The sequence below is a fragment of the Anolis carolinensis genome, chromosome 3 (assembly GCF_035594765.1).
Source record: "Anolis carolinensis isolate JA03-04 chromosome 3, rAnoCar3.1.pri, whole genome shotgun sequence".
Classification (NCBI taxonomy): domain Eukaryota; kingdom Metazoa; phylum Chordata; class Lepidosauria; order Squamata; family Dactyloidae; genus Anolis; species Anolis carolinensis.
The window spans coordinates 209,353,437-209,497,615 of NC_085843.1; positions in this window are offsets into that span (position 1 = coordinate 209,353,437).

Below are 144,179 nucleotides of genomic sequence, written 5' to 3' on the forward strand. Positions count from 1 at the left end.
ACCAAATATCAGAGGTAAAATGGATGTGTCCTCCCATGGCGGTACGCAACATCTGGATAATGCGTTCCTTACAGCCCTCGTACAAGCCGGGGATTACTTTTCTGGAAAAGGTGTGACGGGAGGGGATTTTGTAGCGGGGGCACAGTCGTTTCATAAGGCGTACAAAGTCTTCTTGTTCTACCAGGCGGAAGGGATGGTGATCTAGGGCAATCATCTCTCCCACAGTTTGGGTTATCTGCTGGGGTGTGAGCAATGTTTCCCCCGTTTTCTTTCTGTGTAATGGAATGGCCCAATCCTCCAAGGTGGACTGTGTCCGCCTTCCACTATCTTCACCTGGTGAACTTTGCGTGCTAAGGCTGCCACTGGAAGGGCTTGCAGTTCCCCCTCCCAGCGAAATGGAGGGATGGTGTCGCTTCATGTGAGAGCTCAACCCCGAGGTCGCAAGATGTCTCGTGTCTCTGCCTCTGCTGATATTTGCCCCACAGTGTCTACAAACTGCCAAAGTAGAACTCTGAGAGTGGACATGGAAATGGTCCCAAATAAATGACCTTGGCCTCCCCACAGCCACTGTGGCGACGCCCTCAGAGATGGGAGTCGTGGGCACCCTTTCAGCAGCATGAGAAAGTCTACGTTTTGATGGTAGTACCTCCTCTACCTCCTCCTCACTGTCAGTAGCTGGGGGAGGGGTGGGGTTATCTATATCCTCACTATCCACCACCTGTAGTTCCAGGACGGCAACACCTGTATGTTCCAATGATCGTCCAGTTGTCTCAGCTCCATGCGACAGCCGGCTCCGGGTGGATGCCTGTGAACTGTCTGCATTAGAACAGCCTGGTTCTTCATCAAGTCCACCCACTCCCATAGTTCGGCGTTCCAGACGTATGGGACCCACCTTAACTTTTTTGGCCCCCCACAGTGTCCTGGCCGTGGCTTGACCACTACCAGGACTTGCTCCCCCAGACCCGCGTACAGCTGAGCGCTTCATGACAAGGGGAGTGTTTTCAGGTAACAGAAGGGATGATGGTAAGGTGTTGTGTTACTGGTGGGAAATATTTGTTGAATCTTGATTGGCAACGTGTTATATTCTGGCCAATTTACTGTTGCAAAAGCGTAGTCTATAACATTTAGTTAGTTTTATTTATTTACAAGGGGATACCTGTACTTTCCAGTTCTACAGGAAAGTATGGGATATGCAACTCTTTCCCAAAGTTGGCTTGGGAAAATCAGGAAGCGTCCCTGGCAGACACACACCCACGCAGCCCTGGAGGTGTTTGAGACTGGGAAAGGCAAGGCACAAAGGCAAGCTTTTATTTTCCCCAAAGGAGTTGTATTTTGAACAGGATGGGATATGCAACTCTTTCCCAAAGCGTTCCTGGCAGACACACACACCAGGCAAGGCACAAAGGCAAGCTTTTATTTTCCCGAAAGGAGTTGTATTTTGAACAGGATGGGATATGCAACTCTTTCCCAAAGCGTTCCTGGCAGACACACACACAAGGCAAGGCACAAAGGGAACCTTTTCTTTCCCCAAAAGGAGTTGTATTTTGAACAGGATGGGATATGCAACTCTTTCCCAAAGCGTTCCTGGCAGACACACACACCAGGCAAGGCACAAAGGCAAGCTTTTATTTTCCCCAAAGGAGTTGTATTTTGAACAGGATGGGATATGCAACTCTTTCCCAAAGCGTTCCTGGCAGACACACACACCAGGCAAGGCACAAAGGCAAGCTTTTATTTTCCCGAAAGGAGTTGTATTTTGAACAGGATGGGATATGCAACTCTTTCCCAAAGCGTTCCTTGCAGACACACACACAAGGCAAGGCACAAAGGGAACCTTTTCTTTCCCCAAAAGGAGTTGTATTTTGAACAGGATGGGATATGCAACTCTTTCCCAAAGCGTTCCTGGCAGACACACACACCAGGCAAGGCACAAAGGCAAGCTTTTCTTTCCCCGAAAGGAGTTGTATTTTGAACAGGATGGGATATGCAACTCTTTCCCAAAGCGTTCCTGGCAGACACACACACAAGGCAAGGCACAAAGGGAACCTTTTCTTTCCCCAAAAGGAGTTGTATTTTGAACAGGATGGGATATGCAACTCTTTCCCAAAGCGTTCCTTGCAGACACACACACAAGGCAAGGCACAAAGGGAACCTTTTCTTTCCCCAAAAGGAGTTGTATTTTGAACAGGATGGGATATGCAACTCTTTCCCAAAGCGTTCCTGGCAGACACACACACCAGGCAAGGCACAAAGGCAAGCTTTTATTTTCCCCGAAGGAGTTGTATTTTGAACAGGATGGGATATGCAACTCTTTCCCAAAGCGTTCCTGGCAGACACACACACAAGGCAAGGCACAAAGGGAACCTTTTCTTTCCCCGAAAGGAGTTGTATTTTGAACAGGATGGGATATGCAACTCTTTCCCAAAGCGTTCCTGGCAGACACAGACACCAGGCAAGGCACAAAGGCAAGCTTTTATTTTCCCCGAAAGGAGTTGTATTTTGAACAGGATGGGATATGCAACTCTTTCCCAAAGCGTTCCTGGCAGACACACACACACCCGTAGCCCAGGGGAAGGCAAGGCACAAAGGCAAGCTTTTATTTTCCCCAAAGGAGTTGTATTTTGAACAGGATGGGATATGCAACTCTTTCCCAAAGCGTTCCTGGCAGACACACACACCAGGCAAGGCACAAAGGCAAGCTTTTATTTTCCCCGAAGGAGTTGTATTTTGAACAGGATGGGATATGCAACTCTTTCCCAAAGCGTTCCTGGCAGACACACACACAAGGCAAGGCACAAAGGGAACCTTTTCTTTCCCCAAAAGGAGTTGTATTTTGAACAGGATGGGATATGCAACTCTTTCCCAAAGCGTTCCTGGCAGACACACACACACCCGTAGCCCAGGGGAAGGCAAGGCACAAAGGCAAGCTTTTATTTTCCCCAAAGGAGTTGTATTTTGAACAGGATGGGATATGCAACTCTTTCCCAAAGCGTTCCTGGCAGACACACACACCAGGCAAGGCACAAAGGCAAGCTTTTATTTTCCCCGAAGGAGTTGTATTTTGAACAGGATGGGATATGCAACTCTTTCCCAAAGCGTTCCTGGCAGACACACACACAAGGCAAGGCACAAAGGGAACCTTTTCTTTCCCCAAAAGGAGTTGTATTTTGAACAGGATGGGATATGCAACTCTTTCCCAAAGCGTTCCTGGCAGACACACACACCAGGCAAGGCACAAAGGCAAGCTTTTATTTTCCCCGAAAGGAGTTGTATTTTGAACAGGATGGGATATGCAACTCTTTCCCAAAGCGTTCCTGGCAGACACACACACAAGGCAAGGCACAAAGGGAACCTTTTCTTTCCCCAAAAGGAGTTGTATTTTGAACAGGATGGGATATGCAACTCTTTCCCAAAGCGTTCCTGGCAGACACACACACAAGGCAAGGCACAAAGGGAACCTTTTCTTTCCCCAAAAGGAGTTGTATTTTGAACAGGATGGGATATGCAACTCTTTCCCAAAGCGTTCCTGGCAGACACACACACCAGGCAAGGCACAAAGGCAAGCTTTTATTTTCCCCGAAGGAGTTGTATTTTGAACAGGATGGGATATGCAACTCTTTCCCAAAGCGTTCCTGGCAGACACACACACAAGGCAAGGCACAAAGGGAACCTTTTCTTTCCCCGAAAGGAGTTGTATTTTGAACAGGATGGGATATGCAACTCTTTCCCAAAGCGTTCCTGGCAGACACACACACCAGGCAAGGCACAAAGGCAAGCTTTTATTTTCCCCGAAAGGAGTTGTATTTTGAACAGGATGGGATATGCAACTCTTTCCCAAAGCGTTCCTGGCAGACACACACACAAGGCAAGGCACAAAGGGAACCTTTTCTTTCCCCAAAAGGAGTTGTATTTTGAACAGGATGGGATATGCAACTCTTTCCCAAAGCGTTCCTGGCAGACACACACACCAGGCAAGGCACAAAGGCAAGCTTTTCTTTCCCCGAAAGGAGTTGTATTTTGAACAGGATGGGATATGCAACTCTTTCCCAAAGCGTTCCTGGCAGACACACACACAAGGCAAGGCACAAAGGGAACCTTTTCTTTCCCCAAAAGGAGTTGTATTTTGAACAGGATGGGATATGCAACTCTTTCCCAAAGCGTTCCTGGCAGACACACACACACCCGTAGCCCAGGGGAAGGCAAGGCACAAAGGCAAGCTTTTATTTTCCCCGAAGGAGTTGTATTTTGAACAGGAAAAACACCCACAGGACAGCCCTTTGCAAGTTTGCAACAACAAAAGAAATAGAAAGACCTAAGACCCACACCACCAAACTCAGCCACAGACCACCCCACCTTTTCTCCTCTCCTGGTCTTCACACAGCCATGCTGTGACGCAGCAATGTTTCCTGCCTGCCTGCACCAATCTACCCTTCCACCCTCTCCAAAAGTCCCAGTGCGACTGAGCCACGAGGCGTGTGCACGCTGTTTTCATTAAGCACGTCCTACCAGCCCCTCCCCCTGGTTAAACGTGCTCTCTGATTGGCTACAAGGTGCAAACAACACACTAGATTGCCCCAGTGGACTTAAAAAAGTTTGGATGATTTGCCAAAGCATTTTTTAAAAACGAAAAAAAAGGCGCCATTACGGAAAACGGCCAATCGCGGTTCGAAACCGCGATATCCAGGCGTGTGGACAGCCAAGATTCAATATTGCTTCAAAAAATCCGAAAATAACGAATCAATAACGGTAAACGGGGAAAACGAATTATTTGAGCAAGCCTAGTACGTACACAAGGAACCTATATAGCTCTGTCAGAATACAAAACGACTGCCACCTTTTTGCTGCTTTCATTAGCCATAGAGATTTGTTATTGTCACACATGACTTTTAAATGTTAGCCATTATGTAGGATGGCAGGTGGAGGCAGCAATTTGGCACCTCAGCAAAAGCACTCCTCACTTGTCATCCTGACAGAGGGCTATTGGTCTGTCCAGAGCACTAACAATGAGTCAAAAGCACACAAGTCACCATAGAGATGCTGCCAAAAAGCATCCTTTTCAGGGAAAACAATCCAATTCCATTGTGATTATCATACGACCCTCCACCCTATCCTTCTCCTCGCTGTCAAATTACTTACTATTAGTTTTATTTATGTAACGTTCAATACAAACCCTCTATCCATGGGAGATATTTCTGAACTTATAGTGGAAACAGAAAACTGAATAATTGTGAACCCTGTTGAAATGAATGATTTCCAGGGGAAGCAAAACATAGAATCTTCTGGAGGACCTATACAAAGAGGTTATCTATTTTGTTGTAGATGAAAATGTAGATACCAGTCTGTGATACAAGGTTTGTACTGTATATGGCTACTAGTGTCCACCAGAACAGTACCTGTATTTTTCTTGCTCGGGGCCACGGTGACGCAACGGGTTAAATCCTTGTGCTGCTGAACTACTGACCTGAAGGTTGGCAGTTTGAATCTGTGGGACAGGGTGAGCTCATGCTGCTAGCCCTAGTTTCTGCCAACCTAGCAGTTTGAAAATATGCAAATGTGGGTAGATAAATAGGTACTGCTTTGGCGGGAAAAGGCAAAAAAGATGCTTCAAGTAGTCTTGCTGGCCACACAACCTGGAAGTGTCTATGGACAACACTGGCCCCTTGGCTTGGAAATGGAAAAGAGCACCTCCCCCAGAGCCAGAGATGAGCACTGCCTCCAAAGCCGGAAATGAAAGAAGTGTTTGCCTTTGTCTGTGTATGTATGTCTCATTGTATGTCATTGTAACAAGGCATTGAATGTTTTCCTGTGTCTGTTTATATGTTGTAATCCGCTCTGAGTCCCCTTGGGGAGAAGGGCAGATGATGATGATGATGATGATGATTATTATTATTATTATTATTAATAGCAGCTATCTATGGGCTTATGTCCAGTGGCTGAGTTTCATTTCTTCAATAATATTAGGAGTTTGTAGAGGACAGAAAATAAAATGGCAGTAGATAAGTGAATTGAATTCCTTTCGGAGCTGGAGGAAAGCTGCAAGTCGAAGCTGAGCTGAAAAAAACTTGGAATTAAAACAGAAATTGAAGCAGAGTGGAGATGGCAAAGCAGAAAGGCAAGCAGGTTGGCAGAAAGAGGCCAAAGAAAGGAGCCAGAAGCAGAAAAATTGCAGGAGAATGAGGCTTGAAAACAGTTTTTACAAATAAGCCTCTGCAAAGAACAGCTTGCCTGAAATCTAAGAGAAAGACATCGGGAAAGGTGTAAGACCTACATTCCTTAGGGGACTGTGATTAAATAAGCTTAGAAGAATTTCGAAGTTTGAAGCCCACCAAGAAATAAAAATATCTTCCTGATTGCAGCAGAGGAGTTTGCAGGGAGGAGAGCAAGTGCATTATTATGAAAGAGTGCAAACACTATTTTTGAGCACTGTCCTTCCTCCTCATAAGACAGGGAGGGTCCTGTTCATGACAAGTGGATACTCCCTCCACAATGGCCAAAAAATTATAGATGTTGGTGTAACAGAAAGCTATCCAGCATATGGCACTAAATAAATTCCTATCATTGTTTTCCCTGGGTGGTTAATGAATACAATTAAATATATTCACATAAATCCAAATCAACAACAGAATAAGAAGTCAGATTTGGCCATGGTAGTCCATGCTCTTGTTACATCTCAAATAGACTACTGCTCTGCGTAGAACTGCCCTGGAAGACTGTCTGGAAATTTCAAGTGGTATAAAACATAAAAATCACATTATTGTTATAACATATTTTTTTACAGAGCACTAGTCATGAGACACATTCTCTGGTTTCCAGCTTGTTTCCAAACACATTTTAGTTGTTATTTCTAGAGTTTCAAATGTCTTGGAGCTAAGCCAAAAGTCCACTTTTCCATTATGAGCCCGCTCTAAATTTTGAATTTTTTGGTTGTTGAACTGCTGAAACCCTTGGTATTTAAACTCTTCCATTATGAAATCAGTTTGGGAATCGTGGTGGTGGAAGATGATGAAATGCCTCTTCCTCCTGATCAGCCACTCAGTGTGGCTCATACCCGAACATATACATGCTGTGGCTACCTATGAAAGAAAATAACAGTAACCCATGAACACCAGAAATAAAAATCTAAATAATATCCTATTTATTTCAGCCTTAAGTTGTCTCTAATGGGACTCCGTTTTGATTTTATATTCACAGAGTTTGTTTTGGCAAGTGTTCAGACACTCAGACACACAGTTTCTAAGTTGAAGAGCTAGCATTGTCCACAGAGGTCTCCAAGGTCATGTGGCCGGCATGACTGCATGGAGCACCGTTACCTTCCAGCCAGAACAGTACTTATTGATCTACTCACATTTGCATGTTTTCAAACTGCTAGGTTGGCAGATGCTGGGGCTAATAGCAGGAGCTCACCCCGCTCTCCGGATTTGAACCGCCGACCTTTTGGTCAGCAAGTTCAGCAGCTCAGCGGTTTAATCCGTTGCGCCACCGGGGGCTCCCTATAATTGCCCATATCACCCACCAAATATTCTACATCAGTGGGATCTCCATATGTTTTGGCTTTCAACTTCCAGAAATCCTAAGAGCTGGTGAACTGGCTGGGATTTCTGGGAGTTATAGGCCAAAGCACCTGGGGACCCACAGGTTAAGAACCACTACTCTGCATGGTCTTTCACAACGAGAATACAGATTTCTAGATACTGTAGGAAGGGTTGCTTGACACCTCTTCTTCTCGACACGTTTCTCCCTTTCACCCTCTATCCGTACCTCTTTAAAATCTACAACATTGTTGATCACAACTAACCTCCAGTTACAATGCTCAAGTGCCAGGGCTTGTCACTTCTTGGTGTTTATACCCACAAGCAGTGGGTATGGATTTTGTTGTTCTAACTCAAGGTCTGAGGCAGAACACTTGGCATGTGGAATGATATATGTTTATTTCTTTTGATCAATATATTCCATGGAGCCAATACAGTGCTATCTGGAATTGCTACTGCCTGCCTCAAAGAAGCAGCAAGACAGACTGACTGAACATCACACATCACACAGCTGAAAGGATCAAAGCTAAAATGAGGGAGGCATCATAGCTAAGATGCAGTGTATTGCTGCCAAAAAAATTGGGTTTAAATGACATCTGATGGAGACCATAGAGTTGCCCTGGAGGACCTAAAAATGCTCAGAGAGAACATATCTAGGTCCTCAAGTTTGGCTTTATGGTCAACATCCTCCAGGCATTTACCATAGAGTTGTGCTGGAGAACCTAGAATATGCCTATTATTCAGATGCAGGGAAGTGTTATCACGGGTCCGGGTTCTGTGGATATATGGATCATACTAGGCTCCAGATATTTTCTCCTTCTATTGACTGTTCAAATAAAGGAATGTAGTTTGCAATGTTTTGTGCTAACAATAATTGCTGTTGTTCATTGCTGCTGTGCATATCCCTTCTTTAGTTTTCTGCCTCCAATCAGTGTTATTATAAGAATGGAATGAGAGCAAGAAAAGAGCAATGATTGACAGGCGAACAATGGAATGATTAATCCTGTATTTAGTTTTTGAGGGGGCTGTAAAATAATGAAATAAAAAAGAAAGTACCTTAACTGCTCTGACATTAAAAACTTTTCAATTCAAAAGATATCATTTTACTTGCAACGCATGGGAAGCCCATTTAAAGCTCTAAAGTATTTGTTGGCTAGTTTATAAAAATATTTGTATACTGCTTGTTTGCATCAAAAGCAAGACCATCGGAAAACAACAAAAGTACAATTACAATTAAATCATTAACAATGAGGACAGAACTAAATTTTGGATGACAACATCACACATCAACTCCCGCCCCCATAAATTTATTTATTTATTTATTTAATTTATAGACTGATTTTCTCACCCCTAGGGGGACTCAAAGCGGTGTATAGCATTATATATGGCAAAGATAAAATGGCTCACATACATATAAACATATAAAACATCCATACATTAAATCATTAAAAAAACGAAATGGACTAGCCTTCTCTCTCTAGTGCCCTCTAGTGGCCTCCACCCAGATAATAGAACAGTGTCCCTGTACTAGCACAGCATTGGCCATTGACCCAGCTGTTCAGGGAATTCCGGGCCGGGCTGTGGTGCAGCTGGTTAGTATCCAGCTGCAATAAATCACTACTGACCGAGAGGTCATGAGTTCGAAGTCAACCTGGGTTGGAGTGAGCACCTGACCATTAATAGGCCAACTCACTGTTGACCTATGCAGCTCAAAAGACAGTTGCATCTGTCAAGTAGAAAATTTAGGAACTGCTTTATGCGGGGAGGCTAATATAACTAATTTACGACACCATAAAAGCTTCCTGCAGTGTGCAGAAAGGAATGAGGAAGAACTCCATCAAGGACTCAGTGCCACAAGTGGACGGGGAAGCGGCAGCTTCCCCTGTGGCCAGAATCGAGCATATCCTCATGAAGCCAAAAGCTGGAAAATGTTAAACTGTCTCTGTGTCTGTTTATATGTCGTATGTCTAATGGCATTGAATATTTGCCATGTATATGTGCATTGTGATCCGCCCTGAGTCCCCTTTGGGGTGAGAGGGGTGAAATATAAATACTGCAAATAAATAAATAAATAAATAAATAAATAAATAAATAAATAAATTATAGTGCACACATACCTTTCCCAGGCTGCTTTGAAAGTAACCCATGGGTTTTTATTGATATGCCTTTTCATTTTGTGTTATCACCAAAGCTGTGCTTTAATGTATGTCAACAGTTCAATACAATGCCACATCCTATTTTTCTTTCTGTACTTACTGATTAATTTTCCTTTTACAAACTTACATGTGTTATCCCCTGTGGGCCCATATATATAACAGAAAAATGATACGCCTACTTCAGCTCTAGGCTTTTTTCTAATTCACCTGAAAACAGCCTTCCCATCAAGACAGCAGAACTATGGAATCTGTGGATGCATCTGCACTGCAGAAATAATGCCATTTGTTACCACTTCAACTGCCACGTGGAATCATGAAAGTTATTGTTTGGTGAGGCACTTGCACTCTTTGGCAGAGAAGGTTAAAGGACATGTAAAATTCCAACTCCTCTGATTCCATAGCATTGAGCCATGGCAACTAAAGTGGTTTCAAACGGCATTCATTCTGCAGTATAGATTCACGTGTAGACTTGGAGGGAACCACAAAGGCAATTTAGTCCAATTCCTTGGCATGTAGTCAAACATACCAAAGGCACACCTGAAATATGTCCATCCAGCCTTCATCCAAAGGCTTTTAGGGTTGCAGAATACACTGGGCCTCTAAATCCCAGAATATCAAGGCAGAAAATCCCACATTTTTTGCTTTGAACTGGAATATATGGCAGTGTGGACTCAAATAACCCAGTTCAAAGCAGATATTGTGGGATTTTCCACCTTGATATTCTGGATTATAGGGCTGTGTGGAAGGGCCCTAAGCAATCAATTCCATAGTTGAATAATTCTTTGGGCAAAGCCTTCATGTTCTTTTTTGACTTGATTACTTGTTTTGACTTCTTCAATTGCCCTGTACTTTCAGTCTTCTTCCCTATGGCTGCCTGTCTCAAAATATGAGTTTATTTTGCAGTTTTAAATTGCAGACAGTGACCATAACCATTTAAACAAGAAATGTTATGCCTCGGTTTATTTTAATGAGCACAGCAATTTTGTCTGTCTCCAACTGGGGTAACTATTTGGAACACATCTGCATTTTCTCAAAAGGGTGTGAAGCAAGGACAATATCACAATTACTGCAAATGTTAGAAATTGTTGTATTCTGCCTCAATGGTGATATAAACTTAGTTGTAGGGAATTTATTTCTGCAACAGATGCACAGATTGCACATTTGGAACACATCTGTATTTTCTCAAAAGTATTTGGAACACATCTGTATTTTCTCAAAAGGGTGTGAAGCAAGGACAATATCACAACTACTGCAAATGTTAGAAATTGTTATATTCTGCCTCAATAGTGATATAAACTTAGTTGTAGGGAATTTATTTCTGCAACAGAGGCACAGATTACACATTTATGAGATAACATTTCCCCCAATATTGTATATGTTTTAAATGCATTTTGGGGTGCTGCATTTGGGAGAAACATAATAAAACCACCAAAAACAATAAAAATAAAAAGCATAGTTCTTTTAGAAATTCAATATTTTTATAAATTCACTTGTAATTATTTTAGATTCAGTGTGAATACAGATGTTCAAGAACAATTTATCTTAGTGATTTTGAACAGATTTTGGTGTTAGTTTCCACACGGCCATATAACTCAGAATATCAAGGCAGATAATCCAAGGCATTTACATCTCCGGCCCAACCTCTGTTTGGATATCAGCCAACACGCCGATGCCTTAAATCAAGAAATAATTTTCTAAGATCCACAGAGATACTCGCAGGAACACCTCAGCAAGCAAAAGTCCAAAAGTGGCAGGCTAAAACCCAGAACTTCAATCAGTGGTTGATGCCGGATGAGAGACTCCCTCCTGGCCACACAGAAGACTCAGTGACTTGGAAAGCACTGAACAGACTTCGCTCTGGCACCACGACATGCAGATCCAATTTTAAGAAATGGGGCCACAAAGTGGAGTCCACGACATACGAATGTGAAGAACAAACCACACACCACTTACTACAATGCAGTCTGAACCCTGCCACATGCACAATGGAGGACTTTCTTACAGCGACACCAGAGGCACTCCAAGTGGCCTGCTTCTGGTCAAAGGAAATTGAGTACAATGCCAAGTATTTAACTTTGTTTATGGATTTTAAAATACATTATAACTGTATTCTCAATTCGCTTCTGACACAATAAATAAATAACTCCACAATATCTGCTTTGAACTGGGTTATCTGAATCCACACTGCCATATAATCCAGTACAATGTGGATTTTATACAGCTGTGTGGAAGGGGCCTCAATAAATTAAATAGTTCAGAAAGTTTTTTAGACTTGAACCTCTTTCTTTCTGTTCATTCTTTAAGCCCCAAAGACTTTTCAGTCACATATTGCCAAATAAAAACATCAAAGCAATTTTGAAGAAGAAAAACTGCACATGATGGGAGCAAATCTGAAGTCATTTGTTGGATTTCGGTCACCTAATTCCTATAAAAACTTTTCATCCTCTCAATTTTGCATGGCTGTGTTATTAGATGATACATATTCTTATGCTTTGAACTGGGTGTGTTTGGTATACAGTTTGATATTAAGCAACAAAACATATGTGTTTTGTTGGAAAATTTGTTTATACAGACCGAGCCGGCAAAAATCACACAGTTTACAAAAAATAAGTGGGAGGATTTGCAATTAGCAAGAACTCAAGCTGAAATCTGTCAGGGGAAAAATGTTTTTTTTTTCTCCCGAGGAAACAGAAACTTTTTTTCAAGATCTTAAAAATATAATAGCACAAGTGATGCTATTACTTTTAAAATGTTATGAAGAGGTGTTATGAAGGAATAAACAGCAGCTCTTCTGCAAGACATTGCAATAACAGGGTTTTGCTATTTTTCAGTGTAACAATATTGGATTTCTTGTTGCTTCAGAGGTGGGCTGTGGTGCAAAAGAAAACTGTTGGTATTATGTTTTATTTTGAAAATGTTCAGGTGGCAAAACATCTTGTATGTGTGTCTGTGTGTATGTATGTGTGTCTGTCTCCGTAAATGTATTTCTTTTAATGAAACAAAAATATGTATATAATGCAAGAATCTTGTCTTGTGGGGACATGTTTAAAAGCATACCCTCCAGCATTTCCAAGAGGAAAGCTAGAAGTGTATCTACACTGTAGGATTAGTGCAGTTTGGCACTGCAAGAACTGCCATGTTTCAGTGATATGGCATCATGTAATAATAATAATAATAAAACTTTATTTATACCCCGCCACCATCTCCCCAATGGGGACTCGGGGCGGCTTACATGGGGCCATGCCCAAGACAATAAAATAAACCATAACATAATACAATTAAATAATACATTACATAAAATAAACAGTACAATATAAGATCAAAACAGCAATATAACACGAGCGGGCCGCATGAATACTACATTTAAAAACTAGATTAAAAATTAAAACTCTGGGTGAGAAAGGGATCAGAATAAAACCTCGAGGGACGGGACATCAGATAGTGAACCAGTCTAGAGGATAAATATCGGGGGGGGGGGGGGGGAGTAGCATAGAACATTTACTCTCCGAAAGCACACCGGAAGAGCCATGTTTTTCAATCTTTCCTGAAGGCTAAAAGGGTGGGGGCTTGCCTGATTTCAATGGGCAATGAGTTCCACAAACGAGGGGCCACCGCAGAAAAGGCCCTCTCCCTTGTTCCTACCAGGCGAGCCTGAGATATAGGTAGTGGCGACAGGAGGGCCTCCCCTGATGATCGGAGAGGTCGGGCAGGTTTATGGTAGGAGATACGGTCACGAAGGTAGGCGGGTCCCAAACCGTTTAGGGCTTTATAAATGATGGTCTGCACCTTGAATTGGGACCGGAAGATGAACGGCAGCCAGTGGAGCTCCTTAAACAGGGGAGTAGATCTCTCCCTGTAACTCGCCCCCGTTATTAGTCTGGCGGCCGAACGTTGGACCAGCTGTAACTTCCGGGCCGTCTTCAAGGGAAGCCCCACGTAGAGCGCATTACAGTAGTCCAGTCTAGAGGTAACTAAGGCATGCACCATCGTGGTCAAGTCAGACTTCACGAGGTATGGTCGCAGTTGGCGCACAAGTTTGAGTTGTGCAAAAGCCCTCCCGGCCACCGCCGACACCTGCGCTTCAAGCGTCAGCGCTGAATCCAGGAGGACCCCCAAACTGCGGACCTGTGATTTCAGGGGGAGTGCAACCCCGTCCAGCACAGGTTGCCACCCAATACCCCGATCCGACGAGCGACTGACCAGGAGGGCCTCTGTCTTGTCAGGATTGATCCTCAGCTTGTTTCTCCTCATCCAGTCCGCCACAGCAGCCAGGCACTGGTTCAGCACCCGAGGGGCTTCCTTGGAGTCAGGTGGGAACGAGTAGTGGATTTTGTGTGTCATCTGCGTAGAGATGGCAACACCCTCCAAAACTCCGGATGACCTCTCCCAGCGGTTTCATGTAGATGTTAAAAAGCATGGGGGATAAAATAGACCCTTGCGGGACCCCACAGGTCAAAGGCCAGGGGTCCGAGCAGGTGTCCCCCAGCTTCACCATCTGGGAACGGCCCTCCAGGAAGGACTGGAGCCACTGCAAAACAGTGCCACCGAGTCCCATCCCGGAGAGCCTCCCCAGAAGGATACCATGGTCGATGGTATCGAAAGCCGCAGAGATGTCCAGGAGAACCAGCAGGGTCACACTCCCCCTGTCCAGTTCCCGGCGGAGGTCATCCACCAAGGCGACCAAGGCCGTCTCAGTGCTGTGCCCAGGCCTGAAGCCAGACTGCGAGCGGTCCAGAAAATCAGTGTCATCGAGGAACTCCTGGAGCTGCGTGGCCACCACCCGCTCCAGAACCTTGCCCAAAAACGGGAGGTTGGAAATTGGTCTGTAGTTGTTACATACAGATGGGTCTAGCGAGGTCTTTTTTAGTAATGGTTTTACCACCGCTTGCTTAAAACAAGATGGAAATGACCCCTGACCCAGGGAGGCATTTATTATAGCCACAAACCAATCCAACAACCCCTCTTTGGCCTGCTTAACCAGCCAAGAGGGACAAGGATCCAGAGCACAAGTGGTCGCCCTCACAGACCCAAGAATCCCCTCCACGTCATCCGGAAGAACAAGCCGGAAAGAATCCCACAAAATCGGACAGACAGGTGCCTCGGTTACCTCCGCTGGAACTACAATTAAGCTGGAGTCCAACTCATGGCGTATCTGAGCAACTTTGCCTGCAAAGTGGTGCGCAAAATCGCTGCACCTAGTTGCCAAGTCATCAGGAAGCCCCTGGGTCTCAGGAGGCCGCAGGAGCTCCCCAACAACTCGGAACAACTCCGATGGCCTGTTGGCCGCAGACGCTATGCGGGCAGTCGTGAAAACTTTCCTGGCTGCTCGCAGAGCCACGGAGTAAGCCTTAATAGCGGCTTTAGCCCTTGCTTGGTCAGACACATCCCGAGATTTCCTCCAGATGCACTCTAGTCTCCTCCTCGCACGCTTCATCAAGGCCAGCTCCTCAGTGAACCAAGGAGTCGACATGACTCTACGCAGCGAAAGGGGACGTTCGGGAGCGATCGTGTCAAGTGCCCTTGCCAACTGGCTGTTATAACGATCAGCCAGGACATCAACAGGATCGCCAGTCTCGAGAACAGGAAGATCCCCAAGAGACCTCAGGAGTCCATCCGGATCCATCAGCCTCCTGGGGCGGACCATCTTAATGGGTCCACCACCCCTGCGGAGGTTAGAAGACACGGCGAAACTCAAACAGATCAGATGATGGTCAGACCATGACAATGGAAGAATATTTTGCTCTTCCACTCTGACTGTCCCACCGTCCACAATGAAGACGAGGTCCAGCGTGTGTCCCGCCTGATGTGTGGGCCCAGATATAACTTGAGTCAGCCCCATGGTCGTCATGGCAACCATGAAATCCTGAGCTGCACCTGTCAAAGTGGTCTCGGCATGAATATTAAAGTCCCCCAAAACTATGAGTTGTTGGGAGACCAGGGCCGAATTGGAGACCACTTCTGCTAGCTCGGATAGAGAGACTGCTGGGTCGCGGGGTGGACGGTACACCAGCAGAATCCCCAAGCTGTCTCGGGCTCCCACCTTCAGGAAGACACACTCAAACCTCGAAGACTGCGGAACGGCGCATCTGATCAGGGCGATGGACTGCCGAGCAATCACCGCGACTCCTCTTCCCCGCCCCCCAGCCCTGGCCTGCTGATGCACCCCGAAACCTGGTGGGCACAGCTGAGTGAGATTCACACCACCCTGCTCGTCCAACCACGTCTCGGTGATGCATGCCAGATCCGCCCCCTCATCCAGGATCAAATCCTGGATAACAGCTGTTTTACCGTTGACGGATCTGGCGTTCAAAAGCAGGACCTTAAGGCTGGGAGGTCTGTCCTGAAGACTACCACACCTATTCCTCTCCAGGGTCGCAAAAACTCTGTTGCGCTTCTCCCTGGGTCGAAAGTGACCGTTCTTCCTTCTCCCCCAAACCACCTCAATGAGACCCTGCCCGTGGAAACCCTCTTCCCCCTGGAGAGATGACTGATTGAGGTTGCCCATTGAAGGGGATAGTCAGCTGTCCTGAGATAGAAAATCACCAGCAATACTTGGTTGTTTAAAGGAGGGGCCTATCTCCGCTGGTGTAGGAGGAAAGGAGTCATCTAACAGATCATCATCTAGCGTGGGAAGGGGGCTAGGCACTAATGATGTCTGAGAACGGGACTGAGAGGTAACATAGACATGGCCTAAAACTGGGGATCTTGTCTACCAAGATTCCGCCTGATGTCCAGGGGGCGAATCAATGGGTCTACTAGTACCCTCCTGAGAGTAATGCCCCACTGTTGTAGTTTGGGCCTATACAAAAACAATTCCTCCATCAGCGTTCTGTCTTCCAATCCAATGAGAAGACAAATGGAGCGGTTCCAGGACTGATAGTCTCTACGAAGCCAGTCGATAGTCTTGATCTTCACTTTCGACCAGCTTAAAGATAGAATTTGTGAGAGAGATGTCCGGACCGCTCGCTTAGATGTCCATCTTCCTCTGTTCAATAGTGAGTCTTGCACTTCCACTGTCACCTTATTAGTTCGCAACAGATGTTGGGAATTGCAGTAAGTGTCCAGGGAGTGTCCAAACAGTTCTGGGGACAGCGTGTTGTTTGTCCTCTGAGAGACTCTATTAGTTTCCTTCCGGCCGTCTGTCAGGACCCAGGCTGCAGAGCACCAATAACCATACGCAGAGGCCAGAATCTATCTAATATCTTTATTAAGGAATTATATAAAGTCAATAAAAACAAGTGTAGAATATAGTCCAGAAGTAGACCCTTCAGGAAAGGTCAAATATAGTCCAGGAAAGCAATGTCCAATATATGATATTAAAGTCCAAAGTTATAATCCACTTCACCGAAACACACACTATTTAGCAAGCAATAGTGTGGGGAACTGTCCATAGTCTTTGAGGCTCAAGGTAAATCCGAAAGAAGGGGAAAACAAGGCTGGAATCCGAGAAGCAGGGTCCGTGGTTTAAAACGCAAGGCAAGGCAAGCCTTGAGACTTGGCAAGGTCCAACTTGAAACAAGACAATCGTGGAACAAGAACTGAGTCCATAGAAATCCGTGGAACAAGGCAGGGCTGGAAACTTGATTCAGGAGCTGGGAACTGGGGTACGAAGTCTACACACGATCTTACTCCACGACCTGACGAATTGACTCCGCAAGGAATCCTTTGTGGCCAAACATCTATATAGGATCTTGTTTTCCCGCCAAAGCACACTTTCTCTGGGGAACAATAACCGAAACCTATACTGTCCAGATGCAGGACTCCTTAAACTTTCCCAAGGGAAACAGACTTAATTATCTAATTGTCTGGCAGCGAGTCACCTCCCGAGCGTGTCTATCTTGATTATAATAAAGGCGGCGAGAAAATGGGGGAGATTTCTCCTCAAGGCTTGTTTGGCTGACTTCTTGTGGGCAAACATCCTGCAGCTGCAAGGGCTCCAAATCTGGCAGAAACGGTGGAAACCCAAGTTTTCCTCTTCATCTGTCACAACAGTACTAGGAACGGGACTACATGGCCCATGAGTCATCACACTATCCCCCTCCTCAAGGCCCCCCTCAAACTTGGCCTCTCTCCTCGATTCGCGGGGTCGCGGCTTGGCAGGGTAGGCCTGATGGAAGCGGCGGGCTAAATCAGGGGCATGGACTGTGGAAGCGTCCTCCCAAGAGCGTTCTTCGGGTCCGAAACCCACCCAGTCAATGAGATACTGAAGGCGGCAGCGTTGGAAGCGAGAATCCAAAATGTCCCGAACCTCGAATTCCTCCTCCCCATCCACCAAAACAGGAGTGGGGGCCGGCCGGTCTGCATCAGGGCGCACACCATCCGCCGGAAGGAGCAGGGAGCGATGAAACACTGGATGAATGCGCATAGAGCGCGGAAGTTGGAGTTTGAAAGTCACGGGGTTAAGTTGCGCCACCACTGGATAGGGACCAATGAAACGAGCATCTAGCTTTCGGCAGGGGCGGTGAGAGGGCAAAAAGCGAGTGGACAGAAGAACCCGTTCTCCTACCTTGATCTCGGGGCCCGGCTGGCGATGACTGTCAGCGTGGCGTTTATAGTCCTCCTTGGCTTGGTTCAGTTGCTGGAGCAATAGTTGTTGTACCGCTGTGAGTTCTTGCAGCCAGTCCTCCACTGCGGGGACTTCTGAGGTTTCAATGACAGGAGGAAAGAAACGTGGATGGAAGCCGTAGTTTGCAAAGAACGGGGTTTCTTTAGTTGAAGCCTGGACACCATTGTTGTAGGCAAACTCTGACAGAGGTAACAGGGAAGCCCAATTGTCCTGCTGATAGTTTACATAACAGCGAAGGTATTGTTCCAGAGTGGCATTGGTGCGCTCAGTTTGCCCATCCGTTTGGGGATGGTGAGCTGAAGATAAACGAGAGTCTATGCCCAATAGTTTTTGCAGTGCCTTCCAGAAACGAGAGGTGAATTGAGATCCACGGTCTGTGACTAAACTCTTGGGCAATCCATGTAGTTTGAAAACATGCTGAAGGAATAAATCTGCAGTCTCTTTGGCCGTGGGGAGGCCTTCGTAAGGAATGAAATGGGCCAATTTGGTAAAAAGGTCCACCACCACTAGGATCGTGGTGAAACCAAGAGAAGGTGGTAGGTCAGTGATAAAATCCGCAGAAATTATCTCCCATGGACGAGATGGAGTAGGAAGGGGATGCAGTAGCCCTGAGGGCTTCTCCCTTCTTATCTTGGAACGCTGGCATACCGGGCAGGTATTGACATATTTTTCTACATCCTTGCGGATCTTGGGCCACCAAAAATCTCGTAGGATCAAATGCATGGTTTTAAATAGTCCAAAGTGCCCTGCTGGCTTGCAGTCATGACACAGACGAAGTACCTTTTCTCTGCCTGGTCCTGGAGGGATGTAGACGTGTTTTCTGTAACAAAGTAACCCATCCTTAAGTGAGAAAGGGAAATGTAGTCCTTGGCGAATTTGGTCCTGAGCCCAGGCATCCGCCTGTTGACTGGCTCTAATTTCTTGAGCACAAAGGGGTCCTGGAGTAGAGGGAGTTGGTTCAACTGCAGTGGATTTGGTGTTTCCCACTGTGAGTGTGGCAAAGTTCTCGGGCTGTAGCAATTGGGATTCGAAGGTCTCTTTGCGCCCTGCAGCATACTCTGGTTTTCGTGATAGAGCGTCTGCTTGCTTGGTCTGAGCTGGGGTTACATAATGGATCTGGAAGTCAAAGCGTTCAAAAAACAAAGCCCAGCGCTGCTGCCTCTGATTTAATTTGCGGGCAGTTCTTAGGTGTTCCAAATTACGATGGTCAGTATGAACCTCAATGGGAAATTTGGCCCCTTCTAACCAATGCCTCCAATTTTCAAAGGCTGCCTTTATGGCCAAAAGTTCCTTCTCCAAAATAGTGTAGTTTCTCTCTGGGGCTGTTAGTTGACGGGAGTAAAAGGCACACGGATGAAGATGTTCTCCCACTGGTTGCATGAGTACATCCCCAATTGCCACATCGGAGGCGTCAGCCTGCACAACAAAAGGGGTTTTAGGATCAGGATGCTGTAGAATTGGCTGGGACGTGAACAACTTCTTTAGTTGCTGGAACCCTTTCTCTGCTTGCTCCGTCCAGCGGAAAGGCTGTTTTCCACGGATGCAGCTGGTGATTGGGTCAGACCAGCGGGCAAAGTCTGGAATGAACTTGCGGTAGTAGTTCGCGAACCCCAAGAAGCGTTGCACCTCTTTCTTGTTGGTTGGCGCCCGCCATTCCAATACTGCTGAAACCTTTGCCGGGTCCATGGATAGCCCTAGTGGCGAGACACGGTAACCCAGGAAATCTACCTCTTGTAGATCAAAAGCGCATTTTTCCAACTTGGCATATAGTCCATGATCCCATAATCGTTGTAACACCATTCTGACGTGTTTCTCATGTTCTGATTGTGATCTAGAGTACACCAAAAAATCGTCCAGGTATATGATCAAGAACCGATCTAGATAATCCTGAAAAATATCATTGACAAAGTGCTGGAACGTTGCGGGAGCTCCGGATAAACCGAAATTCATGACCAGGGACTCGAATAATCCGAATTTAGTCTGGAAGGCGGTTTTCCACTCGTCCCCCTCTCTGATGCGAACTAGATTGTAAGCCCCCCGAAGATCCAGCTTGGTGTAAACCTTGGCCCCTCGAAGCCGGTCTAATAGGTCCGAGATCAAAGGCAGGGGGTAGCGGTTCCGTTTAGTGATATTATTCAGTGCTCTATAGTCCACAACCAAGCGTAAATCCCCTGACTTCTTTTTCACAAACATCACTGGGGAAGCGGCTGGGGATTGAGAGGGTCTGATGAACCCCTTGCGAAGGTTTGACTCTATGAACTCCCTGAGAGCTTCTTGCTCTGGTTCAGTCAAGGAGTAGAGATGTCCTCGCGGGATCGGGGCCCCCTCCACCAAGTCAATGGCACAATCATAAGGCCTATGCGGGGGTAGTCTCTCGGCTTCTTTTTCATTGAAAACATCCCAAAAGTCTGAGTATTTCTTGGGCAAGGTGATGATGGATTCAGCGTCTGTGGCGTGACAGACCTTGGCTACAAGACAATGGTTTTGGCAATATTTAGAAGCAAACTGCAGTTCTCTGTTGGTCCATGAGATGCTAGGGTCGTGGAGTGTCAGCCATGGGATTCCCAAAATCACAGGGAAGTGAGGAACCTCGGTAACAAAAAAGGAAATCTCTTCCATGTGTTCCCTTATCCACATTCTGGTGGGTTCAGTCCATTGGCTTACTGGACCTGTCATTGGGGGGCGGCCATCTATGGCTTGCACCACCCGGGCGTTCTTGAAATCGTGGTATTGTAATCCCAGAGAGTCGGCATACTCTCTTTCGATGAAATTGTTTGTTGCTCCTGAGTCTATCATGGCATGGATCATGACGGGTCCTTTTTTCGCTGACCACAAGGTGACCACTAGGAGAAATAGGACCCCGGTTGGCAGCTCTTGAGTGGGGTTTCTGACCGGGTTGGCGAGCCTCTCTACGCCCGGTCGCTGGCTTCCCCCGCCGGCTTTGCGCCATCCGCCTCGGCCGTCTCCGTCTCCACGGAGGACGCCGCCGCCAAACGAGCGGCGGGCTTTCTTTTGGCTGGACACTCTCTGGCAAAGTGGCCCCCGTCTCCGCAGTACCAACAGAGGTTTAAACGTTGGCGGCGGGCCTTCTCGGCAACGTCTAATCTGGGACGCGCATTGCCCAACTGCATCGGCACCTCCCCGCTTTCTCTGGGGTATGGGGCTGGTGGCGGGGGTCTCCACACTGGACGTGGCTGGATACCGGCGGGAGCGGAAAGTTTTGCTCCAGCTCTCCCACTCTGGCCTCGGAGCCATTGTTTTCTGTTGGCAAGCATGACTTCGGCTCGTAAACATTGGTCAATAAGTCTTTCAAGAGAGTTTGGAGGATCCACCTTGGAGATTTCTTCCAACATCTCGATGTTGAGACCCTCCCGAAACTGTCCTCTGAGGGCTATGTCATTCCAACTGGTGTTTTGGGCCAGCACTCGGAACTCGGCTATGTACTGGGACAAGGGCCTGTCCCCTTGGGAAAGGCGCCGGAGTTTGTGGCCGGCCGCCTCTAAATTGTCCTCGATCCCCTAAGTCGCCTTAAGGTGATTCAGGAAGTTTTGCGTGGAACTTAGGTGTGGGGAGGCTTCATCGAACAGCGCCGTCGCCCAATTGGCCGCTGGCCCGTCTAGGAGACTGTAAATCCACGCCACCTTGATGTCTTCTTGGGGAAACTCGGCATGACGGGCTTCTAGGTATGCCTGGCATTGACGACGGAAGACATGAACCTTGGAAACTTCTCCAGAAAACTTGGTTGGCAACGCCAGGGCAGGGAGACGGGTTCCGCGTTCCTTCAAACCCCGTATTTCTCCCTCCTGCGTATGGAGCATATCTCGGATTCTGTCCACTTCATCCTTGGAGATGGTGTAGCTGAGCGGTTGGGCTTCCGCCCCGGTTCCAGTAGGCATTCTGGCCTAGGTTAATTGGTGCTTAAGGTGGCGGAGTCAAACCGTCAGGACCCAGGCTGCAGAGCACAAATAACCATACGCAGAGGCCAGAATCTATCTAATATCTTTATTAAGGAATTATATAAAGTCAATAAAAACAAGTGTAGAATATAGTCCAGAAGTAGACCCTTCAGGAAAGGTCAAATATAGTCCAGGAAAGCAATGTCCAATATATGATATTAAAGTCCAAAGTTATAATCCACTTCACCGAAACACACACTATTTAGCAAGCAATAGTGTGGGGAACTGTCCATAGTCTTTGAGGCTCAAGGTAAATCCGAAAGAAGGGGAAAACAAGGCTGGAATCCGAGAAGCAGGGTCCGTGGTTTAAAACGCAAGGCAAGGCAAGCCTTGAGACTTGGCAAGGTCCAACTTGAAACAAGACAATCGTGGAACAAGAACTGAGTCCATAGAAATCCGTGGAACAAGGCAGGGCTGGAAACTTGATTCAGGAGCTGGGAACTGGGGTACGAAGTCTACACACGATCTTACTCCACGACCTGACGAATTGACTCCGCAAGGAATCCTTTGTGGCCAAACATCTATATAGGATCTTGTTTTCCCGCCAAAGCACACTTTCTCTGGGGAACAATAACCGAAACCTATACTGTCCAGATGCAGGACTCCTTAAACTTTCCCAAGGGAAACAGACTTAATTATCTAATTGTCTGGCAGCGAGTCACCTCCCGAGCGTGTCTATCTTGATTATAATAAAGGCGGCGAGAAAATGGGGGAGATTTCTCCTCAAGGCTTGTTTGGCTGACTTCTTGTGGGCAAACATCCTGCAGCTGCAAGGGCTCCAAATCTGGCAGAAACGGTGGGAAACCCAAGTTTTCCTCTTCATCTGTCACAACAGTACTAGGAACGGGACTACATGGCCCATGAGTCATCACACCGTCCCTCCCCTGACTCTGACTCTCTTCCCCAGATAAAGACTCCACCCCATCCCTGGCCCCTTCCAAGCCTGACCTATTGCCTTCCTTCTGCTCCTCTAGCTTTTTTCTTCCCTGGCTTTCCAGAGCATTTAATTCCTCATTAATATTAATAAAGCTGGTTGGTACAGTTTGTATAATGTCTATAGAAGAAGGATTCTTCACCATTAGGGAAATTCCTTTGAAAAGATGGTCAATTTTCTTGTTCAGTGTCTCCAACTGTTGTAAAACAGTACTGAACGATTTTCCCAGTAGATCACATAAGTAAAAGAGTTTGTTTTCCCTCGATGTTTCCTGCCAACTCATTCCTATTACCTTTCAAAAACCTTCCTATAATATACCTCTCTAATCTTTCAAAATTACCCCTCGTTTCTACTATCTCTTTCAGCTCAACAGTATCTCGTCCAACATACACATACCTTCATTCACATTCTGGGACCATCAATTTACCAATCAATAAAACTCAAGAACTCTCGAATCCTATGTGATCACTTCCTATGACCTAAGTACCAGGTTCTCAAACCTGCTTCCTATCAGAGTCTCCCTGAAATTAGATAAAAACTTTCTCACTCCTATCTATAATACACACACACACACACATATACACACTCAAAAGGAAAAGAGGAAAAAAATTAATAATAATAATAATAATAATAAAATAAAATAAAAAGAAATAAAATAAAATAGATGGCAGGCTGCAGCACTGAAGAAATGATCCAAGCTATTCCTATCTAGAACTTCCTCATTGATTCAGTCTCAACCAGTAAAATTAAACTCTCTAATTAAAATAAATAAATAAAAATAAATAAATAAAAAAAAGAAAAAAAAGAAAAAAAAAAGAAAAGGCTTGATGGTGTCAAAAAACAGATGGCAGATTGGATGCAGCTCAATACAGGCTGCCCCCCAATCCAGCTAGGCGGCCTTAATATAGCTGGAGTTCGGTACAGGAAAACCCTTCGTCACGCGGCACTGGCCCTAGCTGTTGATTCCAACAGGGCAGGGGCAGATGGAGAGGTCGGCCAAGCCCAGGCAAGTCCCAAGGAGCAAGATGGTACACTCCACAGCGCTGCTTCCTGTGTCCTTTAGGAGGATAGGCAATGTAGAAAACCCCAGTGCTGCCAACAGCAATGGTAAGCTGTAGTTCTTAAAGGCCACAACAAAATTCTTGCAATGGTGGACAATAGCAATGCTCCAGTGGTCACATTACTCCCCACAGCAGCAAGGTGGAAATGCTGGAGGGTACCAGGGCAGTCGGGGCAGCAGCAATGCCGAGATGCAGACAGCTGAGCAGTCCGGGAAGCACTGGGCAGTGAGAATAAGCAGTGACTGCAGTGGATGGTGAATAGCAGCTGCAATAACAAGAATGCCTCCAGGGGGGAAGGTCTCTAACAACAGCAGCAGCAGAAGTAGAAGTCTCTGCAGCCTTTGAGCCTTTGAAGCAGCTAGCACTGATAATTGGGTGTTAATGGCTTCGGAAACACCCAGTCCCAGTCCCAGATGGAGAGCCGCCTCGGGAAGAAAGCTCGCTGTCACGAGTCAAACAGGTAGGCAGTGTTAGGCAACACAGCGGCCAGCTGCAGAGCAATGATCGGCTCCGAAGAATTCAAAGCAGCGGGAGCAGTGTAAACCCTCCTCCCAAGCTGGTCGTTAGCGATGGAGAGGTTAGAGACCAGCAATGGCCCTAGTGACAGAAAAGTCAGTTCCAAACAGCAGCAACAGCAGCAGCAGTTGTTTAGTATAGAGAGGCAGAATGAGGGAGAGCGTTCCAGCCCTGTTGTAATGGCGGCTGCAGTAGCCCTCTACCTCTTCTCTCCCGATCTTCTCTTTCCCCTTTCTTCCTGCTGAGCCACGCGAATTAGCCCCCAAGGCTTCCTCCAAGACCCTGAATGACCAAACAAGAGCTCTAGCTAGCAAGGGTAGACTCAGATGGGAGGATTAACTTGGATTGTGTTTTCTCTTACCGAGCTGCTGTATAGTTCCTGCTACCTCTCCGCCATCTTAGCAAAAAAAAAAAAAATCATGTCAGTTGTATTTTAGTGAAGCATTAGCACTCTTTGGCAGAGATGGCTAAAAACCTTCTTGAACGACAGGATTCCATAGCATCGAGACATGACAGTTAATGCTGTTTCAAACTGGATTAATTCCACAGTGTGTACATCAGAGGTTCTCAAAACTTTTAAGCATAAAACTGTTGGGGTTCAGGACTATAGTTTGAAAAAAAGATGAAAAAATTCCTAAGCACACTAGGCCTGCGTATTTCGGTTGAACCTTGACCCATTTCTGCTGGCCGGATACTGGTAGACCCCCATATCTGATTTCGCACACCTCCCATAAACAGGTGTGCAGCTGGATTGAGTGTTCGGACTACAGCCAAAAAATAGTCCACACTGCTATATATTCCAGTTCAAAGCAGGTAATGTGGGATTTTATTCAGCTGTGTGGAAGGGGCCTAAGATATGTATCTAGGATTAAGGAAGATTGCCAAGTGCAAGAGGCGAATACTTAAAAGAATGTGATATACAGAACCAGACTTCTGTGAAACCGTGTTGTGTCTTTTGAATTGCTTCACAACCAGTTCCAGGTTCTCTCCTTGGCTTGTGCTTTGTACCCAGAGGAGTAGAGACAGCCTGGATATACTCTGGATCACTGTAGATCCATAAAATATAATAATTATAAACACTTGTGCTGCTGAACTGCTGACCTGAAGGTTGGCCATTTGAATCTTTAGGACGGGGTGAGCTTCCGCTGTTAGCCCTAGCTCCTGCCAACAGAACAGCTCGAAAACATGCAAATGTGAGCAGATAAATAGGTACTGCTTCGGTGGGAAAAGGCAAAAAGACTCTCCAAGTAGTCATGCTGGCCACAGGACCAGGAGGTGTCTACAGACAATGCAGACTCCTCTGCTTGGAAATGGGGAAGAGCACCTCCCCAGGAGCCAGAGATGAACACCGCCTCCAGTGCCAGAACTGAAAGGAGAAGCCTTTGCCTTTGTCTGTGTATTTGTGTCTCATTGTATTTCATTGTAACAAGGCATTGAATTTTTTCCTGTGTCTGTTATGTGCTGTACTCTGCTCTGAGTCCCCTCAGGGAGAAGAGTGGAAAATAATAATAATAATAATAATAACAATAATAATAATAATCATCATTATTATTTCTATCCCACCCTATCTCCCCATGGGGACTCAGGGCGGTTCATAACAAACAGCAAGGGGCCACGGAAGCACAATGGGTTAAACCCTTATGCCAGTTGAAGTGCTGAGCTGAAGGTCAGCAGTTCGAATCTGCGAGACAGGTTGAGCTCCCGTCTGTCAGCCCTAGCTTCCCATGCAGGGACATAAGAGAAGCCTTCCAGCAGGATGGTAATACATCTGGACATCCCCTGGGCAATGTCTTTGTAGATGGCAGATTCTTTCACACCAGATGCGACTTGCAGTATGTACTCAATTCACTTCTGACACAATAAAAAAAAACAGCAGCAAACATTCAATGCCATGAAGTGAGATCAGAAACATAAACGGCCATAACTCATTAAACAACATCAAGCAATAGTGAAACATTACAACAAATTAGGCAATTTGAACTGCATTGAACTGCATTATATGAGTTTACAGTCACTGAGCATGAAATGCAAGTCAGACTGTATTATTTAGCATCATAGATACAGCCTCAGAAAGCAGAGAGGAGTGGAAAATTATGTGGGTGGAAGGACTTTCACTACCTTCCAGAGACGGAAGAGGCGTAAGGTGATTGTGGGTGACTCACTACTGAGCAGGACAGAAGTGGGATGTTTTAATAACTATATGGCTATATCTTGCTTAAATATAGTAGATATATTCCTGGGCATTACTTCTTCAACAGAAACTTTTGTACCAGAGGTAGAAATAACACAAGAAAAAATAATAATGATAGGTTCTTAAACTACAAAAGAGAGAAAAGCAGTTTAATGCAGTTTGGCAAACTTTTTCTTCAAAGGTAAGAATATGCACATATGAAATGAAGCAATCAGGTCAGCTAATACTTTCATGAATAAACATAAATATTTGGCTCCTCTAGAGACCACATCCTTTAAAATAAATCTAGGGATCCCCTCCCCCCTTTCACCAGTCTCTATCATTTCCATTTTAGTGGCTAGCCTTATAGATCTAAGCATTTTTAACATGCTGGGAGCAATTGTTAACAAAGCTTCTTTGTCAGGGGCATTGTTAACTGACATGTGCCTGTACTGTCTGTTATGAAGATCCAAAATGTGACAGACAGGTTGTTCAGCACACCTGCTGATCATAATTTGTTTTTGTTTTTTTACTACTCCATGTCAGAATAAATGATACTTCCAAACACAGCCTTCTATGTACTGCAAATGGCTATTAGGCATTGGGTAACAACCTGAAGATACTTGTACAGCTGGAATGTTGACCAGATGTTGGGAAATGGGAGAGATACTGGTAGATCTTTCTAGTGGAGAAATCAAATTATCAAGGCTGAAGCTGAACCTGCAACAAATCCCACCACAAGGTCTTAAGGAAGAAGAGATGAAACCTAAAGTTCATCTACACCAGTTGTTCCCAACCTGTGGTCTATAGACCACCTGTGGTCCCCAAGAACTAAAATATGGTCCATGGCCTCACTGTTACTACATTTTTGCAACAAGAACAACTGGTCTTGTGAAACCCTCTTATAGTCCCAATGCAATGGGGATGTTGGGAGGGGAGGCTGACTACTCACGAAAGGTGTGACAACAAGCCTCCTGACTGCTGCTTCTCCTCCTCCCTCTCCCTGAGTGGAGCCATGCCATGTGTCACCTGTAAGTGGGGGTGTCTTGGTGTCTTTGTTTTTAGGCCTGTTCCTGGGGTTATTTGGGGTGCTGATTCAGAAAACTGCATTGGATAGACCACATCTGCTCTAGATTAATAAATATGGTTTTCTGTGGGCAAGCAGATAGCAACTACTGGTTGGCATATGTTCTATATCAGAAACTAGAGCTGATGTGGTCTAGCCAATGCAGTTTTCTGAAACAGCACCCCAAACCAAATCTAAAGTTGACCAAAAACAGATTCATAACCCTTTTAGTACAAATGTTGGAGAGTTGTCCCTGGTCAAGTGGGCCCTGGTCAAAGTGGGCCCTGGTCAAAGTGGTCCCTGGTCAAAAAAAGGTTGGGAACCACTGATCTACACTGTAGAATTAATCTAACATGATAGCATTTTAATTGCAGTGGCTCAATGCTATCGAAAAACCAGACTTGTAATTCAGTGAGGCACCACCATTATTTGGCAGTGTAGATGCATCCTAAGTCTTCACTGAAACTTCTTTCACTTTCATTTTTTATTCATAGTTAATTACATGTTCAAATGTAGGAGAGGGAAGAGAGGAAAAATGGATGCAAATCAGAGTGTTACCAGAAGAGAAAGAGTATTAAAAAACCAACCTTGGTAGTTTCCATAAAATACACTGTGCTGAAACCGGAAACGCTTAAAGAGTAACATGCAAACTAACAATTAGTGAGATAGGTTTGCAAAGTTTTATAATTTTAATGGTGTTTGGGAAGCATTTGTTATTTTAATTAGGCTTATATGCCACCTTAAATAATAAAGTTTGGTTTAAATTATTGAAAAATCCTTCTTTTTGAAATAAAATCAATAACCCTGGCATATCTCCTCTATGAAATTTATTTGCTCTACTTTTTAAAGAGAGATCTAAATATCTTTTTTTCACTTTTGAGGGATTTATGATGCTGTAACCATTTTGTCTGTTGCTGTTGGTACTGTTATTTTAATATTGTTTTCTCCATTGTTACTAATTCATTCTAGTCTTTTTGCTGAATTCATAAAGTGATGCAGTTATTTTAAAACTTTAATGTTATTGTGTAATCTTATGTTATTTTATCGACTATTGAAAACTGTCTTGGGAGGATAATTTATTTTGAAAGGTGGTATTAAAATCTGGTATTGATAGAGATAAAATATCAGCAGAACTGCTATAAATACATATTATAGTATGTATGACTAGCTTTGCTATAAGAGCTTTCTAGGATTACAATAAATGGAATTATGGCTGAATTTAAGTATGTTTTCTTTCAGGAAGAAATACGAATACTAATCACAGACAACTCTCACTCACCTTCTTAGATTATAATGCATTATTTTCATTTTGCCTCATGGATTTTAATTCCAAATTCATCTGCTGTTTTTTGTACTGAAGTGCTCTATAAAACATAACCACAGGAATGCTAGGATTTTTTCTCCAGCTGGATAATATAAAATGTGGCAGCATAAGAACTGATATCAGAAGGTTGAAAGGCTGTATGTTTGTCACGTATATCATAAAAAGAACAGAGGAATGTGTCCTATTTCTTCAATCCAAAGATGCCATCGACTGAAAGACACACACTAATTTCAGTACCACAACACAATCTATCTCAACATCTGTGATTCTAAGATGCACCCTGTTTTTTGATATGTTTGTACGGGGAAAAAAGCACATATTAGAACTGAAGAAATACAGTAATATCTGGCTGCATTAATGAAAGCACCATTCAAAGCATGACTGCTAATGAATTTGGGCAAAAAGTACACAAATACACAAAAATGTAGTCATGAGAACAAACCGTGGAATAAAAAATTCTCAACTGAGGAATCACTTGGGGTCATGCTACTTTCAATACATATACAAAACAAAACAAAATTAAGAAGTACAGTAGAGTCTCACTTATCCAAGCCTCGCTTATCCAAGCCTCTGGATAATCCAAGCCATTTTTGTAGTCAATGTTTTCAATATATTGTGATATTTTGGTGCTAAATTCGTAAATACAGTAATTACAACATAACATTACTGAGTATTGAACTACTTTTTCTGTCAAATTTGTTGTATAACATGACGTTTTGGTGCTTAATTTGTAAAATCATAACCTAATTTGATGTTTAATAGACTTTTCCTTAATCCCTCCTTATTATCCAAGTTATTCGCTTATCCAAGCTTCTGCCGGCCCATTTAGCTTGGATAAGTGAGACTCTATTGTATCAGCATTTTCTGAATATTACTTGAGAAAGCTTTCCCCCCCCCCCATATTTTCCCTTTTTATTTTAATGAAAACTTCTAATAAAAATTATTTTAAAAAAGAGAAAGGTTATGGCAAGTTTGTCTTGAGAATGAATAACATTGTCTCAACTTTTTTCACAACAAAAGCTGAATATGAAACATACTGATGCCTAGATGCAATGGAATGATGAAAAAGATTAAGATAAACTTTATTTGCCTTTATCCTAAGAAAATTGGGTCTCAAAGCATTTTAGAAAATAAAATGATTAGATTTTAGTTAAAAATCATACATGAGGTCAACAAGTCAAAATAGTTTATTGTACGGGCCCAAGGCCATGACAAAAAGCAACGCATGCACACAATACTACCCTCGGAGCAATAGACTCCAATGATACTGAGCAGAAGCCATAATCGTGCTCCCGCAAGGAGTTAAAACAATGCCATTTAACAGTAATTTTTTTTTAAAAAAAGCGAGAGTTCACATATAGATGCATATTGAGAGTCCACTTAATCCTTTGAGTCTCCTCGGCAGTTGATGGGATTCACTGAAAACAATTCCCAGATATTTAAATAAGGGGGTTTGCTCTATGTCATGTTGGTCTAAAGTCCATTTGTACCTGGGACAGTGTCTTCCAAAAACCATCACCTTGGTCTTGGAGTAGTTTATCGATAGATATTCTTCTTGGCAGTATTTACTGAAAACCTTTAGAAGATTTTTGAGACCCAGGCGAGAAAGGGATAAGAGCACTACATCATCTGCATACATCAGGACAAAAATCTTTCTGTTCCTGATTGTTGGTGAGGGTGAGTCAATTTTGGCTAAACATGGCACTAAATCATTCACATAGATGTTGAAAAGGGTGGGAGCCAATAAACATCCCTGTTTTTCTCCGCTTGTTGTAGAGAAGGCTTCTGTCAGCTACCCATTTCTGCCAACTCTGACTCTCATTTCTGTGTTGGTGTATAGTTCCTGGATCAGTCTCAGCAGTCTGCGATCTATATCAGAGTTTTGTAACTTTCCCCATAATCTGTTTCTGTTAATGGAGTCAAAAGCAGCAGACAGGTCAATGAAAGCAGCAAATACATGGCTGTTGTTCATGAGGTCAACATTAAAATCAAATTAAACTGTTTACTTTATTAAAAGCATTTGCAATATATATTTTAAAAAAGAGAAAAAAATAGTTGTAAATCATTACTATTTAAATCAATATAGAACCCTCACAACTAGATCCCCATGAATGGCAGGTGAATCTCTTACATATAGGGCTAAATATAATTATTAATATCAACTATGTAGACCCACTGAATCAATATAGGACCTCATCACATGAATGTTTTCCCTGTGTTCTCTTCTTTTTCACCCACTAGTGAAACAGAGTCCATGGAGGCCATCCCATGACGCATGGCCACTTCTAGTGGCCACCCATGCTGCAAGGGAGAGAAGATTCCCTTCTCAGGAGTCGAGTGTTACCCCTGCTCCCAGAAATTGGGAGTAAGCAAGGGAAAGCAAAAAGATGGGGAAAGGCTCTGAGTGATTGGCCATCCTCGAAGATGGACCTTGTCTAGAGAGAATGGCATATGATGTTTTCTCCACTTTTGTTCTTTATTTACAAACTGTTTACCTTACCATGTCTCATTAATTCCTTGGGTCTACTCTAGTCATGGGCCCGGTTACCATCTCAAGTGTTTAATTCATGTTTTCGTACCGTTTTGTTCATTTGGAAAGCACGAAATGGTACACCACCCTCCAGCACGGAAATACCAGTGAAACGAAAGGAAAGTGGGAATGGTAATCATTTAGTCAGCTAATTTTTGGCACTCAGGTGCAGGCCCTGGCTGAGTGAGTGGTCCTACAGCCAAGCGCTAGGGCCTCTTACTCAGCGCTCGGCTGAGCCTACAGCCAAGGGCCTACAACAGAGCGCTGAATGCTGAATAAGAGGCTCTGGCCCTGGCAGGCCTGTAGCCGAGCACCCAGGGCTTCTTGCTCAGTGCTTAGCTGGGCCTACAGCCAAGTGCCAAGCGCTGAGCACCATGTAAGAGGCCCTGGTGCTCGGCACTGAGTTGTAGGCCCTGGCAGGCCTACAGCCGAACTCCGAACACCTCTTATTCAGCACTCGGCTGGGCCTACAGCCGAGTACCAGGGCCTCTTACTCAGTGCTCGGCTGGGCCTATGGGTAAGGTCTACAGCTGAGCACCAGGGCCTCTTACTCAGCTCTTGGGTGGGTCTACAGCCAAGGTCCTACAGCCAAGCACAAGGTCCTCTTACTCGGCACTCAGCTAGGCCTATGACTGAGGGCCTACAGCTGAGCGCCAGGTGCTTTACCACCAATGGGCTAAACATATTTGTTTTTACAGATTTTAGGTGGAAAAGCTCATTTGGAAAGGCACCCATTTTTGGGAGAGGCGCTCAAAAATGAAAATGGGGCCTTATGAACGAAACAAACAGGAATGGAGAGTGATTCCATATAAATACACAAGACTAGTCTACTCTAGCTGGAAATAAGAATTAGGTTTATCCCATTGAACTGTGAGACCACCCACAGCATTGCTTCTCAACCTGTAGGTCCCCCAAATGATTTGGCCTACAACTCCCAGAAATCCTAGCCAGTTTACCAGCTGTTAGGATTGCTGGGAGTTGAAGGCCAAAACATCTGGTGACCCACAGGTTGAGAACCACTGAGCTACAGCATTGTTGTAAGACATGGGATGGTGGTGGTTGTTTCCCTATATTCACTAGGAACCATCAGGTGTCATTAGGGTTGCCATGTTTTTCTGACTCCAAGGTACTACAACACTTTTTGTTGTCCATCTAGCTCAAACATGGTCACTATACATGAGCTAGATTTATAAAAAGATCAACATAGATTTAATAAAAGGATGACTTCTTGCAAGAGTTTCAAGTTCCTGTAAGATTTGAGGTATCATGTAAGCCCATAAATCTCTTGGGAGAATCTTCTTTTGTGAACCTTGAGGCAGGACTTATGTCAAACTGCCCACATGTTTCTCATCTGTTGAACTAAGTAGGAAGAAGATATGTCACATGTACTTACACCAGACAGATTCTATCAGAAGCCCTTTCTCTGTATACCAAAAATTCAAGGGTTGGTATGTTGGGAGTGCAACTGGCACCCTCTCTCATCAAATCAAAAATACTTGTATTTGTTGAGTCCTGTACGTCCCCAATACAGAGCTGAATTTCAAGCCCTCAAATACAGGATGTCCCTGTAGAAAATGTCACACCTAGTAACCATACTAGCTGTTCTTAGAAGACTACTTGGAAGGCTCCCAAAGGAGCCCTACTGTCTTACATTTTGAAGTAAATGAAGCAATGAACCTTATGAACTAAAAAGTCCTCCTGACAACATACAGAATCACAGACTTTGAAGGGGCCACAAGGACCAACCAGTCCAGGCTTACACAACTTATGGTTCTCCAGCTGTTTTGGACTTCATCTCCAAGAATTCCTGACCATTGGACAAGCTGAATAGGGCTTCTGGGAGTTGGAGTCCCAAACTCCCGGAAAGCACAGTTTGTGCAGGTCTGATCTGGCCTGTCTCTCTGCCATGCTCAATCTGGTCACGTGTTACCATACACAACTTAAGTATTCTTGAGAGATGGCCACCCGACTTTTGTTTGTAGGCCTCCAAAACAAGAGAATCCACACTATATCCTGCATTCCAGGACAGACTATTGCACTGTTGAAAAAAAATACAATGAAATACATCATTTAAAATAAGGGGAAGAAATCATGTAACTCAAAGGCTATACATTACTCCAGGGTAATTTAAAAAAATCTTCCAAGGCATACTTCCCACCAAAACTGAACAATCAAAATCAATTTTGTTTGCTTAAAATAGTTTGTATAGGTTTGCTGTCAAATTTCAGTTACAAGCAGGGAAGAAAGGATTTGTACAACAATTGCTTGCTTGAAACACTTCCTTACAATGTTTTTCCTTCATTAATGAAATTCAGTGGTGGAACAGTGCGCAAAATTGCCAGCTGACATTATCCATCCCTGTTCTGAAACTACATAAATGCATCACCACTTTAAGGTTAGCTAGCTTTGCCAAACATTTATTACATGCCTTAAAACTATAGCTTCTCTAAACAATTGCGTTAGATATAACTAGAAAGGTGAACACCACTGTGGGAAACAAAAAGAGGAGAGTTGAATTTCTATAAGGCTACATAGAACCCAAGGGAATGGATTTTGAAATAATTGGCAAAAATAAGGACATGGGAACTTGTTGGTTAGATGGAATGAGAAGCTTCCACATAATAAGAGCTACCAGCCATAAATATTTAGTCAACTAAATAAAAATAGTAGAAGCTTTTAATGCTTTTCTCAAAATAGCTAGTCATGAACTGATGGGAAAGAAGATTAAATCCAGGGAAATGCAAAACATACCAAATTCATTTAATAGTGTAATATATTTCAGCAGGAAAGGGAATAACAATACCAACACCAATCAGCTGATGATATATTACCCATCCACAGCTGCGTCCAAAATAAGACTAATAATCTCAATAAAATATCACTGGTTCATAGGGCTGAGTTAGTATTGCAGTCTATGAAGAAAGATCTCACAGCAACCTCTCCCAGAGCTACTTTCAGACATCTTAATTATATAGTACCACAATACTAAACGAAACAGTATCAATGAATTCCAAAATAAAAATATCACTAGGTGAAAGAAATGCTTTGCCTGGGCTCTTTCAGAACACTGGAGTGGAATGAGCTTTGCTTGTAGAAATATGTGCTAGACCTGAGCTGATATTTTGCTTTTTAGCACTGGATCTACACTGTCAGTATATAGACCCATATAATGCAGTCCAATACCATTAGTCCCTATATTATGTGAACTCTAGGAGGTGAGTCTGACTTCCAAGTATAGTGATACCTTGAGTTAAGAGTATAATTTCTGTGGCTGAGCTCTTAACTTTATATTTCTAGGCGCGAAGATCACTGCAGATGCAGACTGCAGTCAGGAAATCAGAAGACATTTAACTTTTGGGAGGAGAACAATGACCAACCTCGATAAAATAGTGAAGAGTAGAGACATCACACTGGCCATGAAGGTCCGCATAGTTAAAGCAATGGTATTCCCATAGTAACCTATGGATGCAAGAGCTGGAGCATTAGAAAGGCTGAGCAAAGGAAGATAGACATTTTTGAACTGTGGTGTTGGAGGAAAATTCTGAGAGTGCCTTGGATGGCAAGAAGATCAAACCAATCCATACTCCAGGAAATAATGCCCGACCACTTACTGGAGGGAAGGATATTAGAAGCAAAGATGAAGTACTTGGCCACATACTGAGAAGACAGGAAAGCTTGGAGAAGAGAATGATGCTGGAAAAAGGAAGAGGGGTTGACCAAGGGCAAGATGGATGGACGGTATCCTTGAAGCGACTGGCTTGACCTTGAAGGAGCTGGGGGGGGGGGGCGATGGCCGACGGAGCTCTGGAGTGGGCTGGTCCATGAAGTCATGAAGAGTAGGAAGCAACTGAATGAATAAACAACAAAGCTGTCACCATACCAAAAGAAAATGGCATCACCATATGACAAGCCACTCTATCTGCAGCTGTAGTATATATGCTACATTCCTGAAAGTCTTGAAATGGGCTTGGAGACATAGAACATAGAACATAGTGGAGTTTCTTCCTCTGATAGGAGGAATATTTTCAATGCGATCCTCGTGGTAACAGCAAAACTAGTTGCCCAGCGATATAATTGGGTCTATTCTTTGTTCCAAATATTACAGCTGTGTGTGCAGATTTTATTAGACATTTTGGCATGAAATTGTAAATGTTACTCTTCAATTTATTTATTCCCATAAAGAGACAAGAGGGAACAAAGCATACCGTGCAGAAAGTTAATCTTAATGTCATATTTTAGACATCAATGTTATTTGCTTTCTTCCATTCCTCAGTTTCAAATTATATCTATTCCTTCTGGAAATGGCAGCAAAAACAGAGTTTCTGGCCTGAAGAGGCTAAATATTCCCTGAAGTTCTTTCAGAATCTTGATGCTGTCAATCTGGTCACATATAATATACTTTGGATTGATGGACAACTTTCTTTAAAAAGCATTTAAAGAAGAAGACAAAGGCGGACGAAAAGATGAGAAAGGATGATGGCAATGATAACGGCTTTTATCCATTTTCCTTCACTGAAAGATCCTTTGCCCATTCATTACATAAATATGGATAAAGTTCCAATGGACTGTGAGTTCAGAAGAATAACCAATATGACAGAGATATAAGAACATTTCTTTTCACACAGTCCTGATATAACTGGCTTTGAGTTATCTAGAAAGTGAGTTTCAAAATTAGTCGCTGCCTGATCCCCTGTAACCTTTAGAAATAATAAAACAAATCACACAACCCTAGGTTGCACTATTTCAACTTGCTTTTTGTCTTGCTGTTAACTTGAGTAGAATTGGCAGGATCTTCCCTATTCTTCTTCTGGCTGTAATTGTCCTTCAACTATTATTACTTGCCTTCTGCATCTTGGTTGCCTGATACTTCTGAATTTATCTATAACTAATTGGATGCTGGAGTCTGTCTAACTTTGCCAATAGGTGCATTTCCTTGGGTTGTTTGTGTAGCTCCCTAAATCAATGCTGGGGTGTTTCTTTGGCATGGATGATCTTTGTTCTTCCTAGGTTTCATCTTTGCTGCTGCTTCAGGATGGCTTTTTGAGCTCTCTCTCGGGGCACTACTGCTGTTTGTATGGGGTATAAGCTTTTTCATGTTTCTGCCTGAGACCTCTGTAGTGTTAATTATCTCCGATGTCTGGAGGGACAGTCTCCCTTCAGTGTGACTCCTGGTTTGATTGAATGCTCGTGTTTGTCACTCTTTTGTGCACTCTGCCTAACTTTCTTTATTCCTTTACATCAATTCTCAGCTGTAGACTTGCTTCTGAATTCTCCTCAGTGACTGATCCCATCCAAACCTCCTTTTCAATGCATATTGTAACTGGATTTTAATTTTTGTGATTGTTTTGAATTGTGTGTTCTTGTTTTACGTTTATTGTTTTTACCATGTTTAATTTGTTATATGGTTTCTTTTCAGCAATTTAATGTTTTGCCATGTTGGAAACCGCCCTGAGCCTTCTCAAGGAGATATGACTGTTTGTAAATAAAGACTATTATTATTATTATTATTATTATTATTATTATTATTATTATTATTATGACATAGCAAACAAGATAGATATGCTGGATTTCATATCACAAGTCGAACACTTCCCAAGTGTCTAGGACTGTGTGATGTATTTTCGGATGATGCATGCAGATCCCAGTAGGGTGGCCTTTTGCAGTTGGCAGATCGTGATTTTGTCAATGTCTATTGTTTTCAAATGCCGGCTGAGATCTTTTGGCACGGCACCCAATGTGCCGATCACCACCGGGATCACCTGCACTGCTTTCTGCCATAGTCTTTGAAGTTCAATCTTGAGGTCCTGATAGCGGCTGAGTTTTTCCTGTTGTTTTTCGTCAATGAGACTGCCACCTGGGATGGCAACATCAATGATCCAACCCTTTTTCTTTTCCACAACTGTGATGTCTGGTGTGTTGTGTTCCAGAACTTTATCAGTCTGGATTCGGAAGTCCCACAGTATCTTTGCGTGCTCATTTTCCACAACCTTTGCAGGTTTGTGATCCCACCAGTTCTTTACTGCAGGGAGGTGGTACTTGAGGCATAAGTTCCAATGAATCATTTGGGCCACATAGTTGTGCCTCTGTTTGTAGTCTGTCTGTGCGATTTTCTTACAGCAGCTGAGGATATGATCAATGGTTTCGTCAGTTTCCTTGCACAGTCTGCATTTTTGGTCATCAGTTGATTTTTCAATCTTGGCCTTAATTGCATTTGTTCTGATAGCTTGCTCCTGGGCTGCAAGGATCAGGCCTTCTGTCTCCTTCTTCAGGGTCCCATTCGTGAGCCATAGCCAGGTCTTCTCCTTATCAGCTTTTCCTTCAATTTTGTCAAGGAACTTTCCATGCAATGTTTTGTTGTGCCAGCTGTCAGCTCTAGTTTGTAGTGCGGGTTTTTTGTTTGCTGTGCTTTGAGGAGTTTCTGATTTTTGACTTCAATCAAAGCAGGTTCTTCACTTTGCTTTACATATTCTTCCAGGGCATGTTCTTCTTCTTTGACTGCTTGTTTGACTTGTAAGAGTCCTCTGCCCCCTGATCTTCTAGGCAGATATAGCCGGTCAACATCACTGCGAGGATGCAGTGAATGATGAATGGTCATGAGTTTTTTTGTTTTTCTGTCCAAATTGTCCAGTTCCGCCTATGTCCAAGATTATTATTATTATTATTATTATTATTATTATTATTATTATTATTATTATTATTATTATTAAAAGCAAACTTGCAAGAATAGCGTAAGGGCCTTGCCACATGGGGCTTTGTGCTCGTCCTAGGATGCTGCTGAGATGCAGCCAGGACAGAGCCCGTGGGAGCCCATCACATGACCCAGGACTATGTCCAACAGGACTTCATCCAGGCTCTGTGCAGGCTTCGTCTCAGCAATGTGCTAAGAGGCAGTCCTGAGAACATGCTCTCAAAGACTAAGCCAAGGTTAGTGCAGGACCAAACTGGGGACAGACAGGAAACACTTAATGCAAGGAACCACCCAGCTGTTTCCCCTGCTGCCTCACAGATTCCCCCACTGTCCTCTGGCTAAAGGACCTCCTTGTGATGAGGTCCTAAAGGGTAGAACTAACAAATTCACTGCCATGCCATTTTTGTACCACTAAGTAGGTGGTAAGATTTTTAATAAATTCTGCTGAAACTCTTTCTTTTACATATATGTAAAGATAGGTATAAAATTGGAAGCAAATTTCACCCATTGTTCTATTTTGCCATGGTTGCTATCACATCTATCTTTCAGTTTCTTGGTGCTTTACAAGAGAAGTCAACTAGGGCTCAGGTTTCAAGGTGCACCATGCAGAAAATGATACGGTGGCAACGAACCACAGGATATAGGTAAAAATGAGGGAATACGAGTTTCTTCTTTCACACATTTCTAAGAAATATGACATTGGTCAGAATGCTATATAGGATTTATAGATGTGTAAGACCTGTGGTTGCAGTGCTATCCAAGTGGACCTTGGACATCATCATTCACTACAAAGAAGTATGATCAATTAGGGTCTGTTCCTTTGTTGTTCAGGAAGCATCAATCTGCAGTTCCCACCCCTTCCCATGAGTGATCTCTATTATGAAGGCAGAAACATAATGCAATTCCCCCTCAAGCTAGATATTATTTGTGTGAGGGAATGGGTGGGAACATTAGCCTGCTGCTTCCTAGATGACAGGAGCACAGATCCTGGTCATTTGTAGTGGCTACTTCCTGGTAAGTAGGACTTGAGGAGCTGTCATGGTCCTTAGGTATCTCAGGGTGCTGTAGGAATCATGAATATGTAACAGTCATGAGTGTGCAACTAGGATTCAGGTCACTATGTTTAGAAGTGTATGGATTGCAAAGTGTTGATTTTGAAAAGGGCTTTGGAATTTGAAAATCTGGTAGGGGCCATCATTATGGCCCAATGCTCCATTTAAGATTTCATAAGACCAATGCCATAGTTTTGAATGCTACTGATATGAAAGCTAGAATTGCTGATAGCTGCACTGAGTGGCTATTTAATTCTTGATGGTCTTTACCCATTTTCCAACCCAGAGTTAGTTTCAGCTGTAGAATTAAAACTCCTATGATGCCTATCCATCCTGAAACACCTGTTCTGAGTGGGAGAGTATTGGAGTCATTGTCCACACATTTGGAGGAGGAGCAGGTTTGGAACAGCTGACTTATACCAATGAAGGTCTGAATCTTGCTGAGAAAACCAATTATGATTTCACTGCTCCAACATATTTGGGGCAGTGATAGCTATTGATTTCCATTCATAAAAGGGGGCATGGGAGAGCTTTCATAAAACATAGATGGGATGAGGGTGCTTGGTGGGATTTTTGGGAGATGCAATGAAAACAAAACTGGCAGGTTTTATGTCATTTCTGGAGCCAGAGACCGAACCTGGCATCAGATCTTGTCAGATCTTGGAGGATCACTCTTGTTTAGGACCTGAATAGGAGACTACCAATGAATTCTATACACTATATTTCAGAGGAAAAAATTGGCAAACCCCCTCTGAGTATTCCTTACATACGAAAAATATGGAATTCATGGATCCACAATAAGTTGGTGGGTGACCTGGAAGGTGTGTGCACACATACATATGCTACATGAAGAAGCTATACCCTCTCCCTATGTGTCAGAACCCTGCTACTAGAGCCTGGATGTGGCTCTGAGTTTCAGGGTCACTGACATTGATAAGACACCTGCGTCCCAGGACTCGGAGGAGAAACGGCTGATGGACTTGGCGGGGAATTTGCGCGGGGTTTTACTGAGCGGGAAGAGACTGTTCAAATGAGGGGGAGGGTATATAAAGGAGGGTTGGCCGGAGCCTCCCATTCTTGGCTTTTCTGATGTTCATGTTTCCTACAGTAAAAGTTCCTGGTGATACCACAGAGAGTCTTGTGTGTTCATTCAGGAGCGGCTGTGGTGAGCTGACACCTATGTATGTCCAATGTTATGTTCATTTGCATAACAGAAACCAAATCAATCAAATCTTCCTGAAGGTGAAGGAAAGGAAATCAATTCAATTTCATTTGAACTACTCTTTCATAGCAGTCTGATTGCTAGTTAGTTATATTCCATCCTTTACAAAACTATTTCCCCTTGCATGCATCTGCACAGGAAACTAGTTCCATGTCATGGAGTTCCACATTCTCTTCTTATTCAACGAAAAGGTTATGGATGCATAACAAAGGCAAAGCATTTCCTGAGCAAATGCAAACCACGGAACATTGTTCCTAAAAGGTTTAGTAGCTTGGCCTTCACATTGCCAATTAACCCAATCTGATTATACAGTTGAGCAGCATGTTCTAGTTTCCTGTGATCGTTTTGCCAGAAGATGAGCCTTGCAAGGTTCAAGAACTTCTTCGCTACTAAAAGCGGATCAATAAAGGTTGCCATGGTAGTGTAGTTTTACAAGTGCAGTATATTAAAATGAAACTCATTTCCCCTTCTGTGCTTTGATTGTAATGTAAAGCATCCAATCAAAGCAAAATAATGTCACTAGGCTATTTATACTAACTGTTTCCCAATAAAGGGGAGGAAAACAATCTGTTTCTTCTTTGCTTCTGAAAAAGATAAGACTTTATCCCTTTACTGAACGGGTCTAAGGTTCAGCCTAGAGATTTGTCTGCATGTGTATTTATAATCCAGTATATACTAGAGTTGTGCATTTGTATAGAATTGCTATCCATTTCTGTATGTTCCATTCGTATGGCCCCATTTTCATTTTTGGCCTCCACTTCCGAAAATGGGCGCCTATACAAATGGTGTTTTGGAAAAGTTAAAAACAAATGAATATTTTTGTGCCTGCCAGGGCTACAGACCCTAGGAGGCACTGGCACTTCTCTCTTCTCACCCCTTAACTGTGTAAAGCAAAGGGGAAAAAACTTTACTGTAACTCCATTGGCGTGTATGGACACAGTGCATCATCAAGATCTGCCGCATGCATGCATTTTAGGCCTGCTCACCACTCCCCTTGAAAAAAGCGTCTGGCGAGCAGGCCTGCCAGCAGGCCCTAAATGGAGCGCTGAAATAGCGCATCTTAGTCTGCACTCCGTTTCAGACCCTGAAGAAGCACTTGGCATTTTGTTAGGGATTCCTCTTCTTCAGAAGAGGAAGGGGAGCAGGAAAGTGTTCATGACTCTGAGGGTGTGTTGGAATCTGAGGAGGAGATTTTGCAAGTATCCACATTTCAGGAGAGGCAAAAGGAAAAAGAGCAGAGACGTCATTCAGCTAGAATAGCTGCCAGAAATGCAGCTGAGTAATTAGGAACTGCCCTAGCAGCTGTGAGGGGACTCAGGGCTATAAAGCAAAAGCAGGTGCAGCCAGCTCTTGGTGGTAACAAACTGACTCTTCGCTCCTCTTGTGCCTACTTCAAGTCTGCAATAACTTGCAGGAAACTGCTCCTAAGGATTTATTGCTGTTTCTTTGTCTGAAGTAAGACTTCTATTTGATCTGGGAATTTAGCAGAGACTAAGAACTGTGTTTACCTTAAGATTTCCTTGCTTCCTTTTGCATTAGTCCACTGAGTGTGCTGTACTTTACGTTTTACTGAAGTAAAGCAGTTTTCATTTACTTACCACAATGTTTTAAGGCTGTTCTTGAAAGACAAAACAGGACAATTGGTCTGAAGCAGAGCGCCGAGTAAGATGGGCTATTTCAGCATTCCAATTCAGGGCCTGCTGGCAAGCCTGCTCACCACATGCTGTCTTTTTTCAAGAGGAGTGTGTCTGGTGAGCAGACCCAAAATGTGCGAATGCATCAGACCCTGAAGTGGAGCGCCAAACTCCAAGCGCATCTTCAGGGTCTGAAGTGGAGTACTGAGTAAGGTCCAATTATCAGTTCTAGTTTTTTAGATACAAAACATATGCCATATACCATGATAACCATAGCTAAGAAACTAGAGCGGATGTGGTCTACCCAATACAATTTGGTGATCAGTGCCCCAGATAACTCCAAGAACAGGCCTAAAAACCAAGACACCAAGAAATCTCTAGGTACTCCAGTTGAAGTTGATCAGAAAGTCATGTAAGAGGACCTAGAGATTTTTAGAAAGGTGTTCTCTTGGGTTTTATTAAAATATTTTCTTTGTCTTTACATTTTTTAAACATTCTCAGGGATCTTATGCCCCTAACTCCAGTACATGTGGAGGGCTGATTGTATCATGTTGTTGAACACAGGACCCTCCAACCCCAAAAGATTTATAGTTTTCAAAGGACATTAGGCCAGAATGAAATAAAGCAGGATCCGTCCCTTTTAAATGAAGTCTTTGCCACCCTGCAACAGACCACCCTGCCAACTCTTTCAAAGACAATTTTCCATATATTTCCTTAGTATGTGCTGTTTCATACCAATACATATCCAAGTGAGCCAAACCTTTCTTTTATTTGTGCTGTCTGAGAACAGACTTGGGGGATTGTCACCCATTGTCCCCGGCAATCTGGACTTCACATTTACATAATCCCATCATCTCCACACCTGGATTGTCTTAAAAACTACAGTTTAAGTCTCAGAATATGGGCATCACTTTTTGGAGGCTCCTTTCCCTCCAAAGGAAACACCCCCAGCAGCTGATTGGTAACCTCTGGGCCTCCCGACCCGGGAGGGAAGGAAACCAATCCCAGAGCGAGGCAGCTTGAGCCCACCCCTTGGAAAATCAGAGACGTAGGCAACACCAGCTGGCTCCCAGCTCTCAGCCAATCAGACAAGGGAGGGAAAAATAAAACCTGGACAATGTTAATGCATGGATCTTTTTACTGTATAAAAATGGTTGCACATTTATTATGGTGTGCTTGTACTTTTGGGCGCAAGCCCATGTGCATCCATTCTTGGAGAGAACATAATTAAAAGCCTCTTCGACCCTGGTGAGTCTTTAATCTGGAACCTTGATAGCTAGCATAAACTTGCCAGGCCGGACTCTTATTTAATTGCGGTCTAAATTAGATTTGATTCTTAAATCCATGAAAGCAGACTAATACATTTCAAGAGTTTGTCTTTTCTTTGCTCTTCTATTTTTAAATGAACTTTCTTTTTTATATATTCTTGACTACTTATATTCAGCTTACAGCATCACTTTTCCCCAAATGTCAGCAGCAAGAGGGATAAAGAAAGACACTTAATAAACATTTACTGAAATCCCAATCCTTTTTTTAAAAACCTCTCCTCCGCTCAGGGAGCAAACAGAGCCTTTTGTTGGGGATTCATCTTAGCTTTCTTTTTAATGATCTTTGACACAAAAGGAAGACCCATTTTGTTAGTAAATGCCACTTTTGAAATAGGTTTCTGCCATCAATTGCCACAATTGGTAGACGAGAAATATGCTGATACAGAGGCAAGTAATCTTTGCATTTTACAAGCTCAAGAAAAGAAAGAGCTGTACCATTAAGGACCACAAAGCCTCTAAGGACCTTCCTGTTATCATCAGTCAAACAGCAGATCCATTATGAATATGGAACCACAAAAGAGAAAAAGATGTTCTGTCCTCTTTTAATTTATAGTTCACTAGCTTTGCCCAGCCAAGCGTTGCTGTGGGTTATGGGAATCCTTTGTTGGCCAGGAGGAATAGCAGTGAATAGCCTTGCAGTCGCAAAGCCTGGCCGTTTTCTGGAGTAGATGGAGCTTTTTGTTGTATGAACGTGAGGGCATGGATGAGGGGTTGTGCTGCCAAGTTTAGTGTTTCTGGGATGTGTAGTTTTGTTGTTTTGTCCTAGGCCAAAATTTCATTACCCTTTTATATATATAGATTGGCTAGTCAAGGTAAGTGCAAGTAGCAAAACTGATCTAGTAAGGGTACAGATGAGTGCAATGTTCATAACCCCAACAAAACCGCCTTGAAGCCATAACCACTAACAACTCCCTCCTTCTTTCAATAACTTTCTAATTCTTTGGGTGGGGAAGTTGCATTTGATTGCCTCTTCTTACAATTCTATGGGTTGGATAACCTCAAGGATCAAGGTCTCACCCTGATCTTATAGGTTTATAGGCGCTCAGTAGTGCTCTATTCCCACACCACCTTGGCCTTATCTACACTGCCACATTATGCAGTTTCAGAATGCAGATTATCTGCATTGTACTGAATTATATGGCAGTGTAGACGCATATGATCAAGGTCAATACAGTTAATCTGCATTCTGAAACTGCATTATATAGCAATGTAGATGGGACCATAGAGGAGCAACCTCCATTTCACTTGACTGGCACTTTGAGGCCTGGATCCTATTGGTAGTCCCAACTAAAACAGACACATAGACTCTGTGGGATTTATCTATGCATTGACTCATCATTCAAAACTTAATACAGTGGGTGTGCTTATGTTAGGACTAATTAGTAGGATATAGGTTTCAATGTGTTTCGTGAATTGATTGTAGGCCTGCTTGAGATAGAGCATGGTGTACAATTTATCATCATCTCTATTATTTTCGACCATGAAAGTAACCACTGGGATAACTCTCCTTTTAAAAGTGGAAGTGATCAGGACCTAGGCTAGCTCCCCAAAATTACTTGGAGAGTCACACCATCATTATACCTCCTCCATCAATAGCAAAAAATTATTCTTCTCCAAATATCCCTATATGTCCTCCAGGGGACATGCGTGCATTTTCACTTTGCTTTTGGAGCTTTTCTGGTCAGTTTTAGGCCCAGGAGAGGCCCTTTTCAAACAACAACATTAGATATATGAATGGATTTGTTTTCTCCCAGTATAAAAACCTGCCGCAACGAAGGCAAGCAGCTCCTCATCCCCTATTCGGCATCACAGTTGAATCTTTTTGATTTTCCTGATTCTTTTTATTTAGTGGGACTGACTGGAAGTTGGGGACCTGAGGGACGGTGGGTGGGGTGTGCACATGCCTTTGGGGGCTTTCACCCTTTTAGTTTCTTTTTCTCCTTCCCTTCCTCTGTTTCAGAAAATACTTCTGAAAGTTAATAATTAATGAATAACAGTAATCCCCAGAAAACAAAAAGAGAAGCCTACCTCTCCTCTAGAGAAGAATGTAGAAACAGCTTTAAGGAAGCAAAACCCCAAGCAGAAAGGAGGTAAGTGAGGGGATTTTTAAGGGAGGACAGCTTGACTAAGCCCCAGGTCATCACTCCTCCTTCTCTGGGCCTCCTTAAAACACCTTGGAAAGCTGTGTGGCATGCTGCTGCTGGGAGAGAAAGAGCACACGCCTGCCTCTCCTCTATAGTAGAGCAGCTTTAAGAAGGATTAAACTTGGTCTCCTCCTCTTTAAGTGAAAGGACCCAGAAAGTGTGGTAACTCTGTGTTGTCGAAGGCTTTCATGGCTGGGAACCACTGACTGCATAGGCAAACTGATGAAGAAACACAACCTACAAACTATCTACAGACCCACAAAGAAAATCCAACAAATGCTATGGTCAGTGAAGGACAAGAGAGATCCTCTCACCTCTGTATACCATGCAGCTGTGGCCAAGTCTACATAGGGATCACCAAACGCAGTGCCCAAACACGAGTCAAAGAATATGAAAGGCACTGCAGACTAACTCAACCAGAGAAATCAGCCATAGCAGAGCACCTGTTGAACCAACCTGGACACAGTATATTATTCGAGAACACATAAATGCTTGACCACTCCAACAACTATCATGTCAGACTACACAGAGAAGCCATTGAAATTCACAAGCATGTGGACAACTTCAACAGAAAGGAGGAAACCATGAAAATGAACAAAATCTGGCTACCAATATTAAAAAACTCAAAAATCAGAACAGTAAATAAGAAGCAACACTCTGAGACATGGGAACTAGGGGCAGCTAACAAAGGATGCCCCCAGGCAGAAAGTAGCCAGTAGATGAAGCCATTCAATGCAAATTAGGGTGATTAACTGCAACATTCACGCTGGCCTCCAACTGACAAGAGTTCTTCCCTCATCCTGGACTTCCTACAGATATATATAAACCTTCCTCGCTGAGTTTCTCCATGCCTCACAACCTCTGAGGATGCCTGCCATAGATGTGGGGAAACGTCAGGAGAGAATACTTCTAGAACATGGCCATACAGCCCGGAAAACATACAACAACCCTGTGGTAACTCTGATGCTTTTTAAAGTCCAGATTTTAATTAAGAATATGGAAGGAGAGCCTATGGGAAGTCCTGGCCCACACACACACATGATGTGCTGGATAGGGTGTTTTTTTAACCCCATTGCTGACACCCAGGCTCTCTTGAAGGGAAGAACGGAAAGGCCCCCAGGGGAAATGGGAGCCTCATAAGTTCCCCATTGCCGCCAATGGGCCGAAAATAACCTTTTTTTTTTTTTTGGATGTGGAACAGAAACGCCCATTTGGCAGTGCATCTGTTTGAAAGGTGCTGAAAAATGGATATCGGGGGGCGGGGGGAGGGGGGGAGGTCCGGTATCCGGCAAGCAGAAAGCAATTAACCCAAAATGCACAAACCTACCTTTTGTTCAGTTCCTATTTCAAAACATTTCTCCTGGTCCCCAAAATTTGGAGGAAATGCTTCACACCCTAGAAAGTATTTTGGGGCAATATTTTTTTTTGGTGGGGGGGGGGGGATGTATGTTTTACTCATAGGGGCCCTAAGGACAAAAAAAAAAAAAAACTTGGAGGCTGCATTCAGCTTACAGGCAATGATATGCTCCTGTCTGACCTTGGATGTAGAGTAGTGGATATAGGTTTGTAGATAGGTTTTGCAGGCCAGACAATGAGTCTTTAGTAGTCTAGACCAGGGTTTGTATAAGAGACTCCAAAAAGCCGGTTGAGATTGAACCATCTTGGAGATAAAGTACTTGAAAGAATCCTGCTTCCTTTAGGACATTTCCACTTTCCTGTTCCTTGCTATTGAAAAAGTAGACATTCCTACTTTTCTGCTGTATGCTCTTTCAAAAATCACCACATTTTCAACTGGAGTTGCCAACAGTTCCTTAAAAGAACTTAATGTATTCCCTACAGGCAATCACGGTAGTTCTTCACTTTTAATAAGATCAACAGAAAATTGCTTATGAGATTAATCAGCATTATGGAGAGAAACCTATTTAAACCACAGGAAGAAAAACACTCACTTGTTAAGCACTACATAAAAGCTAAAAATGACCCAAAGGAGGTCACGTCCATGACTTCCAAATACAGACAATTCAAATTTGCATAACAAAATGGGGAAAATAGCTGAATAAAAGAACCTGCAGAAATTATACATTTTCAGATGAAATGTGATCTTTCTTTTTTGCCTTTGCATCTGGCTCTCTGGGAGCTCATCCAATGATTTCATTCATGCCATTTCCTCCTCCACTAATGTATGCTGTTGTTTGTCAGTGATGTATCAAGCTTAAAGCAGAAAAACACAGCTAGCACTAAGGCAATGCAAATTCGCTCCCTGAAGCCGTATTCTTTTTCAGATCTCCGAAGGATTTTTCTTGCATTTTAGTGATGATCAAACTGAACCATGGGGAAAATCAGAAATTAACATGGTTCACCCATACTGAGCATATAAACTGGGCTGGACCAAAAGAACAGTGAACGGAAGAGAGCAAAAATAATGCATATGTTCTGCACTTGTAAAAACGTTTAGCCAGTACTCTAACAGATCCATACTGCAGTTATTTATAATTTTTTAACCAGGAAGAAAAACTTTGGATAAAATTTCACTTTCCTAATGCAGCATTTTTCACCTGAATGGAAGATGCCTTTGCATCCAGGAGGGTACTTTCAGATCCAATATATTAGGCATACAAATGAATTAATGCAGAAGCTCAGGCACTCTAGCCTGGTTCCTCCCGGATTTGTTCAAAGCCATCCATCATCTTCTGGAGTCAGTACAGCCTTGCAATAGCTATCAAAAAAAGTTTATATTCCTTAGCATGCTAAGAGCTAAACTAGATGTCCCTCTGCATGTTCAGCCTTCTTTTAAGTTAACAAATAGGTGGAAAAGAAATAGACATTTTTTTCTCCTCTGCTTCGGTTTTGAAAAATATCAGATACTCAATTGTGTAATGTCACTGAGATCATGAAAATGTAAACAAAACTTGCAAGTAAAAGCTTGATCACTCTTCATTGTCATTGATACAGATATAATTTTAATAATAAAGCATGCAATCATTGCGAAAAAGTAACACTGGAGTTCTTAGTATTATAGTATTATCTGCATATTCATGGCATATACATGGATACCTGAAACAATGAATATACTGAAACCTATATTTTGCCTATACTTGGGCCAAAAGCAACCCACACAAAATAGTACAAGAGAAACTAGAGAGGGCCAACAAACTTCTGGGGCGAATATTTCTTGAAGCATGGATAAGTGAAAACACGACTGTCAAATCCATTCTGTCCTCTGTTCAGATCTGGCCCGAGTTGGCAGCAAAAAACCACAGTGGTTGTATTGCCCAATGAGAAAATATTGGAATATGTATTTCTCAACTGCACACTGGGGGTGCATCTACACTGTTGATTTAATGCAGTTTGACACCACTCTTATTGCCACAGCTCAATTCTATGGAATCATGGTAGTTGTAGTTTTACATGTTTTTTAGCCTTTTCTGCCAAAGAGTACCTCGCCAAACTGCATCCCTCGTGATTCCATAGCATTAGCCATGGTGGTCATAGTGGAGTCAAACTGGATTAATTGAACAGTGTAGCTGCACCCTGTCTCTCTAAACAACAAAACGTTGAGGAAAGTGAATACAGGAGAGTCAGCTAACCACAGAGCAGTACAAAATGGGCACAAATAGCCACTAAACTGATGGCATGCTATTATAAAGCACCGCATGTCCAGGTGTGACAAGTATGGTCTTTGTTCCTGCCTGGATGGTCTCCTTAATCCACTCACAGATGGGCCCACCATGATTGCAGTGAGGGTGAGTTAACAATCACAAAGTTGTTCATTAGTGGTACTGTAGCCAATGCTGCCATTTAGCTAAGTCAATTTCACTCAACTTACAAACAATTTTCACAGTTTAAATGCATTCCTTGATTGTTGAGTATGAGGCTCTTTATCTTCAATTTAGTTGACCATCAGGAAGAAAGCTAGCATTCACAACACTTCCCATGATGAAAGACCAAAGTCACTCATTTAAGCAACCATTATATAGTTTTAGGTTTTTTTGAATGCCCTGGAACATGTCTGTGGCTGCTCCCTAAAGGAAAGGTAAAAGTTTTCCCCTAACATTAAGTCTAGTCATTTTTGACTTTGGGGGGTTGGTGCTCATCTATATTTCTAAGCCAAAAAGCCGGTATTGTCTGTAGATACCTCCAAGGTCAGGTGGCCAGAACCCAGAAAGTCCTAAAAGATTAATCTAATCAATTTCTTGCATAGAGCGCCATTACCTTCTCACCAGAGCGGTACCTATTGATCTACTCATATTTGCATGTTTTCGAACTGCTAGGTTGGCAGAAACTGGGGCTAACAGTGGGAGGTCACCCCGCTCCCCTTTCGGTCAGCAAGTTCAGCAGCTCAGTGGTTTAATCTGCTGCACCACCGAGGACTTCAGCTGCTCCCTACTAACACCCGAATCCCCATTGCATACATGTGTCAGTTTCCCCCCATGTACATTTATTATCAATAAATCATAAACATGAATCCAGATGTGGGGCTTAGAAATTGATTAGATTAATCTTTTAGGACTTTCCGGGTTCCAGGCAGTTTTGGATGTAAGTTGTGCAAAATTGGACCTTTCAATCCCTGCAGCTGCAGAAATTATCTCTCTCTGTATATATATATAAAATAATGTTTTAATTCATTCTTCTGGGAGGGGGTCAACTTTTCGAAAACACTACCATGACATTAATATATAAATCCTAGTGCATGGTGAATGAAGCAGTGTGAGATTTTATTTTTTATTCACTGCAAAAATTGTTTGATGAGTTTTGTGTATTTTTGAAACTGATTTTGTGTATTTTTATAAAAGAAAAAGCTGTTGATTTGCTGGTGCCATTATTATTATTATTATTATTATTATTATTATTATTATTATTATATTTATACTCCGCTTTATCTCTCCTGAAGGAGATTCAAAGCAGCTTAACATAAAAGCATCAGCATAGCCCTTTAAAATATACAAATATGCAAACATGAAAACAGAATTCAATATAAACAGCATTTAAACATCACAGTTAAAATTCATTAAAACATATTCAAAGTTTAAAAAACTTCAGCAGCCCTGACTTAACAACCTTCATCTTTAAAAGCCTATCTGAATAAAAAGGTTTTAACCTGCCCTTGTGATTTGGAGTCTAACCCTTTGTGATGGTTCTATATGGGTGAGTGTGTGCATGTGGACATTGTGTTTCACAAAAGAAAATGCTAGTTTCACAAAGAGATTATTTTGGGCATACTGTGGAAAACACATTTGACAAAATACTCAGTGACCCTGTGTCAATGAGATCACTTGCCAGTGGCTTTGAGAACCCTTGCTTGATGTAAGCAGCCCATTTCAATCCAAATCTTTCCAGTTATGAGATTTTCATATCCCTAGCCATGTTGAACACAGCAACAAAGAGAAGAAGCTCCTCACTACCCAGTCAGTGACCTCAGTTTAGTTCCCCAGCTGCAGAACTGAAGAAAAGATAGATGCTGCTGTTTGTCTTCACTTGCTCCTTGTACAATACAGTAGAGTATCACTTATCCAACACTCACTTATCCAACATTCTGGATTATCCAACGCATTTTTGTAGTCAATCTTTTCAATACACTGTGATGTTTTGGTGCTAAATTCGTAAATACAGTAATTACTACATAGCATTACTGCGTATTGAACTACTTTTTCTGTCAAATTTGTTGTATAACATGATGTTTTGGTGCTTAATTTGTGAAATCATAACCTAATTTGATATTTAATAGGCTTTTCCTCCAAATTACAAATGTCCATGTCACCAACAAGATTCCAATCATAAAACTGTGAGATACAATTTCCCCTGGAATATTTAGAGATCACATCAGTCCATAAGCTGATAAGAACTGCCTTGTCTTTCTCCAACAAGAACAGGATACTTCTGTCTCAATAGGAAAAAGATGGCAATTAAACCACTAACTCCTTTGTGCTAAATGGCTTGCTGTCCTAGTATTTTTTTCAAGGTAGAATTGTGTGTGAATATGCACTCAGGCCAGGGAATAGTGTGTGGCATCTTTTTTTTGTTGATACAAAGAATTTGGCAGGGGATAGCTACAGGTGGTGGCAAATTGAGGATGTTGCTCTCATCATAATTATTCTGTCCCTATATGAAATTTTCCACCAGTCCCCAAATATTCTTCCTTGCAGTAACTTAAAACCTGACTTGAGAAGCTAGAACATGTTTAGTTGAGCCAATTAAAAAAAAAAAACAGGCAGGCAAAATTACCAAGGAACGGTGAATGCAGCAAATGTGTCAACAGTTTCCAGTCTCTCACTCCTCAGCAATGCTAGAAATGTGGGGACTGAAGAAAATTTTCATTGAGAGCAGAAATCATAAGGAGAGGAACCACCTTCACCCTCCTTACACTGTGACACCACTGCAAAAAGTCTAACAGCATCTCACACTTGTTTCATTTGACATAAGGTTTCAGAGGCTAATATAAGATTCCCCCTTTATCCAATGCCACTAGATGTTTTTAGTTTGTAAAATGCCATTCCCTGCCCCACATCACTATGTAACACTATAATTACATGAGAAATGACCACTACCTTATTTTAGGACTGCAAGAGCAGTAGTGGGAGTTTGTGTTATGCATCCCTTTCATCCTGACAGATATGAATTGGGGGTTATAAGATCATCCCTGCTACCACAGGGCTTTTCTTAACCTATGCATGCCAGAAAAGATTAGGAGGCATGTTTATATGGCTACTCCAAGTGGACATTCATGTTCTCGTGCTGCTTGTGGGAGGAAGCAATGCACTGTTGCCACTTGTCCTCCACCTCTTTGTTCCATCATCCCACTCCATCCTCATCTCCCATTCTCACCCTCTCACTACTGCAGTGGGCCCTCAGTAGCCACTGAGTTTGGTTCTAGGACCTCTGTTGTTCTCAAATCCATGAATGACAAGCCCATTGTATACAATGCCATAATAAAATGGCATCCCTTATGTAAAACGGTGAACAACTCAAACAAGTGTCACAAACAACCTAAAGATGTTTTTCAAATATTTTTGAGCTATGTTTGGTTGAATCCATGGATGCAGAACTTAGTAGATACAAAGGTCCATATGTACTTTCTATCTTTCTCACCAATGCTATCTTTTTTTTCTCTTTTTCCCATCCCTGGTCCTCCTTTTTCCTTGGGCTGCTTTGTTATTGTTGTTGTTGTTGTTGCTACTGCTGCTTCTGTTCCTACTGTTATGTGCCTTCACTTTATGGCATCCTATCATGGAGTTTTCTAGGTGAGATTCATCCAGAGGAAATTCACCATGGCCTTCCAGTGAGGATGAGAGGGTATGACTTATCCAAGGTTACCCAGTGAGTTTCCATGGCTGAACAGGTGTTCAAAACCCAGGTCTCCTTCCTAGACCTCTAATCCATTACTTGTACCTCCCCTGGCTAATGTGTTTGTTATGTGCCCCTTCAAGTCATTTCAAAATAATGGGAACTCTAAGGTGATTTTGTTATGGGGTTTACTTGGAAGGATTTGATCAGAAAGTTAGCCTTCTTCTGTGACTGAGAGTGACATGTTCAAGGTTATTTAGGGGGCTTCTGTAGCTGAATGGAATTTAAACTCTGGTCTCCCAGAATACTAATACAACAATACACTATACAGGTTGGTGCCATTATGGAAACAAATTTATTCCCTGTGTTAACTTACAAATTGAGAAAGATGTGGAAACCAGACTAATACTTTGTGGGGGGTTTTGGGGGTTTTTTTTGTTGTTGTTGTTTTTTTTTTGGTTTTTTGAGAATTATTTTAGCTTAAACAGAGTAGAGGTATCTTATATTTCTATGTCTGAAATCACAAGTAAAATCAAATGCAGTAAACAACCAACTTCTACCTGGGGCATCTTTCTGTTCTATTTGGGTTTGGGTTCATTAATATCCGAACCAATTATTTTAATTTCCAACCAACAGAAGATGCTTTCACGTGCTTGTGTTGTGTCCTATATGTATGTCATATGTTTCGAATATAGCTTGGAATATAACTTTTTAAAACTATCTATTTATATATCACATTACAAAGCCCACTCTTAAGTGATTTATTACAGTCACTATTAAAGCATCTCATTATTTGCTGTTGCACACTAATTGCATTGCTCATCACCTTCATAGAAACACTGGCCTCACATTTCTCCCAGAACGTAGACAATAGCATAGGAGAACACAAATATAAAATGTTATGTGTTACATCTAACAATAATATCCATTCCACTTTACATTATGTTTCAGTTGTGACTTTTGCTATATCCTTGACTCAAACGCCTAAATAAAATGAACATGTTTATTCTATTATAGGAATCTGTTAGAGTTGCAATTTATTTGTTCTAAGCTTTGGTTTTATGAATGCTTGTCATTTGCCTTTGCTTGATGAAAAATACTGTACACTCGGATTTATTTATAGCTGCAGTGATTTATATATTTTCACAGAAAATACTATCAATCTATTTATCTGGTTGATAATATGCTTGACCATCGTCACACCTTTCTTCTCACAAAATAGAGATCACACCTTTCTTTTCTGAAATCACTTTCTATCACTTCCCATTTAAGGTGAGATGAAAAACCAAGCTAGTGAACTGGTTTTTCAAACTGAATCCACTCATGCCTTGAGGGCCTGCTGTATCACAAGGTGAGCAAATGCACACACTAACAGAAAAGCCATCATGTTTATGGCTTGAAGGAATTTGGGATATAAGGACAGAAATAGCATAAGCAAAATGTTTGGGAGACTGTTAGCTTGGAGCCATTGAGAGTTGGACGATGACTCTAGAGAACAGGGTAAAAATCCCCGCTTGGCCATGAAAGGCCACTTGACTAGTCATGCACATTCTTAGCCTCAGAAACCCCGGTGATTGGTTCACCTTAGGGACTGCATAAGTTGGAAATGACTTGGAGGCACACAAAAACAACAATATTAAGCACTCTTGAGTGAGTCCTGTGTTGCTCACTCATGCACCACTCACTACCTGATGGCATAGTGGACTAAAGCCTCATGACTTGAAGGTTGGGTTGCTGACCTGAAAGCTGCCAGGTTCGAATCCCACCCGGGGAGAGTGCGGATGAGCTCCCTGTATCAGCTCCAGCTCCATGCGGGGACATGAGAGAAGCCTCCCACAAGGATGGTAAAAACATCAAAACATCCGGGCATCCCCTGGGCAACGTCCTTGCAGACGGCCAATTCTCTCACTCCAGAAGCAACTCAAGTTGCTCCTGACACGAAAAAAAAAAAAAAACAACAACCTCATGATGGGAAATGGAGAGCTTCCATGATAATTGGTATGGACTTGATTTAGGGCTTCTCTTTGCTTGTGCCAAGAGAATGATAGTGTTGTACCTTGAAAATTAAAAAATGATGTCCTGGAACTATAGAAAAGCTTATCTGTTGTGACTAGGGGAGAGCTGACTAGAAGGGTAAAATAAATGCCTTGGATGGTACATTTCCCATACCACATGACCAGGGCTGTTTCTTTGTAGCTCCCAGATTTTCTCAGCAGCAACAATCCATTTTTTACTATATGCCAGGCATGGGCAAACATTGTGGGCCTGACTGAGGGGGTCAGACTGGGAGGGAGGGTTGCTGGGCACACGCTGAGTGGGATAGATCCAGGAAGGAGAGGGCCTGTGAGAAGATGGAGCCAGGAGGGGGTGGGACAGGGTCCAGGTCATCCTCAAGCAGGGCCGTAGCCAGAAAAAAATTTCGGGAGGGGTTTTGAAAATTTCGGGGGGGGGGGGTTGAACCCCTAGCACACACCTCTCCCCGCTACAAACCTGTCAATATCTGCTTGAAATAGTGCCTGGAGGGACTCTTAATGTTTTGCGTCTCATAGACTTAGCATGGGGATTTGGTTAACCAGTTAAAATTCATGAGTAAACCAGGTTTTTTTTATAACCTGAAAAATTTCGGGGGGGGGGGGGTTGAACCCCTAAAACCGCCCCCTCGCTACAGGCCTGTCCTCAAGTTGTCCTCCTGGCATAAGGATGGGGCTGCTTGCCTCATCCTTATGCCAGGAGGAAAACGAGACATGTGGGGACTGCCCCGATCCTCCTCCCCGATCCTTCTCTTCCGATCTTCGGGCTGTCCTCTCGGCATTATGCCAGGAGGAGGGCAAAAGAGGCGATGGTTGAGAACACTCTGGAGGGCTCTCAGTCACGTTGTGTCTTCCTTGTGCCATCCTCTTGGCCTAAGGATGGGGCCGCTCACGCTGTCCTTATGCCAGGAGGAGGGAAAGACATGTGGTGTCTAAGGGCTCTCAGCTGCTGTATGTCTTCCTCCCCCATCCTTTCTGAATAAGGAAGCGGTGGGCCACCATGTCCTTATGCTGAGAGGACATGGAAAATGAGGAGAGCCTGAGGTAAGCACCCAGGGGGCTACATTCGGTCCCTAGGCCTTAGTTTGCCCATGCCTGCTATATACTATTTCATGATTTTTTTCCGTGTCAGGAGCAACCTGAGTTGCTTATGGAGTGAGAGAATTGGCTGTCTGCAAGGACATTGCCCAGGGGACGCCCGGATGTTTTTTTGATGTTTTACCATCCTTGTGGGAGGCTTCTCTCATGTCCCCGCATGGAGCTGGAGCTGATAGAGGGAGCTCATCCGCGCTCTCCCCGGGTGGGATTCGAACCTGGCAGCCTTCAGGTCAGCAACCCAACCTTCAAGTCACAAGGCTTTTATCTCCTAGGCCATCGGAGGCTCCATTTTCATGATCAAAAGTTCAAGTAGAATGTAATGTTAATGTGATGAGATGAGATGCCAGGAAGAATGAGAACAGGGGAAAATAAAACCAACCCTTCTCTGTGAAAGTATATGCTAACCAAGGTTCATGTCATTACAGTCTATTGTAAATACGAGGCCACAGCTTGATTTCTCCCTTGATCGTGATTTGGACATGCATTTTCATCCTTGCATGGTGATTTCGATTTAATCTGCACAAAATCCCATTTTGAAAACATACTCATTATGTCCTGTTATATCAAATTGCACTTGAAATACTTAGAGCATAATTTATCTGGAGTAATACATGTTGAGATAATTGGGAAATCAAACAGCTCATACTCGGTGCCAGCTGTTGCTAAAATGGAGTGAAGCCTGGAGTGTGGGGATGATTGGTCCTTATGGGCTACAATTCCTTCTGTTTCATGTGCTTCCTTGTGCCCATTTTTATGCAAAGCTAGAGAATGAACTTTTTAAAAAGAGGACACATAAAGAGGTTCATAAAGCTATCTAAAACTGATCGATGGCAGGATGATATTTTGGGTTTTGGGCAATTATCACGCTAGTGGTGTAACAACTCTGTCTTGTCTGTCTGTCTGTCTTTCTGTTTGTGTGTCTCTTTCTGTCTATCTGAGGCTGGATTTACACTGCCATATAATCCAGTTCCTGAATCCAGATTATCTGCTTTTAATTGGATTATATGGCAGTGTAGACTCAGTGTAGATGGGCCTGACTATCCAACATCCATCCATCTGATCTAATGGTTGAACAGAAGCTCGCCAACACTCTAGGTGCTCTTAGTTCTTTTTAGAGGGAAAACCAGCTGATAGCTAATCCATCTAAAATGAAGGTGTGTGTTTTTCATCTTAAGGACAACTCTGGGGATCACCTAGGAAGGAATCCCACTGGAGCATTGCAGCACACCAAAATACCTGGGAGTTACTCTGGACCATGCTCTGACTTAAAAGAAGCACTGCTTGAATATCAAGCAAAAAGTAGGTGCCAGAAATAATATCATATGAAAGCTGACTGGCACAACCTGGGGATCGCAACCAGACACAGTGAAGACATCTGCCCTTGTGCTTTGCTACTCTGCTGCTGAATAAACATGCCCAGTGTGGAATACATCTTGACACAAAAAAAACAGTGGATGTGGCTCTTAATGAGACATGCCGCATTATCACAGGAAGTCTACACCCTACACCACTGGAGAAATTTTACTGCTTAGTCGGTATTTCATGACCTGACATCCATCGGGAAAGAGCAGCCTGTAATGAAAGGACCAAGGCATTGACATCTCCGGCCCATCCCCTGTTCGGATATCAACCAGCATGCCAATGCTTTAAATAAAGAAATAACTTCCTAAGATCTATAGAGATACTCACAGGAACATCTCAGCAAGTGAGAATCCAAAAGTGGCAGACCAAAACCCAGAACCTCAATCCGTGGCTGATACTAGATGAGAGACTCCACCCTGGGCACACAGAAGATTGGGCGTCTTGGAAGGCGCTGAACAGACTGCGCTCTGGCACCACGAGACGCAGAGCCAACTTTAAGAAATGGGGCTACAAAGTGGAGTCCATGACATGCAGGTGTGGACAAAAGCAAACCACAGACCACCTACTACAATGCAGTCTGAGCCCTGCCATATTCACAATGGAGGACATTCTTACTGCAACACCAGAGGCACTCCGAGTGGCGAGCTTCTGGTCAAAGGAAATCTAGTATAATGCCAAATTTTTAACTTTGTTGGTGATTTTTAAAATACATTATAACTGTACCCTCAATTTGCTTCTGACACGATAAATAAATAAAAAATCTATCTATCTACGTAATCTATACCCCTATTATTTACTAAGGAATTCAAGATGACATAATTTTTTAAAAAAAAATAAATTTACTAAAATCTTACATTATAAATGTTGGTCTTTTAAAAAAATACTCTTGAAAGCAGATAATTAAAACAGTTTAAAATATATTAAAATGTGCGCATCAACACTAGGGCAACCAAAGTAGTATCAAACTACATTAGGTCTATGTCTCAAAGGCTTTCATGGCTGGAATCACAGGGCTGTTGTGTGCTTTCCGGGCTGTATGGCCATGTTCCAGAGGCATTTTCTCCTGATGTTTTGCCCACATCTATGGCAGGCAACCTCAGAGGTTGTGAGGCAATATACCGCACAACCTCTGAGGGTGTTTGCCATAGATGTGGGCGAAATGTCAAGAGAGAATGCTTCTGGAACATGGCCATACAGCCCGGAAACCACACAACAACCCTACATTAATTCTATGATAAAAACACTCAAAGATAAGTTAGAAGGATTTGACCTGTCACTGGAAAGACAGCAACATGGGCTAAGTGTACCTTTCATTTTAGATAATTCCATTATCCAACATCAACTTTAAAATATATTCCTGCCCTTAAAAACTGTGGCATAGACTTTGAGAACTGGGAAGCCCTGGCACTTGAGTGCTCTGGAGGTCAGCTGTGACCATCATTGTGAAATTTGAAGAGGCACAAATGAAGGGTGAAAGGGAGAAATGTGCCAAGAGGAAGGCACATCAAGCCAACCCTGTCTGGGACTGCCTGCCACCTGGAAACTGATGTCCTCACTGTGGAAGAACATATGGGTCATCAAGAATAGGTCTCCACAACCACCTAGGTATCCACTGCCAAGACACTACACTTGGAGGGCCATCATACTCGGACAATGAGGGATCACTTAAGTAAGTAATTCTTGCCCCTTAAAAGTCACCTTCCAGACCTCTGTTTTTACATGTCACATGTTCAACTCTCTCTTTTTAATTGTATAGTACAGGTTGAGCATGATTTATTCAAAATTCTGAAATACAATACTCTAAAATATGAAACTGGCCACATGGGTCTCTGAGCTAGTGACACTTTTTATTTCTGATGGTTCTGTGTACACACTTTTTGATTCACGAGCAAAATTATTTTAAACATAAATATACAATGACCTTCAGGCTATGTGCATAAATGAAATATCAATGAATTTCATGGTTAGTTTTGGATCCCATCCCAAAATACAAGTATTTCAAAATTTTAAAAATTCTGAAATCCAAAACACTGCTGATCCCAAGTATTTTGTATAAGGAATATTTAACCTCTGTTTTTAAAACTGCGTGCTAAACAGGCAGTCCCAGAGTTACAGACATCCAATTTACATCTGACCTCTAGTTAAGAATAGGGGTGAGTCAACAAGAAGTGAGAAAAATCTGCCCCTTAGAAGGGAAATTTACTCCTGGAAGAGCTATCTTGGGGAAAAGGTGTCTCAACTGAAGCTTTCTCGCCAATCCTTGTTTCCAAAACAAGCCAATTTTTTTTCAAAATCCAATGATCACAAGGACAGAAAGTGAGGTGAGATGTTCTGAACGGTGGCACAGACAGTAAAGCAAATGTCACAGGAGTGTGACATTTGTCTTGCTGTCTGTACTACCGTTCAGAACATGCTATTCAAAACTTCATACACACACATATATGGCTGGAGATACGCTGTAAAAATGTACCTGTTTCAACTTACATAGAAATTCAGCTTACATACAAATGCAAGTAGTACATGTGTAATAAGTAAGGAACAAGTCAGACCTAACTTTCCAGATAAACAATGAATGAGAGAAAAGGGGGGGGGGGGGCTTTCGTCATCAGACACAGGGCCCTTCTACACAGCTATATATTGTAACCCAGAATATCAAGTCAGATAATCCACAATATCTAGTTTGAACTGGGTTATCTGAATCCACACTTCCATATAATCCAGTTCAAAACCGATAATGTGGGATTTTATACAGCTATGTGGAAGGGGCCAGAGTCCCCACATCTACCGTATAAGGAGCTGTATGAAAAGGGAAATAGCACTAGATGAAAATGCCAAGGACAGTGTAGCATCCAAAGGAGCTGTCTGTAATCACTGTAGAAGCTTGTAACTTTGCCTTCAAGGGCTTAAATTAAGAAAGCATGTTGCATATGTTGGCAAAGAGTAAGAGTGACTTGAACAGAGCACCTGAGGGCATTCCCAGATGACCTTTAATCCAAGCCATATCTCATCATCTTGTTCGTGAGTCTGCCACGCAATAAGTTAAGCTTACATGGTATGACTTGGTATTGCTGGTGGCCATTTAAATATTTGATTCCTTATGAACTGCATATTTGTGTACCAGATGCTGAAGCTCGAAGCACGTCCATTGTCTGATTTAAATTATCTGTGTGTTCATACAATGGTTGTTGTCTTTTAATGTATCCCTATATTCCATAGGGCAGGAAAACAGATTAGAAATAGAGAAGAGAGCCATAGAACTCTATGCCTTGCTGTGGATGGAGAAAGTAACAGGGAATAATGGAAGAGTTCAACTGATGTCATGGGATGACTTAAATTGACAGAGTGTTTTGCATGTGTCAGGAAAGGATAGTAATGGCATGAATTGAGGGCTGTAGAGCACTCCCAGCTGCCCTTTAATTCAAGCCATATCTCATCTAGTTCATAGTGGAGGAATCTTTCAATCTCATCTCAGGAAATAATCCAGCAGCTGGAACAGAAAACATTTCAAATTCTGAATCGCATTGGTATGCACAGAGTGGAGAAAGGTTACTTCCCTTCTCATCCTAGTGCCAAGTTAAGAACAAACTCAGACTGTTGTGATTCATCCAAATGAACAAACCATAGTTCCTTGTTTATTTAGGCCAAGTGTGGGCAAAATATAGCTCAAAGGCCACATGTAGCCCCAGGCCAATTTGTATGGTCCTCAGACCTCTGAGAGGGTCCAAATTCTAATTCTAAGATTTTAAAATTCCGAAATGTTTTCAAATACCCTCTAAGGGGAGGAAAGGGCATTTATGCTGTTTAAAGTTCTTTATGGGCCATATTAGGCCCAGGGAATAACTTGTTTTACCGCAGAGGTAATCTGAAAGTGACTGAAACATATACAGTAATGACAACAATAACAATGTGTTGTTGAAGGCTTTCATGGCCGGAATCACTGGGTTGTTGTGCATTTTCCAGGCGGTATGGCTATGTTCCAAAAGCATTCTCTCCTGATGTTTCACCCACACCTATGGCAGGCATCCTCAGAGGTTGTGACGTATATTGGAAAACTAAGCAAGGGAGGTTTATATATCTGTGGAAGGTCCAGGGTGGGAGAAAGAACTCTTGTCTGTTGGAGGCCATTGTGAATGCTGCAATTAATCACCTTGATTATCATTAATGGCCTTGCCAGCTTCATGCCCTGGTTTCTTCCTGCCTGGGGGAATCCTTTGTTCGGAGGTGTTAGCTGCCCTGTCTGGAATATATAAACCTTCCTTGCTTAGTTTTACCAATATACCTCACAAGCTCTGAGGATGCCTGCCATAGATGTGGATGAAACATCAGGAGAGAGTGCTTCAGGAACATGGCCATACAGCCCGGAAAATGGACAACAACCCAACAATAACAATGCTGTGCAGATGGCCTCTTCTTTACCTGAAATGGCCAGGGAGCAGCTTAAAATGTGGCATAAAGACCTCCCACAGTGCCTAGAGGATGTTGGAGGGCATGAGAGGAGTCTGGATTTTTGTGCTGTAGGCATCACTCTCTAGACCCTTCTATACTACCAAATAATTCAGGTTATGAAAGCAGATAATCCATAACTGGCCCGCAAATGGAGTATTGTTACTAGTTTTATTTTTCATTCTTGGATTGTATGCTGTATATTTATTACTTGTATTATTTTTAAATTGTATGGTTCTGTTTTTATTATGTGTATTGTATTGTATTGTATTGTTTTTATCATGTTGGAAACCGCCCTGAGTCCTCTGAGGAGATAGGGCGGTATATAAATAAATTATTATTATTATTATTATTATTATTATTATTATTATTATTATTATTATTATTATTATCCACCTTATCTGCTTTGAACTGGATTTTAGGAGTCTACACTATCATATAATCCAGTTCAAACCAGATCATCTGGATTTTATATGGCAGTGTAGAAGGAGCCTATAAGTTTTCCTTATAGCTCCCTAGCTTCAGTTGCCCACTGCTGATTGAATCAATTTTTATCTAACTGAAAGAAAACATGTTCACTCTCTTCTTGAATGTGTAGGAAGGCAAGGAAGACTGAGGGTAGAAGCATGGAACCTGCCTTGCAACATTCATGGTCTTCTAAATCACCATTTCAATAATATAGTTAAATTTCCACTGTGGGGGCAGGAACACAAGACCTCTATGAATATGAGAATCTGCAAATAAAAAATTGCATTTTTGTAACTTTAGAGAAATTGCATGGTCAACTTCCACTGGAAGCTGCTCGTAGAATCTCACTGGAAGACTTAAAGATTACTAGAGAGGTGTTACCTTCTCGAAGAAATTGACCACAGAGTTAAACTGAAGGACCTAGAGATTCCTAGCGAAAACATTTTTATCAAATTTTTATCAAACCCACAAAAACCAAACCTACAGGTATGAAGGAGTGACTGTAGTTGAACTCCATCTAATATTCTACCAACTTGTGAAAATTACATCATGGGGAGCAAGGATTATAATTCTGATATTCAGTCATATCCACGCACTCCAGGGTGATAGATTTGACAACACAATTAATTCCAAAAATTAAAAATAATTAAAATTTAATGCAGAAAAAATGATAGTCTAAAATGCATTAAAATGCTTAATTTAAAACAAATTTTAGAGACTAAGCACCAAGTACATGTGCAGATGGCATAAAAGCATTAGCCCTCAAAGGCTTTTTTAAAAACACATCTTAACTCAGCTTCAAATTAAAGCTAATGGGAGTGCCATTAGCTATTCATCAAAGATCTGCAAAACTAAAAGTATTGCAAACAACTTTTCGAAAAATTGCTATAATGTTTACAACCCATTTATTCCATAGAGTTGAGAGGGGAGGGGAAAGCATCTGTAATAGGGGCATGAAGAAAATTAAGTATTTCTGCAAAATAAAACTAAGAATAGCTTTATGGGTTCTGCTATTTGACAGATATTTAGATTATTTTACTGTATATGTATCGCACCTCTGTTTTACATGTAGATTGATGGAAATATTCATTTATGATTTGTATATATAGAGTTCCTAAGTGTTGCTACATTTATTTTGATACCTTTTAAAGAATTATAATCAGTGTAAGTTCCAGTTGCTGTTCCAGATGCTACTCATGTTCATCACGTCCCTCCTGATTCATTGCTGCAATGCTGCAACAGATGGTCCCAAGAACAAAGCAATGAAAGTATATGACACTCCAAAAACACAATGGAGTTTCTCACAGAAAACTCCAATAAGTACTCTAGTGAAGCCATTTGGGATAACTGATGTTTGTTACCAAAGGCTGAACTGGATGTTCTTTTGGCAAGTGCAGCCTCCAAAGCCCACGTCTGCTATGAAGAGAGGAAGGCTGGTGTGTGCGCGAGGGACACTCAGAGCAAGCAATTGACATAAGGGAAGAATCCTTAATCTTTCCCAAGAGCTGATTCTAGTATTAAACAGAATGATCGGGGTGAATGTGTTAATTTTCTAATAGACGAAGGCTTACAAATACTTCGGAGGACTACAAATGTTGGATAGAACTGCATTTTGCAACCACGGAAGCGTAGGTGACCAATTATACAACTCTCCAAAAATCCAAACAGATTCAAACGGATAGATATAAGGCATGTTGCTCCCATTAACCAGTGTCCCTTAGTAGCTAAAGCTGTTAGGATAAAGAAATCCTAACAGCTGGTGAACTGGTTGGGATTTTTGGGAGTTGTAGGCCAAAACACCTGGGGACCCACAGGTTGCAAATCATTGGATTAAAGAATCTGTCCAAGGTGCTGAACCAAAAAGGTTTAATAATAGTTCCTTTAAAATCCAATGAGGAGCCCCCGATAGCACAGCAGATTAAACCACTGAGCTGCTGAACTTGCTTACCGAAAAGTTGGCAGTTCAAATCCGGGGAGCGGGGTGAGCTTCCACTGTTAGCCCCAGCTTCTGCCAACCTAGCAATTTGAAAACATGCAAATGTGAGTAGATCAAAAAGTACCGCTCCGGCGGGAAGGTAATAGTGCTCCATGCAATCATGCTGGCCACACAATCTTGGAGGTGTCTACGGACAACGCCAGCTCTTCGGCCTAGAAATGGAGATGAGCACCAACCCCCCAGAATCGGACACATCTAGACTCAATATCGGGGGAAACTTTACCTTTATTGAAATCCAATGAAATTCCAGAGCAGAATCAGCACTGCAGTGACATCAGAAGTCACAAACTGCCTTTGTTTGTATAATATAGATAATTATACAGTAGTTCTCAATGTTTGGTTATGCAGGTATTTTGGACCTCAGCTCCCAGAATTCCTGAGAGTTGGGCAAACTTGCAGTGGTTTCTGGTAGTCCCAAACACCCAAAGGACTAAAGATTGGGAATCACCACAGTAGAACTGCTCTCATCAGTAAGGGATGATGAAAGCAATTCATGTCCCCTGTGTTAAAACTAAGACTTGAAGAGAGCCTGGGTGTGTCCTTTCTGACTCTGCTTTCAGTGGACAAGTGTCTTGGTGCATTTACTGGCATATACAAAGGGCATACTTCCGTCCAAAGAGAAACCCTGGCATAATCAGGTTTCTTTTCCACATGTACTTTAGATGTCCTTAGTGTGTAGAGCTGTGTAAAACTCCTGTTAAAACACCAGTTCATGAGGTGGGAAGATCCTATGGGTGGCTGCATAGCTAGAGTTTGGAACTTCCAGAATTCTCTGGTCAGTGTGGGCAGAGTGGTCATGTTGGTTGACTGAATCTGGGAGTTACTTCTCAAAAAGAAACTTCTGAAGTTCTGGGTAGTGTTAACCAACATGGTCATGACACTTTGAGCTATATTCAGTTAGTCAAACTGTAGTCAAATCTTTAGTTACTGGGAAGGAGATGGAATGGGGGAGTGGGAGAAATAATAGAATCATAGAATAATGGAGTTGGGAGAGACCACATAAGGCATCTTATGCAGAAAAAGTACAACCCTGACAGATAGCCATCCAGTTCTCTTTTTAAAAGCTAACCAGGAGGGAGCTTCCACCACACTCCAAGGCAGACAGTTCCACTGTCGAACAGCTCTTATGGTCAGAAAGTTCTTCCTGCTGTTCAGGAGAAATCTCCTTTCCTGTAATTTGAACCCATTGCCCCGAGTTGTAGTTTCCAGGGCAGCAGAAAACAAGTCTTCTCCTTTTTCCTTATGACATCCTTTCATATATTTATGCATGGCTAATGTTTCCTCTCAACCTTCTCTTCTGCAGGCTAAACATACCTAGTTCCTCCTAGGGCATGGCCTCCAGACTTTTGATCATTTTAGTTGCCCTCCTCTGGACACCTTTCAGAATGTCAATTTGTCTTTTGAACTTTGGTGCCCAGAACTGGACACAGTATTCCAGGTGAGGTCTAACCAAAGCAAAATACAAAGGCACCATGACTTCCCTCGATCTAGAAACTATAATCCCTTTGATGCAGCCCAAAATCTAATAATAATAATAATAATAATAATAATAATAATAATAATAATAACAATAATAATAATAATAACTTTATTTTTATACCCCGCCCCATCTCCCCGAAGGGACTCGCCCAATAAAACAATCAAATATCAAAACACAGCAATAAAACAGTTATCCAATAAAAACATCAATTACAGTAAAAACAATCGTTAAAATCAACATAAAACATACGATGTTAACACTGGAGACTAATTAATAGAACCCAGGCAAAGTGCAACATGTGCTGAAATGGGCCGAAATGGGGAAGGTAATTTCACATTTGAAATGGACAAAGTGCAATATAGCATTGGCAACACCTCGAGAATGGGGCTATTATAAAATGGGCAGATAGATCAGTCCGACACCAAATTAAGTATCAAAGGCCTTTTGAAAGAGCCAGGTTTTTAAGCTCCTATGGAAGGAGAGGAGGGTAGGGGCCTGCCTGATCTCTCTAGGGAGAGAGTTCCAAAGCCGGGGGGCCACGACGGAGAAGGCCCTCTCTCTCGTCCCCACCAACCGTGACTGCGAGGGTGGTGGGAGGGAGAGAAGGGCCTCCCCCGACAGCCTTTATTAGCTGCTGCATCACACTGTTGGCTCATGTCCAACTTATTGTCCACAAAAACTTCAAGATCTTTCTCACATGGACTGTTGTCGAGCCACGCATCTCCCATTTGGTATCTTTGAGACAGAGGAGATTACGTGTGGGTCTCTAGGTGGACAGAAGATGTGCCGTCATCTTAAGAATAGCTGCCACAGCCCTTTTATGCTAGACCTTGCCCTCCTCTCATTGCCACCACTACCATCCCGTCCACATTGGCTCTCTCATCCTTCTGTCACCCATTCCACCTCTCTGACCACCCTGAAATCCTATACACCATCCACCCTTCACTCCCTCTGTCCTATTCCAACCTGCCCATCCAGGTGGGTGCACATTGAACATGAATATCCTGCTTCCTCCGGCTTTTCATCACATCTCTTTGCTCTCCCCTGATCAAACAGGCAAGAGTCCAAGGGAATGCATGCACGTTTCCTCCTACTACTCCCTTATCCCATCCCCAAACTCCCCACCCGCCCAAGTGAGTGAGGGAACATGCAGAGTCAGGCATAGTAGGCATCCCACCAGTAGAGGTACTTTGTGTGTGTTTTAAGTAGAATTTGGGGTCTTGTATTCCTCCCCCTGTGAAAGTTGAGGACCTACTGTATTATGTTCTATACGTCTTTATTCATTTACTTTTTACATTTGCAATCTATCTTCTTAAAATCATGATTGTAATTTCTCTCCATTTCATTAAAAGCTTTTTTCTCTGGCTATGTTACTGGGAAACAATTCTCAATCATTTAGTTATCAAAGTGTTTGTCCTCTCTCTCTTTCCAGTAACCCTTTTTCCTTTATGAAATACATCGCTACCTTTAGGCGATGTTTCTACGCAACAATTTCCCCATCTTCTGTATCTCTTCCATCACTCTTCTCCAAACTTTAAAGTTCTGTAAGAATCACAGTACAGCTATAATTTCTCATCACAGTAATTGCCTGTTTCAAATGAAAAGCAGATTTTGAGTGCTTAAAAGAAATATTTAGACACCTCTTTCACCCAAAGGAATTTACAAAAATGAAACTGCTGAATTACTTAGCACTGAAAGAGTATTACACAATCAGATGAGAAAATTAAATAGATAAAAGGTACAACTTTTCCTGGCCCCACTCTCATACAACAATTCAAATGACAATGCTTCCAATGCCCAGCTGGTCAGACAGGTATAACATATCTATACTGTACCATTTTTACTTGCAGTACAGAGTTAAAATTAACCTAATGGTTTAATTTCCTTGACTCTTCTCAAGGATGGAAATGGCCCAAGGGTAACAGATATTCACAGTTTTCTTCTTCAGTTTGGCATCAAGAGGAGTTATTAAAAAGATTGACTAAAACTGGTTTAATCAATACAAATGCATAAATGTTACTCAGGGAAACTGCTGCTAAATCTAGCAACAACTTAATATTTATTGATTTCTATGTAGAAGAAAGAGTTCATGGTTTGCAACAAATCATGTAGTTTTTAGGAACAAAAAAATAAAACTGCACTTAGAACCTCATCACATTGAGGTCCTCAAGTCGAGTGACAGTGGGGGGATTCACTAGGCAGTGTGGCAAATCAGTGGGGCAGCAGGAGAGACCATTGCCTCGAGACCTGCATCACCTGCAGTGCCCCATCACATGGGAAAAAGTGTTGTTGTCTGACTTCCCCCCACATGGGTCTTGTTCTAAGTAATGAGAATATGGAAAGCCTCCCATGTTCTCTAGGCTCTGTCCTAGGACACTTACAGGATGGAACCCTGATGGAAGTAGTTCTGCATCATATGATGGGCTCCAGCGGACTCTGTCCTGGCTCTATCCTGGAAGCATCCTAGGATTGCACCCAAGGCTAATGCGATGAGGTTTCTAGAGATAATGGTCTCAATTCCATTGTTTTTCCAACCTAATGAAGAGTCATTGTATCAATGTGCTTTACCTATGTGTTGACTTACAATTCAGCAGTTTTATTTCAAATGTGTGTATAGCATGCCTCTAATAAGTATTAATAAAAATAACTCCATAGGCGATTGCGTGTTCCAACATTTGATCTGCATTCACTGATTCATCCTGGTCTTGGAAATTTATTTAAAGCATTGCATGATGATCATGATCATCATCTTGATTTCTATCACACAGCCTCTGGTGGCGTAGTGAGTTAAACCCTTGTGCTGGCAGAACTGCTGACCTGAAGGTTGGGTTGCTGACCTGAAGGTTGCTGGTTTGAACCCAACCCGGATGAGTTCCTGCTATCTGCTCCAGCTCCATGTGGGGACATGAGAGAAGCCTCCCACAAGGATGATAAAAACATGAAAACATCTGGGTGTCTCCTAGGCAATGTCCTTGCAGACAGCTAATTCTCTCATACCAGAAGCGATTTGCAATTTCTCAAGTTGCTCATGATATGGAGAAAAAAGCTCAAGACTATCCAGTAGGATATGTAATAATGAAAACACATGTTGAAATAATTGAACTGTAGGTATTGCAGAGTTAGAACACTTTACTTTGTGTACTATAACTCCTTGAAACCTATAACTAGCATGGCCAATTGTAGCCCTCAAAAGTCGCATATTGTTGTGGTATAGAAATATGAGCATGACGTTTAAACTAATAACAAATATCTAGGCAAAGGGTTTATATGTCCAGCATGTCCTAGATTGTAACAATGTTCTAGATTTAGGGACCATTCAAAATATCACCATATTTTTTTTATCCTGAGAATTATGAAATATGCTTCGGTTTCTTTAGAAAATACTATTCAGACATTGTCTTTGTTATCTGTCAGTCTAATGGGAGCTCTTGTACCAGGAAAAGGAACATTTTCTACAGGTCCACAGCGGGCAATCTCTCTTATATGTTCTCCCAAAAAGAGAAAAATAATCCCCTAATTTACTTTCTTCTATTCATCTTTGACAATTGTGAATTCCAGATTATTTCAAGATTAATGTGAGTCATCCAACTGTGTCTTCCTTTCAGATTGCCATTTGTGGACCCACATGTAGCTAATGACAAGTGAGTGCCTCGTTTTAGAACATCAACTACCCCACTTCCTCCCTGCTGTGACATCTAGATATGAATGTGAACATCAACCCTCATGTTTGTGGATAAAAGGTTTACAGAAGGACGCTGTCCTTACATAATAAGTCAGCAGTTACAACAAAATTCGACAGGAAGAAAAAAGAGTTCACAAAAGTAGAAAATTGCCTTGCTTCATGCTTCTGAACAGGCGCAATTAGCTTGTCCTGTTTTTGAGCATAATGTGAAATCTGAAAAGATACAAACTGTCCTGTATAGTGTATGTGTGTGTGTATGTGTAGCAACCAAACAAGTCAAAGCTCTTGCCTCAACACTTTTATACATTAGCTCAAGAACTGAGTCTCCAATCTTTTGGCTTGAAATTAAAGTCATTTAGGCAATGGACAGCAGTCTTCTGCACAGTGAAGCTGCTTTCATCCCAGGAAATGTCTGCTGAAATTTAAGCAGTCTTGCTGTGGTTGGATAAATGGGTAGCATTTTGTTGGCATCCAGGGACAGGAATCTGGTAGTCATCAGAAGACCTGCTTGGCAATGCACAACTCAGTTAAGCTTTGGTCTTTTGTTGGAAAAAGTATAATCACTCAGAATCTGGCAGGTTTTGTTAAATCAAATTTAGATCTCCCTAATGGAAACCTACAATGAGCTGCTGACAGTCTCCTGGTCCACATTGTTTGGATTTCAGGCATTGCTTAGCATTCTATTGAATCTCATCCCAGCTGAAACAAAATTTCACTTCTACATATAAATCACAGCTAGGGAAACTTCCTGTGATCACCATCATCCCTCTCCGTTGGCCATGTCAATGGGAGCTGTTGGCCAATAATACACAGAAGGCCATGGCTTTTCCAGACCTGATGCAGCCATAGATGTTTCTGTATTGGTGACACTCTCAGTGCAATTATGTTGACAGAGGGAATTATCCACCAAGGGCCATTTCACATTACACAGTCATAACACTTTAATTCCACTTCCATTGGCAACATCTTGTAGAGTTCTTGGCTTTGTAGTTAAGGGAAGTATATTTAGAAATCTCAGCCAGAGAGTTCCTCTAGTGCCTCCCCAAATAACAAAACTCAAGCTTCCCTAGGATGTAGCAGTGGAGATTAAGATGGAATTGTAGCACTATGTGGTGTAATAGAGCCCATGAAGAGGGATGGAGATGTATCATTTCAGTTTGCCTGAGAGCCTCTTTTATTTCCAAACAAGAAATAATAGGATGTGTAGTAAACAATAGGATGCTTTAAATCTGGAGATGAGGGTAATCATAGCAAGTAGACAGCAAATCAGACATTACATCAGAACATTATGGCCAAACATTTAAGAAAATGGGGCTGGGTAATTACAGGAACTGATGGGCATCATTTCCATTCCCCAGGCTTTTTAGCTTCAGAAGAAATGTTTTCTAACCAAAAGGTAAAAATATCTTAGTTAGAAAAAAATGTCATGGGATGGGTTCATGAAATGATTAATAGTTTCCAGATTATGACCTCCCTGAACCACTGTGTTCTGGATAGCAAGTGTCCCAAAAGCAGTCAAAATACAGCAGAGTCCTTTCACAACAGAAACATGTGTCAACCGGTCTATCAATAGAATCCAACTGCAAGCATCTGACCTTATTTACACACTGTTTAGTAAACTCAGGTTTTCATCCAAAATATCTTTAATCTTCACCAATGCAATATATACAAATATACAATCAGGACACACAGATCCACTTTCAGGCTTGTCCTTGCAAACAAACCCATTCTCAGATCCTCAGATAGTCACATACAGAATACTCACGAGTCATACAGGAGAGAGAAAGATGGAACCTTCTTTCCCTCTTTTATAGCTACCTGCTAATAGGTCATAATAAGGGATACTGGCTGATGTAACCAACTTAGGTTTTGCATTACGACATCAACAGTCATTACCCAGGTGCTATCAATATCCCACATGTTCATCAAACAGTATGTTTTCAGAAAGGCTGTGCCATTTCTATCTAACAAAAAAGGCATCTTCTGGGCCTAAAATGGGTCACATAGGGGAAAGCATAGTCAGTTTTTTTTTAATGCATGTCTTCTAATAGCTGTGAAGGACCCCAGTGAAGATATACTGGGACAACAGGAAGGCCTGAAAACATCCCCATCTTTGAAGTAAAAAAAAAAAAAATCTGATGCATAAATTAAAGCTGAGAGGGGAACAGAGGCATCCAGGTCATTTCCTATAGTTTGATGCACAGAGATCTGCATCCATGTTGAATGCATCTCCACTCACTCCTTGCTCTCTGGCATCATAGAAATTGTTGGGCTAAAGTGGGACTGCACTGCTGTTGCAAAAGGGGGTAACATAAAATGTACTGATTAAAGGTGTGCAATTTTTGTGAATTGTTGTAAGTAGTATAAAATTCGTTAAATTCATACTTACGATGCGATATCTGACAAGCAGGCATGGCCCATACCAAAAACCCTTAAAATTAAAACTTACCCAACTTACTTTTTGTTTGAATTTTATAAATCTTGGAAGCCTCTCAAAGTCAGTTTCATTTTCAGTGCAAGGAAGCAAAGCAAAGCCAAAAAGGCTGCCGTTCCTCTTTAAATTAACAGCCTCTTGTCATTAGGAGAGGGAACCAGCAGGGAGAAAGCAGATTTCACTGGGAAAGAGACTGAGAAAGCACAGGCTCTTTTCCCTGTCGTATGTCACTTGCTCTCCTCTTTCCTGATGGAGCCCATTACACAACACATGTGTACTTCAGGCCAGGCTTTGTTGGAGAAAAGGAGGAGCAAGGGGCGTATGCCACCACTATAGCAACATGGGAACCTTCCCATATTGCCTTCAGGACAATCAGGGGAAACTGGCCAGTGATGCTTCTTCCCATATGATGGGGTCCCCGGTAGAAAAAGGGATGTTAAAGATATGGAATAGAAAAATAAAAAAAAATAGGCAGCTGGAGGGAAAAGACCCAGAATAAGAGATAAATGGTTAAACACCAAAGAGGGAGGAGGAGGCTGGGGAATACCAAGTTTAGAAGCATACCATGGTGCGTTTCAAATTCAAAGACTGTTAAAATTCACTACACTAAGAAAAATGGGTAAGAATGGAAAAAATAAATATTATTAAAGAAAAAGAAATTATATTTAATAATGGAATAGGAGAGAGGAAACAGAATGTAAGGAACCATATAAAGGAACAATAAGAGTTTGAAAAAAGAAAAAGAAATTAAGTCCAGACAATGAGAGTATGCTGGCAACAATATGGCAAATTATACACAACAAAGATGTAAATGTAGGTAGAGCATTGAGATCAATTGAAGTTAGAGAGAAAAGATTAGTTGAGGACTTGTACACAGAAGATGGGAATCCTTTAGAGCAAAAAGAAATTCAGAATTGAATAGGAGTAGGAAATTAGATCCAAAGTTGGACTATAAGACAACATATTTATAGATGGAGGGAGAGAATTAAGGAACAGGACAGTCCATTTGAGAAGGTTATAAGGAAATATTTGGGAGAGGAGAAAAAAGTGGCAGGAGACTTGTACAGACAAATTATAACAGTAAAAGAAGAAATAACAGAGGACATATTTCAAACATGGAGAATGGATATAGAAATTGAGAGGGAAGATATCCAAAGGGAAATAAGTAATATAGCAAAGGAAAAATATAATGTACTTAGGGAAGCGAGAAGGAAAATGTTACAAAAATGATACAAGATTCCTGCACCACATTCAGGTTTTTTACCTGAAAGTTGGCATGGTTGTAAACAAAGAGGTGTGTTTAATTACATGATATGGGAATGACACAAAGTACAGGCATATTGGAGAACAATTGAAAAAGAAATTAATAGAATGTTAAATCTTCAAATAATAATAGCCAATAGAAATGTATTACATGCAAGGAAACCAGGAGTGTATAATGTGTAAAAGGAAAGAGTGGTTGATAAATTAATAGCATGTGCGCAAACTGTTTTAGTAAGGGGTTGGAAAGATGAAAAAAAGTGGACTCTGACAAATTGATATAATTATATAGTAAATATGTTAAATGTGGAAATAACAAATTGTAAATTGAACAATATAGGTAAAATAGAAAACGTTATAATAATTAAGAACATGTGGGGTCTGGTTAGGAATTAGAGAATGTATTAAGATGTGGAGTGAAAAAAAATGAGATTAAGATTTATATTTCAAATGTAATTTCTGTAATTTATTATATAAACTAGCTTGGGGACCCAGTGGTGCCTGGGTTATTAGAAGAAGGCATTGTTTGTTTTCGAATGTTAGGTATTATCACTTAAGTCCAGATCCATTGTCGGCTGGGTTTAGTGGGTTTAGGGACCTCACCATGAACCTAAAGAATGGAAAAAGAGGAAGAGGGAACTGCAACTATTTTGGTTCTCCTGAAGCTCTTTTATAGGTTTCAGTGCTATCCCATGCAAGATTCTTATGCTCTTTGGGAGCTTCTGTTCAAGTTAACTTGGGAGGCATAGATTAACATGTCACATAGCAAGAACTGAATTCCACCTCCACGCTCATTACTATCAAATTTATTTGGTCTCTTGCTTCCCTGGCCTCTTTAGGGAGCAGGGAGCAGAGAAAGAACTTCCAGATATTATTGACAAATGTATAAAGACAAAAGGATCTTCCAAAACCTTCTTTTGAAGATCTTTGAGAATTACATTGTTGTTGTTCATCTAATATTACACAGTGTTACTAACAGGGGCCTACATATATAAAGGCACCAGATCCCTCCAGATCTTTGAAACTAAGCAGAGTCAGACCTTGTTAGTACTTGAATGAGAAACTGCCAGCAAATGCAAGATGAAATAGGACATATTTCAAAAGCAACTGGCAAAATAACTTCTGAGTATTCGTTGCTTAAGAAAACCATATGAAATTTGTAGGGTTGCTATAGGTTAACAGGCAATGTTAGGCACATTCACATTACTAGCAGGAAGCCATGGAATTGTCAGTGGCTTCAGTGCCAAAACAATGTTATTCCAATGAATGAGGACTGGCTGTTGAAACTGACTGAACTAATCAAAATAGACAATGATCAACACTGATGAGACAGAAGTCAATGGCAACATTTCCAAAAGACTGGGAACTTTTGTCTTTTTGCAGAAAAAAGTAGATAATATGTTAATTTTGGGTGTTAATAATTAATAGGTTTCGTTAAGCTGAAGACATATACGAATACTAAGTATAGACGGAGAATTTGTTTTACATTGTAAGATTTATAAAAATCATTAGAAAAACTAGAAGTCAAGCATAAATTCCTTTCTTTCTGCTCTTCATTGTTCTTTCTTTTCTAATCCTCTTTCTTTCTGCTTGTATATTGTTTCTTTTTCTTACTGTACTTTAATTTATTAGAAATTGCTTTTTTTAAAGAAAATAAATGTGCCACCATAAATAAGTATGCCTTACACTACTTTTCTCTGTTGTTTTCATTTTTAATGCATTTCCTCATTAACATATTGAATTATTCATTGCAATTTGGTCATTTCATTCCTAGAATTTGTCATACCAGTGCAGAAGAATGGTCCATGATTCCCTCCTTGTTATGTAAATTCTGCCAGAAAACTGATTATTTTTCTCCTCCAAAATTAACTATTTGCAGCTATTTTGCTTTTCAAATAGGTTAGCTCGATAATATGGAGAGCAATCTGCTTCAGTTACAATCCAGGAAGTCATCAAAGCCCTCTCATGTTTCTTGTGAATTTTGGGGTGGTTTCTAACTTCATCTTGAAAGTGTTTCAAAAGATCCAGAGAGTAGATAGTTGTTGTAGTACAGTAAGCCCTCCACTTTGTGGGAATTAGGGGCACAAAACATTCACAAAAATGGGAAAAACACAAATTTTAAAAATGCTTTTTAACGTGAGGGAACATCTCTCTAGGAATCTCTAGAACAGATCCTTGGCTGGAAGTTGACCATAGAATCACACTGGAGCACCTACAAATAGCTAGAGAAGTAATCTCTCGTTCCTTTGGTGGAAGATGACCATAGAGTCATACTGAAGGATCTAGTGATTCCTAGGGAGACCATATTAATCACATGTGTGAATAATCAGAGCCTAGAAACCTAGAAATATGGAAAGATAATTGTATTTGTTAATTGCTCCAAACAACATCAAACTAGTGGGCAGGTGTGATGTCCCATGGGCCTTGGAGTTCTGATCCCAGCGCCATCGTGGATGACGATGACGACAACATGGGTTTTTTGCCGGCTCAACAAGAGATGGAATTGTTCCAGATGCCTGTTGTTGATGATTCTAGCCAAGAGCCCATTAAAAAAGACCTTGAACATGCCTTTCCCACGACTTCTCCCCCCTTTGCGAGAAAACAGTCCTATGCTGCCCGTCAGGGCGAAAAAGAGCAGTCTCTGAGAAGTCTTAGATTAGCAGCTAAACAAGACGTTAATTAGCTATGTTTCCCCTGGGAATTTCTAGGGAGGAACGCATCTGCAGGAAGATGTGTTTCGCTTCTCTTTCCCTTGGGAAAGGAAGCTCTGGACACCTGCTTTGCAGGAAGATTGAACTTGGTTAAAAGTGCCCGACACGGTGGTTTCCGTGCGGAGTCAACAGATCAGCTTCAGGAGTGATTTCGTGTTTCCAGCCTAGTGTAGACTTTGTAAAGTCTGCAACTCCAGTTTCCTTGCCTTGCCTTGCCTAGCCAAGTATTCAAGAACTATCTTGCTGTGTTTCCAGCCTTGGACCTTGTTTCTAGTATCAAGCCTTGTTCCCAGTTCTTGCCTCGGACTTACTTTGAACTTTGGAAAGATCTTTGGACGTTTCCCCACTCTATTGCTTGGAAATAGAGTGTATTTTGGTTTGGGATTACAACTTTGGACTCTAATAGAAAATATTGGACAATATATTTCTGGACTATATTTGACCTTCCCTGAAAGGTCTCTTACTGGACTACATTTCCTACTTGTTTTTATTATTCTATCATATTTCCTTAATAAAGATATTAGATAGTTTTTGGCCTCTGTGTGTCGGTTCTTAGTGCTCCGTTGCCTTGGGCGTGACAGCAGGAGTAATTCAGACTTATTTTAGTCCACGTTGTGCAAAGACACAGTTGCTCCATAGCTAAACACTTTGGTTTATATTGGAGGGCACTACTGATTTTAACAGGGACAACTATCCCACCAGAAATTGTGCATTTACTCTGTGTATGCTCCCTGATATGGCAGTGCATTTTTGCATAGTTTGATGATTTGTGGAAAAGGCAGAATATTTCCTTGCCTCCCAGCCATCCCAGCATACTTAGCAGGAGGTCCTCTATAGATCCCTGATTCTTACAATGTGGGTCTCAACCCTAAACAGGGTTCCCTCAGCTCAGTGTTGGGGACGCGAAACATTTTTCTGAACAGAACTTCATCAGATGGGCAAAACTGCCCGTCCTATGACATGTGGACCTCTCTTCAGCCACAGAGCCCACCAAATCCCATCAATGGTGTTGATCTACTTCCAGCAGAACTCCATGCCTGAAGAGAGGTCCAAGCATCGCAGGAGGCAGTGCCAGCAATATGGAAGACTTCCTGTGTTGCATAGAAAACAATGGGGGGGGGATGGGGAAGCTAAGCAGTGATGCTTTCCCTGTGGGATAAGGTGAGGGGTGGTACGGGTGATGCGGGGCGTGGGGCAACAGGTTCCCTCTGCTATCACCTGGATCGGGGGCCTCAATGTGATGAGGTCCCTAGACATTTACTTGAACTTTTTGTCTTGTGTTTACAGTGAACTCATCAGATGATTTTTCAGCTGTACTTCATAAACAGGAAAATTGGCTTGTCTTACAAGTCTTGGAAATGCTGATTTGTTATAAGTAAATGTTTGGTTTTTATGCCTATTTTATATACCTATATATCCAGCAGCCTGTACACATTTTCTCAGGATTGGAGGGGTCCTGAATAGATATGATTATGAAGCCACTGATGCCAAGAAGGGAGGAAATGTGGGAGCTCTTCACAGAGAAGAGTAACACATTTTGGAAGGCAAGAGGGAAGGAAAAGATGTAGGAAAGAGACTAGGGCTGGATCTAAACTGCCATATAATCCAGTTTCAGAATGTCGATAAACTGTATTGAACTGGAGTATATGGCAGTATAGACTCATATAATCCAGCTCAATACAGCTAATCTTCATTTTGAAGCTGCATTATAAGACAGTGTAGCTCCATTCTGAATCAGTGGTTTGATTCTCCAGGTGATTTGGATTGTAGCTTCTAGAATTCCTGGTAGTCAAATTGCCTGGAGCTTCTGGAAGTTGAAGTGAGAAACAGCTGGTGGACCAATGATGGCAACCAATGGAATACATAATGCCCTAAGATTGTGTTTTTGGTAGCAATACTTCGTAAACTAAGCTGAAAGTAGGTCCAAGGGAACACAATGAGGCTTTCTTCTAGGTAAAGATATGGTGCCATGAATTATTCCATCGTCATTTAGAGTATACCATAACTTCACTCTGCAAAGTATAACTCGATTGCTGTTATTGTGTTCCTTTTGTAATGTTTATTTATTTATAGGAAAAAAATTAAGGAGTTCATTCTTGAGTATCTAACAGATACATGGTGACCAAGGTATTTCTAGTTTATGTACCAGAGTAATGATATAGCATCTGGGTTATGAGAGATGAGACAGTCATTTCAAATAATACCAGAGTAATTACTATAGCAATAAAACAGAAATGCACCTGTGCTCAGTATAACTGAAGATCTATGCCACATTCATTTTGTTAGCGTAGAGAGAGCTCTCTATTGAACATAATTTAATTTTTTGAAATGCATGATAAATGTATCACAATGTGTACATTTCTTATATATTACACTATTGATTCACACTTCTCCAGGCCATTCAGTGTTTCATATTTGATTCTTTTAATCCCTACATTGCCTCTTCAGAGATCATTGACAGTTTTTAAGAAATTTCAGCATCACTGAAGAGTCACATTGAATGAAATGCAGGCTGAGCATCCTTTACCCAGAATTCCAGCAGCTGAAATATTCCAAAATTGTCTCAGATTTGCTTTCTGATTATGCAATGTCAAGAGTCAGACGCCAGTTAACATACAAAACAAAGTTTATTCCGAAGATAAGCCAAAAAATAACATAAACACAGGAAATATCCTTGAAACACTTCACTTTTCAGTGTTTCAAGAGTAGATTGGACAATAATAACTCAAAAACGAGCCACGCTAATTTCCCATGCTGGCATTCAATAAAAAACTAAATAACGCTTCAATTCAGCTTTGGAAAACAAATAGAGTTAATTGCTGGAAAATAAACAAACTAGAAAAGCAGTAAAGCTGCTTCCACGGTGCAGATAAGCCGAGAGCCTCAAAGGGATGATGAATAGCCGTCGTCAGAAGAATCCAAGGTCAGGTCAGGAGGCAGCAGAAATTCCGAAAGACAAACCAATAGTCAGAAGCCGGGAGTAGCCGTCAGTCAGAGGGCGTAGACAGAAGCCAGGTCAAATTCAATCCAAAGTCCGAAGAGGGTGCAGTCATCCAAAACAGGTCCACGATAAGACACAGCGAGAGCCAAGCTAGATGATATCAGCAGATTCAAATCATAGTCCAAGTCCAATCTTCATGGAAACACAGAGATCCCAATGGCGCCTCAGCAACACCTTGCCACACGCAAAGTGCAGTGGTCAAACATTCCCATTTTATTCCCCTTCCTCCTGGGTGACCAAACACTCACACCCAAACACCAGGTGTCCCAAATCTACTCAGAGTCTGAACTCCACACAGCTAGAGCTCGTGGATCTGGAGTACCTAGCAATTCGTCGGAGTCCCAATCATCCTGCCCACACTTAGCCCCATGAACACTTAAAGAACCATCCTCCCTTCTCCAAGCATCCCAATTGGGATCAGCTCCTGCAGAAACCCCAGGTTCAGAAGTATCCATAAGCCCCAAATCCCCAGACATCTCCGGTGGCTGTGCCCATTCAGTGCCCGCTTCCCCAGCCACCACCTGTTCCTCAGCATCCATCTCCCCATCTGAATCTTCCTCAGAAGATCCCCCATATAGCTCTCTAAGTCGCTTCCTGCGCAACTCCTCCAGTGAACCCTCATCACGAGGGTTTTTTCTTCCTCTTCGAATTCCATCACCATCAACCATAATCCCCGAAGGCGCAGTCACAACATGCAATGTATACAAACTTTGCTTAATGCACAAAATCATTTTAAAATAGTGTATAAAATTATACATGTATAAAGTATATATGAAGCATACATGAATTTTGGTATGAGAGTTGTTCTCATCTCCAAGATGTCTCATTATGCATATATATCCAAATAGAGATATTACAAAATAAAAAATAATCCAAAATAATTTTGATCTCAAGCATTTCGAATAAAGAATATTCTGTCCTTGTGAAGAATGTTACATGGGGCATTTTCTGTTATACACTAATAATAATGTTATGGAGCCCCCAATGGCGCAGTGGGTTAAAAACAAATTTTGTTTACAAAAAAACCCCATGATTCATAATTATAAGAACTTGGGGAAAACCTTATTTGAGAGACTTTTTAAACCACACATTGACAATCTACTCCAGAAAAACTAAGTTAACTACTAGCAATTACACAGATAATGGATCATCTTATTTAAAAACAGTTCATGGAGTGGCCATGATTTGTAGTAAGGTTTTGCTATAGACTGTAAATTTGCCATCAATGTGATCTAACCATCCAGTTAAACTAAAAGAGAGCTTGTCACTTTGATTTACTGTCTTTCTTACATAAGCACTATGTCTCCCACTTTGCACAGTAAAGCAAAGAAGCTGCCAACCCTTCTTGGCAGGGAAATTACAGTGCTGTGAAGTTAGAAATAGGTTTACAAGGCAGATGTCCCAGAGGCATTTGGGAATCTTTCCTCTGGGTTTCAGAGTTGGATCATCATAAATACATACAGAAAGAAACAGAGCAAGGCAAGAACATCATCTTTGGTTGAAACTCTCTTTTCAGTACACACATAGCCTCAAAGGCAAGAATTTGTATTGAACAAAACTTACCCTTTAGGCCCCTGAGACATTCAGATAACAGACGGCTACCATCAGCAGCTTTTCAAAGGTTTGCTTACTGGGAGACTAATGGAAATGACTTTGGAAACAATGCCCACCCTTAGACAGCTGCTCCCTTAGACCAGGGTAGGTGAGGACAAAAACCTTTGCTGGTTATCCATAGTTTCGATAGCCATGTTTTCACTTATCCATGATGCAAAATCTATAACCATTCCCCCAACCCACCCCAGAAGTTTTTGTGGGCCTCTCTAGATCCTCCAGTCCTATTTTATGGTATGATTCTGGCCCAAGTACAATTAAAATATAGAGTTCACTGTTATAAATGCTTTGAGGTTTCCATGGGGGTCTTGGAATGTATTCCCTGAGGATGCTGAAATCATATTGTACTGTATTTAGTTTTCCCCTATAATACTAACCAATTTCCAACTATTCCTAAGAACCATCCATGTTATAAGTCACATAAAAAGCATTATTCATAGTGATTCTGAATATGTCTCCAATTGAATCCCATTGAGTTCAATTGGATTTACACTCATGTAAGTTTATAATGGGTAGCAAACTTGGGCATAAAGGAGAAAAGATGCAAATGATTAATTTGGACTGAAATGATACCAATTACTTCAAAGATAAGGCATACACTAGCGTTATATATCTAAATCAAAGAAGACAAATAAAATGTATTAAAATATTGCTCTTGCCTTCCTGCATCCCCACAATTCCTCCTTTTCTTTTATTGTGTTGCTGTGGCAACCCTGCCTACAGAGCTAAAACTTTAATGCAGATGCACCATGAATCAGTATTGTTAGCAGTATAGACAATATTGTAGCTCGACTTTGTCTGTTGTTATTGAGGCACTCAGTGTGAAACATGTGAAGTGGTCATGTTGTTGAACAAGTGAATAATAGCTTTTGTTGCAGTTAAGAAATGGCTACATGTAATGCATCAATGAGAGTGGAGTCAAGATGGTTACCTCATTCTGTCTGCAACAATGTAAATTTTCTCTACTATTTTCCAATCAAGATCATAACTGGGATCACAATTGTGTCACCCTCCAGAAGTGGTTGAACTGAAATTACAAGCCAGTCTACAATGGTGGAAGTTTCAGAAGGATCCATCATTCTCAACACTGGTATATAAAATGGACTCATAATGGGCTCACCCAGAGATTTGAGTTTATTTCCTCTGAAAGTTGAGAAAATAATAAACCCATTGAAAGGATGGGTGGACAATAAAGCTGTGTCATGTCGGTCATGGCAATGGTGGTCTTTCTTCCTAGCAGAAAAGTCAGCTAAATTTGACCTGTACAGTACAGTTATTTCTCCACATTTGCGGTTTTGACTTTTGTGGATTTTGTTGTTCACAGATTTAATTGAAATATTATTTCAAGGAATCTCTAGGTCCTCTGTAATTATTTTATACTCAGCTTTGTCTGGTCATGCTGGACTACCTAGATTTCTAGAAAGGACACAGCACTAGGAATCTTTAGGTCCTCCAGTGTGATTCTGTGTATGTTCAGCTTCCAGGGGAAACCAATCATATAATTCAGTGTAGAATCACATCAGCCTGCGTGCATCCAAACATCATATGCAGGCTGATGCAAGTTAACTCAGGGTACACCATCTAATATGGCTGCATCCTGGGTTAAAGAAATATACACCGGGAAAATCCAGATCATGCTCCAAGATCCAGGATTTCCTTTGTTTTGAGGGTGTGGGAACAGTTATACCAGATCCCTATGCAGTATTGAGGATTGTGTCCCCATAGTCATTGAACACTCCCTGGACTCAGGCAGCCTGGAGTGACAGGATGAGTCTTCCCCTTATCCCCAGCACCCTAATCTAGCCCCTAAAATGCAGAAAATGGCACTTTTCTTGAGCTCCAGCCTGCTTAACTGCTTGGTTCCACTCCATGTGATAGAGCCCAGCAGCTTTATAGAAGGTGTTCCTCCCATACTTTGCTCTGACACATGGGGGCAAACCAGGAATTAAAGAGCCAGCAGATTAAGGTAAATCCAATTTTCTGTCTTTTTTGGGGGGGGGGGGTCGGGCTGTCCCATTTCCAATGGTGCTGAAATCAATTTCAGCACAGCTGGGCTGTGGGGCCACTGTTTCATCTCTAATGCAGTTGACAGCACCCTGTGTGGCCATAACACAGCTTCAAACTGGTATTTTTCGTATCAGTTGGAGCTGCATTATATTGAAATTAAGAACCAATTTATTTATTTGTGGTTTTTTACTTCATGCCCATAACCTCAGAAATGTTGAGGGCTGGCTGTATGACCCTTGTACCTACCGGACTAGTACCCAAGGTTTCACTTAGCCACATATGACAAAACATGTCTTCTTTACGAATCTTCCAGGTTCCCAAGGTGATTCTATCATATGCTTCCAAGAGTCACATTGCACAACCTAGCAAATCTTTAGAGAGTACATTTCTCTAGGAATTGTCTGGATGTCTGAATTGTCTGGATTGTCTGAATTGTCAAGGTGACTGTATGGTAACCTCTAGCATAAGTAAAGGTTTCCCCTGATGTTAAGTCCAGTCATGCCTGACTCCGAAGATTGATGCTCATCTCCGTTTCTAAGCCAAAGAGCCGGCATTGTCCATAGACACCTCCAAGGTCATGTGGTCAGCATGACTGCATGGAGCACCGTTACCTTCCTGCCAGAGCGGTACCTATTGATCTATTCACATTGGTATGTTTTCGAACTGCTAGGTTGGCAGAAGCTGGAGCTAACAGCGGGCGCTCACTCTGCTCCCGGGATTTGAACCTGGGACCTTTCAGTCTGCAAGTTCAGCAGCTCAGCGCTTTAACACACTTCACTACCGGGGTTCTAGCATAAGTTGTTCCTTTCATTAGGGTTGTGTTATCTATCCACTTTCCTGCTTCTACAATAAGTTCAGGAATGTATTTCTTTGATTATGGGGATCATATTGTAAACAGTAATTTTGTTGTTCTCATCTATCACTGAAGCCGAAGATCAGAAAAAAGAAGCTTCATGTTAGCTGCAGTAACCAGAGACTAACAAGAATGAGACCAGAAATGCCATTCAGTCAGTTATGAATACTATGGAGCCAGCGATAAATACTACTTTTCAGGGATTCTCCAAAACATTACATTGCCTGAGGCAAAGAACAGACAGTTGTCCTTTGAAAAGCTTAATTTTGAATTACAGCTCTCAGGATTCCCCCAGGCAATATGATCTATGTATAGCATGTTTACTTATATGTTAACTATAAGGCATGGAGATCATTTTCTCCATTAAGAATGCCACAAACTGGTTAGAATGGTATGGACATGCAAACATAAACATACAGAGAAAGCACTAACTAGAAACTCAATCAAAAGGCCAGTACAGCAGATGTTTTAGACCAGAACAAGTCCAAGCCCAGCGTGGCTCAAATGGATGGAACAGCAGGACGAAGATGACTTATTCATTTTCATGTTGCTAAGGCGTAATATATATATATTTTCAAAAATAAAGTCACAGCAAACTCTTTATCTTCTTCACAGCTTTGCAATCTGGGTAACAGATGTGCCTACCAGCAATTTTATCACTCATTCAACTATTAGTCTTCCCTTCACTGCCCACTTAGAGTTAAAAAGACCTACCATTCGTTTTGTTTAGTTTTTTTAAAATGACACATACACATTTTTGTTTACTCTGTATCTTTCCTTTTTTTAAAAAAAATGAGTGAGAGAGACAGATAGATCAACAGACAACTGTTTCAGGGATGATGGGGCTAGAGAAGTTGATTTATGATGTTACAGGTAATAGCCAATAAGCATCCTCAAGAAGGGGATGTTCACCCTTTAAGATCTAAAACAAAGAAAATACAATTATTACCAAAAAAAAAAAAAAAAGCTAATCTGCTTTCAGGAATGTCACATTAGTAGGTTTATACAATCATAGAAATCAGATTGAGTGGATTATGAAAGATTCAAAATGGATCCGGGGTTGGCTTAGCACAGCAGGCTAAACCACTGAGCTGCAGAAAGATCCTGCTGATTGAAAGGTCAGCAGTTTGAGCCTGGGTTGGGGATGAGCACACTCCGTTAGCCCCAGCTCACCTGCCCCACCTAACAGAATCGAAAGCAGAAATGTGAGTAGATAAAATACGTGCTGCTTTAGCGGGGATGTTATAAAGGCCATTGATCAGAAGGAAGCTCCTCGACATGGAGATCGAGCAACAATATCCCCCCCTGCCTGTTGCCATAGTTGAGCACAGCATCCAAAGATGCCTGTGTTGTCTGTCCTTGATAATTGTGTAATCTGCATTGAATGTTTGCTGTATACGTGTTCTGAGTCCCCTTCTGGGTTAAAAAGACAGGGTATAAATACTGTAAGGTAAAGGTAAAGGTTTCCCCTGACGTTAAGTCCAATCGTGACTGACTCTGGGGGTTGGTGCTCATCTCCATTTCTAAGCCGAAGAGCCGCCGTTGTCCGTAGACACCTCCAAGGTCATGTAGCCGGCATGACTGCATGGAGCACCGTTACCTTCCAGCCAGAGCGGTACCTATTGATCTATTCACATTGGCATGTTTTCGAACTGCTAGGTTGACAGAAGCTGGAGCTAACAGCGGGCGCTCACACCGCTCCCGGGGTTTGAACCTGGGACCTTTCAGTCTGCAAGTTCAGCAGCTCAGTGCTTTAACACACTTCGCCACCGGGGCTCCTTATAAATACTGTAAGTAATAATAATAATAATAATAATAATAATAATAATAATAATAATAATAATAATATTCTTTAGTGATGCAAAGTTGTAACTCAAATGTAAAATAAATTAAATGTATTGGGAAGTGTCAAATAACTGAAAAACATTAACCCTTATCAAATGTAGAATTTGACTGGATAATGCCTTATATTTGGTAAACTGCAGAAACTAAATCTTCTATTTGTGTTGTGGATGGATACTTTCCTATCTGCTATGGAGTGCTGTGTGTGTGTTTTGAGGGAGGGCGTTGTTATCCGAATGCGGGGAATTTTTACAGTGCAGTTTTATCTTTCCAATGGCTAAGCTAATTTTTCCCAAACTAGTGTCTATAGCTTAGAGATGTAAATCATCACTTATTTTGTTCTTTCATTAAATATTAAACAATTTAAACCATTTTCTCCCCACTGCACAAGAATATGGTGGTTTCCGCATACTTTTATTTGATAATTTGCCCATTAAGATCTTATTTCAAATTAAGTGCTTTATTTTTTTATTTAGAAAACATTTTTAGTCACAAACATTTTTGTATATAGCATCCCCACATTTTCTGTGCAAAAAGCAATGTTTTTATGGAAATACGTGCCTTGCCAGAAGCCAAAAGATTTGACTTGGAGCAAGCAATCAAAGGAGCCCCGGTGGCGAAGTGTGTTAAAGCACTGAGCTGCCGAACTTGCAGACTGAAAGGTCGCAGGTTCAAATCCTGGGAGCGGAGTGAGCGCCCACTGTTAGCTCCAGCTTCTGCCAACCAAGCAGTTCAAAAACATGCCAATGTGAGTAGATCAATAGGTACCGCTCCGGTGGGAAGGTAACGGTGCTCCATGCAGTCATGCCGGCCACATGACCTTGAAGGTGTCTACAGACAACGCTGGCTCTTTGGCTTAGATATGGAGATGAGCATCAACCCCAGAGTCAGACATGACTGGACTTAACGTCAGGGGAAAACTTTACCTTTACCTAAGCAATTGAAACCCTGTGAAGAGACCAGTATAAATGTAGTGACTGATGTTTTACACCAGTCCTGGCAGGAGGGAGGGGCCTGGGCTGCAGGTTAAGCAACTGGCCCCTCCCTCCTGCTTCAGTTCTTCATCCAATGACCCATCCACCCGCCCTCGGTACATTATGAGTGAATACTGGTCGATTTAGGGGGCTGGGTAGGAATTTTTTCCCTCTCCTGAAGGGTTTTTTTTTTGCCTACCCCATATTGTGACATTGGAGGAAGGAGTTTGTTTGGGTGGTGCTACTAATTAGGTTTCCAGGGTCAGGAACTGGGGGGAGAACATTGTTAATGTTCACCTTGCCACCCTCTATACGGGGGTGAAGGGGGATGCCCGGGATGGCCCTGACAAGTTTTGGGGCTTGGGGGCATCTTGGGTATTTTCCCCTTGAGGTTGGACCGGAAGGGGGGGGTCCACTTTCTCTTATAGTGTTTTGGGGCTTGGAGAAGAAAAGATTAAAATACGGATCTTGGAGAAGAAAAGATTAAAATACGCTTCGGGTCCAACCCATCTCTTTTTATAAACTGTTGCGAGCTTTAAGATCTGCTGGGGAGGCCCTCCTCACAGTCCCATCTCTGTCTCCAGTGGGGATGAGAGAGAGGGACTTCTCGGTGGTGGCCCACCGGCTTTGGAATGTCCTCCTAAGGAGATCTGGTTAGCTTCTTCTCTTCGAGCTTTCTGGACACAACTGAAAACATGTTTTTTGAGCAAGCCTTTGGGACCATGATTAGCACCTTACTCACTAAACCTGAGGCCTTGGTGACTGATTCTGTTATCACTTTATGAACTAAGACCTACCCTGGGAATTTGGGGGGGGGGGGGCTGAAGCTCCTCAACCCCCCCCCCCCCCGGCCGCCCGGCCATATGCCTGACAAGGAGGTAGTCATTGTGTGATACTTGTCCTCCATCATGAACTATTTCTATGTTGCTCTCTTCAGGTTAGTTTTTACGATTCTCGATTGCAGTTTAAATAGGTCAATAAATGGCTCTTCCTTCCATATTTGGTTGTCTGGTCTCTTATTTCACAGGGTTACTTCAATTGACAGAAAAAAATCTAGAGGTGTAAAAATTCTTGTGGCTTTTGCCCATTTTCTTGCTGGGGTGTCTTGATGTTTGATAGGTACTTTATCTGTTAAGGAAGAGGAAATAGAAAATATTCTAATCATTTGTACTACTGTGTTTCCCTGAAAATAAGACAGTGTCTTATATTAATTTTTGCTCCCCAAAGATGTGCTAGGTCTTATTTTCAGGGGATGTCTTATTTTTCCATGAAGAAAAATTCACATTTATTGTTGAACAAAAAAAAAATAAACATTTATTATATACTGTACAGTAGTTGTCATCACAAAGCATAACCAGACACACTGTGAATCCTATCTAGAATTTCTTGTTACTACCATTATTTCCATGTACAATACTCTATGGTAGGTACATTTACCGATCCTGCATGCTCTGGTTTTCTGTTCATTGGGCATGCTTCAAAACAAAAACTTTGCTAGGTCTCATTTTCGGGGGAGGCCTTATATTTAGCAATTCAGCAAAACCTCTACTAGGTCTTATTTTCTAGGGATGTCTTATTTTCGGGGAAACAGGGTAGACTGCATCTTCAACATCTGTCAACAGTTGCATTGTAAAATATCTGGAAGAAGAATGAGCGATCTAAGTATTTGCATATTCTTTGGGTAACACAACTTAGTGGTGTGTGATAAATGCAGAATGCTTAAAGCTATGCTGCTTATAATATTAGTCATTTTGGGTTGTTCCATTTGAAAACCGCTTCTCGTATACTTGGACCCTTCAACATCATTACTTGCACTTTAATGGCATTATTTCCTGTGTTTACTTTCTCAAACATTAAGCATGATGATACCATTTACACCACACTGTTTGTTCCGCTTCCTGCTCCATTATGGGTGTTTTTAAAGAGAGAGAGAAATGAAGAAGTCATGCAAGTATAAAAATATTCATATCTAAAGGTTTTTCAGTGATAATGGATGGGAAAAGTAAGAATTAGAAATATTTCAGAAAAGATGTAGCTAAAAGCATATAAAAGGCTGTGGTTAAAATATTATTAAACTGTCTTTATGTATTAAAACCATTTAAAACTTCATTTTAAATTCAAATAATGAAAGTAGAGCACACAGGAAAAATGCTTTTCTTGTAAAATAATCAGTTCACAAAAGCCTGTTGAAACAAAAAAAGGTCTACACCTGCTAATAAAAGGATAAGGAGGAGGAAGCCAGCCTAGTCAAGGGAGTTCAGTCTGGGAGTAACCCCTGAGGCCCCAACTACACTGACCATATATTTCAATTTCTGAATGCAGACTATCTGCGTTAAACTGGGTTATATAAGTCGACACTGCCATATTTACGTCCAGTTTAAAGCAGATAATCAGCATTCAGAAACTGGATTATATGGCAGTGTAGATGGGACCCGAGAAGGTCATTTAAAGGGTTTTCACTAAACCTGCCTTTGCAGGTGGTGACACTGAGAGAAGCATCCCTACCAAAGAAAGTTTGCAAGACACAGTCTTTCATATAGTGTAGACCACACTGCCTAGGACTTTACAGGTTGTAACCAACATTTTGAATTGTGTTGTCAAAGGCTTTCATGGCTGTGTGATCGAGGTGACCACCCCCCCCCCCCCAGGACTTTGTAAAAGATAGTTCAAAAATCAAGACTTTATGTTCTATATTCCATATATTTATAGTAGAAGGTGATTGAGACTTTTTACTGGAGTTTACTGTGGATTATCCCTGCACTCTGAGGCAAGAGATAACAACTTCATGAATTGTAAAATCATGCTGCTAAAACTCCACTTTTATGAATTTCCATGCTGGGTTCTCCAGATGTTATGAACTTCGTTCTTATCAAATATTTTTAATTGTTTATATCATTCATGATTCCCTTTTATGCAATGTAACTCACTTTTATGAATTCTCCCTTATTTCCATGAAATCTATCTATCTGCCTATATGTATTTGTACTCTTTGGGATTCCCGGAAAATATGTATTTTTCCCAGCATGGTTTATATTCCAACTTTATTTTATTTTTCATTTTATTTCATATAATTGTCAAGTCATGAAATCAAATAGGAAATATTTTGAACTCAACCTGAACCCCAGAAGTTATCCCAGTTCCTATGACCCAGGCTTCCCTTCCCAAAAACAAAAGGATAATCTGCCCCTGCTAAAACCCAATCAAATTCAGATTGCATGGACAATATAGGGCTTGAGTCGCCGAATTCGGAGTGTTGACCTAAAGGTGATTCGCCCCAAGGCAAACATTGTCATATCTCACCCAAAGGAAAAACCAGGACACCTCAGGAAGGCGCCCTGCAGAGCCTGTCAATATGGCTCATCACCACCCATCTTTACTTCCACCTCTGACACCCCAAGGCATATCTAAAATCTGTATATATGACAGAAACCCGGACATCCTTGATTGCTGCCATTAATCCCTTTAGAAATTGGTCTAGCAGGACTTAATCCGACAGTTCCTGCCCTGTCACCTCATTGTTTCAATAACTCCCGCCTTCTCTTTCGTGATTGGCCCAAGTAGAGACAAAAGGCAACTTCCTATTGGGCCAACGGAGCAAGGCGGGAAACGAAGGCCCGCCTCGTTCAACCTTCTAGCCTATCAACGATCAGATGGGCGGGGGAGCAGGGCGGGAAATTCAAGGGGCTGTCAGACTGAAATTTTGTATAAATATGGCTTTATTTTGATTATATGGTACCCTAGTAGACCGAATGATCGCTACTAGAGTCCTCTTCAGCTGAATTGCTCAATAAAGACTCCTTGGCGGATTTTCCTTCAACTTTGGCGGACCTTCTTCATTTCGGCTTCAGGTTGTATTGCGGCTCATATTTTCCTATTGGCTCCGCCAAGGTCCGTTCTCTCAGGACCGGATCGGGTCTCTCCTCAAGGGCCCCGATCCCCTAAAACGCGGTCGACAACAGCTGGAATCACTGGGTTGTTGTGCATTTTCCGGGCTGTATTATCACGTTCCAGGAGCATTCTCTCCTGATGTTTCACCCATTATGGCAGGAATCCTCAGAGGTTGTGAGATATATTGGAAAAACTAAGGAAGAGAGGTTTATATATCTGTGGAAGGTCCAGGGTGGGAGAAAGAACTCTTTTCTGATGGAGGCCAGTGTCAATGTTGTGATTAATCCACTTGATTAGCATTAATGGCCTTGCAAGCTTTATTCCTGCCTGGGGGAATCCTTTGTTCTAAGGTGTTAGCTGCCTCTGATTGATTCATGTCTGTAATTCCTCTGTTAACAGAGTGTTGTTATTTATTTACTGTTCTGATTTTAGAGTTTTTTAAATACTGGTAGCCAGATTTTGTTCATTTTCATGGTTTCCTCCTTTCTGCTGAAATTGTCCACATGCTTATGGATTTCAATGGCTTCTCTGTGTAGTCTGACATGATAGTTGTTGGAGTGGTCCAGCATTTCTGTGTTCTCAAATAATATACTGTGTCCAGGTTGGTTCACCAACTGCTCTGCTATGGCTGACTTCTCTGGTTGAGTTAGTTTGCAGTGCCCTTCGTGTTCCTTGATTTGTGTTTGGGCACTGCGTTTAGTGGTCCCTATGTAAACTTGTCCACAGCTGCATGGTATACGGTAGACTCCTGCAGAAGTGAGAGGATCCCTCTTTTAAAAAAATACTTCTAATTAAAATGTTCAAAAGATATAAAGCGAAAGAGTGAGAACAAGTTTTGAAAGAAAGTGAAGAAAAAAAGATATGTAGTGACCTATCCCCCCTCCAACCCCCCAACCCAAGTGTGAAGATAAGAGATAAAAAAACAATAAAAAAATAAAAAATAAATAAAATATTGTTGACTTCCGTTCATCTTCCTTTAACCCACTGTTCATATCTTTATAAATCATAGACTTTCTGAGATTTTTTCCTCTTTTATCTAAACTCCATCCATCTTGTTACTATTTGTTTCTATTTGTTTATTTATCCTCCATATTTATATATTCCTCAAACATTGTCCAGTCTGTCATCTTGATTTCCATTCCGTTGCTCTGCTTCGGCATAAATGTCAGTTTGTCCATGTCCTTTATTTCCATAATTTTGTCTAGTCATTGTATCTTAGTAGGAATTAAATCTTGTTTCCAGAGTTTGGCAAAAAACCATTCTGGCTGCAGTCACAAAGAATGTAAACAATTTGTCCATATTTGAGTCCCCAAAAAATCAAAATCAAACATTGCTAATAGGTAGATTTCCGGTTTCATTGGGAAGGATCTCTCTTGTCCTTTGCTGAATTGTTACAATTTTGAATTGTGCTTGGGTATGACTTGACAGGTGGTGGAGTTGTTTGACTATTGTTCCCTGTCACCTGTGATGAACCATGGGCCTTGTAGTCCTGCTCAGGACATTGTAATTCCGGATGAAGATGAAAACTTGGGTTTTTTACCTTCCCAGTCTGAACTGGATTCCTCTCAGCCAGATCTTTCCCAGGCAGATCTGGGAACCTTGCACCTGCAAGAAAGTTGTGCCCCAGAAGTATGTCAAACAACCCCAGAGCCTACTTCTCCCGTGTTCTTGCGCCGGGAGTTTTGTAAACAACAGAGAAGTTTGGATTCAGCTTCGCGCAGGAGTGCGAGGATAGCAGCTAAGAATGTAGCCAATTAACACTGGTTCTCGTGAGAATCTTTAAGGAGTTTAACATCTGGTCTTAGAGTTTAGCTTTCGTTTCTGATTCCCAGAGAACCGCTTTGGTGAGAAAGTTGGACTCTATATAGGTGTTTTGCCGCGTAGCAACTTCGCGGAGTCAATTCGTCAGCCTACGGAGCAAGTTGTGTCTGGACAGCGCGCTCCGATTCAAGCCTCGCTTCAGCTCAAGCCTTGCCTTGCTATCCAGCCTTCGCCTTGCTTCCCAGCCTTTGTTTACCTACGGACTTTGCCTTGTTTCCCAGGACTAATCCTTGCCTTGTTTCACGGATTTTACCAAGTTATTCCACGGACCTTGTTCTTGTTCTTAGTTACCTTGTTCCACGTTCAAGCCTTGTTTCAAGTATCAAGTTATTTCCTAGCCACGCTCAAGTTTTATGGACTAAAGGACCTTGTCATCTCCCCTCACTTTGCTTGTCAAAGTGAGTGTTTCGGTTATCGGATTACAACTTTGGACCTTAATATTTCTTATTGGACATTGCTTTTTTGGACTAATTCTGACCTTTCCTGAAGGGTCTAATTCTGGACTATTTTCTATACTTGTTTTTATTAACTTTATATATTCCTTCAATAAAGATATTAGTTAGATTCTGGCCTCTGTGTATGGTTATTGGTGCCTCTGCCGCCTGGGTCGTGACAGTTTGACTCCGCCACCCATAAGCACCAACTAACCGAGGCCAGGATGTCTACCGGAGCCGCGCCGGCTGGACAGCCGCTCAGCTACACCATCAGCAAGGACGAAGTGGACCGCATCCGTGACAGACTCAACGCGCAGGATGGAGAAATAAAAGGGTTGAGGGAGCGCGGAGTTCGCCTCCCGGCCATGGCGTTGCCTACCAAGTTTTCTGGAGAAGCTGCTAAGGTTCATGTTTTCCGCCGCCAATGTCAAGCTTATCTAGAGGCCCGTGATGCCGAGTTTCCCCAAGAAGACATCAAGGTGGCGTGGGTCTACAGTCTTCTAGACGGACCAGCGGCTAGCTGGGCGACGGCCCTGTTTGATCAAGCCTCCCCCCACCTAAGTTCAGCACAACGCTTCTTGGATCACCTTAAGGAGACCTGGGGAATCGAGGACAATTTGGAGGCAGCCGGTCACAAACTCCGGCGCCTCCTTCAAGGAGACAGACCCATGTCTCAGTACATAGCCGAGTTCCGCGTGCTGGCCCACAACACCGGCTGGAACGATGTAGCCCTCAGAGGACAATTTCGGGAGGGTCTCAACATTGAAATGCTGGAAGAAATCTCCAAGGTGGATCCTCCCCAGACCCTCGAGGCACTCATTGATCAATGTTTACGGGCTGAAGTCATGATTGCCAACAGGAAACAATGGGTTCGAGGCCAGGGCGGTAGAGCCGGGGCAAAACCCCCCGCTCCCGCCAGTGTTCAGCCACGTCCGGTGTGGAGACCCCCGCCGCCAACCCCATACCCCAGAGGAGGCGAGGAGGTGCCGATGCAGTTGGGCAATGTGCGTCCCAGACTAGATGCCGCCGAGAAGGCCCGTCGTCAACGCTTGAACCTCTGCTGGTACTGCGGGAACGGGGGCCACTTCGCCAGAGAGTGCCCAGCCAAAGGGAAGCCTGCCGCCCGTCTTGCGGCGGCGTCCTCCACGGAGTCGAAGGCGTCTGAGCCGACTGGCACACAGCCGGCGGGGGAAGCCAACGACCGGGTGTAGAGAGGCTCGCCAACCCGGTCAAAAAATCCATCCAAGAGCCGCCAACCGGGGTCCTGTTCCTTCTCGTGGTCACATTATGGTCAGCAAAAAGGGGACCCGTCATGATCCACGCCATGATAGACTCTGGAGCTACCAACAATTTCATCGATAGAGAGTATGCCGACTCTCTGGGATTACAATATCATGATTTCAAGAATGCCCGTGTGGTGCAAGCCATAGACGGCCGTCCCCTCAAGACGGGCCCCGTAAGCCAGTGGTCGGAACCCACCAGGATGTGGATAAGGGAACATATGGAAGAGATTTCCTTCTTTGTTACCGAGGTTCCCCATTTCCCTGTGATTTTGGGAATTCCATGGCTGACACTCCACGACCCTAACATCTCCTGGTCCAACAGAGAACTGCAGTTTGCTTCACCGTACTGCCAAAACCATTGCCTCGTAGCCAAGGTATGCCATGCCACAGACTCCGAGCCCATCATCACCTTGCCAAAGAAGTACTCCGAGTATTGGGATGTATTCAATGAGAAAGAAGCCGAAAAATTACCCCCACATAGACCTTATGACTGTGCCATTGACTTGGTGGAGGGGGCCCCGATTCCGCGAGGGCATCTCTACTCCCTGACTGAACCAGAGCAAGAAGCTCTCAGGGAATTCTTAGAGACAAACCTTCGCAAGGGGTTCATCAGACCCTCTCAATCCCCAGCCGCCTCCCCAGTGATGTTTGTGAAGAAGAAGTCAGGGGAATTACGCTTGGTGGTGGACTACAGAGCATTGAACAATATCACCAAGCGGAACAGCTATCCCCTGCCCTTAATCTCGGATCTACTGGACCGACTTCGAGGAGCCAAGGTCTACACCAAGCTGGATCTTCGGGGAGCTTATAATCTAGTTCGCATCAGAGAAGGGGACGAGTGGAAGACCGCCTTCCAGACTAAATTCGGATTATTCGAGTCCCGAGTTATGAATTTCGGTTTATGCGGAGCTCCCGCAACGTTCCAGCATTTTGTCAACGATATTTTTCAGGACTATCTAGACAGATTCTTGATAATCTACCTGGACGATTTTTTGGTGTTTTCCAGATCACAATCAGAACATGAGAACCACGTCAAAATGGTGTTGCAACGATTGCGGGATCATGGACTTTATGCCAAGCTAGAAAAATGCGCTTTTGATCTACAAGAGGTAGATTTCCTTGGCTACCGCATCTCGCCTCTAGGGCTTTCCATGGATCCAGCCAAAGTTTCAGCAGTATTGGAATGGCGGGCGCCAACTAACAAGAAAGAGGTGCAGCGTTTCTTGGGGTTCGCGAACTACTACCGCAAGTTCATTCCAGATTTTGCCCGCTGGTCCGACCCCATCACTAGCTGCATCCGTGGAAAGCAGCCTTTCCGCTGGACTGATCAAGCAGAGAAAGGGTTCCAGCAACTGAAGAAACTATTCACCTCCCAGCCAATTCTACAGCACCCAAATCCTGGAACCCCTTTTGTGGTGCAAGCGGACGCCTCTGATGTGGCAATTGGGGCTGTACTCTTACAACCGGTGGGAGATCACCTCCACCCCTGTGCCTTTTATTCTCGTCAACTAACCACACCAGAGAGGAATTACACCATTTGGGAAAAAGAACTACTGGCCATAAAGGCAGCCTTTGAAACTTGGAGACATTGGCTAGAAGGGGCCAAATTCCCCATTGAAGTCCACACTGATCATCGTAATCTAGAACATCTAAGAACTGCCCGCAAACTAAATCAGAGGCAGCAACGTTGGGCTTTATTCTTTGAACGTTTCAACTTCCAGATCCATTATGTGACCCCAGCTCAAACCAAGCAAGCAGACGCCCTGTCACGTAAACCGGAATACGCTGCAGGACGCAAGGAGACCTTTGAATCCCAACTGCTACAACCTGAGAACTTTGCCACGCTCACAGTGGGGAACACCAAATCCAGTCCCATTGGTTCAACTTCCCCTACTCCAGGACCCATCTGTGCTCAAGAAATCAGGGCTAGTCAGCAAGCAGATACCTGGGCGCAGGACCAACTTCGCCAAGGTCTGCATTTTCCCTTTTCGCTTAAAGATGGGCTGCTCTGCTATAGAAATCATGTTTATATCCCACCCGGACCGGGCAGGGAAAAAGCGCTACGTCTGTGTCATGACTGCAAACCAGCAGGACACTTCGGACTATTTAAAACCATGCATTTGATCCTAAGAGATTTTTGGTGGCCCAAGATCCGCAAGGATGTGGAAAAATATGTCAACACCTGCCCAGTATGCCAGCGCTCCAAGATACGAAGGGAGAAGCCCTCAGGGCTTTTACACCCCCTTCCTACCCCATCTCGCCCATGGGAAATAATTTCCGCGGATTTCATCACTGACCTACCACCTTCCTGTGGATTCACCACGATCTTAGTGGTGGTGGACCTATTCACCAAGTTAGCCCATTTCATTCCCTGCGAAGGCCTCCCCACGGCCAAAGAAACTGCGGATCTATTTCTTCAGCATGTTTTCAGACTACATGGATTGCCCAAGAGTTTAGTCACAGACCGTGGATCTCAATTCACCTCTCGTTTTTGGAAGGCACTACAAAAACTACTGGGCATAGACTCTCGCTTATCTTCAGCTCATCATCCCCAAACAGATGGGCAAACGGAGCGCACCAATGCCACCTTGGAGCAGTATCTTCGCTGTTATGTAAACTACCAACAGGACAATTGGGCTTCTCTGTTACCACTGTCTGAGTTTGCCTACAATAATGGAGTTCAAGCTTCTACAAAAGAAACGCCGTTCTTTGCAAACTACGGTTTCCATCCACGTTTCTTTCCCCCTGTCATTGAAACTTCAGAAGTTCCCGCAGCAGAGGATTGGCTGCAGGAACTCACAGCGGTGCAACAACTTTTGCTCCAGCAACTGGACCAAGCCAAAGAGGACTATAAACGCCACGCTGACAAACACCGCCAGCCGGGCCCTGAAATCAAGGTAGGAGATCGGGTTTTTCTGTCCACTCGCTTTCTGCCCTCCCACCGCCCTTGCCGGAAGTTAGATGCCCGTTTCATTGGCCCCTATTCAGTGGTGGCGCAATTAAACCCCGTGACTTTCAAACTCCAACTTCCGCGTTCAATGCGCATCCACCCAGTGTTTCACCGTTCCCTGCTCCTTCCGGCGGATGGTGTGCGTCCTGATACAGACCAACCGGCCCCCCCTCCTGTTTTGATGAATGGGGAGGAGGAGTTCGAGGTTGAGGACATTTTGGATTCTCGCTTTCATCGCCGCCGCCTACAATATCTCATTGACTGGGTGGGTTTTGGGCCTGAGGAACGCTCTTGGGAAGACGCCTCCACAGTCCATGCTCCTGATCTAACCCGTCGCTTTCATCTGACCTATCCCACCAAACCGCGACCTCGCGCCTCGGGGAGAGGATCCCAGTTTGGGAGGGGCCCTGAGGAGGGGGATAGTGTGATGAACCATGGGCCTTGTAGTCCTGCTCAGGACATTGTAATTCCGGATGAAGATGAAAACTTGGGTTTTTTACCTTCCCAGTCTGAACTGGATTCCTCTCAGCCAGATCTTTCCCAGGCAGATCTGGGAACCTTGCACCTGCAAGAAAGTTGTGCCCCAGAAGTATGTCAAACAACCCCAGAGCCTACTTCTCCCGTGTTCTTGCGCCGGGAGTTTTGTAAACAACAGAGAAGTTTGGATTCAGCTTCGCGCAGGAGTGCGAGGATAGCAGCTAAGAATGTAGCCAATTAACACTGGTTCTCGTGAGAATCTTTAAGGAGTTTAACATCTGGTCTTAGAGTTTAGCTTTCGTTTCTGATTCCCAGAGAACCGCTTTGGTGAGAAAGTTGGACTCTATATAGGTGTTTTGCCGCGTAGCAACTTCGCGGAGTCAATTCGTCAGCCTACGGAGCAAGTTGTGTCTGGACAGCGCGCTCCGATTCAAGCCTCGCTTCAGCTCAAGCCTTGCCTTGCTATCCAGCCTTCGCCTTGCTTCCCAGCCTTTGTTTACCTACGGACTTTGCCTTGTTTCCCAGGACTAATCCTTGCCTTGTTTCACGGATTTTACCAAGTTATTCCACGGACCTTGTTCTTGTTCTTAGTTACCTTGTTCCACGTTCAAGCCTTGTTTCAAGTATCAAGTTATTTCCTAGCCACGCTCAAGTTTTATGGACTAAAGGACCTTGTCATCTCCCCTCACTTTGCTTGTCAAAGTGAGTGTTTCGGTTATCGGATTACAACTTTGGACCTTAATATTTCTTATTGGACATTGCTTTTTTGGACTAATTCTGACCTTTCCTGAAGGGTCTAATTCTGGACTATTTTCTATACTTGTTTTTATTAACTTTATATATTCCTTCAATAAAGATATTAGTTAGATTCTGGCCTCTGTGTATGGTTATTGGTGCCTCTGCCGCCTGGGTCGTGACATCACCAATCCCAGTTACAGTTTGACTGCAGCCATTTGGACCAATAATATACAGCATGTTGCTGTGATTCAAGGAAGCACATTTGAGGCAAGAAAATGTGTGTTGGCTAATGTAACAGGAAAACAAAACCTGCACCTTCATATGCAACAATAAACAAAGAAAGATACATTTTAAAATGGTAGAAACACAAAGATGTGGCAAGGAAGCACGAAGTGAAGAGATAGAAGCACCACTTCCTTCATATTCAACTCATTCCAGCCTCCATCCCTCCCTTGCTCTCCCTTTCTCTCTTCATGCAGCCAAACATACCACGAATAAAAATTACATAAAATCAACTAACCCAAAGTAGCTAGAAATCTCCCAAAACAGACAAGAGCACAAGGCACGCAGGCAGAGACACGCAGGCAAAAATGAAGACACGAGGCACAGAGGCTGCTCCCTTGAAGCAATATGCTTTTGCTAGTGCAAAAGCATATTGCTTCAAGGGAGCAGCCTCTGCGCCCTCTAGCTGGTCATATGGTAAAACACTCTTCACAGGGCTGTAGCCGGGGGGGGGGGGGGTAGGAGTTCAACCCCCCCCCCCTGAAATTTTTCAGGTTAAAAAAAAACCTGGTTTACTCATGAATTTTAACTGGTTAACCAACTCCCCATGCTAAGTCTATGAGACACAAAAAAATTAAAGAGTCCCTCCATAACTACAAGCAGTATCTCAAGCAAATATTGCCAGGCCTGTAGCGGGGGTGGGCGGGGTAGGGGTTCAACCCCCCCCCCCATTTTCAACGCCCCCCCCCCCCCAAAAAAATTCTGGCTACAGCCCTGACTCTTCGTATGTAAAAACAAAACCAGGGCCAAGCAAAGCCTAAAAATGCAAAAAGCTCATAAGTAGGGACAGTATTTTACTCCTATGTAGAACCCTGTTTTGAGGTTTGGAGAGAGGTGGATATGAAATAAAACATCATCAATATCAACATCCTATTATATCTTGCCTAGAAATTGAATATTGGTGAGGGGTCAATAATTATCCAATAGAGTGAGATTCTGGGGAGCTTTTAATTTAAACAACAGCAGCAGCAACAACAACAACAACAACAGAGACCTTACACCTTAAGTATGTGAGAACACTGCCTTGTTGGAGGGTTCTCCCCTTTACCCACCCACCACATCTTAGTCTTTGGTCTCTTGGTCCATCCAAAGCAACAAATGTCTTTTGTTGCTAATGGAGTAAAAGTAGAAATCATTTCTCTCTGCCTAAAATATTGAGGTTCTTGCAGTAAGTCCCTGTTTAACACATTACCAGGAGACAAAACATTTCATTTGAAATCTAACACTTCAAGGATTAGCTGATGTGGCTGTAAGCAAGCACCTCTGTCAAGTGCAGGTTCTCTACTGGCCAATTACAGGGTTTACTATCAACTTGAAGAACTAACACAAGTGGTTTGCTTTTCTGAAACATTACTACTCAGATTTTTAAAAAACTAAATAGAAATCCATTGCACATGGAAAACCATTTAAAAATTATTCTGGGGTTTAAAAAGATAAAGGATTGGATTGTCTTATATCCCCTGTATTGCTTATAGAGACTAGGCTAAAAAGTATGAATTCTTGTGAAATAGAGCCTTGGTTTAGTGGGATTTTGTTAGTTGTTGTTCCTACATTCTGAGCACACTCCATTTTTTCTTGAATGTGACTTGCAGCAATTTATTGGACCAACACTAGAACAGTCCCAAACGTTTTTCAATATAAACTGCAGTTTGTTTTTTTGCTGAAGCGAACCTATGGTTTGAAAGGTAAATTTCCTCCCCTCCAAAATTTTAAGCTATAGTATATAGCCATTATGCTCACACACTGTGGTATTGTGGCATTATGGCACAGTGTGTTCCATTTTAAAAAGGAGAGAGATTTTTAAAAGAGAGAAAATAGAATTTTTGTTTCAACATATCTCAGAATTAAAAGGAATCCCACTGAAGATTGGAATAAATGTTGCAGTTGGTGTTGGCTAGAAAACAGTCTAGGACAACAAAAATATAAATTGGATATATAAAAAATACTCCTGAGGACTACAACAACAAATACCTCAACCTCCAACAGCTTCCTAACATTTTATGGGCATAGTTTATTTTTAAAACCTAACTTTAGTTGTGCCCATAGGATCCAATTCTATCCTCCCCGTACTGATAAAGATATAATTTTGAAACAGGTTTTAGAAGGGTTGCACAAATACAAAAGCTATCCTGAAGATTTTGCATTTTCTTCTACTAGTTTTACTGTAGAGACAGTGACTAGGAAAATACTTTATTCCCAGTGAGTGAAGAATAGATTGGTTATACAGTAATACCCCCATGAAAGTGAAAAACCACATATAGCAAAATTGCTTTTTTTTCTTGAGAGAATATATCTATAGGAATTTCTAGGTTTTCCAACATGAATCTATGGTCAACTTTTGTTGGAAACTGACCATAAATTCACACTGGAAGACTGCAAAGGAGGCCCTAAGTGAATAAATGAAACTGTGGATAAGTGAAATCATTTATAGCCAATCCCCAAGTTACACACATCTAACTGGAGATAACTGGAAGTGAAAGTAATCTACCCCAGGAAGGGGAAATCACTCCTAAAAGAGTTATCATGGGGAAAAGGTGTCTCAACTAAAGCTTTCTCACCAATCCTTGTTTCGACAACAAGCCAATTTTTTCAAAATCCAATGATCACAGAGACAGAAAATGAGGTGAAATCTTCTTAACAGGGGCACAGACAGCAAAACAAACATCACAGGAGTGTTACCCTTCACAATGCTATCCAAGGATAGATAGATATTTGGCTGAGTTATTGTTTAAAAATGTGCCTGTTCTGATTTACAAACAAATTCAACTTAAGGCAGACCTACAAAACCTATCTTATTCGTAACTTGGGGACTGACTCTATATTGCTTTTGAGATTATAAAGGTTGTACCATTCTGATCATCAGTGGCATTGTCATTGTTGTGAGCCTTCACATAATTTTTGACTTATAGTGGTCCTAAAGTGAACTTATCTTGGGGGTTTCTAGACAAAAAAATTTCAAAGAACGTTTGTCATTATGTCCCTCCAAGGCTGAGAGAGAGAGAGAAACTTGCCCAGTGTGTTTTCATGGCCGAGTGGAGATTTGAACCCTGGTCTCCAGAGTCATAGTCCAATGCTTAAACCATTATACCATGGTGGCCCTCCATCAAGGTCATACTGTAGCATATTCAATTTAATGATGCCATTATTATAGTCAACAAACCATAAAGCAATGTAAACATCTTACACACATATAGACAGAAGTGTGTGCACACTATATTGGGAAACATGAACAGGCCATGTTGGAATGGAATAAAATGATATAATTAAAAGCATGAAAAGACTTTGTAAAATGACTTAATAAAATATGTTTAAAATTGAATACAAAACAGATACAATTAAAACAAAACACTTACATGAATTAAATGTAAATTAAAGCCACACAGCCTTATTACCTGTAAGCAAGAATTTTATATCCCTCCTGCTCCTAGAACAGTGGTTCTCAACCTGTAGGCCGTGGCCCAGTAATGGGCCGTGAGAATGAAAACCTGGTCCACGAACCCCCTTCCTCTTTATTGATTTATTTAATTTATTTTATTTCCACTCCTTTCTGAAAAGCTGACCATTGCATTGGATAGGTAGACCACATCAGCTCTAGATTATTAAATATGGTTTTCTGTGGGTGAGCAGATGGTGACTACTGGGTGGCATATGTTCTGTATCAGAAACTAGAGCTGATGTGGTCTATTCGATGCAATTTTCTGAATCAGCACCCCAAATAACCAAACTAAAAAGTTGACCAAAAACTGATTTGTAACCCTTTTGATACTAATGTTGGAGAGTGGGCCCTGGTCAAAGAGCCCTGGTCAAAAAAAGGTGGGGAACCACTGTCCTAGAACTATGATCCCCAAGCAACACCTTGCAAGTTTGGTCCATTGGGGAATCCTTAAATTTCAACAACCACAAGCTCTAATACAGACTAAGGTAGCATATATAACTTCACTGTGTAAATGTAAGAAAAAATCTGGGGAAAATAATTAAGTGAATGTTTGGCCCCAGGAAATGGTTTGTTGAACAATGTTACATGGCTGTTTTTGAAAGGAAGCCTTGCTTAAAGCAAGGATTTCCCTGTGTGCCCCTTTGTGTAATGATTACTATTTTTATCCGTAATATTTAACAACAGGGTTTTAACACACAGCAAATGTTCCACTGGCAGGAAAACCAACAAGATACTAAACTTTGATAGAGAAATTGGACTCAGGAAAGTTAGAATCAGGTATTCTAGAGCTGAAATGTTTTATATTCTCAAACAAAGCACAATATGTTCAAATACATTCTGAAATGACTTTTTCCACACAACATTGCAGAGAGACATATAGGATACATTCCATGCAATTTGGAACAGACTAGCACTTTGAGAGCTTAAGATGCCTTTATTTCAAAAATAATTATCCCTGAATTTTTCACATCAAGAGTAGATGTTTAGGTAACAGAAATAACATGTGTGTGTGTGGCATCTGTTTGCTCTTCAAAGCAGGGTCATCATGGCTTATCTATTTTCATCCTTCTGACTGTTGAATCAGAATTCAGAGTCAACCTCATTTCAACTGCTCTTTGCCAAGGGGAAGCCATCTACTGGCATCAAGAACATGTAGGTCTTGTGACAAGGAAGGGTGGGACAGAACAAATCAGACAATACATTTTATATGGGAGGAAGGATCTGGAAAGTGATGAATAATGTCTGTTCATCATAGCATGCACTTTCTCCTCACCTAAGTATCTCACAATCAATATATTTATTCTGCAATTTGTCATGGGAAAATAAACATAGATTTAATTTAGAAGTTAACTTAGAAAGCATGCATTTCTGAACATTGGGAGAAAACATGTTAGTCATTAGGAATACCGTGACCTAGTAGCATGATATGATGAAGCTTTCCTTCTTCTAACCATGGGGCCGTTTCAGGGCAACCAGATGTCACAGCACCTGGAAATGACATTGCAACTCACAGATAACAACCAGTTGCCTGGCAATGTGCTGAGGCCTGGGGGTTTTGCTATCATTGGGGCAAGGTCAGATAAGTATAAAGGTTGCCAGTGCCCTAGAAAGGAGCAGATGGTGATAGGGGACTCCCAAAGAAGAAGCAAGGACATAAGAGGCAGGCTATTTGTGCAAGGTAAAGGAAAAAGACAGGCCCACTAATTGTGCAGCTAGGACAGATGTGGGAGACTCCAGCAGCAAGAACAGTACAGGAGAATAGGGTAAGGCTGTTGGGACAGAGGAACACTCCTGAATGAGTGTGGGACCAAGTGAATCATGGAATCACAGAGTTGGAAGAGACCACAAAAGCTATCCTTTCAAACCCTTGTCATGCAGGACAGGAACACCCAATCGAAGTACTCTTGATAGATGACCATCCAACCCCTGTTTAAAAAGTGCCAAAGGGGTAGATTCCACCACACTCCAAGGCAGCACATTCCACTCTTGAATAGCTCTTACAGTGGGAACTTGTAGTTTGAATCTATTGATCTACATCTAGTCTCTAAAGCAATGGTTTTCAACATTAAGTCCTCCGTATTTTGGACTTCAGCTCCCAGAAATCTTAGCCAGTTTATCAGCTGTTAGGAATTGTGGGAGCTGAAATCCATAACACTAGAGAAACATAGCTTGAAAAATTCTGCATTAGAACATCAGAAAACAAGCTGGCCCCATTTTCAAAGTGATAATAAAGTAGAGCAGATTTGTACTATTACTTCCCTCTATCTAGACATTATGCTCCTATTAATGCATCCTATACTTTTTCTTTGCTACTGCCACATTATACTGCCATTGCACTTGTGGTCTATGAAGATCCCAGATCCCTTTCATGCATACTGTCATCAGGTCAAGTATCACCTATACTATATATCTGCATTTATTTTATTTATTTTTTACCTAAGTGTAGTACCTTATATTTCTCCCTGTTGAAAGTCACTTTGTTAGTCTCAGCCCAGCTCTGTGATTAGTTAATGTCATTTTGGATTCTAATTCTGTCTTCTGGGGTATTAGCTAGCCCTCCTAATTTGGTGTCATCTACAAATTTGAGAAGCATGCTCTCACTGATAAAGATGTTGAATAGTATCGGGCCCATTGGACCTGTGGCATCTCAAGCCAATGAAGAGGAGCTATCGGCCAGTTTACAAATTCCCAATCCATTTAACAGTAGCATTGTCTAGCCCATATTTTACTAGTTTATTTGCAAGAATATCATGGGGACCTTTTCAAAGGTCTCAATAAAATCAAAATACACTACATTCACAGCACTCCATTCATTGTGTCAAGTTTGTAGCTCTATCAAAAAAAGATAGAAGATTAGCATTTGTGTCATGAGAATCTTTTCTCTCCCGCTAGGGACCAGAGAAATGGATTGAAGCCTTGAAATCTGCTAGCCTTAAACGACCTCGGTCTACATATTTAGGCCTGTGAGGTCATACCCTGATGAGATACTCCATCTGTACGAGATGTACAACCTATACGGGAAGCCTTTATGATTCAGTGGCTATTGCACCTGAATAAACCACTGGATGCACATGAAGTAAATAGTACTGGGGAACATGGTTTCATTCTGTCTAGACTTTTTTTCATATCTGTAAAATGGGGGGAAACAACCCCTTTTAGTGTTTCCCTTATCCAGAGACAATGGGAAAGGAACACATCCTGGTATCCAACCTCTATGTCCGACCACCCCCAATTTACCCTGGTAGCAAGTCAGTTTTCCATTAAGTGTACATCATGATTAATAGCAGTCCTCTAGATGTTGTTGAACTGTCACTTCCAGAAATCCATATAAGTAGCTGTGCTGTTTTGGGTTGCTATTGTAGAGTGATTTCAGCTTCCACAAGAACCACGGGTTCGGAGCCTGGTGTGTCACCTCCCAAAGGATCAAATGAGACACAGATGGGTTGAAGGCAAAACCAGAGGTGTTCATTTCACTTTGGTCAAAGTGGATATCAGCAGAGTCTGCACTCCAAAGATGGGCATACATCAGTGCAAACATACAGAAATATTTATAGGACCTCAACAGCAGTTTGAAACAAAGGACTTCTGCTGCCCTGAGTGTTCATTGGTCTGGATTGTGGCAGGCTAACCTCTGCAGACTGCTTGACTGGGATGTGCTATCTGTCATTGTTGCCAATTGGTCTCTAGGATTGGAGGGCAATTTAATAAAGTATCATTGGTTTATTTGAAGGCTTGTGTCTGTTTATTGATCTGCTAAGGGGAAGGGTGCAGGTGGATAGGAATGCAGCTGGGCTAATGGGTTTAAATGTGTTTTCATCTTTCTGTTTTGGTCAATACAATGGGTGCCGGCCAGGTAGCCAAAAAGGTACTCAGAGTGTTGACTAATTCAGTGGAGACCCCATTAGAGGGCTGCAAAGTCTTCATCAATACTCTAGATATGATACCAAACTGATCCTTCTTTTAAGACATTCATCATCAGACTTGCTTACATTTTTGTCTGGAACAAAAAAAAAAACAGACACACATACCACACACATTTGCACAAAAACAGTACAAACACTTTTGAATAAGCAAGTCTGCAATAGAAGCTACAGCGTTGTTCATGTGTAGTATAAAGTTACAATCATTTTTCCGAATGTGATGCATCTGAAATTTAGGATATAGCCCTCTTTCTAAAAGTAGTTAATTTTTAATCTTCCTGTCAACTTCTTATGTTTTGGACATCACGACCTTGTTACAAAAACATCTCTTGAATTTTTAATTTAATGGGACATTAAACAGGCATTTCTAAATATCCTGCTTATAGAACATGTTGTTTGCAAGCAGGAAAGAAAGGCAGGAAATGTGCAGGGGAAAGCTCTAGGCTAGGCAATCTCCTTATTAAATAACATTCAAAGCATTGATGATTCCCATCAAAATATCGTGGGTGGTAAGCTGACATGCACCATCTTATATACAAGTCTGACTAGATTCAGCAGGATTTAGTCATCAATAAACACGTTTATTACTGCACCTGCTTTGTTTCCCCCTACTTTTCTACAGTATTCAGCAAGACTAGAGATACTATAACTGATTTTACTTTCCCCCCCACTAAACTGCTCATTCCAGCATGATTGCTAATTATGTGCTTGACCCGACCCCACATGTAGGAGTTAATTTTTATGTCACCAGGGTCGTATATACTGTAGAAAATGCAGTTTGACATCACTTTAACTGCCCAGGCTCAATGATGTGGATTTTGAGATTTATAGTTAGGTGGGCGACCAGACGTCTTTGGCATAACAGGTCTACAGACCTTTTAAAATTACAACACCCAGGATTGCATAGCATTGAACCATGGCAGTTAAAGAGGTGTCAAGCTGTATTAATTGTACAGTGTATATGCAACCAGAAGCTCTGAAGCCCTCTCAAAAGTTTTGAATATCTGATAAGTGTCCACTTTCAGGTTCAAATATGAGATCAGAAACTACACCAAAAAAAAAAAAAAGACTCATTAGGTTTTAAAGATCATTTATTTTGGTAAACCAGTGCTTTCCAAACATTTTATGTTGGTGACACACTTTCTTGACATGCATCATTTCACGACTCAATAATTACAAGCAAACCAGAGGTTAAACCAACCTATAATAAAAGAAATGACACAAGCATAATGTTGTAGCCCAGCTTCCATCTGAGCTGTGAGGTGAGCCTGAGGTTGGGCCTGTTCAGCCTGTGATTGTTCCTGCACCTGACTTGTCAGAGGACTCTGGGTTTGGACCTGAAATTCCTGTTCCTATGCAGCCAGAGTTTGTTCCAGTGGATTCTGGGACCAGAGACATAATGGTTTCAAGCAGGCAGCTTGAACTGCATTCCTCAAAAGAGTCAAGGTCGGACCTTCTTTTGCCAGATGGGCATTCTAGTTCGGATTCTGGAAGTGATAACGTTAATGAGTTTGACAGAAAGAGAGTGATTAATCAGCGGAGGAGAGAAAGGGAGTATTTCAGACACAGCAACCATTTGTTATTGAAACAAAATAATGAGCAGGCTTCTCACGGGAAGAGACCTTGAGTTTCCCATAAGAAGGGCTGCTTTCTCTGAAAGATTCAGAGGTTGCAACTTTGCTAAATCAAGAAAGAGAGAACTCTGCTCCTTGTTCTGTAGATTCCATGTTATTTCCTGCATCTTTGTACCTTGATTCTTGATCCAGTCTTGTACTTGCTTCTGTGGATTTTGGTATTTCAAGTTGGTGTTCCAGTAATCTTGCCATTTGAATTTCTGCTCCAGCCAAGACCCTTGCCTTGTGTTCCAACACTGATCCTGTACCTTGGACTAATCTTGGAGTTATGTCTCTTGTGTAACAGTTTGATTCCCTGTATTCCAGCCTTGCCTTCTGCATTCCAGTTTGATACTGTGCTTTGGACTAATCCTTGATATCTTACTTGGACTATCTTGATACCTTTATTGTGACTAACTTTGATATCCTGTTTGGACTCTGTTCTTTGAGTGACTTTTATAGACTCTTGCTTCAAGATTCTCAAGTACTTTGTTCTTGTGGATAAACCCTGTTTTATTGACTTTGGACTTTGAATTGCTATTGCTTGCATATAATCTTCAATAAACAGCTTGCTTACTCTGGGGCTCAAGTGTGGTTTTAAGGTGCCCTGCAGCCTAGGGGTGCAACACATAAATTTTAATGCTGAAATGTATGGGGGACACAACATATCTCACGGAAAACTTTTTTTTAATATTCTTAAGAATATTATTTTTAAGATAATATACATTTCCAAGATTTTGTCATTTGTCATTACTTTCATGCAACACAGCTACAAACTGCAGCCAGCACACTAACATTTTGCGACACATAGTTTGGAAAGTTCTGCACTAGACAAACAGGGTATCTATACAGCTAGCACTGCATCTAAACTCTTGCTTTCCAGCTTTCCAACATGATTGTCTTAGTAAAATACCTTCCCAAGCTAAACAGAGACATTAGGCCATGTTTTGTGGTCTGCCAGGTGCTTAACGAATGTCTTGTTTTTGCAAACCTAGCAAGGCAACAAAAATACATTCTGCTTTAAGCTGTCACCTTAGCCCTACAAAACCCAAAGGATTTTTAGATTGAAACAGCTGGCTACCTAAATCTATGCTTGGTTTAATGGGTTATACATTGCACATGTGCGGCCCAGGCATGAATCTGAAACTATGAGAGCACAAAAAGGATGGTGGTTGTGTAAGATTACTCAATAATTGAACTCTAAGTTACATCAAAAAGTAGCATCTTGCATTGCAGAATGGATTTTAAAAAATTAAACTGAAGGTTGTAATGTATAATACATACTACATGGTATCAAATTAATCCAAGTATATGATTCAAATACAATTGACTGACAGATAGATGGATGGGGTGACAGGTATCAAAACACTGTTACCTTGCCTTTAGATCCAATCTATCCTAAAGACATCTTACAATACATTACAACACTTAGCAATACAATTGCATAAACCTATTACTAAAATGAATTAATGGAGAGTAACAGAGAGAAATATTTATCAAAAAAACCCTGACAATGATGAATCTGTGTCTGGATAGGGAAATGGCCAAGACATTTGATTACAAAAGGCAAGACAGGTTCTTTCCTCTTCTGATCTACACAAGCTAACTAGACTCCCAGTTGAAACATTGTAAAATGTATTTAAACTTAATTTTTTCTTATGGAGTTTAACCTGGGGAGTCCAATTATGATGTCAGTTTTGGTAGATTACATTGTTTTCATGTCGAAAATGTTCATTAAACATCTGTGACATCAAAACTTGGTCACTTCTACTATTTATCTATTTATTTATTTATTTATTTAAAACCTTTCTATTTTACCCTTCTCACCCCGAAGGGGATTCAGGGCAGATCACAACATATATACAGCAAACACTCCATGCCAGGGCATAAAATAATTATAAATATACACAAATATTAAAATCAGTTATATCTACTTTAAAATCAGCTATTTAAACCAACTCAGCAAAAAATACTTATGTTGGCTATTGCTGCTCTTGTAATGTAAATTAGCAGAAAGGTAGGTAAGGAGAATGTGAACAAATGATCGAAATTTGGTTGAGCTAGTGCCAGTAGTTCTGGAGGAACTAATTTTTGCTTTTAGTAGATTTAGCATGGGGATTTGATTAACCAGTTAAAATTCATGAGTAAACCAGGTTTCTTTTTTAACCTGAAAAATTTGGAGGGGGGATTTGAACCTATATTCCTCCCTCCCCTGGCTACAGGCTTGCCTCTATGGCAGCACTCTTGGCTTTTTAAAAAATGCCTGGATAGGGAAATTGTGATGGTGGCCATGGCTAGTTGACCCCCTGAGGTGGTATTGCTGCATTGCCCTCTCCACAGAATGATTCTCAACTTATGTATGAGTCATATCAAAATTCATCATTTTGTCCCAAAATCTGCCCTTGACTTATACAGGAAATTGACTTATACATTAATATATACAGTATGCCACCTTTCTCACACCAACATGATAGCCTATCACTGTGCTAAGGGAATACTGCCCTTCTGCTTGGTAATACTTGTAAATGTGAAAGTAATAGCCTAATCCCTATGACTGTGTGTTATATGTTTGCATTATTCTATGGGTGAGTTGTTAATTTTCCATGACACAGGTTTAATACTTTTTTCATTCGTTGGGATCAAAACCGTCAAACCATTACACTACTTGCTCATACATTTTAAGCAAGGTGGTTATAAAACTGTATCAATAATACTTTTGTTCCAAGTTAATTAATACGCATGACTTTTGGAAATGAAGGTCTAAAATTGTTTTTGCAGTAGGAAATGAAATCCTTTAATTACTAGAATGGGAAATGAATAATGAGACCAGGAATACATACATTTCCATTGAATGAATTTTCAATTTGTTATGGTATAATTCAGACAAAATATCATAAAGGCACGAGATCATGTCTGATCTTGGAAGCTTAGCAGAGATGCTCCTGGTTAGTAGTCAGATGGAAGACCAGCAAAAAATAAAGGTGGTGTAGACTATATTTCAGAGGTGAAGATGGCAAAACTACCCCTGAGTATTTCTTTCCTGAGAAAACCCAAAAAATTCATAGGGTTGCCATAAGTAAGCAAGTGACTTGAAGACAAATACACACATGTAGTATAATTCAGTGCTCATTAAAAACACTTCTCTGTTCTATTTTCTAGCAATTATAAAGCACCATACAGAGGGATAGGTTACTTCTTGGGCAACAACTCTCAGAGTCCCTTGACCATGCTTACTGGTGGAGTTCCAGGACTTGCAGTCCAATAAAGTAACTTTCCATAACCTAAGAAAGAATCAGTTATCATTATTCAGTTCCAAAGAATTTGTTACAGTTTCTTACTACTTGGAAATTCTAGAACCCGAAAAAGTATTTTTATACCCCTGGACTGCTAATACATTTTACCAGCAAAATTGGCTTTGTATCAAAACTATGGGGTTGCTGCAGGTACCTATCTTGTCTGAGGAAGAATTCTTCCATTTATCAGAGAGCAAACTTCCATTCATGGAAAGGTCTGGGATAACAAGAAGATTCTGTAAAGGGAGAGGAAAGCCATGGTCACCACCTTCACTTCTTCCTCCTTTGTGCAGCCTGTCCTCCATATCACATGTTTCCTGCTGTTCTTGTGGATTCCCAACTCTCCAGATTTGACAAGACTTCATTTCTGTCTATCTGTTTTAATTTTTCTCTCCCTCTCCCACACCTATTTGGGGAAACTAGGGGCCCTTCCACACAGCCATATAACCCAAATTATCAAGGCAGATAATCCACAATATCTGCTTTGAACTGGGTTATCCGAGCCCACGCAGCCATATAACCCAGTTCAAAGCAGATAATGTGGAATTTTATACAATGGTGTGGAAGGGGCCGAAATAGAAGTGACAACTCATCCAGCAGTTCTCAATGTAATCTAATGGTTTGATTGAGTTCTGTGGACAAAGCTATGAGAAGCCTGCATGTGATACAATTCTGAGCATTCAATTTAGACAAAGGTGGAGATGGGTTAGTATTGCATGAGAAATATGACTGACAGAGATAAGATTTTGGGAGAACCATATTTCAGTGTTGTATTACAAATTCTCTCTGTGTATAGAGAACTTCCTAAGTTCAGTACCTGTCATCTTCTATTAAAATGGGATTGCATAGCCTGTACCACTATGGCCAATTGCAGTCTTCAGTGGTGTAAATGGTGTTTATAGGGCTGAAGAGAGAGACTGTGACATCACTTACTAGCCCCCTCCTCCTTGGACACCTCTATTCATCCTAGGATCAGTTGCAATTCTCACAGTACATGAAAAGGAAATGTTTTCCCCCAGCAATGATGTATTTCTATGAATTACCCTGTTGTAATCCAAAATATTTGATTGTGGCTTTATAATTACTTGTCCCTGGATAAGGATGTAAATGGCTAGATGGTTTCCAATCAATATAATGGCACACACTGCTGGGCTCTCCAAGGATGTGCTGTTGCAGAGCATATTATAATATTTCACATTATAAAATTATAGTGGTGCAATTTCATTTTAAATACCATAGTTTTGTCCTGTGACCTAATCTAGAATGTGTCCTCTGGTGGGGAACTGGAGTTTACTAGCAAAGAATTCTAAATGACTCTCTCTAAATTGCCAATCTCATGATTACATAAAATGGAACCATGAATTTTGAATGAAAACAACAGCACTATTATCCCATTGTGTGAATGAGCCTTTGGCTAGGCCCTACATTTCGAATATCACCAATACACCACTGCATCATTTGAATTTATTTCTAAGTTTTCTTCAAGCAATATGCTTAGATTTCTGGAAAGAGCTACATACCTCCCTTTCAACAGTCTGTTTGACAGTGGTAGCTCATGGCTTCCATACTAGCTGTAAACCCGAAGTTAAGGATAAACTTTAAAAGAGCAGTCCAAGGTATTGAGTTTATTTAGGCTTAAAGATTGAGCACCTTGGATAGCTCCCTTAAAGTTTAGACCAGCGTTTCTCAACCTGGGGGTTGGGACTCCTGGGAGGGGCACGAGGGGGGTTTCCAAAGATCATCAGAAAACACATATTTCGATGGTCTTAGGAACCCTTTGGAAGAGAAGACTGAAGATGTCTCTACCTGTCCTTCTCTTCCTTTTTAGAAACAGACAATGAATCCTCCCACCAAAAGCCACCCTCCTGCTGTGATTGGCTGGCCTCTTCGTTGGAACCTCAGCCGGGTGGGGGGGGGGCTATTTCTGAGACTCCAAGTGGGGAGGGGAGAGCAGGCATGCTCGGCACATGGCAGCATGGTGCACATGCACGGGCATGGGAGAGTGCGTGAGGCTGGAGTGAGACTCCATTGAGTCCCTTCAAAACAAGGGGAAAAGTGCCCACACAATGTGGGATTGAGAATGTCCAAGCAGAATCAGGAGGGGGAGGAGCAGCAGAAGCAGCTTAGGTAATTTGTAACACTATTTATTAGGGAAAGTCAGTTATTACTTTTGTTTTTTTATTAATGCTCACATTAGAAAATGTATAAACATGTGGATGAACTACAACTCCCAAAAATGTGGGTCAATCCTCCCCAAAACCCACCAGTATTCACAGTTAGCCATGTTGGGTCTGTGTGACAAATTTGGTCCAGATTCATAGTTGTGTGGGTTCACAGTGCTCTCCAGAAGAAGATGAACCACATCTCCCCTAAATCAATGCCAATTCTTTGCAAACCCCTCCAGTATTTTCTGTTGGTCATGTTGGTTCTACATGGGAAGTTTGGCCCAATTAGATCGTTGGGGGGTTTCAAGGGGATCTTTGATTGTAGGTGAACCACAAATCCCAGGAAAATGTTAAGGTCTATTTTCCCCAAATTCCACCAGTGTTCACATTTGAGCACATTGCATATTCGTGCCAAGTTTGGTCCAGATCCATCATTGTTTGAGTCCATAGTGCTCTCTGGATGTAGGTGGACTGCAACTCTAAAAGTCAAGGTCAATGCCCACCAAACCCTTCCAGTATTTTCTGTTGGTCACGGGAGTTCTGTGTGCCAAGTTTGGTTCACTTCCATTGTTGGTAGAGTTCAGAATGCTATTTGATTGTAAGTTAACTATAAATCTATAACTCCCAAATAACAAAATCAACCCCCTCAACTGCACTAGTATTCAAACTTGGACATATCGGGTATTTGTCCCAAATTTGGCCCAGTGAATGAAACCAAATCCTGAATATTAGATATTTACATTACAATTCACAACAGTCAAAAAATTACAGTTATGAAGTAGCAACTAAAATAATTTTATGGTTGGGGGTCACCACAACGTGAGGAACTGAATTAAGGGGTAGTGGCATTAAGAAGGTTGAGAACCACTGGTTTAGACTTAAACCCAGAGCAGATTCACTGCCACCTTCCCACGGACATACAGCCCACTAGTTCGCCTGCTGCTGGGCTGAGAAAAGAATTGGGTAAGTTATGGAAGAAACATGGAAGGAAATGGATTCAGATGGAAGAAAAAAAAGGGGGGGGGGGTTCTCAGCTCACTTCTAGTTCTGGCTTTTACCATTTTAGGATCTCAATAGAAGGAAAATTCCTTTACTCCAGGGCTGAAAGGATGGCTCAGATATGAAATCCCCCAGCCTATGACCCAGGAATGCCACCACCAGGCAAAGCAAACAAGTACTGGACTATATACAACACACCAAATTGGTATAAGGCAAATCCTCCAGTTCTTAATCAGGTTTCTAGTCAATCCTTCATGCAATGAAGAGGAGGACACCACCTGTCATATTTCAAAGATATTAATTTAGAACTGTTGATATACTTGTAAACCAACTCATATTTATAGCCCTGCAGCTAAGCTCCATACTGTTAGCATTGAAACCATACCCTGATTACAAAGTTATTTTTATGTGCAGAAGTGTTTACCAGTCATAAGGAATGTGTTGTTTAAATCACTGTCATTCATAGAAGGAGAGATTAATGCATGCATTTTGTGGGTTTCCATAAAAATATGGGCTATTGATAGTTGGCAATGAATGATGTGTTAGAAAAGTGTGATTTAAATTGCAGAATTCTAATTAGGATACAACTGGGAAGGTTTCTGTAAAAATGAAACACTGTGTTTTTAATCAGTTTTAATTTTACATCCCATACTAATTTTCTCCCCAACTTAAAAAAAGAGGAAAGGAAACAGACAAAGCTGTTCAACCAAAGCTCAGTACTCTTGAAATATAAATAGTGTCACTATTTTCTATTAAAACCTGAGTAGCAGTAAAAGAGAATTTTATTTCAACTAATGTATCAGAACTGCCAAATATCTTTAGATTTGGAGTGGAAAAAAGATGATTAGAAAATCAAACACAGTGACATCAGGGTCAGGATTTTATGTATTTAGTGTTTATGTCATGCCACCAGAAGGCTCTCAACCTACTGCCCAGCTCCCTTTAAGGATCTGAGGGGATGGAGCTTAACCTCGGCTCCTGCTAGCTTTGAAATGGCAGTTATTTTTGTCAGTTAAGATTTGTCAGTTAGTGTTTAGTACTGGAAGGTAGAAGGTGTAGAAAAATTCACGTCATGTCGGAACTGTATTAACTGAAGTCACGTCGGAACTATATTAAGTTACATTAAAGAGCCATATAATACAGTGATATTTAAAGTCATGTCAACATTGTATTAAAGTTAGTTTAAAGATACATAGTCATGCTGGGACTTTATACTGTATAGCAATAAACATCCAGAAACAAAGAAGATTTGAGAACCAGAACTGCATAGACTTCAAAGGTTTCCTTTCTTCACAGAGACTTTATAGTGGCAACCAAGGGAGAAAGAAGTTCAATTTGTCTATTAATAAAACATTTTAATTTGCCAAATACAGTCTCCGATCTATCCTTTGTGCTACAGTGCCTTCCAGTTTAGCACGAACACAGAACACTAAAAGCCTAGGTCCAAATCCTGATGTATTCAGCCATGAAAAAGTGTACTGATAATGTTGCCACCTCTTTCTTTCAGCTTTCATGGTAGGCAGATTTAGAAGATGTTCTTCTCTAGCCTGAGAATTAATGTATTTGATGAAGGTGAACAATGCCAATAGGTTTTTGGTTTGCTTTTGACAGATTTTACAGATCTCACATTCAGAATAAAGAGAACTTGACGATGGAATGGACAAGATGACCAAAATGTTAAAAGATCCTATGAGAAATAACTTAAAAGGTGGGTACATCTACCTCAGAAAAGAGATGGTAAAGAGGGGACATGAATAAGCTGGTTTTCTTCTTGGACATGGGCATGCTTCAAACTACAGGAAAAGAGATTTCCCCTAGGGGAAAAACATCCTGATGTTGAGAACTGTTTGACTGTTGGAATATGTGGCTTCAAAGTGTGGCGGAGTCTACTTCTCTGGGTGATTTTTAAAAAACACTGGATGTCCATCTTTCAGGAGTGCCTTGATTGGAAATTCCTGCATGCCAGGGGGTTGGACTGGTTGGCCCTGAGGTTTATTTCAACTGTATGATGTCAGGATGTGAAAGAAAACTAACAAATGTTGATCCTATTTGTCCTTGGACGTATTTTTCACTACAGGAGTTTGGTCAAAGCTTCTGGATATGCTGCTGAAACTCACAATGTGTATCTGTAGCACTTGCAACCTATGGCACTTGCAATCTAAGGAATATGTTGCTATTTCAATGTACATAATCCTCTATATTCCTCTTCTTGATGCTGCCCCATCTACAGTTGATGGAGAGAGGGTGAAAGGAACAGCAGCAACTTTGCCCAGCTATGGAAAAGGAAAACTGTAACCTGCTTACAGTAGTAGTATGGAAGTCAAATAACTTCAATGTACAGGCGGTCCTCACATTAGAAACAAGATAGGTTCTGTAGGTTTGTGTGTAAGTCGGAACAGGTATATTTTTAAAGTGTAACTCGATCATACTTTTATGTATACCCCACCATCATCTCCCATAGGGACTCGGGGCAGCTTACAAATAGCATACAATGGTGCCATACCACATATAAAATACAGTATATCAACATTAAAAATATAATAACATATTTACACCCAGACATATAAAATTGACAAAATATAGCAATAGTCATTGATTAAAAATCCATGCAATCAATTTAGCCTTCCCTGGCTAAAGAACAGTCTGGCTGCTATCTTAGGTGTTATCAAAGGCCTGTTGAAAGAACAAAGTTTTTAATTCTTTCCCAAAGTGCTGTAGTGTTAGGGGCTTGCCTAAGTTCCTTGTGGAGGGCATTCCAGAGCAGGGGGGCCACCATCGAGAAGGACCTCTCCCTCATTCCCACCAACCGCACCTGAGACAGAGGTGGGACTGAGAGGAGAACCTCCCTAGCAGATCTTAGAGCCTGTGCTGATTCATAGGGGGAGATGCAATCACAAAGATAGGCTGGACCCAAACTGTGTAGAGCTTAATAGGTAATAACCTGCAACTGGAACTGAGCCTGGAAACCTCTTGGCAGCCAGTGGAACTGTTTCAATAGGGTGTGGTATGCTCCCTCTAGTTAGGCCCAGATAGTAACCTGGCTGCCACTCTTTGAACCAATTGCAGTTTCCGAGCCGTCTTCAAAGGCAACCCCACGTAGAGTGCATTGCAGTAATCCATTCTAGACAGCTAAGGTGTGTGTAAACTTTGTTCTGCTGTCTGTGCCTCTGTTCAGAAGATTTCACCTCACTTTTTGTCTCTGTAAGAATTGGATGTGGAAAAATTTGTCTAGTTGTGGAAAAAAAGGATTGACGAGAAAGCTTCAGTGGAGGCTCATTTTCCCCATGATAACTCTTCCAAGAATTAATTTCTCTTCCTAGGGGTAGATTTCTCTTATTTCCTGTTGTTTAACCCCCTTTCTTAACTATAAGTAATTTGTAAGTCAGATGATTGTAACTCAGGGACTGCCTGTATTGGGATGTCTCCTTTGAATCAAAGCTCCCCTGACAGATGGCCATCCAGTCTCTGCTTAAAAGCCTCCAAAGAAGGGGCTCCACCACACTCTGGGGCAGAGAGGTCCAGTGCCGAACTGCTCTCACAGTGAGGAAGTTCTTCCTGATGTTCAGGTGGAATCTCCTTTCCTGTAGTCTGAAGCCATTGTTCTGTGTCCTAGTCTCCAGGGCAGCAGAAAACAAGCTTGCTCCCTTCTCCCTATGACTTCCCCTCACATATTTATACATGGCCATCATATGTCCTATGAGCCTTCTCTTCTGCAGGCTAAACATGCCCAGCTCTTTCAGACGCTCCTCATAGGGCTTGTTCTCCAGACCCTTGATCATTTTAGTCGCTCTCCTTTGGTCACAGTAAAGCTTGTCAACATCTCCCTTCAATTGCAATACCCAGAAATGGACACAGTGTGATTTCAGGTGTGGTCTGAGCAAGGCAGAATAGAGGGGTAGCATAATTTCCCTGGATCTAGACCAGTAGTTCTCAACCTAGGGTCCCCTGATGTTTTTGGCCTACAACTCCCAGAAATCCCAGCCAATTTACCAGTTGTTAGGATTTCTGGGAGTTGAAAGCCAAAAACATCTGAGGGCCCTAGGTTGAAAACCACTAGTTACTAGATTCCTGTTTATGCAGGTCAACATCCCATTGGATTTTTTTTGCTGCCGCATCACATTGTTGGCTCATGTTTAACTAGTTGTTCACGAGGACTCCAAGATCTTTTCCACATGTACTACTTTCAAACCAGGCGTCCCCCATTCTGTATCTTTGCATTTCATTTTTTTCTGCCGAGGTGAAGTATCTTGCATTTGTCCCTGTTGAACTTCATTTTGTTAGTTTCAGCTCATCTCTCTAATCTGTCAAGATCATTTTGAATTCTGCTCCTGTCTTCTGGAGTATTAGCTATCCCTCCCAGTTTGGTGTTGTCTGCAAACTTGATGATTGTGCCTTCTAAACCTTTGTCTAAATCATTAATAAAGATGTTGAACAGAACCAGACCCAGGACGGAACCCTGCTCCACTCGTAACTTCTTTCCAAGATGAAGAGGATACATTGGTGTTCACATGTTGGGTTCATTCGCTTAACCTATTACAGATCTATCTAACCATAGTTTTGCCTAGCCCACATTTGACTAATTTGTTTGCCAGAAGGTCATGGGGGACCCTGCCGAAAGCCTTACTAAAATCCAAATACACTACATCCATGGTGCTCCCTGAATTTACCCAGCTTGTAACTCTCTCAAAAAGAGATTAGATTAGCTTGGCATGACTTGTGTTTGATAAATCTGTGTTGACTATTAGAAATGACCATGTTCATTTTTAAGTGTTTGCAGACCACTTCTTTAACAATCTTTTTCAGATTCTTGCCTGGTATTGAAGTAAGACTGATCGGACATTATTTGTTTGGGTCGTCCTTTTTCTTCTTCTTGAAGATAGGGACCACATTTGCCCCCTTCCAATCTGCTGGGACTTGTCCAGTTCTCCAAGAACTCTAGTATACATTCTAGTATACAGATGTGATTAAAAGGCTGGTTGAAAAATGTGGTTGATTTCTTTTGTTAAAATCCTGATATTATAAATTTGGCATGAGCAAAGTGCGGCTCATGGGCTACATATAACCCACTGGAGCTATTTTTTGTGACTCTCCCCAATGTGTCAAAAATAATGAAAATGATGGAATATATGTGGCATTGCACAAATATCCTGACATAGCAATCCATCAAAAGGGTTTCTTCTAAAAAAATCTAAAAGGTTATACAGTTCCAGTCCCCAGAAGCATATAGTCATGGAGACAATATTGTATGACTTTATTGTCATAAGCAGGGTGGGGTAGGGTGGCTCTTTGTTCCATTTCAATGACATTACGAATGATTCGGAATACGGATTACATTAAAGTAAGCAAGAAGCTTACTTTTTACAGTTGCAGTCTAGAGAAATATGCCCTCTGACACACTCTTTTTTCCTAATTTTTTGCTTTTGCAGATAAAGGCGAAATCAGATACACTGTACTAAAGCAAATATTTTAATATAGTTAACTGCTTTTTAATATAAGAAACTGCTGACTCTTTGAAAGGACATGTTCCAATACCTCTTTTAATATGATTATGGTTACTTTGCAATGATCGGTGGATGGAAGAAGAAACCTTATTTTTAAAAGGATAGTTTGGAAGAGAAAAATTAGTTTTGATAAAGGAGTTCATTCACCGTTTCAAAAAAAATCGTACAATCTCAGTTGTAAAGCTTGTCAAAATGTTTGCCTGTCTTGTAATGATATTTAAGCTTTTCTTACACGCAGTATCTTATCTGCACGATTCTTCAAGGCTCTAATGGGAGCTTTAGAATAAGGCCGGGAAGAAAGTTAATTGTTCTTTTGATACGTTTTATGACTTGTAAGGAACACAGTTCCAAACTGAACGCATTAGCACATGCCTTTGGGTCCTTATCTAAAATTTGCCACCTGTTTCTAGGCCAGTAAAAGAAAAGATTTAATTAAACCTCTACCATTGTTTTTGTTCTGAAACAAATCCAGCAAAAAACTGCTGTAGCTGAACTATTCAGAATCCTATGATTTCTTTTACCTGTTTCATAATGACAGTAATGCCATTTAGTGTAGATTGCTAAGATAAAAATTGCCCAATATTATCAACTTCATCTTGCTCCAGTGTCATATGCCTTCAATACTGACAGCTGAGGTGGAGAAAAATAGCCTTTCTAATCTATGTTCATTTAAGGTGTTTATGGAGATGTCCATTCTATCCTGATTCTACATTAATCTACAGCTTAAAAAACTTTATATGAAGGTTGGCACTTTAACATGCATTTAAAAGCATATTCAAACACAGTTTTTCTTATAATATGCATTCATAAATATATTTAGAGAGGTATGTGTTTCTATTTCTACACATATTTTATTCTCTAATGATCATTATCATATCCATTTTAGTGTAAGATCACATTGAGCTTCCTTGCAACATTTGTAAAAGTATGAAATTAATTACTCTTACATCTATCCTCCCATTGCTCCATAGAATCACATTGTAGAGCTAGTCAATTTGACTTCCAGTTGCAGCTAGCAGTCATTCCAAAGAGTGGAGAATGGATGCAGTTCAATACCACTGGCATGACTTAATGCTATGGAATCACGGGAGCTGCAGTTTTATAAGATCTTTAGGCTTTTATGCCAGAGTGCTAATTCCTCTCCAAACTACAAATTCCAAGTCTCAGCAGAGAAGACAGTAATACCAGTTGTGTATTCCTTTTCTTAGAACCAGAAATGTTTAAGTAAAGGTAAAGGTTTCCCCTTGATATTAAATCTAGTCTAGTCTGGTTGACTCTGAAGGGTGGTGCTCTTCTCCATTTCTAAGCCGAAGAGCCGACGTTGTCCGTAGATACCTCTAAGGTCATGTGGCCAGCATGACTGCACGGAGTGCCATTACCTTCCCACCGAAGCGATGCCTGCTGATCTACTCAAATTTTCATGTTTTCAAACTGCTAGGTTGGCAGAAGCTGGGACTAACACTGGGAACTCACCCCACTCCCCGGATTTGAACCACTGACTTTTCAGTCAGCAACTTCAGCAGCTCAGTGGTTTAACCCACTGTGCCAGAATCATGTAATTTGCATGTGTGATCATAATAATGATATCTTGTAACCTCATCACACTGAAATGGGAAAGCACGGGTGAATCGCCCCTCTTATATTGTCATCAGTCCCATTTGGAGTTCTGCCTCCCCATTACACTCACACGTAGAAACCTAGGAGCTGGCAATACATTCAACACACAGTCAGGATTACTTTTTAAAAAAAATCAGTGGAAACAACAATATCCAAAAGCGAAGAGATCCCTTGCCCTGCCCTGCCCAAAGTATATACATTAAAGTATATTGACACCAGTTTAAAACCACTTCTTTCCAATGGGTTAAAATTGTTCTGCTCCAAACCCCATAAGATACAAGAGACAATGATCCAGGTTAAAATAATTTATTTCCATGGGATAAAATTGTTCTGCTCCAAACCCCATATGACTCAAGGGACTGCTGATGGGGCGGGCAATGAAACAGGATGGCAAACTTTAGCAGTTCCCATTTCACCTGCTTTTCAGCTGGAATAAGGCACAATAGGATGTTTGAACACGATTGCTGGCCAGTGTTCAAAGTTCCATCCTTTCAGGACATTTCTGCCTCTTTTCAACCCCAGAAGTAGTTTAGCATCATGTAATAAGCTCCATGCCTCTCCATGCTTGAAAAAAGACTGAAGTGTCCTACCACGGGGAAATTCTCAATGTGATGCAGTCATTGGAGATAGGACCCAAGTCCAAACATACTTCATATATACCTTATAGTATTGAATGAAGTTAATTTTATCCAATATAGTCATAGAATCATACAGTTGGAAGAGACCACAAGGACCATCCAGTCCAACCCCAATCTGTCACCAAGTGAAACACAATCAAAGCGCTCCTGAGAAGATGGCTATCCAACCTCTGCTTAAAAACCTTCAGGGCAGAAGAGTACATCACACCCCCAAGGCAGCATATATCACTGTTAAACAGCTCTATCCATCAGGAGGTTCTTTCTAATTTTTAAGTGGAATATTTTTCTTCTGCAATTTGAATCCATTCCTCCATGTCCTAGTCTCCAGAGCAGCAGAAGACAAATTTGCTCTCTCCTCAAGGCAACATCCTTTCAGATATTTCAAACACTGCTATCATCCCCTGTCAACTTCCTCTTCTCCTAGCGAAACATACTCATCCCCCTAAGCTGCTCCTCATAGGGTTTGGCTTCCAGACCTTCAATAATTTTGTGCACGAAACAACAATTGTGTCCATAGAACCATCAGAAAGCCAAGATGTCACTATCTTGGCCACGCAATGTGGACACTTTTGGAGTCTCTCAGGATTCCAGTAAATGGATGCTCAAATTGTCTCTTAGATGTAATGTAGTGTGTTTTGTTAGTGGAGAAAACAATGGTAAATGTTGTGTTTTGTCCCTACTAAACTATTTGAAATATAATACTATGTTGATAAAGAACAATATTCCACGCTCCAACTTCCTGAGGAACAGATTAGAGATGAATAAGTGTTCACTATTTCTTAGCTGCATCATTTAGTGCTTCCTCTGGAACAATAAACTTGTACTTTTCTTAATGCTGTGATCATTTTAATAACTGCAATTTTGCAAGACAGTCTCTGTTCCAACAGAAATGTTCCAGCTGAAGCACATTTCCTTTCACCAAGAGAGCAATTTCAAGCATCCACCCCCTTTGTTATCATTGGCATGAACTGTCCTTTTAGAAATCAGATTGGCATATGGCATCTCCTTGGTGTCATACAAGCAGGTCTCAACAGGATTGGGAGGGTACACAATATAACGCTGAAAGAGTTGCTTGAACAATGTGAAATTTTCAACTTCCTTCTACTGTCATGGCCACATCTGCCAGATCATTCAGCTGTCTCCCTGCTGCTAGAAGACCAAGTTTTTAAAATATTGTCTTTCGTTGTATAATAGTAACACTTTTTCCCTTCAAAAAAACGTGGTGCGACTATTATGCAAATAATTATGAAAAACTAAAACAGGGATCCCCAAAAGGGGTGCGACTATTATGCAATGATGACTTATGTAATGAAATACGGTATATAGAGACAACATCTGTTTTTTTTTTATTTCCTGCTATGTCAATCATTGAATATGTATCCCTTTCAAAATATTAAAGGCTTGGCTTTTTACTGTTGTGTATAATAAGACTTAAGATATATGACTGTTGTGGGACATGTTTGGGCTGGTGCATTGTCATCTTACTTTATATTCCAAAATTTATGTTGTTACTTATAGCAGAACAATACTTTTTCATATGGCTTTCTTAGGCAAGGAATCCTCAGAGGTGGTTTTTCCAGTTCCTTCCTTTGAAATACAGCCTACAGAACCTGGAATTTGTTGATGATCTCTCATAAAAGTAATAACTGCAGCTGAACCTGCTTAGCTTCGAACATCAAATAAGATCCAATGCCTTAAGGGTATTCAGGCATCCCAAATTAATGTCCCTATTTAAAAGAGTGGCCCAAATCCTATTGGTTACTCCTTACTAGGGTAGATCCATGGACTCAATTATTGGATCATGTGTCAATACATGAGTAAATTCCATTTATTAAATGGATCTGCTGTATTTGGAAATAAAAACAAGATTATTCCCAGTATGTGTGTTTTTAAAATAGTTGGCAACTATGGTGATTTTTTAAAAAAACAGCTGCTCATTTACATTTTTAATAAACCTAATTTGTCTTGTAAAGGGGATAATTAGGCTGGAAATGTGAATCTCTTAGTTGTTTCAATTAATTGAAAGAAAAGGCAATGAAAGGGGAAATGAACCTGTTACCCATGAAAGGGCTTTGTTGACATGTGTGGGATTTCTGATCTCCTTTCCAAAAGCTTTTAATGGCCAATCATTTGCAGTTCAGAAACCCTCTTGACAGTGATCTGCTGGCACAGCTTGACTGGTTTCTTAATATTGCCTTCCTCCTACTCTTCTGTCTCCTGGAGAAGAACCTTCTCGCTTCTGTTGACAAACTCAGACACGATCCATATCGTAAGCACAGACTGGAGACAGAGAGAAGAGAATGAGAACTCTCACAAGAAGCAATTACAGGCATAGCATGGCTTAACACGCTGAATGCTAATATACTTATGGCTCAGTAGTCATGGTGGCAAGGGGGTTAAATATGTAATATGTTTGCCTGGATCTCAAGGGAAGTTACTTTGCTATTGCTAATGGATTTGATGCTTTCATGCCCATTATCTCAGGTCTACACATAGCCAAGAAAGGGAATGAAGTCTGCTTTACTGCACTGATATTCCTCCAAATCAGCGGTTCTTAAAGTGTGCTCTGTGGAGCCCTTGGGCTCTGCAAAGCATACTGAGGAGCCACCTAAACATTAGGAAGAACTTCCTCACAGTGAGGGCTGTTCGGCAGTGGAACTCTCTGCCCCGGACTGTGGTGGAGGCTCCTTCTATGGAGGCTTTTAAACAGAGGCTGGATGGCCATCTGTCGGGGATGCTTTGAATGCGATTTCCTGCTTCTTGGCAGGGGGTTGGACTGGATGGCCCATGAGGTCTCTTCCAACTCTACTATTCTATGATTCTATGATTCAGCACTTTCCTCCTCCTCCCTCCTCTGATCTCCTCCCCTCTCCAAGCTTTCCCTCCTCTTTCCTACTCCTCTCCTCCCACACCTTCCTTGCTGACAAAAGTCTCCCCTCTTGCTGCCCAAAGCCCCTTTTTCCTCACCTTCCTTGCCATCCAGATCTTTTTCCTTTCGCCCTTCTTCCAAAACCCTATTTCCCACCCACTGCTCAGGGGGTGCTTTAATTGTGCCTTTCCTGAATGGCAGAAGTGGCCCCTGGGGTTTCCGCTATTATTGTTGTTGTTGTTATCATAATAATAATAATCATCATCATCAGCATCATCATCTTTGAGAGTTCTTGGAGAGCAGGAGAAGTCCCAGCAAATTGGAGGAGGGCAAATGTGGTCCCTATCTTCAAGAAGGGAAAAAAGAATGACCCAAACAATTACCGTCCGGTCAGCCTCACGTCGATACCAGGAAGTAGTCTGTGAACACGTAGAAATAAATGCGGTCATTGCTAATAGAGAGATCTACTCCCTTGTTTAAGGAGCTCCACTGGCTGCCGTTCATTTTCCGATCCCAATTCAAGGTGCAGACCATCATTTATAAAGCTCTAAACGGTTTGGGACTGTATCTCCTACCATAAACCTGCCCGATCTCTCCGATCATCAGGGGAGGCCCTCCTGTCGCCACTGCCTATATCCCAGACCCGCCTTGTGGAACAAGGGAGAGGGCCTTTTCTGCTGTGCCCCCCCCCCCCCCCGTTTGTGGAACTCACTGCCCATTGAAATCAGGCAAGCCCCCACACTTTTAGCCTTTAGGAAAGATTTAAAAACATGGCTCTTCCGGTGTGCTATCGGAAAGTAACTGTTATACACTTCTTTTGTTACTCCCCCCAACATCTATCCTCTAGACTGTTTTTCTATCTTATGTCCCTGTTCCCTGTGGTTTTTATTCTTATTTCTTTCTCACCCCAAGTTTTAACTGAGTGTTCATGCGGCCCGCCCTGTTATATTGCTTTTTTGATTTTGTGTTGTACTGTACATGATTATTTATTGTATTGTTTAATTGTATTATGATATGTTGTTTTTATATTTTGCTATATTGTATTGTCCTGGGCATGGCCCCATGTAAGCCACCCCGAGTCCCCGTTGGGGAGATGGTGGCGGGGTATAAATAAAGTTTTATTATTATTATTATATTATAGTCAACACGGATTTACCAAAAACAAGTCATGCCAGACTAATCTGATCTCTTTTTTTGATAGAGTTACTAGTTGGGTCAATACAGGGAACGCCGTGGATGTAGCGTACCTGGATTTTGCTTCAAAAAGGGCTCTGTGGCTTAAAAGGTTTGAGAAACCCTGCTCCACATCATTTTGACTAACAACAGAAGTAAAATCTAAGATGAAATGCAAAGCTGTAACATCTGCAATTTTTGTTTTCTGTATTGTAGATCTGTAGGGGATCTGTTCTTGAACTTACTGTGGAATCACATTTCACATAACCACACATAATAGCAAATCCTATTCAGATCTGGCAGAAGCATACCATAGAATCACAGCAGAGGACCTAGAAAATATTTAGAGATAACCTTTTCTTTGCCTGATGAAGAAATCAGTGAAGCTTTGAAAGCTTGCATGTTGCATTTTCATGCTTTTTAGTTGCTCCAATAAATATATCACTGTTTTGCATGGCTAAAACAGTGACCCCTGAATATGATTGAGAAGAGTGATTGCAGCAAGAAGAAGGACATACGCATTTGCTCCATCTCTGTTATCCTCCTACTAGGAAGCAAAGATAATAATAACAATAATAATAATAATAATAATAATAATAATAATAATAATAATAATAATAACAACAACAATAGATTATTGCCCAGGAGCAAGCAATCAGAACAAATGCAAAAATACTGTGGGACTTTCAAATCCAGACTAACAAAATTTTGGAACACAACACACTAGTCCTCACAGTTGTGGGAAAGAAAAAAGTTTGGATTATTGATGTCACCATACCAGGTGACAGTCGAATTGACAAAAAACAACAAGAAAAATTCAACCGTTATCAGGACCTCAACATCAAATTGCAAAGGCTCTGGCATAAACCAGTACAGGTGGTCCTAGTGGTAATTGGTGCACCGGGTGCCATGCCAAAAGATCTCATCCAGCATTTGAAAACAATAAACATTGACAAAATTACGATCTATCAACTGCAAAAGACCACCATACTGGGATCTACACACATCATCCAAAAATACATCACACAGTCCTAAACACTTGGGTGTTTGACTTGTGATTGACTTGTGATTCTGTGATACGAAATCCAGCATATACAGCTCGTTTTCTGTGTCATACTCTGTCTTTGTGTCAATGATGATGATGATGATGATGATGATGATGATGATGATGATGATGTATTACCCTCCTCTCCTTGTGGCTCAAGGTGGGATGCAACATAGTGAAGTAAACCAAAGCACAATTAAAATAAATATATCATACAAACAGGTAAAATGCAGCTTAAAATTGACTGATAAAATGCAGGTTAAAATTCACAGGTTAAAAATTAACTGGGTAAGCCTGCTGGAAGAGATAGATCTTCAGTTGTATCTTAAATTCTGAAGCCAATTTAGCCATTGGAGGTCTTCCAGCAGGTCATTCCACAGTCTTTGTGTGGCTGATGAGAAGGTCCTCTGTGTGATATAAGTTATGTTGAGTCTTTTGGAGGAAGGTGGAATACAACATATTTCTTTGATTCTAAGATACTAACAATTGTAAGACACACCCTATTTGTAGTGATGTTTATATGGGGGAAGCATTTGTCAGAACCAAACAAATTAAGTAAATAATACTTCAAGCCGACTTTTGGCATGTAACCTACTCTACTGTTGAATGAGGTCTAACTCCCTGAATTTTGGTTGTGTTTGTTTATTATTGCATTTCTGTGTCTTTATTTGAAGGTTTGATAGAATTTTAACCTAGAAATTCTACTTGAATATGAGAAAATACTGTGCAAAAATGTTGTTTTCTTGAAATTCCCAAATATCAAGAAACTAAAGTTTTGACTGTGTAATATTATTTCCATTCATTCCTTGGACACAAAGAACCATATGCAAGTTTCTCTGGCTATTTGCCCACAGCCATTTCATGAACAGTATCCTTCATCACTTTTCATGAAACGTATATCAGAGGAGCATTTGAAAACTATTCCAAGAGAGCATTCATCTCCAACCAAATGTGTTTTCCTTGCTAATGTGGTTAAATTTGGAATTCATTTATGGCATTCTGAGTTTTGTTTTGCACTGTCAGCGGATCTGAGACTAATGCAGTGCCCTTTTCTTCCCTGTTCCCATTTGATACATTTTTATATTCTCCATCTTATAAATATTTAATAACAGAGTTCTAAGCTTGCACTCAATTAATTCAAGTAATATAATTCCTTCACATTTTGAAGAAGTAATCACCATCAGATTTAGCTGAACCTTAATAGACTGCCTACAATAAAATTATGTTTTCCAGGTAAATCAGAAAAAAGAATCTTCTAACTTCCATAGCATTCTAGTTTCCATCCTTTTAACTTCCAACCAGCTGCTCTGTTCAATTCATTTTCTCGGCTCTCTGCTCTTGTAGGACAAGATAGGAAACCTGCAGTGCCTTCATTTTCTATTCATGAGAAAGGGCTTCTTCCTATTCCATCACTGTGAGCACCATCAACTGTGGGGACCTCATAGATGCCCTTGTGGTTCCTTTGTAAGACGTTATTGCTCTAATATCCTCCCAAATGGATGCCAATGTCCAATGTTTCTTATCTAGACTTCTCAAAGGCAAAAGCATATATAGTGAGCCTTTCATATCTGCTGAGGTTTGATTCCAGGACATTCTGTGGATACCAAGATCCATGGATGCTCAAATTGCATTATATACAAGAGCAAAATTGTGTCCTTTATGTAAACCGGCAAAACCAACATTTGCTTTTAGGGGATTTTAGAAAATATAGACGTGAATAATTCAATCTATGCTTGCAGAATTGGTAGATACAAAGGGAGCTCTTTACAAACTGCTGTTGAGGATGTCTGGCTCTGTTATTTTTCTCCTGCAGATTGTTGATACAATGCTCTTTGTAAAGGACCATTTGTTTTATAAGTTGATAGTATCCATTCTGCCTGGGGAAGTAGGACGATGACTGAAAGTAACCATTACCAATGGGCAAATGCAGATAAGAGATGTTGTGGAGATGCAGCAAAGCAAATGAAAGAATATAATGAAGCTTATAAACTTTTGGATGAACCGTACCAGAAGGAGTCTCGGACACAAAATCAGCAACAATTGTATTATGGCTTGAGCCATCGCAGAATTTTGATGAGGCTGAAGAGATGCCAGGTCCCTCATTGACTCTTGTGACCAGCATGAGGACCCAGCTGCATATGGCCCTTGAGAGGAACTCCTGGTTACAAAAGCTAATCAAAGACCTTGAAGAAGATCGGGACTTCCTGTGCTGCCAGCTAGACAACATCTCCTCGGCTGGCCTGGATGCAGATGACCACTTTCGCAGCAAGCAGGCCCTCTGGCGATCCGAGATGTCAATGACAGTATGGGCTCCTAGCTAACTGCCAGCCCTGAAGAAGGGGGCTCCACAAAACACAAGAACCAGAAAGGGGGATTAAGAGAAGATGCTTTGAGAAACCCAAAGTGCATGAGAGGCAGAGAGGTTCATGGAACAGGCCCACTTTCCCGATTTGGAGGCAGGTCCGGAAGCAGCAGCATTGTGGTTTTCAGATGAAAGCCAGACCGCCTTTTCCAAGGGGCTCTTCTGCTTCTGTACCTTGTTGAAAATGTCTGCAAAAGCAAAAGAAACCCCCAAATTGCAGCCCCTTATTAAGATAAGGATCCCGAATGGGATCATATTATATATATTATATTATATTATATTATATTATATTATATTATATTATATTATACTAGTTGTGCCCGGCCACGCGTTGCTGTGGCAAAGTGGTGGTGGTATTGGTTAAAAATTGTTGTGTAATTTTTATTTGACGTTATTTGCAATTTTTTATTAATTTTATTGTAAGTTATATTTTTAATTATTATATTTTATTTTTTCTTGTATTATTTTTAGTTATTTTCTGTTATTATAGTATTTTATTATATTATTAATTTTTAGTGTTTTTTATTATTTTTTATTGGGTTGCTAGGAGACCAAGTTGGAGGAGCTGAGCCTTCTAACTGGCAGCAATTGGATAAAAGCAATTATTCCTCTCTCTCTAATTAGGACTTTATTTTTCTTTTCTTTTTGTTGTATCAACCTAGAGGCGTGGATGATGGATTGTATTGTCAAATTTTGAGGTTGGGGGGGCCTGTAGTTTTGTTGTTTTGTGGGTCGCCGTGATGCCATCACTCTTTTATATATAGATTATATTATATTATATTATATTATATTATATTATATTATATTATATGTGGTTGTCCAGTTATGTTATTATTTAATTTTATTTATCGGTTACTTTGTTATAGTTATGAATTGGCTTTTGGAATTAGGCAGGGTTGTTTATTTTGCCTTTGTTTAATGTATTATGGCATTGAATGTTTGCCATTTTTTGTTGGAAGCCTCCCTGAGCCCCTTCGGGGAGATAGAGCAGAATATAAATAAAGTATCATCATCATCATCATCATCATCATCATCATCTGTAATGCAAAAATAATAATTTTCTTAAACAAACACTGAGTTCAACATCCAAGCTTGATTATTTATGTAATACATCTAAATCATATCTCCTGTATTTTCGCATACTCTGACACTGATTCTAACTAATCTCTTTCTCTGACTCCCTCTCCTAACTGCTCAAATTCCTAAACCCAACTGACAGACTCAGCCCATATAATCCAGTTCAAAGCAGATATTCTCAATTTAGAAATTGAATTATATGGCTGTATAAATTGGGCCTTCGTTGACTTTTTAAAAAATCTGACACATTCCACCAATTTTCACTTGTTCCCAGCGTTCCATTTAGACATTTCCTCCCAACAGAGCCTGAATGTATTACATCCACCATAATTTACTTTCACAACCATAATGTATTGATTTGGGATGAATCTCCAACCAACCTGCAAAAAAGGTTTTTAAAATAATTTTAAAAATCACTGCAGCCTAACTTTCTGCTTGATGACTGTGTGAACATGCAGAAGGCCCTGTCATTTCTAGCCACAAATTTTGATTTTTAAAAGGCATCTAGGGAACTATTGATGTGAAATCCAATGTCTGAGATCAACTTGATGAGACATCAAATTGTCTCAAATACCTCAGATGAATACCTTACCTATTTCCTTCATCTGAAGAAAACTGGCTATTTAACGACTGAGGTTTCAAATGGAAGAGGGATTGCTCAAACGTTATGATGACACCTTCCTTATATTGTTCAATCTGGGGGCATTTCACATACTATTCAATCATAGCACTGTGATTTCACTTTATTCACCATAGCTCCATCCTGTGGAATGCTGACATCTGTACCATGTCAAGGCTCTAGAACTCTCTGACCAAGAATTTTAAATACCTCTCTACAAACTACAGATCCCAGAATTCCATAGGATATTGCTATGGGACTTAGAGGGATCAAGACACCATAACTGTGTGGTTTGGAAGGCCCCTCGAGAATAATTACATAATTTCTTTTTGAAACATCATGGCTAAATCAACAGGAATCATAATGCATAAGGCTGTTCTCTTTCTGTTCAATTATTTACCCATCCTGAGCTATAAAAACGGCAGAATGTGGATGTGGTCCATCATCTCTCTCAGTGTTCCCCAGTGCATTGTGTTCTTTTGCATTGTCTGGCTTGTTTTAAATGGGCTGTTTGCTTATTGTTTTAACTTTACTGTTGTATACCACCATGGAGACATTTTAAATTGGAAATTAGGAGAAAGCTTATTGGCATACTTGCAATGTTGCTCAAAAGAGAAATGTTGATGTACCTCAAAAGCAAAAAACACGAACTTGCTGTTCGTTTTTGACTGCTTGGTTGGGTTATTGAAGGAAAAGATTGTTGGGGGTTGTAGAAATAAATAAATATAAGCTTTATCACAGTTTCTGAATCAAGATAAACCCTGCAGTATAATAAAATGTCACTCAGGCTTGTGTAAGAAGTAACAGTATCTTTACTTTAGTTCAAAAGTTCAAACAGGGCAACAATATAAATAGCTGTCTTTCTGAATTCACACAGAGAGCATAGGGAATAAACAGTTCCTTTAAACAGTATTAAAATATGCCTAATTTGGCTTATAAATAATCAGGCTTTGGAGAGTATGGCAGCCATTTCCTTCCTGACCATTTTCAGTCAGCTGCTCTCCTCCCTTTCCGGGATAAAAGTAGCAGTTAAAACCGTTTGCCTCAGCACCAAGCTAGAGACTGCAGCCAATCGGAATTCTGGCTCCTGACTGGCTCAGCCAATCAGCCGTTGCCACATGTCCTTTCCAGTTAACTCACCACATCATGGTGCCTCTTTTACAAATCCTCACAAAGATGTCCACAAAAATAACTTTTTTGGCCTTTGAAAGTTACACATCTCTTCTATGTCTTACCCATACTATTCACATTGCTGAAAGCAGCAATTCAAGATAGATGTCCATTTCCTATGAGTGTCATAGTGATACCCTCCTATGCCAAGTAGTAACCAAATCACACATCAAGACTATTTCAGGTACAATGTCTTCCCTGACGCCTATGACAGGTGGTTGGTTTAGGAAGGCCAAGGTTGGTAGTACGGCTAGCGCAAAAGCTAAGAGTGAAAAGAGTTCAGGAGCAACAATGATGCCACCAAGTACCTGCTTTCATAGGCCATCACTTCATAGGGTCTAATAGCAGGGTCCATCCAAGTACTCCCTCTCCAAAGGCAACATTGAACAGAATTTCCTGAAGTTTTCTTCCCAGTTTGAATTTGGCAAGTAACTTGTAGCCTTGAAAAGGACAAGAAGCCTTAAAGCAACCCAGGTGGGTGTGAGATCATATCATGGATCTGGCTCATGCCAGTATGCAAACCAAGTGATTATGACTCAGGTCCAGTTCAAGGCAGTTGGTTGCCTGAGGTGAAGAAGCAAAGGCCAAGGCACATAGTAATCAAAGTCAACTGAGATACTTGGCCTGACAATATTTCTCATCTCTGACAATGCCCTTTTGTATGCTAACCGTTCGTGACAGCAAAAACGTGTTTTATGAAGTAGTTGCTGCACTCGGCCTAAATGAGAATGCCTGTGGCACAAGAGAGTAGGAAAGAAATTGGCTACAGACCTCATCGCATGGAGATGGTAAACCAGCATTGAAGCAAAACCATACATTTTGGTGCTGATTCCTATTACACAATGCTGGGTACAACCCGTTGCTGGCCTATCATTGCACAGAAGTGATATCAGGGGGATGGGATTGTCCTCCTTGGGACACCAAAGGGTATCGCCATAGCCATGCCATTTAAAATAGGATCATAATGCTATAGTGTATACAGGGCCATAGCCAGGAAAAAATGGGAGGGGTTTTTTGAAACTTTCTTTAGAGAATCATGAAGAGTAGTTCCATAACTAAAATAATTTAGAAATCAGGCTCCATCGATAAACTTCAGTGGACACTCATGGGGATTTGGTTAATCAGTTAAAAATCACGTGTAAACCATGTTTTTTAATCTGAATGTGTATGAATTCATGGTCAGTATGAGGGCTCGACTACCTCTGTGCTGTCAGGAGTTCACTGTTTTCTCCATTCGTTGGCCAGGACTATAGAAAGCCAAAAGAACATCTTTCCACATTGCACAGCTCATCCTCAGTTACTCTGTGACACCGGGTTGGTATGCATTAAATACCCATAATATAGGCCCTTCAAATTACTTTGGTCACCATGTGTGCACTGAAAACAAGCAGTATTAAGGGTATGTATATGTGTTACTTTTGAAAAGTTAAAAAGTACACATCAAAATATGTTGAAAAGTTACTTTTTCAACTCCAAGTTTCAGAGTCCTTCAGAGAGTATGTCATTTTTTCTGTTGTATAGCAGTTACATGGGTGTGACCTCATAAATGTTTTGAGAAGAATTTCACATGATTTCAAGTACCAGAACGTGCTCTGTTATGGGTTTAGTGTTGTTAACTGCCTTCAAGTTTACTTCAGCTTATAGTGACTCTATGAATGAGAGACCTCCAAGCCACCCAGTGCTCAACATCCTGCACAAGTCTTGCAAAATCAAGGCCACTGCTTCCCTGATAAAACCTATCCATCCGGCATGCAGTCTTCCTCTTTTCCTGGTGCCTTCTATCTTACCAATCATTATCGTCTTTACTAGCGAAATATCTCTTCTCATAATATCCCAAATTACAACAGTCTCAGCTTAATTATCTGGGAGAATTTACACCTGATTAGCTCCAGGATGCATTTATTCATCTTACCCAGCACCTTATTTCTAATGAGTTGATTTTCCTCTTATCAGATTTTTTACCGTCTACTGAGGTTATGATCATAGAATCATAGAGTTGGAAAAGACGTGACAGGCCATCCAGTCCAACCCCCTGCCAAGAAGCAAGAAAATCACATTCAAAGCACCCCCGACAGATGGCCATCCAGCCTCTGCTTAAAAGCCTCCAAAGAAGGAGCCTTCACCACACTCCGGGGCAGAGAGTTCCACTGCTGAACAGCTCTCACTGTGAGGAAGTTCTTCCTAATGTTCAGGTGGAATCTCCTTTCCTGTAGTTTGAAGCCATTGTTCCATGTTCTAGTCTCCAGAGTCATAAATACAGCCATTCGTAAAGTTAACCACATTGACAGATCTCATCTACTAAGATATTCACCTAAAACATATCCCAACAGGATAATTTGGCCCCTTACACTCACACAGTTTTCTTCCAATATCTGTAAAATAGTCAAGAAACATTGGCACATGATTAAGGATATCCCAGGATGTCAAAATACTCCTATGGTGGCATACAAACGCACAAAAAACTTTAAAGATATGCTAATCAGATCAGACTTCATATCACCAACTACTCACAATAAATCCAACCTTAAAGGACATACTTTTTGTGGACATTGTGATGTGTGTGTCCATTCCCTAAACACAAAACAGTTCATACACCCTACATTGAGAATCACCATACCCCTCAACAGCTTCACTACATGTGCAACAGACCAAGTGATTTACGTGTTACAATGCGAATGCAATCTTCTTTATGTAGGGATGACCACAAGGTGTATCAGGACTAGGATCTTAGAACACCGATCACGTATAAAAAACAAATACAGTGACAGTACTTTATACTCCCATTTCCTAGAGAAAGGACATCCCCCATCAAGCCTAAAGTTCTGTGTCATAGAAAAAATCAATTCAAAACAACACATAGACACAAAAAATCTTCTCCTACAAAGGGAGGCATTTTGGATTTTTAAACTGAATACAGTATTTCCTACTGGCCTTAATGATAAATTAGAATTCAGTTGTTTCTTATAAATAAATTCCTTTCCTTTATCTGTTCCACTGAGAAGCCACACCAGCTGCTTCTTATCATTAGTCCTTAGATATAAAGTACTTTCCTTTAGACATTCTAGCTGCTCACTACAGAAAACAAAAAACCTCACTACTACACTTTATGTAGAGCAACGCAGGAACTGAATGTAAGTTATCATATGCATGTTTTATTTGTTGACATTCAATATATCATTATTTAGCCTTCATTCTGTGTTAGTGAGTGCCTTTTGGCATATCTATTGTTTTTTGTCTGTTGATATTTATGTAAGAATGAGAATTCAAGGAGAATATAAAGTCTCTGCAACTTAATTGGCCGTAAAAAAAAACCTGAAGAAGGGCTAGACCCGAAACAAAGAAGAAAAAAACCCGGGACTCTTTGTCGTGCATCCCTTTAAGGACACAACAAACATTTCTCTTTCAGAGACTTTCTTCATTTCTACTTATCAACCTTCTCCTCATATGCAAAAAAGAAAAGAAGACAACTACTTGCAACGTACTGTGCAATAATAATATTGTTATAACAAGTCGCAAAAGAGTGAATTGAACTCTAACTATTGTGTTACCTATGCATATATGATGTTACTTATGCATATATGAGTAAAAGCTTAACCCTGCATTATATGCTTTAAGCAGCAGAGTAATTAAAATTCAAACTGTTTTGTTATATGAACACATACTTGTGAGAATCTAATCTTTTGGTAGATATATATGCATAATATTACTGTGACTTAACAGACACAACCTTTGTTTACCTTCTTTATACTGTATAGATATCTGTGACTTTTTGGAGAATAGAGGGGTAGCATCACTTCCCTGGATCTAGACTCTATACTTCATTGACCTTTTTTGCTGTAGGCTCATGTTTAACTTGATGTCCACAAGGACTCCAAGATCATTTTCACACGTACTGCTTTCAAGACAGGCATCGTCCCCTATTTGGTATCTTTGCATTTTATTTTTTCTGCCTAAGTGGAGTATCTTGCATTTGTCATAGAACCATATAATCTACTTTATCAGAAGTCTGTATAGATGATAACTACAGCTCATTACTTCTCTGAAAACAATGGTTTCAGCCTATGTTCCAATAAATACAGACACAGTATTAAAACATGTCCAGGGATAAGAGATGGGCAGCAGTAAATGAGTCAAAGCCACATCATGCAAAAAAAATCTTGCAGGTGCAAAGGTAGGAAACGTATGGCAATGCTTGTTTTAGTTATTGCTTATTCCTTTTACTGCAGGTGTCCTTTCCCTTTTTGTCTCCTGCTGACGTTAGCTGGCAAAGCAGTGGAAGGAAGATCTATGTAATGCAAAGCAATCAAAGTGCTTCCTTTGACATCAATTTCAAAATATTTGACAGATGCTGCAAATGATGCAGAGAAATACTATTGTAGCCAGAAAAATGCTACATGTTCTATTTGTTGATGGTTAATATATTTTGATGGGGATGTCTCACAAAACCAAGTAGCCAGTGATTGTTGTCTAAGAAATGGCGTATCTTAGTATACAACAAACAAACCAGAGAATTTGGTGGTTGGCTAACTGGAGTGTTGGAAAGATGTGTTTTGACTGCCATGCATTGAGGGAAAATGGGTTTCTGGTATTTTGTTTCTTTTTTATATATAAATGTCTGCTATGTCAGGATACTTTTTAATTAGAGAGTATTGTGTGTAGTTTGTAGGCATCTAACACTGCACAGTTGAACATCCAAAAGACAAACTATAAGAATATGTTTTATGGATGGTGTAGCTGTGATATGCAAAGAATAATCTTCTGTATACATACTAACAGTTTCATTCATATACAGCAGAGCTTTCCAAACATTTCATGTTGGGGACACACTCTTTAGACATGCATAATTTTGTGAGACAGTAATTCAGTTTTATTAGTAAACCAGAGGTTAAACCAAAACCGCTATAAGAGATACAGACACATACTAAAATTGTAATAACAAAATGTATGGGAACACAACAAACCTGAAGATACTCAAGTTAATCAAGGAAATCAAATTAATTAAATTAACTTTTTTTATGTGTGTCAGGAGCGACTTAAGAAAACTGCAAGTTGCTTCTAGTGTGAGAGAATTGGCTGTCTGCAAGGACATTGCCCAAGGGACACCCAGATGTTTTACCATCCTGTGGGAGGCTTTTCTCATGTCCCCACATGGAAAGCTGGACCTGACAGACAGGAGCTCCCCCTGCTCCCCGATTTGAACCTCCGACCTTTTGGTCAGCAGTCCTGCTGGCACAAGGCTTTACCCCATTGTGCCATTGGGAGCTCCATTAAATTAACTAAGGGGATTAAATTAACTGATTAAAATTTGTTATTGTTTATTCCTTCAGTTGCTTCCGACTCCTCATGACCTCAGGGACCAGACCACGCCAGAGCTCCCTGCTGGCCGCCACCACCCCCAGCTCCTGTAACTGATTTTTATTTATTTCGTGTCAAAAGCATTGTACATTTCAAATAATGGAAATAAAAATAAAATTTAAAAAAAAGAAAAAAGAAATCACAAACAACTAAATAGTTTTGGACCAAAAGCGGGCGACAGCAACCGCATTGTCTGTAGCTTTAAACAACTCCTCCTCCGTACATGAGGCAGGGCATTGTGGGCAAGCATACATATGCTGAGTTGTTTGTTCAGCTCCACAGTCACACAAGGTGGAGGATTCCTCCAGGTAGTGCCACCTTGCCAAGTTGTCTTTTGATCTGCCCACTCCACTTCTGAGTCTGTTCAGGGACTTCCAAGTTGCCCATTCCTGGTTTGACCCTGGAGGAAGACCCTCTTGGGGGGCCATCCAGTTAGAATTGCCAGGTTTAGCTGCCCAGAGGGACACCCTTGCTGTTGCTGGAGGAACATCAAGAGGAGTGGTGGTTCTCATGAAGCCCTTCCTTGATTTGAGTCTGGTGGGAGGAGGCTGATAGTCATGCAGTGGGTGGCTTTCACAATGTTCAACCTTTTCTCTCTCACCATTAGCAGCAACTTCCCGTCGCACGTCAGGAGGGGCAATGCCAGCTAACTTGTAGAGTTTATCAACAGGTGTAGGTTTAAGGCATCCCGTGATGATTCTGCATGTTTCATTCAGTGCTATGTCCACCTGCTTCGCATGGGCAGACTTGTGCCAGACAGGACAGGCATACTCTGCAGTTGAGAAAGACAAGGCCAGGGCTGATGTTCTTACTACTTGTGGGTCTGCTCCCCATGCGCTGCCAGTCAGTTTCCGCAGGATGTTATTGCATGCAGCTACTTTGTGCTTGGTGTTCATGCAGTGTTTCCTATATGTTAGTGTTCGATCTAAGGTGACACCAAGGTATTTAGGATGGAAACAGTGTTCGAGCTCTTGGCCTTCCCAAGTAACTTTCAGTTTCCTGTTGGCTTCGCGGTTACGTAGGTGGAAAGCACACACTTGTGTCTTGGAAGGGTTCGGCTTCAGGTGGTTCTCTTTGTAGTAGCTGGAGAGATCTTTCAAGGCATTGGTGAGTTGCTTTTCAACTGTTTCAAAATCTTTTGCTTGTGTTGTAAGGCCAAGGTCATCAGCATATATAAAGCTCTTTGTGAGTGGTGGTTGTGGCTGATCATTCGTGAAGATATTAAATAAGGTCGGTGCAAGAACGCTGCCTTGGGGTAAACCATTCTTTTGCCTCCTCCATCTGCTTTTCTGGCCCTGAAACTCCACTATTTTAACTGATTAAAATAGATGACTTAAAATTAAAATACCCACTCTATTTTAAATTTGTTATCATTAAACATTAAAATGTATTGAATATATATACCTTAACTTTTCACTAGAAAAAAAGGGTGCTATAATGGCTGATAATAGTCGAAGAGCAGGTAAAACTCCAAACCATAAACAAACACATTAAAAATGAACAAAAATGCAATCAAGAAAACAATAACCATTATCTAGCAGGCATTAGCTCTTAGCTAATATATATTATATTCTTGATTACTTCTATTTCTGCAAGCAAATCAGCTTCTAAGTCAGGTGCTTTTCTGAATATGAATGTTAACTTGCCAGTAGAAGGCTAACAGAAATGAAGCTCGGCTGAGCTCCCATAAGAGAGAGTTCCAGAATAACGTTATCAAAAAATCAACCCACCCCCTATAAAGAATGAATTAAAACAATATCTGCATTAAATATTTTTTATTAGTATAAGGGATGCATTCCTTAGACAATGAAATAACCTCACACCTCTCCTCTGTAAGAGGTTTGTCCTGAGAAAATACTCTGAAGTCTCTCCTGTGCCTGGATTCATGGTTATTCTTTATTGTTAGTAAATGAACTAGGTGGGGGGGGGGGGGGGAGAGAACTCACATATGTATGCAATGAGAGCTGGGGTGTTGGTGTGGGGCAACTGTGGATATGTTCCTGCTTCTTGCAGGGGGTTGGACTGGATGGCCCGTGAGGTCTCTTCCAACTCTATGATTCTATGATTCTATGTTCCCAGGGACGCAAAGAAACTTAAACTATATAATGTATGCACTTCTGAAACTTTTGGGAGTTGAACATCCAGGAAGCCAGTCCAATGTCCAGCCTCAGGAAAGCAAAGCACACACCAAGAAGTCCTCTTTAAAAGATATAATTAAGAGCAGGTTCTGTGGAAGCCATCCAAATTCTTCAGAAATACCAAATATAAGCTGCCAGTGAGATCTGTATTGTGTTGTAAGTTTTCTATTTAGTTGTCTATATTGACATAAGCCTCGTCTTTATTTTTGGGGCTGGCACTTTTTGTAATCTTACATAATCCCATCACGGACTCTTTGCATTACCTCGAAGCATATGATTATGCCCAAGCTTGGGCGATGCTCCAAACGACTTCAGCTTCAAAAGAGCCAATTACAGCCTTCAATTTTTCCTGCCATAATGAAAACATCATCAACCTCTGATGTCAGCAGGAGTTCCCAGCCAATGAAAGTAAAATCCTAGTTTGGGTGCTTCTGAGCCAATTAGGGAGGAAGTGGGTCTTTTGAATGGCTGCCTGAATAGATAAAATTTCTTGTTTCGCATTGCATGGTTATGTCTCATTCCTTTTGAGCAGAGATCCTGTATCAGACATCCTTTTAGGCGTGAAAGTATATTAAACCTCTGTTACTGCCTTCAAACCCGGTCTATGTTTTTCCTAGCTGTCAAGGTAGGTCCTCCAGGCAACGGATCCACTCCACTCCTTGAGCAATCAGCTAGCTGATTTCAGCAACAATATTGGCCTTTGACTTTCAGTGGCATTTAGTATTTTAGTAATAGTTTTGTCTTGATATCTATTGGTATTTTGTGTCAGGTTATCCTTTTTCTTTAGTATTTCACTCTGGCAGAATGAGTGGGAGAAACTAATGAAGGAAAGAAGCAAGAGATAGAATGCATTTTACTCTATCATGAGTGGGCCACTTTGGAATACCCATGTTAGTCCCCATGAGAGTTTGGAGGGCCACGCCATCACCAGAAAAAAACATTTTTAAATGGAGACAGTCCACTCTGCCAATCCCTACTTTTTCACAATTATATTACTATGATTTCACTTTAATTCATTTGGTTACATTTTCCATCAATTACAAATTCATTTATATTCTAACAAACTAAATCAAACCCAAGAGCTATCCATTCTGTATACACAATGAAAAACCAATTACCTAAAGGAAGTGACCAAGCAAGACCACAAATCCACCCTGCCTGTTCATGCTCTCCAACAAGTGAGCCTGTTCATTCCTGTACCAGATGGAATATAAATAGTGCCGGAGTGGGAACAGTGTAAGTCTTCTGATGATGCTGGCCTTTACAACTCCCTTCATATCCCTTCATACTGCAGGTAATGGTAAGAGGTGCTGGGAGATGCTGTCCATGAGATCTGCATAATTCCTAGCACTTGTAGAGGGGCACAGCCCTTCTCGTAAGTTTTACATTGAATCTCTGGAATCAAAAGCTTAATGTAGGAGGTTGCTTGTCAAGAGGAAGTCAAATGACAGAGAATTCTTGTAGATACCAGTTCAACCACAAGGGATCCAATTTCCTAATTGCCCATTACAACTAATGCTTCCTTAATTAAGTCAGCTTCTAGTAAGGAAGTAATCATTATTTAATGTCTCAACCATTATCTTCAAGTGTCTTTAATGACCAAGGTCTGCATGGCCACTTTGAGTATTTTGGCTTCTGTCTAAGATTTTTTTAAAGGAAAGAAGACAAAAAGTTTGGAGGCGACACTTTATAAGAACACTTGATGAACCATTGCAAAAAGTCAAGAGAACAAGTTCACTGTTGTATTTTCATCATTTGTTGCCTATAATCTTATCTTACACTAAGCAGCCGGATGGAGAAAGTAAAGAAATGAGGAAGATACCGATTAGGGCCATGTTTGCTGTTCTGACCTAGCTGGATTTATTCAACAATGACTAATAAACTCCAATTTCAGTGGTGTGATAAATCCACACCTTCTGTTTAACACTTTAAAGGGGTTATATGTAATGTTAAAATAATATGGAGGGTAAAATTTAACATCTTGGATAGGTCCATTAAAGCAAAGTCCAGGGTGCATTAATTCATGTAGACAGTACATTTACCTAAATGTTTGCCTAAAGTCTATGCATGTACAATTGCATGTGTTCAAAGAACTCTCCATATGATCAGGATTCAGGAACACAGACATAAAGCTTTCTGGATATAAATGTACAACAGAGCACAGAGGGTTAAACCGCTAAAGCTGCAGAAAATCAAAAGGTTGGCAGTTCAAGCCCAGGTTGGGGTGAGCACCCACCATCAGCCCCAGCTCCCTGCCCACCTTGTGGTATACTGTGCCTTTAAGCCACACTCTCTGGTTGTTACAGCTGTAATGTAAGAACTACTGATTGCTGGGATATATAGCTTTTGTGCACCCAAAGCCTCAGTAGCCTTCCTAATGTTTGGAATAAACTCTTTCCTACAAGACTCTGCTGGCTGTTGAGCTTCCTTCATACAAAGAATATTACATGGTGTCAGAAGTGGGATACAAACCTCTCCTGTGCTACAACCTGGAAGCTAGCGTCCCCCGAAAAAGGAGTGTTTAGACATGGAGTCATTTCGTCCTCCTCCTCCCCTTGCTATGCAAGGTAATTTGGCTGAGAACTGGAGACGGTGGGAACAGGCCTTTCAGTTGTATCTTGCTGCAGCGGGACTTGAGAATGTGTCAAAGAAGCGGCAGATAGCTATCCTGCTACATTGTGTGGGAGAGGAAGGAGTTTCTTTATATAATACATTTGTTTTTGCCGAGGAGAACCTGAAAGATATTGCAGAGGTTCTGGAACAGTTTAGGACTTATTTTTTACCTCGGAAGAACATTGTGTTTGAAAGGTTTTGTTTCTGGAACCATATGCAGAGTCCTGGAGTTACAAATGTGCAATTTATTGCTGAGCTAAAACTGAAAGCAGCCAGCTGTGAATTTGGAATGGCAGTTAATGAGATGATAAGAGATAAAGTTGTTTTTAGTTTACAGCAAGAGAAACTGAAACAAAAGTTGTTACAAGAAGCCGATCTTACACTTGAGAAGGCCGTGGAGATATGCCAGGTTGATGAGACAATGAGAGCTCAGCTGAGAACCATGGCAATAACATCGGAAGAAGGAGTGTTTGAATTACAAGACAGCCATGGAGAAAACAAAGAGATTATAACTCAAGCTCTGGGAACCAGGGAGTCAAGACACAGAGACAATTGGAAAAATCAGAATAAGTGTGGTTATTGTGGTACAGCTCATGAACCTTGGAGATGTCCAGCATTTGGAAAGACCTGCAACAAGTGTGGCAAGAAAAATCATTATGCCAGGTTATGCAGGTCAAGGGTGACCAATCCTGTGAATATACAAGCCAGACAACACATTCATGAGTTGAATGTAAGTAATTTAATGATAGGAAAGCTGGATGAAGAAATGAAGGATACACAGATAACAAACAAGGCAGGATGGTATGCTGATATTTCCATAAGAGACTGTATAATTAAGTTTAAATTAGATACTGGAGCTGAAGCAAATGTGTTACCATTTAGTATATTTTCTAGAATACCTGGTGCAAAACAAATGTCTAAGAGTAAAGTAGTGCTGGTTGCATATGGGGGAACAAAAATACAACCAATGGGAGCAGTTGAGTTTGATTGTATAACAGCAAAAGGAGTGTATAATCTGTTGTTTTATGTGACAGATTGCTCGACAACCCCATTATTAGGCAGACCAGCTTGTGAGAATTTGGGTTTAATTTATAGGGTAGATCTGATACAGACAGAGGGGTTATTAACACAAGAAAAATTGCTCAGCTTATATCCAGAAGTATTCCAGGGTCTCGGTGAGTTTCAAGGACATCACCACATTCACACTGATCCAACAGTGGTTCCCGTGATCCAAGGATGTAGGAGAGTGCCCTTTGCCATACATGATAGGCTAAAGGATACCCTTGATCAGATGGAAAATATGGGAGTTATAACAAAAGTTGTAGGACCCACAGATTGGGTGAGCAGTCTTGTTATCACTGAAAAAAAGAATGGGTCTCTGCGTATATGTCTTGATCTGCGAGATCTAAATAAGGCAGTGCGGAGACAACATTATACCATCCCAACAGTTGAGGAAGTTTTAAGTCACCTAGCTGGAAAGAAAATCTTCACAATAATAGATGAAAAAGATGGCTATTGGCAGGTAAAACTAGATAAAGCATCATCCAGATTATGTACATTCAATACGCCGTGGGGAAGGTATTGTTTTAATCATTTACCATTTGGGCTTAAATCCTCAAGTGAGGTTTTTCAACAGAAAAATCAAGAAACATTTGGGCATATAAAAGGTGTATATATGATTGCGGATGATATGATTATAGCAGCTGAGACAAGTAAACAACATGATGAGATTTTACATCAGGTAATGGAAACAGCACGTGTCAAAAACATCAAGTTTAACAAAGAAAAGATCCAGTTCAGGGTAAACTATGTTAGATATATGGGCCATATTGTGACTGCAGAGGGAGTCAGGCCAGACACTGAGAAAGTAAAGGCAATTCAAGAAATGAAACCTCCCAATGACAGGCAGGGAGTGCTTAGATTTCTAGGGTCAGTACAGTATTTGGCAAAATACATCCCAAAAGAGGCAGAGTTGACAGCGCCATTGAGAAGTCTGTTAAATAAAAATATGAGTTTTCAATGGATGCCAGAACATCAGAAAGCTTTTGAGGCGATCAAGCAAAAGTTGTGTGATGCACCTGTACTGCAGTATTTTGATGTGACAAAACCAGTTGTTATCCAAGCAGATGCTTCAAAAGATGGCTTAGGAGCATGTCTCCTACAGGATAATAAGCCAGTGTCTTATGCTTCAAGGGCACTCAGTTCTGCAGAGAAAAATTATGCTCAAATAGAGAAAGAATTGCTTGTTGTTGTATATGCAGTACAAAAGTTCCATCAGTATGTGTTTGGTAAAA